The following is a 121055-nucleotide window of genomic DNA, read 5'->3' as shown; positions in this document are numbered from 1 at the left end:
AAAAAAAAAAAAAAAAAAAAAAAGCACCCAGTGTTGAGGTGATTAGATGTAGAAGGTACCAAAAAAGCTTTGTGATAATAGCAACAAAGTTTGTCAACCCCACAGAGATTTTGCAATTCTGTGGATCAGATTTGAAATTTGAGTGTCTTGTAATATTGTGTTTGTAATAAAGTTCTTTGGTATTCTATTCTTTTGGTTTTTTAGATAGTTTAACTTTGGTGGATGAGATTTTTTTTGAGTTCTGAAACTTTCACTAGGTAATCAAGTTATATGTCATTTCATAATGTATTGTATTATATTATAGTGTGTGTTGTATTATATTATATTGTATTGTATTTATTTTAATAAATATAAGTATATAACATTTGGTTATGTTATATTGTTTTTCGTCGTTACACAATTATGAGATAGAGCTGTTATAGGGAGGTAAGTTAAAGATAAAATAAGATTAGTAGATAAGTAATAAACAAGACAAATAAGAAAAGAAAAACGGTAATGACATATAATAAATTTTAAGTAACAATTAAACGATAATTATTATTTCAACTTAACAAGTACTCCCTTTGTCCCTAATAACTTGTCTACTTTTGAATTGAGACATCTATTAAAAAATCAATAATTGACATAGTGAGTTTACCATTTTATCCTTATTAATTATGAAGTGGGTGAATTAAAAACTTGATATTTTCAAGAAGTTCTACCTTTTTTTCAAAGTAATTAATTGAGGGTATAATAGGTAAAAAAAAATTGTCATTTCTAGATTTGTCAAAATGGACAAGTAATTAGAGATAACTAAAAAAGAAAATGTGGACAAGTAACTAGAAACAGCGAAAGTAACTTTCAATTATTAGAAGACGACAATGACATACAATAAATTTTAAGTAACAATTAAAACACATTATTTCAACTCAACAAGTTACTTCCCATTATTAGAAGACGATACGACAAATCTGCTAATTTCTTTGGTAGTTGTGTAATTCTCTTCTATCCTTGGTATGGAGGACTTTTGTTTACTGTATATCCTCATAGCTTCTTTTGGATGGGTTGTAATTATTAAATTGGCGGAGATGGGTATATGAATTTATTTTTATAAAGGAGTAAAAATTTATCAAAATTCCTCCGGGAACAATATTAGCTTGCTTATAATTAAAAGGAAAATGATCAAAAATATCTTTGAATTTATCGTCGTTATATTTTTGGGTTAGAAATATTCTTGCCATTACATTTTTGACGGAAGATACCGTTTTTCAAAAATAGGGAAAAAGAACCAATTTTGCCCTAAAATCTAAATAAAGCACTAGTGAGACCCAATTCTATATAGCTTTGTGATCCATATAACGTTACTTAAAGAGTAAAACTTAGTTCTATTAAATTTCTTATGGAAACAATTCTAACTGGCCTACAACTCTAATAAGGTAGTCCAACACAAATATTGAAAGCTTGTCCTAACTAAAGCCCAAGTGAGAATCCAACTCAAATATTTAAAACATTATATGCTATAAGTATTGTTAGCTGATTTATCAACTATATAATTTGCAAATTGTAAACTTCCGCATGACGCCCAATTGTATCTCTTTATCTTATGGCAATATTAACGTACTAAGACTAATTTTGTTTCTCTTTTAATTTGTGCATAGTTATAGATGCGTCCTTCCTTTCTTTGATACATCTCTTCTTATGTATCCGGATGTTCTATCCTCTCTTTGATACATCTCTCTCCTCTTGGATACATTCCTCCCCTCCCCTATGTATTTGCTGATGTATTCGAAAGTCCAGTGTTGTATCCGAAATCCATAGAGATTTTTGTAATTTAGAAAAGAGAAAGGAAAATAATGTAATGAGCTCTTAACACCATGATATTTATATAAATTAAGCTTTAAAATTTGGAATACTTTGATACGATCATAGCCCAATTTTGTAAAGTCTAACATTGCTCGTTCTCATGAAATCTGTCTCATTGCCACAGAGATAAATTACGATAAGTTAGATGCTCATGAATCATGACTTATGATCAAAATGGAGTAAATAGATTGGGATTTCGATAATTGGTAAAATCATAATATTCTAGACCTTTAATCTTGTTTCCAATTCCATCTGATAATTTTTACTACTTTAATATTTATCAGTTAGGTAGTTTCAAATAGAAATCTTAGTTTTATAACTCCAAAAAATTGTTAGAAAATATTGAATATTTATAGTAAATATTAGTTTTCTATATAATTCGAAGCTAATCTTAAAAATCGAATTATATTTGCAGCGATTTAATCATTGAATTTAACCATAACGGAGAAATGGCGTATTTGAATCACTTAACTAATGATATTAGTGGTATATTTTCTGATTGTAAACGGGTAAATTTGAATCTTTTCTAAACTAATAAATTTTTCTAATTAAATATTGTACTAAAAGTTTATGATTTTAGGTATAATTTTTACAATAGTTGTAGGGTCACCTGTGCAAGACATGTGAGTTAGAAACTAATATACCTCAACTAGCTATAAGAATAAAAATCTTTTGTATAAAAGACATAAAATTTAAAATAAATTTATAAGAGGTCTACAAGCAAAATTACAAAACTCAATTTTCTATTTTGAACATATATTATCAAATTCAAGTTTTACGCAAGGTATCAGAGGTTAATTAATTAGTATTAAGGAGATTTGATATTAAATTCTCAAAGAATCCAATGTTGATTCTATTCTTTCACTTATTAATATTCCACAAAAAAAATGTGAACTTTTTGTTTAGGGAAAGAAACCAAAGTTACAATACTATTTAATTTTTTTCCTATCACTTATTAATATTCCAAAAAAAAAATGTGAACTTTTTGTTTATAGTAGGGAAAGAAACAAAAGTTACAATACTATTTATTTTCTTACCTATTAGAAAATTTTCCTTTGCTAAATTTAACCTCGTATATGAAGAAACTACATAATTAAAATTTTAAAATTACTATTTGATATCTGCCACGTTTTCACCTACAAAATAAGTAGTTAAAATTTAATATTTTATGGAAACAAATTTAACTAATCGCCTAATATTTAATAATATTAAAACTCTAATAGGTAATCCAACACAAATATGGGAAACTTGCTCTAAATAAAGCCCTAGTTAGAATCTAACTATAATACTCTGAATATTTATAAATAAATATAACCTTATGGCAATATTAGCGTTCTAATTAACACCTCTTTCGGTCCGAAAAATACAAGTTATTTCATGTTTTTGTGGAAATCAACAACAATAACCATGTTACTATGATTAGAATTAGAACTGTAGGAACAAATTCTTGTTGTACACCATCTATATATATTCCCTACTAGATGTAATTTTCTCAACGGAGTTATTTATTGGGCTCAATTTTCAAACAATGTTTATATGTTCTCTTTCGATCTAAGAGATGAGAAGTTTCGGAGTTTTTTCATTACCAACAAAATATAGTCACTTCGCTTTTGTGAATGATATGGATACCGCCCTTACAGGGAAATTGGTTATACATTTATATAATACGAAACTTGAAAAAAGCGATTGGATATTCGATGATCTTATTAACAAAGTTTTTACGAAATTTATCAACTATTCCACTTACAAGAAGGAGAAGATGATTGTCTTTTCAAAATCAGAAAAGATTGACATGTCTAAGCAAATTCAGGTTTTAGCAACAACAAACATTATTAATGCCTCCTCTACTTATAATTTGGTGTTTCCTCCTGGATTTATATTAAAGACTGTTAGTTCTTTTGTTGTGAACATTATTCCTTTATCGTTTTTAGTCTGAAAATGATTTATTTAGCTTCTAGTACTTTTTTTTTTTTAAGCTGTAAACATTGTAGCTACCTACCAAAAAAAAAAAAGTAAACATTGTAGCTAGATACATATATTGTTTACCAATTTATGGATTAATGTGCATTTTTATTTAATTTCAGTCTCAACTAGTTTTGTTCAGTCAATATTGCTCTATTTCAATCTTACTATTGCTATTATCTTTAATTCAGTAATTTACTTCATTATATTGAAAATTTAATACTAAAGTTATTTTTGAATTTTCTAGTCAATAGTTATACTGGGGCCCAGAAAACAAGTGGAATTTTGGAATAGGCACTCTACTTAAATGTCAACGTCTATTCACAATAATAATTTGATTATATATATTCTTGTCGTCAATTGATTAAATTAACCCCCCCAAAAAAACAGATTTAAATGGAGCTCATTTGATTTTGTCAAAAAACAAAAAAATTTAAAAACTGGTAGGTTTTTCAACTAGCACATTAATATTTGTCTTAGTACTAATATATAAATCTAAGCAAGGCTGACAAATAACTTATTGGGTTGAACATGTGAAAGATGGAACACTTGCATATATTATATTTTTAAAATCCAGAAAATAGAAACATTAAAATCTAAACTTTAATGTATAATACTTTTTATATTATTATATTATCGAAGTCAGCTTATATAAAGATATTAGATAATTAATGAAAATTTAGAAAAATTAAGAAAGGTAAGACCAATTTGTAGCTATACAACTTCAAATAATAGAAAAAAGGAATGTGCATAAAAGAAAAGGTCCCAAAAAATAATTATTTCACTTAAAATATTTTTCAAAACCTATTGAAATCATGGACAAAATTCATAAAAATAAAAAACAAAGCTAGTTATAAAAAACAATATTTCATTATTTATTGATACTACTAATTTTTAAATAATATGAAAAAAAAAAAAAAAAAAAAGAGTAAAACATAGGAAATTGCCGTGCAAAAAGAAACTAGTTGATTGTGGTAATACTCCTTTAATTAGAGGTCACTAATTCGATACTTGAGCATGAAAAAATTCTTGACAGGACTATTATGATCCCTATAAAATATAAATATAAATTAATCAAATTCTAATATGATATCAAATGACTGTGATAAAAATGAGGAAAAAAGAAAGTAGTTGATTGTACATCGCTAATTGAGTCGGTATAAAAAAATAATTAGGATCGGCCCCTCAAATAGGTATAAATAACAAATTGAGTCGTGAAATTTGCAGAAAGGGGAAAAGAGGGAGCTCAATTTGCAGCAGCCAAGCAGTCGTTTGTGTTTGTGTGCGCGCGCATGTGTGTTATGTGTATGTGTTGGAATCTTGACCAGTGGCCCCTCTGTTTTCCTCCATTCTTTTTCCGCCATTAAAACAATTTGACATCTTAACACCCCTTTTCTAGGGTTCCTTCATTTTTCCTCACACCCCCATTTTCTCTCCTTTTTCACGCCTCAGACTCTGCTTCACTGTAAGTGCTTTCTTTTTTGTGTCTTTTTCAGTTGGTTTCAATTCAATTTTACTGTTTTGTTATTGATTTCGATGAATCGGAATCCATGGCCTAGCTTTGTTGTGATTTGGTGGGTTGTTTCTTCTAAGTTATTTGAATTTGACCCAGATTGAAATTTTATGCCAGAATTTCAATTTCAAGATTTGGGTTTTTTAGGAAATTGTAAATATTGTATCTTTTATGTTCAAGTTGAAAACTTTATGTCTTGTGTACTTGGATTTCCTTTCTTTAGGGTTTGCTCTGTTTTTGCCTGGACTAGTTGTTAGGTTTTTTTTTTTTTTATCTTAGTTTGAAAATTGCGTAGAGGGTTTCTGAATTGCTAGTGTTTTACTGCAGATTCTGACATATTGGTTACTTTTGAGGTTTCTATTATGGCTGACGGGGAGCTGGACATTTCTAACCAAGAAATGTTGTCAAGTTCGAATTTTGGTGAATTTAGTAGTTCAATGGACAGCTTTTTCAATGAGATTCTCAAGGATGCGCATGCCTGTACTCATGCCCACACTTGTAACCCGCCTGGTCCTGATAACTCTCATACTCACACTTGTTACCATGTTCACACCAAAATTGTGCCTACCACAGATGACGATAAGAACCCCAGTGATGATACTGCAGAGTCTGCAGATAATAAAGGGAAGAAACGCCCTGTGGGTAATAAGGAAGCTGTTCGCAAGTATCGTGAGAAAAAGAAGGCCCGGGCTGCTTCATTAGAGGATGAAGTTGTCAGATTGAGGGCTATAAATCAGCAACTCTTGAAGAGGCTGCAGGGTCAGGCCGTATTGGAAGCGGAGGTTGCTAGGCTAAAGTGTTTGCTTGTGGATATACGAGGAAGGATTGAAGGGGAAATTGGATCATTTCCATATCAGAAGCCCATGAAGAGTGGCAATACATATCAGCACATAGTTAATCCTAACTTTCCTGGAGCATATGTGGTGAACTCTTGCAATCTACAATGTGATGATCAGGTTTATTGCCTCCACCCAGGTGCAGAAGGTAAAAGCTCAGATGGCACTGTATTAAATGGACAAGGCTTCAACAACTGTGAATTTGAGACTCTCCAATGCTTGGGTAATCAAACCACTGGGCTGGAGGAGGTTCCTGGGTGTGTTGTGGGTAATAGCACACCTACTGACAACACTTCTGGTCGAAGCAAGAGAAAAGGTGAATTGATGTGCATTTTCTCTTAAAGTTGATATTATCTGAAAATTCGACTATGTTAACTATTTTACAACTTAACTTAACTAAGCATTGTCCTTTAGTCACATGAGTGCAGTATCTATTTAAGACTAGGACTTAATTTCTTTACTTTCACAAAAGGGTATCTTTATTGTGTACAGTTACTCATCTAGTCGAACCGCTACTTTAATATTTTTTTAACAGTAACTATTAACTAATATATTTCCCCAGCCTATCATTAGTATTTTATCGTAGCCTCTTCACTTCCATAGTTCTTTTCCCAAACTGCTTTGATTTGCTTTTTTGTGAGGTGATGGTCTATTTTAAACAACCACTCTACCTTCCAAGGTAGGGGTAAGATTTGCGTACACCCTCCCCTCCCAGTCCCCACTTGTGGCATGGGATTACACTAGGTATGTTGTTGTTCTTCTATTAACTAATATAATTCATAAGTCAAATCAACTTCTCGAACCTCCTATTTGGTCAAATATCGTCATATAAAATGGATGGAGGGAATGCATGTATATATAAAAAAAGTCTTTTGTTTATATATATATGGAGGAAATGTGTGAATACATAAAAAAAAATGTACCTCAACTGTCATGGTAAATAGTGATTTTCACTTATATTTGAGCGTGTGAATAGGTTATATTATGTTGACATGGTAAAAAAATACCAACATTTCCTCTCTTATAACACCATCTTCTTCCTCCTTCCGTACATCCTCGGTCACCATTCTCTACCCACATAACAGAGCGACGCATAGAGGATGTAATTCATGTTTTCCCCTTCTTGTCGACAACGAATCCCCCTCCACTTTACACCTCCCCGGCAACCATCTTCAACCAACACCAAAGCTACCACCATCTTCCTCGAGAACTCCACCATCACCAATGACCAAATGCATTAAACAATAGCACGTGTGCACAACACATCATTAGGAATGCCATTTTAATTTTTCCAATATTAGCCAAACCCCCTCCTCCCACGCGAAAGAAAAAACACAAACATAGAAATCCAAAACTACTTATTCGTCCAGCAGAACTGCCATTGCTGTTTTACAAAAATGGGTTAAATGCCATTGTAATTTTGCTTCTACTCACCTTTAAGCAAATCACTCTTGACAGTAAAATCTATCTTCAGTGTCTTACACTTGCAGCAGGTTGGGACTAAACCCAAACCTTGTTAGTAAAACGGACGACTTAAACGATATTTTGGAGGGTTGTACTTGTTTTTGTCCTGAATTATGAGGCTATTCTGGCTCTGTATTTAGTCTTCCCCTCTTTTCTTCCCTTGAATTTAACCTGGAAATGCTTAGAGTAGTAAGCCTTAATCTTCTGGACTTTGATGAAGACATTGTTATCTAATGTTGGTGTGTGTATATAAAATGTTATCTAATGTTGGTGTGTTTATATAAAATGTTATCTAATGTTGGCGTGTGTATATATAAATGTTATATTATATTATATTATATTTGTATATATAGGTGATTTTTATGGTAATGGTACTTAATTTGATTTCCAAATAAATGAAGAGAGTAAACATTGACATGCTTGATAGTACTCCCTCGATTTCTGAACAAGAAAAAGAAAAGAAAATGCTGAAGGGGTTCCAAGTAACAAGAATCCAAGCATCTAATTTTGATCTAGTTTAGACAAATATTTAATTAAAAATTGGTATAATATAGTAGTCATTATAAAACAATTTATAAGTACATTTGAACTAAGATCAACTACAACTAAAACATTTTTTCCTTATTAAGAGTTGGGGTGTGCAAGTACATCTGAACTTTAAATTATTGGTATTTAAGTAGGACTGATGCAGATTCTGATACCATTTCCCGAAGATCCAATATTATCTAAGCATTCAGGGCCGTCCTCAAGTCCCTGGAAATTGTTTGCAACTAAATATATGTATGCTAAAGAAAAACTAGTCGTGATAATGCCTCTGCTAATATGGAGTGAAAACAATGAAAATATTCAAGAAAGTCTGGATCACATTTCTGTGGTGAGGAATCTGGTGCATTTGGAAAGAATAGAATCAAAGATGCTTTGAAGATAAACTACACCAGCACATCCTTGGGAGAAGTGTATAAATCTTTTAGTTTTTGGTGTAAGTTGGATTTAGTAGATGATTTGGAAGAATATATTGATTCCTTCCAGTCCGTGAGTTACTGAGTAGGTAAAAAGAATTGTTAGGTGTCTGATATTTTGCTGCAAATAGAGCATATAATGGATGCTCTGTGAATAGAAGTTTTGGCATACCTTATTACAAAAAGAGAAAAAACACTCTTGCTCAGCTTGATTAATATCCAGACATAATTATCTTTTGACTGAAATTCTAAAATTATGATGACAAGAAGAATTTAAATGCTAAAGTTTGCATCCTATTGAATCCCTTTTGTGTAGCTTGTAAACTTTGTTAGTTCCATTAATGCCAAAAAAAGGAATCTTTATGTGTTTGATTTCACTCTGAAATTTGTGAACTGAAACAGTTAGTGCAATCTTCTTGATCCGAAAGGAGTGTCGGAGATCTTGGGTGGCTTCTGGCATCTTTGCCAGAACTTTTGTCCTTAAGACTTGTTTAGGAAAAAAGTTCGTTTTTTCGACAAAAGAAAGATCCATGTATTTGCAATGCCTGTCAAAATAACTATTTCCAAGCGTCTATGTTGTGTATTGGTTGATGACATTTGTATTATTAAAATTAATGAAAGTGAGTTATTCTGTGTTTTAATGGAGTTGGTGGTGCAAAAGAACCGGTGGCTTCAAGTTTGACTTCTCTTTCATTGAGCTGAGTGATAAACACGTTGATGTACCAGGGTAGAATGACAACTTAGTTTTGTGTTTAACCCTCCTGGCTGTTCTCCTTTATATTGATCTTTGATTTGCTTTACTTTTTCAGGAGGCACGCATACAACAACAACATGATGAACTTCTTAGGAGAGCATCATTGTTCTTGAGAATAAGTATGTTTTGTCATGTGCTCTCTACTGGGAGAAATTATGTGCCCTCTCTGGGGGTTTCTCCCAGTTTCTCTACCTTGCTGAGTTCAAATTGAGAATCTTCTTCTGGCTGTTGAGTTGGTGGTCTAGGAGGTATCTGAGTGTCGGTTGTTTATCAACAGTCATGTAAAGCAGAAACAACCGAACGGATATAGCTAGCAGAACTCATGAAGAGGATACCAAGGGTTGTGGTTTTCTGTGAAGATCTGGAAGCTTTATTCCTCACTGTTGTATTTATTCATTCTTTGATCTTTGATGAATGTGGCCTTTTCCCTATGGATGTCTAAATTGATAGTTCTCTTTCTTAGATTATGTGAATTTGAAACCGCTAAATTTGAAATAGATGGTGGCTTTTTATTAATGCTCGTGGTTCTGCTATCAAGAGTGGAACACTCTTGACAAATTATTGAAGTGTATTTGCTTGGTTTCTCAGTTTCTGTTCCCTTTATATTACTTGTGGCACCATATAGGTGGTGTTTAGTTTGAGCTGCAGGAAATAGGATAAATCTTACCATGATTGGTGAAATATGTGGTATTCCATATGCCCTCGTGGGTTTTTTCTCCTTTTCTATGGGTCATGGAATGGTTGGCAGGGGAAGAACAAAATCTGTGTCTCCCCTTTTTTATGTGAAATTTGAATTTGATGTTTCAACTGAGTTGTACATTGTTGATTGTGTTTAAATTATTTTTTTGCTTTGATGGTTCAATCATGATTCATGATTAATGGGGATTCATATTTGGAGCAAGCAGACAGGTAGGATTGTTGACACTTGCCATTGGCTCATCATCACGTACCATAAACATGAGTTCAGCAAATTGGCCAAGAGATAAAAGTACTCCCTACTAACAAAGTTTGCACCGAGACCTATAATAAAATAAAAAGTCTAGCGAGTTCAAACCACCATGATTAATAGTACAAGTGGCTCGCACATGGATTCAGTTCTCAATGTATGCCTTTAAGTTAACAATGCAATCCACACATATCAACGGTACTCTTCTACTTGATGATTCTGCACCTAATAAAGTTTTTATATTTGATGCCATATATAACACTCTTCTAGTTCACATCTGCAGCATACAATTACTAATGGAGAGAAAATTGAACATCTCAGCAGTTGCCATTGTCATTGTCCTCACGGTAGATGCTCTCAGCCATCTGCCAGACTTGGACACAATTGTCTTCTGCTACACTTGAAATGACCCATGGCTCATTCTTGTTCCATGAAAAATCAGATATTTTTGCTTTGTGACCACCATGAGAGAAAAGAAGTTCGGAGGGCCCGTCTTCAGCTTCCCCTTCCAATTGCTCGTCACCAATCCTGAAGACAACAATCTTATTGTCAGACAAAAAGTGTAAACCATACAATTCATTCTTTGGTTATTATCACCATTATTTCTCATTAAACTTTAGTGATAACTGATAATCCACCACCATCATTTTTGTGTAGTGGAATTCATTTCATGCATGATGTACCTGTTAAGATCCCAGACCATCAACCTTCTATCACCACCTGAAGATGCCAGTACAGTCTCATGATTAGGATCCCATTCTACCTGGAATACCTCATCCCTGCAAAAAGGTTTAGTGACAAAAAATTTATCAATTGTAGAAACAAGAGGTACACAAGTTGTTCACATTTTAGCAGAATGCATGAGAATTCCTATTGCAATGTCATCAAAGAAACTAGGAATTAGCTGAGGAAGAGCATAAGCGGGGCTCAAAAGCAACAACAGATTTGACCAATTTCAGTGTGCATACACAGGCAAAATAATGCAACAATGATGAAAGAACTGCACCACAACAAGTAGATTTGACAGATACTTCATAGTTTTCATATGTTTTTTGTTTCAAAAGGAGTTCTGTATTGCATACTAAGGGATCCAAATATTAACAAGTCAGTCATCACCGGAGACGAGCATCAGCAAACTGTGATTTGCAGAGTCACCAAGCCAATAAAATAATGGAGTGACTTAAAAAATTGACTACAATAAATTTGGAGACTTGAAATAAGCTGAAGGACATACGTATGACTGCCAAACACATGCAATGGAGAGCTAAGCTTTCGCATGTCGAACAGACCAACAGTACTATCTGACGATGCTGTAGCAAGAACCCACTCAGTATATGAGTTGAAAGATAAATAATTCACCTGCAGAGAGGAAGAACAAACAAGATCAGCGAGACTGCATCAGGAAAAGTATTGAGGAAAAGTTTGTTCAGACGGTGCACATGTTATTCACTTTCTGATTTCGCAATTCATTAATGCATGTGAAGCAGGTGACAGGATTAACCTCTCAAACAGATAAAAATAAAAGTTAAAACCACTAAAATGTCCCAAGGATAACCCATTGTTGGAGGTCCCATTATTCCAATACTCATGACATCTCAACGGTCCTATCATAGTAGTTCCATATGAAGCTGTCATAACTAAAATGAATATAATGCAGAGGCCCAAGACTCCTCATCTAGTTTCTTAACAATTAGCATAGCACATGAGCCGTGGATAAAGTTCAGAATGTTTCTTCTGTACAATAAAGAGATTGTTTCCTTTCAGCCAACATTGTACACGAGTCATGAATAACAATCTACTTTTTGTTCCACATCATAGTTTCATATGTTTCTCTTAACACCATATTGGGTGCCTAGCGCATGATCTATGGGTTATCATTAAACAATTAGATAAACATAGTAGAGATCGATCTCAATGATACAGATCAAAAAGTGTCTAGTAAAATATTAAACAAGATGGAATTTAAAGACACTGGCCTCTTTCTCATGCGCTAAAACCGACTGTTGGGCTTTGTTTGTCCGTAAGTCCCAAATGATCAGACGACAATCATCTCCGACCGAACCAAATAGGTTCTCATTCTTTGGATGCCATGACACGTCCTCAACTACATCTTCATGCTCCTATACAAAAATACCACAATTAAATTCATCTGCTGCAGTGATATTCAACTCCAGAATCAACAAAAGAAACTCAGTTGAATCAGCACATTGGGTGAAAGGACAGATCACATTACCTCATAAGTATGATGGGCCATAAGCACTTTATCTTGAGGCAATGCAGATACATCCCACAAACAAATCTTCTGATCATTTGAACCACTCAAAAGAAAACCCTCTTTAAACGGGCTCCACGACAAGCCATAACCTTCTTTATCATGCCCTCGAAGTCTAACATCAGGGTTACAAGACCCACCTTCATGATCAAGGGGTTGTTTAGCTGAGTCAAAGACATAAACTTCAGAGCTACTAGTCTTTGCTGCAACTACAGCTGGCTTCTGTGGCATACATCTCGCCCTATTCACTTCTCCATCAACATGAATCTTGTGTACTATCTCTACCTGTGAACACTAGAAAAACTTAATTGACCAATTAATTCACAGGTCTTAACACTTGGGAAAAAAACAATTCCAGATTAAACTTCCTTCATATAAACATCAATAGATAGGCACCACATATGCATAACAAAGAACTTTCTTCATTTGGATATTTCATCAAACAGTTCATATATGTACACATATGTATCACTCAACACGAATATAGAGCGCATTTTAACAGATAGGGCATAACTTTTTTTCAAATATTAGTGCAGTTTAACCGATTGTAAGGAGTTACAGACCTTAGGGATTTGAGGCTTCATGAGATTGTGTTCAAGTCCTGAAGCAGGATTACGAGGGAGATGAACATTTGCGACCATGAGGAAGTTGGGGCAATCGTCGGAGGTGTGAGTTCCGAGAATGAGCTTGTGTACAGAAAAAGCACCGTCGTCGGTGGTGGGGAACGGAAGCCATTGAACGGTGAGAGACGGCCATTCAAGGGCATGACAGACGACAAGATCGTAGAGCAACGGCGTGTTCTTCTTCCAAACGGCGAACTCCTCTTCTACCTCTTGTTCGGTTTCTCCCGCCGCCTCCATTTCTTCTTCTGCCATTGTTGATGGAGAATGAGGGTTTTCTGTTTCCCGCCAAAAATGGAAAATGGAGTCTACGAAAGGCGGTTGGAAAACTATGGATGTAGCTTATAAGTACTGTTGTTAGTACTTTCTACTGCTCCAGTGGATCACAGTGAACTTGGGCCTGTTGTGGTAGTCCAAGGTCCATTTTTGGAATTTCACGCATACAAATTATGAAGGGGAAGTTGCAACTTACACCACTGACTGCTGGACCAAAAATATTTATATCGATTGGTTAATACTTTCTCAAGAAAACATAATGGGTGAAAAATTTTACATTTTTCAAAAATTTTCAAAGTAATTAGTCATTTAATTGAGGGTATAATAGGTAAATAAAAATTGTTCTTTCTTAATTTGTCAAAATGGACAAGTAATTAGGGATAACTATAAAAGAAAAAATGGACAAGTAATTAGAAACAGAGGGAGTACCATATACAAGTTCTTTATTTATTGGAGTATTTAAATGATCGAACCTCCATCGATCGTTGTTTTTCCAATTTTTTTGAAGCAAACAACCACAGTTGGCTTTTTTCTTGGTTTTTGTCGTGTTTTTAGTATTGGCTTGTGATAGTCACCATTAGCTTTTAAGTTCATTCTATTAGTTGGGATCAAAGGTGTTTCACTTCAGTAAATTTAAGAAACTAAAGATGGTCAATATTATATTTGAAAGATTAAATAGATTTATTCGTGCCACAAAGGACTAATTTTAGCTAAAAATTCCATGTTAGTCCCTGTTATTTTTTGTTTTTTCTTAATTTCTAAAAAAGTATGAAATTCTTTAGTTAAAAAATCTTTACCAAAAAGCAGAAGTTTATAAATATAATAATACACTATTACAAAGTTATTTTGAAAAAAAAAAAGACATTTATTGAGAAACTTCAATATATTTAAAAACTAAAATTGAACATAAGTCATTAAGTTGTATACAAGTATTTAATGTATCTTCTCACATAGTATGTATATTCTCACGTTGAACTTGCATTTTTCGATCATGTGACTGAGAAGACAAACAAATATTGTTACTTTGTACCATTTGTTGGTCAATCTGGTCGGTAAATAAATTTGATAAAAAATAATGAATTTGGTGGTTATAAATAGTCAAGTAGGAATTGATTTGAAATAATAATTATATGTTGGTATAATGGTTATATCAGATATAAATGATTTAAATGTAATTATAAATTTTATTTACATATGAAATAAATGGTTGTAGATATTTCAAAATGTAGATTGTTTTTAAAAAAATATAAACATATGAATCAATTTTTTGTAGTTAAAAACTCAAATCATGATTTGAAATTCCCAAAACGAGTTTTTGGAGAATTTGAATTTTTATATCATGATATGAAATCGCACTATACAAACGTCTGCTTTCTGTTTGAAGACGATTTCTCAGGTTAGAGAGGATGTTGATTTTGGATCGGAGGTTCATTTCATGATATAATTTGAGTTCAACTTGTTGCTGGAAACCCTCTGTTTGGAGTCTCTTCTAATAAATGAAACTTAATAAAGCTCACTAGCCCAACAAATTTATAAAAATGAAGAAATATTTGGTTTAAGAGATTTAATACTTTAATGATCGTTTGGTAGAGTGTATAAGAATAATACAAAATAGGGTGCATTAGTAATGCTTGCATTAGTAGTCTTGCAATAGTAATGCCTGCATTAGTTATGCAAGCATTATTTCTTATACATTGTTTGGTTTGATATATTAGAAATAACAAATCTTGCATAATTTCTATTAAAAAAATATATGTTTACAAAAATACCTTTCACACTTTATTTATTTGTACAGTTCTTTTGCAATAAAGTTCTTTGCTAAAACATCAAAAAAGATTTCTTTGCTAAAACACCATTAACTTTTCTTCTTCTTTTTTTCAAAAATAATATTAAATAGTTGTACTATTGCGTAAAAAAAAATTGTGAAAAGTTTGCAAACAATTTTTTATATCAAATTTATCGTCACAATAGTAAAAATTGTGATTAAATTATATTGAAATTCAATTTTTATTTTTAAAAAAATAAAAAATACTTAAGAGGCCATAAAGCCTATTAAAACACCAATAAATTAAAAAAAAAAACTAAAAAACAAATCAAAATTAAAAAAAAAACTTATGACAACAAAGAAAATGAAAAGGCTTTAAGGGTAGTTTTGTAATTATTTAATCTAATGCAAGTGTTAAAATGTTATGCATTACTAATACCTAGAATTCCTTGGTATTAGTAATACACAATAGAGTTTGCATTAGTTATACATGACATGAAAAAGTGTACCAAACAAGGTACTACTAATACACACACCAAATGCATGCATTATATTTCCTAATACACTCTACCAAACGACCCCTTAAGTTTTATAAATAGAGATACCAATTTGAATTCAAAGTATTTATATGCTAACGGTACACAATAAATACATTTTTCTTATTTAGTTCATTGTGATTAAAATTGTATTACTGTTTAAATAGAAAAATAAAAGCATATAAAGAACTACAGTTAGAAAAAGATATACTCCCTTTGTTTCACAAAGAATGGTCTTAGTTTTACTTGACACGGAGTTTAAGAAAATAAAGAATATTTCTTAATCATGTGGTCCCGAAGTAAAGTTATGTCAAATGTACAAAATTGCCCTTTAATCTTGGGGTATTAAACATGCCACGTGGAAAACTGAAATTAAAATGTTATCAAAAAAAAGAAAGAGGTCATTCTTTTAGAAACAGACTAAAAAGGAAAGGAGGTCATTTTTTTTTAAACGGAAAGAGTAAATTGTAGTAATTTTTTTCTAAAAATAACATACTTATAGCTATTAAACTTTAATAACCCTATAAATATAGTCATTTTTGTAAGTTGCTCAATAAATTATTCCTTCAATATTAAGAACAATGTTGTAAAAGTATTTCATATTCACAGTAATTAATTTATTGAAGAAGCCCAAAAGCCCGTAACTGATCCATAAGTTAAGTAAATATTACTACTTGTATATTAAGATGCAAAAAGAACTGAAATGAAACTTGAGTGACTAGAGTGTAAGATAAAATGAAGAAAGAATGGACTATGCAGTTCTTATGTACTTTGCCATCTTAATGAGTAATTAAGAACGACGACGTCTAGGGTTTGCAATGACGATGGCAAGGGTTAGGCAATAACTTGGGTTGTAAATTGTGAGTATTTGCTATACTTTTACTACACTAAGAAGAGTTTTTGCACTCAATGAGTAATTAGATTTCTCTCTTTTTTTATTTTGCGTTAAATTATTGGACAAGTCATATATTTATTTTGAAAGTATTTTCTTATTGGTTAAACAAAAAACCGATAACAAATATCTTATTGGTATGATTATCGATTTAGCATATTTAAAAACTGATAATACTTAAAACCGAACTGAACCGACCAATACACTCCCTAGTTGCATACCAAACTTAAGGAGCAGGTTAATCCTCCTGTTGAATTTGAACACAAAGTTACTACAGCAGTAGTAATTTTCAATGATTCTTTCTCTTTTTACTTTTAGATGTATATCATTTAGATGAAATTGATTGTGAGCTATAAGCACTATTTACTATATTACTGAGGGCTTATACTTTTATTCATTTTTTCTGTTATTTTAGTCAGAATTCATGAAACAAATAATGTTGTATTGACAAAGATGTTTATTGTTTCCCTATTTCAAATTGTCCTTCTCTTTACTACATTTTCTTCCGATGTAATTAATAATAACTCTCATAAGGTGGTTACTTTTTCTTTTTTTTTGGAGAAAAGATCACCGCATTAAAAATTTGCACTGGACTACACAATTTTTTCCGAGTTATTTGAAGAATGTTGACTTTTAACTTTTTAAATAAGGCATAAACAGCAATGCACGTTCCCAAAAAGCTACTAGTTTCTTAATAATTATGGAATTCTTTAGCTAGAAATTCCATATTACTCCTAAGAGTTTTCCAAATAGTCCATCACTCATTGCTTTCCAACCTAAATTCCCACTAGACTTTTATAAAGAAACAAAATCTCAAAACAAAAAGTTTGGCAGGCATGCACTGATGCTTTACAAAAAGCAACAATCTGAAAAAATCCAACAGCTATACATACCCAAACTCACATATCTAAATGTCAATCACAACACTGTTAACAATTTCTTTTTGTTAATGGAAGTAAACAGAAAATTTCAATGACAAAGAAATCACTTTCACAGTTTCCTTGCTCCCTGCAATCTAATGGTTTGTGGCAACAGAAACAGTCAATTTAACGGGTTCCAGTACTCCATTTCATCTTTCAAGAACAGAATACTCATCGATTTAACAATACAGTACGTACAATCATGATAAAACTTTTAGCTTCAACAGAAAATAGCACTATGATCAAAACTTAAAAGGAGGAATCAACACCACAAACCAATACAAATTTAACAATAACAGAGTACTAATGTACTATGGTACAAGATTCATAATATAGTATTCATAGCAGCAGCAGTATTTTAGTTCACATGACCACACAGGCTGCAGGATTCTCGTCGCTAAAGGCAGTAGTATAGCGAACTTCAGTAGAACTGGCACGAGCAAGCTGGTTAGTTTGGAAATCATCTCTTCGCACGTATCCAGCAGGAGCCTTCTTATCATAAACACCCTGTGCATAGGGATGAGCAACGACATCGTATGGGACATAGGGCCAAATCTCTGCCTTCTTACCTGTGCGATGGGCTACACGAGCCACAACTTTCTCTGGATCCACATAGCCTACTACTGTGAGCTTGTGCTGTTTAGGCTCTATTGTCACGGACGAAACTCCTTTCATTCCCTCAACAGACCTTCGCACTTTCCTCTCACAGCCTTCACAGTCCATCTTCACTTTTATCTCCACTGTCTGAAAATCCAAAGTTTCTTATTATCAAATCTAGCAACTTATAATCTACAACACTACCTTGGCACGTATCTCGACTTCCATTTGGCCATAGATTTTCAAAACAATAATTGAACACTAGTTTTTGGGTGAAATTTCAATTCCACTCTCAAAACTTCAATATTTTTTTCCAAAGAAAATGCATGTCTTAATACAACTTCAATTTCCAAAAACTATTTTTTCAACTTCAAAAACTTGTTATTTTAAGTTTCAACTAAATCTAGGGTCAAACGCTAGCCAAGAGAATGGAAAGATAAAGTGAGGTGGTATAAGTCTAAGTAATATAGTCAATGTGGACTAGAAAATAGTCTAACTTTTGTATGATGCCATTAGTAAAATGTAACAATTGGTAACTGTGTATAGCAAGAAGAATTTGACACTCCATCAGTTCTAATTTATGTAACATTCTTTTCTTTTGAGTCCCTCCATAAAGCTATAACTAAAACAATTCAACTTTTAAGATTCACTTCTTATCCTTAATAAACTGATTTATAAACATACAAATATGTTATATGTATAGGTTATTCTAGACCACAAGTTTCGAAAGTTTTTTTTTCTTTAAACGGTGCCACATAAATATCAACCCAAATGATGTTTAAAAGAGTATTAGTGCACATAAGTTATTTCTTGGCAGGTCCATAAATAAAAATAGGATATGGCCCAGCCAAGATATGTACATTTCAGTGGAGGCCCAAAGGGGATACTGAATCTGCACTATCCTTTCTGCAACACATCACTCTTGATGGAAACTTTCTACTTTTGCTTTTGCTTTTGAAAAGCTATGAAATACTCACTTTGGTTATAAAGAAAGAAAAATAGGTAGAGAAATATTTTTTTTAAGAAGAAAACAAAAGGACAACAATAAATAAAGGCATTAGACTAGATCATGTGACTACAAAATAAGTAGACATAGTTATAGGAGAAATGCTATTAACGAGAAGAGAGCGTGCACATGGGAAGACTACCCCAAATCTATTATTAGCACGCATTTACTGAATATAGATATTCATTTTTACTCCCTTCGACCCACTTTCTAGTAATAGATTGATCGACTTCACAATTTTGACATTTATTCATATTAATTAATTAACCTCTTAAAGAAAATCATAAATCTTCAAAATTTATTTAAACTTCCAAAGATAATATGTAAAATGGAAAAAAATTAATTTTTATATCCTAATAAGTGTGATCAAGTAATATGAAACAAATATTTATAGTAAGATATGGGACAAAGGGAGTACCTGCCCCATTTATCACTTAGTTCATAATTTAGCCTTGTTATTAACTATAGAAGAGATTTTTCTCAAAAAATAGTGTTCGAGCTAACTTAGATGTCAACATCATAATAATTTCATTGGTTTTTGTTAAAGTCTATCTACCGTACAAACAGGAATAAGATTTGTGTAAATCATACCCTCCCAAAGCCATTTGTGGGATTACACCAAAGATTGCATGTTACCTCCAAGAAGCATGTATAATTTTTGTATATGGAGTGTTTTATGATTGAACAAACATTATTGATTAAGTGACACATGTACCAAAAAAAATGTTTTATGCAAAATTCCATATGCTTCTATGCAATTTGTAGAGAGTTATATTGAAGCATTTCCTCCCACATTAACAAAAAAAACAGAAAGTGGCCGGCAGATACATGGTAATTGGTATAAAATAGATCTACAAAAACTGAGACAGCTAGATTCGAGAAACCAAATTGTATTTAAAAGAATAAACTTAAACAGCAGCTGGAGGACCGTTTGTTCATAAAAATTACTCACTTACTATTTTGTGGATTAATTTGAAATCGAATTCGGAAAATAGCTTGTAACCTGTTTTTACTTAAAAGGTTGTTTAAGTATATTCCAAATCCTTTCAACTCCAGCCAGCTACATGAATTCCAAATCTATGGTGAAATGCCTAGTAATAGGCTACAAAATTAATATGGGGAATAAGTTTAATTTCAGAGTAAATCTTGAGATCTGACTTGAGAGTTGAAGAAAACAGCAAAGCACCCCAAAAAAAAGAAGTTACCTGTAATTGTTTGCGTCTTTTGTGCTTGGAGTGTTGAGAAGAGCAATCAAACATATCAGATATATGGTCAAGAACACCCATTGTTTTGTGCTACTTGTGTGAGTGTATTTTGATGAGAAAGAAGAAGAAGAAGAAGAGGAAGAAGTAATGATTCAAATAAGAGAAATATCCCACTTAATTTCTTGACGTTTTCTGCCACACGATAACGACTCATGACCATCTCCTTTTTTCCTTTGTCGCATATATAGCCTACTATACTATATCTAAAGTGTATCAGTCAAATCGTAAAGTCAAATCGAATTGATGAATCAAATCAATTCAAAAAAAAATTAATTTGTAGTTTGATTTAGTTGGTTTGGCGCTTGAAAAAAAAATCAACCACTTTTGATATGATTTGATATTAAAAGAAGAAAAAATCAAATCGATCCCAAATCAAACCAATATAATATATATATTATTTAGAGATACAAAATATTATTTATAATCTACTTTGTTAATATTTTTTTAGTTAGTTTATAGTTTTCAATGTTTATATATTTTATTAAGCAACTTTTACATATAGCAAATATCAAATTTATATGTTATATCTATAGTTTGTTTAATCGCCTATGGAGCATCAAATTGTATAACTCGCTGGCTCCTCTTCAAATTTGTATAATTTTGTTGGCAGCCGTTTGTATAAATCGTTGTCCTCTCATTTGTATAAATTGCTGGCAGCCTCTCAATTCAATTTTATATGTTTGTATATTTACATAAAATTTGAATTTGTATACAATTGAATCGAAATAAAACGTTTGTATATCAAAACTCTCTCACTGTAATTTGTATAAGTATATGTTCTTTTTGTTGTACTTTTCTATTGTATATGTATATATTGTAACTAGTTACAGTAGCCCGTGCTAGCACGGGCCCAACATATATTTTTAGTTTTTATTTTAATTTATGTGACATTAATAAAATTTTAACGGTCAAACAACTTTTTTGTATGTTCTTTAAATTTTAAGTTGTTGATTATTGTGGTTAATAATACTTTTTATGTAATTTTCAATATTCTCTTTGTCCCAATTTATGTGTCATTGATAGAATTTTGAAAGTCAAGCAAATTTTGTATATGTCTTTTAGATTTTGAAGTTATTTAATTATTATGAGTTATAACACATTTTACGTATATATTACTTTTTCTATCCCAAACTATGTGACATTAGTAGAATTTTGAGAGTTGATCAAAATTTTTGTTTGTCCTTTAAATTTTGAAGTTGCTAATTATTGTGTGATTTGTAGTACATTTTATGTTATTTCAAATAATATATGTTATTTCCTCTATCCTAATTCATATGGCACTAATAGATTTTGAGCTTCAACCAAATTTTATAGATGTCTTTATAATATTTTAGGGTTTAATTACCTCTTTTTGATTTTTAATCAATTAATATGCTTTCTTCACAATTATCAGTAGAACTACCTTAAACGGTGATGTGACGCTCTCTATGGCCTTCATTGTCATTTTTCTTTTTCCTCCTTTTTTGAATTTTTCTCAATGATATTATTTTTAAAAGTTATTTTCATAACTCACACTTCTTCATATTCATAAATTATACCTTTAATTAGTATTAATAATATTCATAACTTTCAAACCTTTTATATTCATAACCCCAAAAAATTCAATTTTACATTAAATTAAAATATATTCAATGCCTTTCTTTCTTTGGAGAGAAATGACATTAAATTAAAATGTTTGCCTCAATATGCTTAAGATGCTAGAATTCTTAAAGTTCATTTTAACTTTATGTATTCTTTTGTTGGAATAGGTTTCTTTTTATTTGGGATAAGGGTCTGAAAAATATCCTAACTTTGGTCGGATTTGCTGTTGCGATACTAAACTTTCATGAGGACCTATTAACTCCCTAGACTATTTAATACTGTATTTTAAACATATATATTAGCCCACGTGGACATAAAAAATAATACAAAATTATAAATAGTAATGTGTCCACGTGGGCACATATATACCTTTAAAATACACTATTAAATAGTTCAGGGGGTAAAAAATACGGTATTAAATAGTCTAGGGAGGTAATAGGTCCTTATGAAAGTTTAGTATCGCAACAACAAATCCGACCAAAGTTGAGGTATTTTTCAGACCCTTATCCCTTTTTATATTGTATGTAGTTTGTTGATGATTTTTAAGAATTTTGTTTTTTTTTTTTCCTTTTTGTTAATCTTATTAGAACTTTTGTTATATATGTTGTATGTTGTTTAATATATTGATAGATTTTTAGGATTTTTTTTATTTTTCTTTATGTTAATCTTATTTGAACTTTTATTGTATTAAGTAAAAAGTATTCTAATTAATTCTACTAAAGATTCACTAATTGAATGCTGAGATAAATTAATTAATGTGAGAAAAGTACTAAAAGAAAGACTTAATCTTACTCCATCCGTCCAATAATTATTGTCTATTATACTATTTTGGAATGTCCTACAATACTTGTGCACTTTATGAAATCAATGGATAGTTTACCCCTTATCATTATCTAAATTGCTAATTATTGTTGTATGATTTGTAATATCTTTTACGCACTTTTCAAATAATAAAGGTTATTTCTTCTTTCTCAATTTATGTGGTACTAATAAAATTTCGAGATTCAATCATTTTTTTTTGTCTTTAAAATATTCTATTGTTAATTACTGTAAATTATTGTACTTTCTAAGTAATTTTCAAATAATATATATTATTTCATTTGTCCAATTTATGTGTCACCGATAAAATTTGAAGAGTTAATCAGATCTTTTACATATTTTTATATCTTTTGAATATTTAAGTAAATAATTATTGTGATTTATAATATTTTATACAATTATTTAAAAAAAATTAAACAACAAACAAAACGAATTCATCATAGGAAAATTACCAAAGCATCCTTCAGGGATATTTTTGTCCAAAGTGGAAATATTGTGTAAAAAATGTGTATTTATTGTGATTTTAAATGTTTTGTTGGGTAATAGGACGCACGCAAAGTTAAGGTGTCTTTTTAAAAATCTGGGACAACTTCAACTATCACTTAATGTTTTTTCTCAAAATCTAATTTACTTTAGTAAACTATGTGTCATATCAAAATCAAATTAACAAATTCAAAAGGAATGAGTAATAAATAGCTCATACAATGACATATTTATTATTTAAAAGAAGTACTACTTTTAGTTGAAAGCTAACAAGATAGTTACAATGTAACTAAATACTATAAAAATCTTTGCATTGTGACTTATTTTATATATATATATAAATGGGCCCAAATGAGGTAGGTAATTAATAGTGTTAAATTGTCAAATAATATAAATTTTAAAGGTACAACCATAAAAGAAAAATGTACAACACTATCTAAGCACATATCATCAAACACTTGTCATGTGCTAAGCAGTAGATATTCCCACTTATTATATATATATATATATATATATAAATGGGCCCAAATGAGGTAGGTAATTATTGGTGTTAAATTGTCCAATAATATAAATTTTAAAGGTACAACCATAAAAGAAGAATGTACAACATTATCTAAACACATATCATTCAACACTTGTCATGTGCTAAGTAGTAAATATTCCCACTTATTATATATAGTAATATGTATATAAATAAAAATTTGTATTACTTGAATCTGTATATGCATTTGAAAATTCATGGATTTTTTTTTTTATATATATACAACTATATGCCTGAAGCAGACGCTATTTCTTGTATATTCTGAATCCCGCCAGTTTTGTAACACCAGCCGAAGAAGCAGCCATTTTCTTGTCCTTTCACTCGGAGAAATTGCTATAGCAAACTATATGAAACAGTAGCTGCGAATTGGAAATAAAGTAAATTATAGCTATAGCATTTAATTTGAATTAATAATTTGCTATTATATACAATTTTCTCTATTTTATTTCAAATTTGGGCATGTAAAATTTTGTATATGTTATATATATAATTTTATTTTATTTATAAATAAAAAATATTATTTATAATCTACTTTATTAATATAGTTTTAGTTAGTTTATAGTTTTCAATGTTTATATATTTTATTTCAAATTTGGGCTTGTAAAATTTGTAAATATTTTATTTTGTATTTAGATCCGAAGTTACAATTATATTGTTATAGTTTTTCAAATTTGAAATTAACAATTTACTTTGTAAATATTTCGTTTTGTATTCAATTTGACTAATCATTTAATCTTATTAATTTAACATGATGAACGTTAATATTTCAAAAATATATTTTTTGTACTCATGTGAATTTTATCGTCTTTACGAAAATTTCTATTCATTTAACATTTCTTAAGTTTAGCTTTTCACATAGGTAAGTGAAAATATGTTTGATCTCTTTTTCAAACACCGTATAGTTATAAAAAAGACCAAAAAAACCAAAAATCCAAAAAATACCGAAAGAATCAACTAAACCAAAACCAAAAAACCGATTTTACATGATTTAATTTGGCTTTTAAATTTAATAAATCGATATAATTAATTTAATTTTTTTTTAATGAAAAATCAAACCAAACCAAGCTTTTGTACCACTAACTATATCCATCTCTTTATACGACTCGTAATGCCAAGCTGATCTTCCTATTATTTATTATTTAACCTATATCTCACACCATCATTCTAAAATATTATTGTACCGCTATGTTATATTGACGATACATATAATCTTTTTTTTTAATTATTTATACCAATGGTATTTACCTTTATATTGACGGTATATATACTTTTTAACTTTCATTATTTTTATTTTTCATTACATAACTTAATTTGGTTATTATTTAAAATGATTGTAAATTAAAATGGACCAAAAATAATATGACGAATACTATTTGAGAGTAGGGACGTTCGTGGTTCGATTTGGATCGATTATTGGTTAAAACCACAATTAAACCAATCTAGTCAGTTTTTTAAATATCTAAAATCAAACGAAAAAAATAACCGTTTGTTTGGTTATTGACGGTTTGATTCAGTTTTTTTGATTTTTTAGTTTGAAAGTAATAAATTTTTTAGGACATACGTATCTTGATAAACACAAACACCTAGTACATGAGCAATCTGCAATCCACTGAAAAGTTATTATTGGTTCAATTAAACAATAAAACTATACTAAAGTTATCATTACACGAACAAAATGATTCAATTAAGAGAAGGTGTAACTATCTTATTAAATGTATGGTAGGTAAAAACTAAAGTAATAAATTCGATGCACTTGGACTTATGATTGTAATAAGTGGGCTAAAATTTAAGTGTTGGACTTGAGAAAATGGTAAAGTTAAAGACTTAAATTACTTAAAATTTAACAAAATATATATTTTATTTATGAATAATATATAAATAATTATATAATTTATTTTTTAGTAAAACCAAAATCAAACCAAATAGTATCAATTTTTCAAAATTTAAAAACCAAATATTAATTTTTTAATCGATTTAGTTCGAATTGCGATTTGATTTGATTTTTTAACCAAGAACATATCTACTTGAGAGTTGAGACCCCACGTGAGCTTCAGGTATTTGATATGCATGGATAACCTAGGGGTAATTTGGATACTATCATGGGAACCCACGGCTCACTGCCCAAACTAATGGGGAATATCAATCTTCAATAATCGAGACTCTTTTTCCTATTTTTGAAAAAATAATAAAATAGGAGTAGTAGTAGTAGTCATATTCACATTAAGCTTTATCAATAAATTAATGTTTTGTGCATTAATAATTATATATCTAGCTTTAAAAGTTGACACATAACGTACTGACAACATTTCACATGCAAGTATGAAAACATATTTATGGTATTTATGACTGGTCACATCTTCTCCCATTCACATTTTATGCTAAATTTAAAATCCAAATCTAAATCTAAAAAATTATATATTGTAGGTAGGTCCAGCAGGAAAGTTTTGAATTAATATACTTATTTCACTTTCTTGTTATATACATTGCACCTTGTTTGGAATTATATGCTACAACTTTCCCTCTTCTAATTCATATTATCTAGCTTAAATAAAAAATTTAATAATGAAATCTAAGTTTGTGATTCAAAACAAATTATACATATTTGGGGGGTTATAAATTATTTAACTGATAGGAGTACTAAATAAAGCATTGCATTTGAAATGCTCTTTTTTTACGGTCCGTTACAATTTTGACACAACAATTAAGAAAACATTTCACGTCATTAATCGAAAGTTGTATTTGATTAGATTATTATATATATCTCTTTTTAAAAATTAAATTAGCTATCAATCATAGTGCACCATTGAATAATACCACTTTTAGTAATGAATTGTTGATGTTATATTTTTTTGCTAAAGTGACCACTCATTTGATGAGTAACAAAGGGACACTTATATAAATATACTATATTAAGAAAATATTTACTATTTATAACAATAATATTTTATTTTCACTTGATCATTTTTAATACAATTATAATAAAGTTTTAATTTATATTACAGAGAACAATTTATATAATACAATGTGTCAATTTCTTACCAAACAAGCATAATATATATTTTAAATAGTTATAATACATATATATTGCATACATAATTCACTTTTAATATATATTGTAGATTTCTTATAGTATTGCTATATATTGCTACAGATGGTAATTAATAAAAAATATCGCTAAAATCATAGATTATTTTTTAAAAGGTACATTTTTAAGTAATTTAATTACAGTTATCAGAATTGAATTGGGTGAGGCCCATCCATCTGGGCTCAAATTCTTTTTGATATTGGGCTCTATAGCAACACTTTAGCAGATTTTTAAAGACTGATTAGAGAAGTGGGCCTCAAAATCCCAACTTAAAAGGCCCATAATCTTAAAGAGGACCGAAAGACCCAAAGCACATCCCGTCTGTTTTGTTTGTTTATTTTTCTTTTTAGATAAAAATGTTTTTAAAAAATGAAAAAAAATAAAAAATAAAATAAATATATATATATATATATATATATATTAAATTTAAGTTTTCACATGATATATTTAAGACCACAAGATTAAGTGACACTTTGATACATTTTATATATTTTTAGTTTAAGATTATAAGACTAAAAAAATATTATCTTAAATTTTATCTCAAGTTAAAATGAGACGACTAAATTATGATAAATCAGGAAAATCACGGATTACTCCATTTTCCTAATAATAATCCTACTTTAAATTAATAGAGTTATTAAATTGATCATGCACAAGGGAGATTAAACTATTAACTTTCATAAAATATATAGTTGATATTATTTTATTTGCCTTATTTAAGTAGTGTTTTTCCTAGACTAATTGTCTCAATGGCTTTTTACATCTTTCAATCAAAGACGCATCCATCTTTTCCCATGTGTACGGAAAGGACAAACACATCTTTTTCTTCTATTCTTTTTGGATAAGTTTTGAAAAAAGAAGTTTGATAAAGAAATCGAAATTTTGGGGCATTCTAATTTCTATATATTGGAATTTGGAAGAAAGCAAAAGCGTGTTAAATCGAAAGAAACATTCATAAAGGAAAATTAGGAACAAGAGATGCCCTACATAATAAGAAAAAATAAAAATTCAACTTAGACTGCTCCATATTCCCATAAAAAACTTTAATACGTTTGGATTGAATTTGAGAGAAATGTAAAATTTGGTCATTTTAGTATTTTTATTTATATTCTTACACCTAAAATAATATCGTACACTGAATTATGTTATATGAATTTATATTTATGTGGAATTTAAATCTCCATAAACCTAACCACATGAACAAGTCAAAAACCTAATTTATATCAGTTTTTCTTTGAGAAAAAGGATGAACGTCATTATCTCCTTTTTTGAGGAAAAAAGTGAATGCTAAGTCAAATAATGGGACCTCATGCTTTGTTATTAGTTAGATTTAGTGTTAGCCGGACTAGTAAACACGTCAAATTTAAAATTGTACACTTTAATGAATTTTTATTATATTAAATGCATGCTTTAACTTATAAAATAATCATATGAATATCTTAAAAATTTATGTATCACGATATAACGAATTAAATTGACACTTAAAATATCAAATTGAGATATCATGATTATTATTTTTTGGTTTTGATTAAATAATTAAAGTTTATCAGTAGACTGAAATTTAATCTACCTTCTAGACTGGTATATTCAAAGTCAAGCTGCTTTACTGACATTTAAATTTTGGAAAAAATGCCTCACATGTTTAGTCCTTTTATTGCTCACCGCAACAATAAATCCCAAATATCGAAAATAAAACCCCAAGTTTTCTTAGTTACATATAATATTTTTTTAATATCCTGTAAATATTCCAAAATCTCAGCAAGTCTTGGAGTCTTTGAAACGTCAGTCTTCACATGAAAAAAGAAAATAATAAAAGTATGGTCAAAATTAGGAAACTGCATGGACACGGTATTATCAAGTGACAAAGGCACATCATATATAGGTGAAAGAAAAAATAGAAATAAGTAAACGCTTTCATTTGAACTTTTTCTCGAAACATTATATTATAATATTAATTTCCAAAGAAAATGCATATATCACTACTCTAACCAAAACACATTAGCTTTCGTCAAATATTCAATTGGCTTTATTATGTGTTGTTTGGACTTTAATTTCTCTGGAGTTATTACTAATATTCTACACAATTAAATTGGTAGCTTGCCACCTATAAAATTGACACATTAAGGTGACCGACAACCATCTATCCATACCCAATGTTTTTATAATATAAATAAAAGAATATATACATACATAATATCAAAAAAATTCAACATATATAGTATAATAGTATCCTGATAAAAGTCTTATATTGATGGTTAATGAGATGATGAACTTTTTAGAAGGCTTAAACAATCCTCCAATCTGCTCAGTTACAATTTTCTCAACAAAAAAAGTGTCAATTGACTTTTATCGAATAGGGATCGGCCCCCCTAAACATTTTTTCATATGTTGTTCAACTTGTTTAATTATTATAATAACAATAATAATTATGTCTCAATCTCATTTACAAACAACTCTTTTAACTTTTTGGACGATATTTAGTGCAATAGAGTCAACTATTTCGTTAAAATAATCTCATATCTATTGCAATAATATAATACCTACAGCATATAAATGCCATGATTTAAGTTCTTATTCATAGCTAGATCTAAAACTATAAATCGACCAATGCTAAGTTTGTTTCTTCCTCGAAAACAAAAATATATTAATCTTAATTGAATAGCAGTCCAGTTGACTTTACATTGCACTAATAGCATGTCTCTTTAGTCCACAAAATGGACCACAAGACAAAACAAATAATACTGATGATGGCCCATTCCCCATTTGAGAAAATGTCTTTACCTCTTGACTTTTTTCAAATTTAAGCTCAATCACACTTACTTAGGTAGCCTTAATCATATAGGACAGTTTTGTCCGTTAGTAATTTCACGAGATATTTGTTACATTCTATTATTAACGGGTATCACATAACTCTACCCACAAAGATTAAGACAGATCAAAAGAAATCACTAAGAGTTTTATGTTTCTATTGAAATTTGAACCTTAGACCCCTCAACTCATTTCAGTTATAGTACTATATAAAAATATGGCAGACACGCACATAAATTGTATGTCTCTTAAACATAAATGAGTATGTAAAATTAGGACTTGCAATTTATAATTGAAGTATGTAATTGTACCATCATGATCACCTAGTACATGTTGTTTGCTTGAATATAAATGGTAGTAGTAAGTAAATTTTTTGAAAAATCACATCAACATTACTCGTGATATATACAAACATCAGTCATGTGATAAACTGATCTAACAATAGGTTAGACATGTTCAGTTTATTTTTGTACTGTTGGGTATGGGAACAGTACAAGCAGAGACACTTTCAATTTTCATTTTTAAATAAATAGATTATAGATGATGTGGAAGGATGTATTTATATAGTAATAGTTTCATACACAGCTTGAAAAAATAATGCGCCATAAATATGAAGTTAGCTAAAAAATTTATCGGTAATTCTCAGTTAATCAGTTGCTAAATAAGTATTTTCTCTGTCCCTAATTACTTGTCCACTTTTTCTTTTATAATTATCCCTAACTACTTGTCCATTTTGACAAATCAAGAAAGGACAATTTTTTTTTACCTATTATATCCTCAATTAAATGACTAATTACTTTAAAAAATGTAGAACTTTTCATCTACTTTATAATTAATAGGGGTAAAATGATAAACACATTATGTCATTAATTATTTTTTTAGTAGGTGTACCAATTCAAAAATGGACAATTAAATAGGAACAGAGTGAGTAGCTTATACCTAGTTGATTTGTTTTTTTCGGTTGACTTGATAGAAAATTCTTTTAAAAAAAATAATTGACTCTTATCATCTTAAATTATTAGAATCAGTTTGACCATGAGAGTTATTTACTTTTTAAAGATATTTTTTCATTTTATTTAAAAATCATTATTTTTCCATAAAATTCTGAAACCCTATTTTCACTTTTTTTTCAATTTTATTTTTCTCTAATTTCCTCGATTTTCCTATTTGTATAAAATAACTCATTTAAATTATATCTCATATTATTTAAAGAAGTACATTCAAATTTTAGATATTTTATTTTAAAAATAGAATCAAACATAATTCCAACTTAAATATTTTTTAATCATATAATTTTAAATATATCACGTGAAAAAAAAATCAAAATTAAAAAAGTTGACAGACATTTTCTTCTAAACAAGTTGCATCGATTGGTACTTGGCACAATATTGCAGTTACGAAATGAAATAGTAAGTGCGACGGATGCAGTTTTACTTTCCTCCAAGTTGGACGGACATGTAACCAGTAAGTGATGCACAAAAAACAACACGTTACCCATATATATCTACTCGAATTTATTCTACACAAAAATATAGAGACAAAATTGTTTAATTTTGTAGTTCCCTAGATGGATGAGTGATTGGAACTATTTGGTTTGGTTAAACAAAATTGGAGTAGTGTTCACATGACATGTGAAGGGAAGGAGTACGTATATAGGGAAATGGAGATGTACATTTACCGGTTAACGGATGTGGTACAACGAATGAAACTATTTTTTTCTTAATTAAAGTTCTCAGATTCAAGTTTTGAATATGAAAAAATATTTGTTCATCTTAAATAGAGCCCTACTTGGTGTGAATCTAAAATAGTCTGATTTTAATATGAATATCGAACATCGGATATGAGAAATGAAGGAAGCGGTGAAGGCATTTAGTAGGTGGGAAGCACATGGACCCCCTAATCAGCTATGCATTACTCATTTTCCCCTTACTTTCCTGACCATCTCACCGATCAACACGCCCTTTCACTCTACCAGGGACCATTCCATTTCACCCTAAAATTTCCATGCCACATTATTAAATCCTAAACCTTCTTTTCCAATGAGAAATATAATTATAGAAATTTTATATCTTGATTAAAAGTAAAAATCACTAGTATTAAGTTACTCTTGACATATGCACTATGATAAGAAACTTATAATCTACAATCACTTCTTATTTGATGTTTCAAAGAACCCCATTATTATTCAACACAATAAGCGATCGATAGCTATAATAATATGTATCTCTAAAGAGCCTCTACGCAACATCACATTAGAGTCCGTATTTTATATTACTCAGATGATTAAATATCGTCATATAAAATGAAATTGATGTGGGAAAATCAAAGAAAGTAAACCGTCCAAAATGGGGAATGGGTCAAGTGTGCTACATATACATTTAGTTAGGTGTTAGTTTGGGGATATATAATGGGACATGTGATGTGTGTCAAAAACAAAGAAAGATACGTTAGCTGATTTCTTCAGTAAAGTCAGACTGAATTATTATTATTTAAAAAAAAAAAAAGAGTTTAAAAGGATGTAAACAAGGGAGCACACATCAAGATTTGAAGTTATTATTATGACTATTGACAACTTCATCCACTTTTTTATTTGCAGTTCTTTTCATACTATTTTTCTCACCTTTCACTATAATCCATGCCCCCACCCTATTACAAAATCACTTTTTCCCTTCATTTTATTATCTTCTTTATTATTATGTTAAAAGAAAATATAACTCAGGATTCAAAAATTAGTTCAAGAGATGAAAATCATCTGACAAATAATACTATTCTGACAATCGATGTGGGACGGACAAATTTGACTGATAAATAGAGTGTGTTAAACATCATGTGTGAGTCTAACCTCAAATAAAATGCATATTAACAAAATAAACATTAGCCTAATTTAACTCTAAAAATCCTATAAGGAGACAAATTATCATCCCACCGATTGATGTTGGATTATTAATAGTTTGATAGTTATTTAGTTAATTTACTCATTAGGTAGTTATGTTGTATGAAATTGCATATGAAAAAACTCTTTTGCACTTGAACTAAAATTCCCAACAAAATGAGGAAAAATTAAATAAATAAACATTTTAATTTATCATGATTTTTAAAATTTCCTATCGTTAAAACAAATTACAAAAATTTCCTCAAGAATACACTGTATCCCCTCTCGGATACATCTTTATTCCCTTTCGGATACATCTTTATCCCTCTCGAATACATCCCTATCCCCTTTCGAATACATATCCTTATTTCCTCTCAAATATATCCCTCTCATTAAGTAATGTATCATTCACAATCCATGAGTTATGTATCCGCGTGTTACGTGATGAATTCGAGATCCTATAAATTTAAGAAATTTTTGTAATTTGAGAAAAAATAATAGAAATATAATATAATCAATTGTTAACACTATAAAATTTAAATAGTTTTTACGTAAAATAATGCGACCATATTATTTTCCTTTTGGTTACGTATTATTAATACGAGATCATAATACTTCCCATAGGCTAATAGGGGTTAGACTTTTAAGAATTTGGAATACGTGAATTAAAATTAGGTAGGAAAATGTACTTCTAATAGATTAGCCTGGGGATTAACACATAATTTATTAAGAAATAATACTCCTTCTTCCGTCCCTATTTACGTGATATATTATATTATATCTTGAAATAAAGTTTAAAAAATAACTAAAGACTCTTTAAGACTAATGATCTTAAATTAGTGTTAGATGTTTCTATAAAAAAACGATAAATCATTTTATTAACGTAAAATAGATACTTTAAAAAAAATTCTTACTCGTACTAAATCTAAAAATATATCATTGTATTTTTTTTGTCAAGACTGACTAAATATATATATATATATTATAGCAGATAAAAAAAAAAAACTTATTGATTATCATTCCTACTAGGTAACAACTTTCTTGCATCTACTAGCCTACTACAATTCATCTTTGGTATAAGTATTTTAGGGGTGATACCAGATACAATTAGTTTGCGGAAAGTATAAATCATCTCATTCGTTTAAATTGGGATGGGTTATTGATTTATTTATTTATTTATAACTCGACTATATATACGACTGGAAAATACATAAAACAATGAAATGAAGAAAAAAAATATGTACTTTTGGATTATGACGTGTTTTTCTGGTCCAAACAATTTTTGATCAGGTTGATAATATATTCATAAATTAACTCCGATCAAATTAAGTTCAATTCACATATTTAATACCCTACTTGATATTGATAAGAAATTGATATACTTATATTTATATCAAGATCTTTAATTCCTTATGCGTTTATACAAAGTAACAATTAAAAGAAACACGGATGACCCGGGATTAATCCCCCTCAATGCCTTCTGAGCCGAGCATGTCGCATAGGGCTTGCCTAGTGCAGTTTACATTCGCTGTGTGGCTTGCAGGCTATTACACAGTGGGGGGTTTACCCAGTGCTCACTACAGAGTGTTCACCCGAAGGGCAGAGGTTGTGGTAGAGATTGTGGCGGCTGTGGGTTATCCTGAAGTTCCAAAAAAAAAAATCAATCAAAAGAAATAATACACAATGCGTGATTATCCAATATCATCTATAATGCTAGTTTCCAAAAGTGTCTCTTAGGAGATGGTAACAATTTGATAACGAAAGGATATGGGTTAATCATATGAATATGCATTGGAGACATTTAATTCAAGGAGGGTAACAAGCAAGAAATTGATGATTTTTTTGAAACATAAAAGGACACATCTATTCCTCATTGCTTTATTCATGTGTTCTCGATGTCTCTTTAACTATATATCTCATCCTTTATCTTTAAGGTTTTCTTATACATGGTGAATCCCTAAACTTATTCAATACTTTATTTAGATACTTCAACTGAGTTTTGTTTTTATTAAACACCTAAATTTTTAATAAAGTATTCTAAATAAATTCTTTCGATTCAAATTATGAATTTTTTAATATGTATTTTCATTTGTTTATTAGGTAGTTAAGTTCTTCAAATAAAATATAACGTTTTCATTTATTATACATATTTACCTAAAAAAAATAATTCGTAAAATCTAGACACTTTCTATTTGGGGTTGATTTGTATTAAAGAAGATTGATATATTTTATGTAGTTAACTTAACTATATAATAGACAGAGGTGACTTATTGCCTATAAAAATGAAGCATCTCCCTTAGGCCCCCAAATTTAAAAGACACAATTTTTTTTAGTAATAATAAATTTATTATAAGCCTTCTTTAACAAAATAATTATACTACGCCTTTTAATTTATTTGTCTTTTTTTAGTTCGTTTTGAAACATTAAAGAATATTTTTTTTTTCTTTTTTGTCAATATTTAAATTTAACTTCCACATGATATCTTTAAGACCACAAGATTAAAAAAATATATTGTTATTATATATATATATATATATATATATCTTTTTAATTTAAGATCACAGAAAAATAAAGTTATTTATTAAAAAGAAAAATATAACTTTACATCTTAGAAATTATAAAATAAAAAATAATTGAATATTAGGCTTGGATTTATTTTTTAATTTAGATCACTAATTAGCTTGAGCCGCCATTGCTAATAGACGAATGAAAACATGCACAATTTCCCCAGCTGAGAAAGTGTTTTAGATATTGAGATATTTATTTATAACAAAACTTAGTTGAAATATTTACATGAAATATTCTGACAAATTATCACTTCCATATATCTCATTATTTTTTAAGTTAGATAAGTATGCATTTTAATGAATTCATCCTTCAGAGAAAAATAGCCAATTTAAGACTATGGTGTATTCTTTCTACTATCTAGAATTTCAAATGTTTAACATTTGACTAAAGGATAAAAATGTATATCGTAACTGTTACGTAGTTTAATATTAGAATGAAGTTAATTTAGATAACAAATTTCAAAACTTTATATATTTAGAGTGAAGTTGATTTACTTGACAACAAATATTGAAACTTTAGTCAGAAATGTTGTGCCAAAAAACAAAATAATAGCGACATATAACAAAAAAATGGTTTCATCATCAATTATGTCTAATTCCAGTACTTGCTGCCAAATTATGGGAAAGCAAAATTTCAACTCCCAACTAAAAGTCATCACATTTGACACATAAAAATAAATAAAAATTGAACCTTTCCTATAACAAGTAACAACAACAATATTGTATTAACAAAGATGGTGATGAAATCAATAGAATTCTTCCCTCACTCATAAACAGTTTCGGATCAGAAATATTAATATTAAAAAAATCATATTAAAAATCATCTTATATTTAAACAATCCTTACGTGACTCAAATCTTAATTAATTGATATATCAAATATTAATGATGTAGGTATGCGCAGTAGCCTTGGTTAACAGCCATAGGTGACGGGCCCATATGGGACCATGCCCACTAGGCCATGATATACTTGGAAGTAAGTACCACGTTTGATAGTTAATCAAGAGGCGAATTATTCATACATAAAATTAATATAATATATAATTTGCAATCAAGAAAATTAATAGTTAATATGTCTATAAGTTATGTTAAAATTTATATATTATTTTATATATAATAAAACACAGAATAACTAATAGTATATAAATAGTATGATTAATTTTTACATGAAATAATACTAAAATTCCTTTATAACTATTTCATGTATTACTAATATGTGCATAACTCTAATCATTTATCAAAGAAACCTTTAAGTGCCAACTAAGTAATTACACCTGTGAATTTAATTTTGTAATTATTTACAAATTTATGTTTTCTTACAAATTTTTTATTTCATTTTTACACTATAACTCTGAAAATAACACTAGAGATATTTTTGTAAGGTCCATTTTTCTTTTTGGGGGTAATATGGAAGGTCCAAAATTAACTTGTAGTCTGAATGGCTAATCAGCAATTTCAAGGACATGATTTCTGAATCTAAATATCAATTTACTTAATTAAACATTGTGGACTATAAGGAGGCATGAATCACCATTATGACTTATATGCATGAAATAGTTAATGCAAATCACAACAATTACAACACGCGTTAGTTTTAATGCAATTGAGATCAACTATATGAATTCTATTTATTTTATTTGAATTTATTTCAAATATTTAATTTCAGTGATGATTTTTTTTCAATATAAGATTAGGAAAAAATATTTAAGGAAAAGTGCATAATTAACTTATTAATTAAGTTGGAAGAAAGGACATTCTTTTGAATTCCACTCCAATACGTTGGTGTGAATTCCTTAAATTTGGATTTTATCACTTCCTTGAAGATTTCTACGTATTAACTTCCTAACAAATTACTAATTAATTTACCAGAAAAAAAGGTGTGAAAATAAAGTAACTTCTTGATAAGATTATTACTTTTAAAATTCATCTATTCCAGTCAATTATCCATCTGATTTAGATTAGTATTAATATCAATTAACACAAATCACAAATTGTCTTAACCAGCTTTGATTTGATTAGCACGAAATATAATAATTGAAAAATTCAGATGTAACTCATATACGTAGGTACAAATATTTGGGTCCTTCCGTTATTATTGAATTTCAGTTTTAATATGCGATATCTATCTAAACACATTTAACTTCCCGTCATTTGAAATATGTACTTTTAATCCATTTGCTTATGAATATTTTTAAATTTCATAATCATTAACTATTCCACCATTTAATTACTCATTTAAATTATGTTCAAAATTTTGGCCTTCTAATACATGAAATTGGCTTGAATAAAAAGTACACATTTCAAGTAACTAAAAGTTAAATTAGATACCACAAAAACCAAAATTAAAATTAAGCAATATAATTAAGAGACCAGAAATATTATTCTCCATTTTATTTTTCAAAAACTCAATAACTAGAACAAAATTACACCAAAAATATTTTAAAAAAATTATCGGTGAAAAATTTAAGTTTTGTTAATAAATAAATAATTTTTATAAAAGGTAAAAAAAAGAGTGGGAATCGGATTGGGAAAGAGACAAATCTTTGATTCCCTGTAATCGAAAAAAAAAGGTGACCCTTAATTGAATAGATAACCCCACAATTAGGAATTAATTAGTGGTAATTGTAGAGAGGAGTCCTTTATGATAGTCAAGTCACAAAATCTGCATGTGTACGTACTCTCTTTAAATGCCATTTTTACATAAAGAAAGAGAATCCCTTCTCTGCCCCTTTTTCAGGTTTTCTGTTTCTTTCAATAAAACACACAAATTCAATTATAAACATTTATTAATACCCATCTTCTCTTCTTTGTTCATATGGCTATTCAAGCGCAATTGTATACGGATAATCTTTTAGGTGGTTCAATGGATTTCATGGAGAATGCTTGTGGATTTAATCAGTTTTCTTTTGCTACTCAGCAACACCAACAACCCTTTCAACAGAATTTACAGCAGCAACAGATTTTTAACCAGAAAATCATGAATCAGAATTTGATGAATAACAACATTACTGAGTCAATTCCTTTTTCACAGTTTCTAGCTACCCAGATGGAGAAACAGAGGATTGAAATCGATCACTTTATCAACTTACAGGTATGGGATTTTTGGGCTTTTTTTTTTGTTGAGTTCATTTGCGGAGATTTATTGATTGATTTTGGTGAAAACAGAATGAAAAATTGAGATGGGTTTTAAACGAGCAGAAGAAGCAACAACTAGCATTGATTTGGAGAAAATACGAATCGAAACTTGAGTTTTTACTGAAACACAAGGATGAAGAAATCGCTAAAGCAGGGAATAGGACAAAGGAGCTAGAAGAATACTTAAAAAAAATGGAGATGGAGAATCAAGCATGGCAGAGAATCGCGAATGAAAACGAAGCTATTGTCATGTCATTAAACAACACAATCGAACAACTAAGAGAAAGTGGGTATTGTTTGTCCACCAATGGAGAAGATGCAGAATCTTGCTGCGATCTTCATGATGATGAAGATGAACAAGAAACAAAAAAAATGATTTGCAAAAGCTGCAATTCTCGATCTTCGTGCATGATTTTCTTGCCCTGTAGACACCTTTCTTCATGCAAACCTTGTGATTCTCTTCTCCATCAATGCCCTGTCTGTGGAATACCTAAGAAAGCTGCCATTGAAGCCTTGTTTTGACCCAAAAAAAAATATTTACAGAAAAAACTTCGGTAAATGGGTAGTTAAATTCATTAATTTCTTTATGTTTTTTTTTAACTCTTTTGTCAGGGGGATTTACTGATCTTTTTTAGGGGTTTGTTTTTTGTGTACTTTTTTGATGAAATCCCCTGCTGACTGATGAAATGATGAATAGTGTTTAGTGTACAGTGAAACAATGAGCATCTTTTTTGAAGACTTTACTTTTTTACCTTTTTTGGTGGAATTTTAATTCTTTGGATATTGCAGTGATTTAATTATTCATATCTCACTCATAACAGCAGTAGTTCTTTTTTAGAATAAGTTACAACCGTGACAGAAAAAAAAAGTTGATAGCAATATGTCGTCAGAATTTCAGTATGGCTCCCCTCCTGTTCGAAAATCTTAATAAAATTATTTTATTTATACAAATAGTTGACGAGTGCTTATGTTTAAGTTAAATGGAATCTCATAAATTAAGATATATAGAGTAATTGATTAAGCTTATCATATTCTTAAAAATAATAGTGTTAGAATTGTAATTATTATTATTTTGAGATCTAGTAATAAAATAAGTAGTAGGAGTATATTAGTTAGGGATGATTTTCTTGCCTATTAAAAAAGAGTTAATCATGTATGGGACTTGCGTAAATTTATTTTATATGTTATTTGGTTCTAAGATATAGAATCTAACCTAAGTTATACTATATTTGGTTGATCTTATCTCATTCTGCATACATATCATGATAAATAAATCATTCGGTTCATGCTATATTTTTTAGCGTATAACTAATATATGTATAAATTATGAGAAAATCTTGATATTATTATATATAAAATAACTACAGATATGCTTTATTAATTATTACATTATTAATAAATATGATTAATGATTAATTTTTACTTTATTAATATTTATATTACTAATACATGCATAATTCTAATCACCTATTAAATAAACCCTTTAATGCTACTAAAGCAATGGCGTGAAGAAATGGAGGACAATATGAAAAAAAAGAAGTGATATCGTTTGTTTTGAAAACTCGAAAATCTCATTAAATGATTGTTGGCTTAATTTTATCATGTTACGTTTCATTTACACAAAATATAAATTATTTCATTAGTTAAATTATTTATCGTAGTGACTGGTGAGAATGTTAGCATTTATTAATTGAGAAAAGGTTCTATACAAACTCGTGGTCCCTCTGTCTCATATTATTAAAAAATATTTTTCCAGAATTATTATTTATTTTACATAATTAAAATTGAGTGTATTAAGAAGAGTTACAAAGCAATTAGCAATTTTTTCTCTACTTATTTACAATTTTTCCTTTGTAAAGATGTGTATAAAAAGAAAGTAGACAAATAATGTGAGACGAAAATATATTTTCAAGGCCTACCTTGCCCCTTTGTGCGACTTTACCCAAACAGTGTAAAGACTCTCAAGTTAGAAAAATTAGTGATTGGGTTTTAGAGTGTTGTAACTATTCTTGTCCAGAATAGTATATATTAGTCGAGTAGTTGATAGAAAAGATATGGGCAGTCAAAAATATAAATTTGTCAGCACAGTATTAAATTGAAGGTTACGTTAATAGAGTAGTAGTAGTTGGGGCCAGTTTTGTGTGCATTACGTGTTGTACAGTGCGCAGTGTACGGATAAAGAGTGGACTTTCCTACTCAAATTGTCCATATTATGTGGTGTGGACCCATAACGTAACGCTCTTACACTCTTTCCTATGACCCACCCGGACTCTACTATTTCCTTCCTTCTACTATATTATACTTTTGATTTTGATAATTATCATAAGTCTTTTTTTTATTATATAAGTTTATATTTTATTAAAAATTAATGATTTTTTGAAACTTCAAAATTTTACTATTACTTCATTTGTTCCAAAGTAAGTGTTATCTTAGAAAAAAAATTATTGCTTCCACCCCTTCCATCAAAGGGTAAGGGAATCGACTAAAGATTTCAGCCATTGACTGACGGAAATTTCATCCGTATTCGATCCTCAATTCTGGATGATCGTTATAGGGATTTTGAGAGCATGTCTTGACTAGCAATGGATGGTTTTGCTCTTATATAAAAGATGTACCTGTGCCCTAAGATTAGAAGCTAGAGAACCTAAAATACTACTATATCTAATTCCCTCTAATAAAAAAAGAGTAAAATGATTGTCAATACAAGATAAGAAAAACCCTTCGGTTGTCTGAAAAATTATTTTACAACACTTTGATATTTATCCTTTTTTTTGTTTCTACAAGAATGTTTGGCTTATTTCCCCCCTCACCTAGCATCAACCTGAGAATATGAAAAAATATTGACTGTGCAATAAAAAATGCTGATAGTTGAGACTTGAAAAAACCTTTCCATACTCGAACAAGCCACAAATTTTCAAGTTAAGCAAATGACAAGTGAATCAACAAAACTCATATCTTTACTCAAACAAGTGGCAGATAATCTTCAAATTGTTATAATACTTACTATATAACATCAAATGTTACGGTCCACCCCCTAAAAGCAAAATACTACAAGCTTTCTCTTCAATCAAAAGATATATCCTCTCATCAAAATGACATCCCCTAACACTGAACGTAAACTATTTTTGTCGCCGGATCAGACCTAATATAGGCTAAAACCAAAAAATTGACTGACGATAATTGCAATTCCTAAGCCAATTGCTATCACGGAAGAAGCCCAAGTGAGCTTCTCTGTTATTCTAGGAACTCTATCCTTCAGTGCCTGACTACACGAGCCTATAAAGACGGTATAGCTTCCCATTGCAATAACAGTACCAACCAAGAACATACCCAAGAAGGCAGCACCAGCCACACGAGAAGGTAAAGCAAGTGCGGGCAAGATCATCATCAGTGCATCCGGTTGCAGCCCATGGACAATTCCAGTAGCAAAAGTTGCAAAGCCTATCTTTTTCTTCTTCCCAATGACAGGGGTGTCAATGCCTTCGTACACACTAACATCACAGTCACCATTTTCAAGGGCAACACATGGTGTAGCAACTTCAGATGCTTCCTTGATTCCCATTGCTCCAATGACAAGAAGAGTGAATCCAACTACTCTAGTCCCCCATGTACGAATAACTTCAATGTGGAGTCGGTCCTTTAAGAGAAGAAACAATAGGCCAAAAATCAACTGTCCAGCATCATGGCCACAGCCCCAGAGGGCTCCCACTGCCGCACTCTCCATCGATGTACGGCCTATCGACAGAGGAGCCAAAGCAGCAAGATGGTCAGGACCTGATAGGGTGTGAAGGCAACCAGCAAAGAAACCAGCCCATGCACTAGTTAGTAGTTCATTACGTACAAGTTGAGTCCCCACTGCTGCTGCAGCTGGACCCCCTGTCTTAGCTGCAGTTTGGAAACTAGCAAAAGCAGGTGAAACAATGACTGGGTGGAGGAGCATAACAAGCATGGCTGAGAGTAAGACTACTGTACTAGTCGAAACCACCTGAAAGTAATCAGAAGCCATATTGAAGAATATAGCATAAGTGCCTTCAGATGAAAAATTAATGCATACTGTAATGCCTCAGATTTTTTTCTTCTTTCTGATAATGTAGTGTCCCATAGAAGCAAATGTAACAAATAGTTTTTTATATTCATTTTCCTTGTGTGCTACTGCATGGAGTGATAATGAAGTTCAATGTAACATTGAGAAAATATAGAATCATATGGGTATCTCCAGGCCTAACATCCTGGTGGCAAAAAACTGCTTTAAACTACTGTCGATATTTAAAATCAGGCATGTGCAAAAGAGATGAACATTAAGAGAGCAGAAGATCTATTTCCATACAAATAGCTCAGGGTTGTTGAAAATGAAAGATTTCCATGTAAAAAAATGGATACTTCTAAATTAAAAGATTCAAAATGGGTCCACGGCGATGATTACAACACTAGCTACTCTATTAACAAATACAGCTGGTTGAATCCTTAATTCTCTTAACTTCAAGATTGTTTTTCTTTAGATTTCTAAGTTAAGTTCAATTTCTGTAGATATGAACATTGTATGAGATTTCGTGAGGCTGCAAAAAAAGGTGAGTTACTTTCTTGCCAGAATTCGACTTATACAGAATTCCAACTATAGCAGAAATGGTTTAGTTGGTACTTTGTACTTCCCGAACTTCTTTGTGATTCCAAAGTAATAAAAATGAAAAAACTCTGCACCAGTTGTTCTTATTTACTTTCGTGAATTGCACTTTTACTTGCACTTAGAAGGGGCATTTAAGACAACTTGTTCATTATAGAAGTTAATCATCATTAGAAAGAGTTACCTCCTGCTTCATCAGATAATGATTTAGTATGGTTGCCTTTAATTTTAACAATATAACTCTACATCTATAGGATTGTTGGTTCCTACATTTCTAGAATCTAGGGTACTCTCCATATTAAATTTCTAAAGAAGAACTAGGAGAAAGCCGAAAGGATAATGCACCAGATGATTCAAGCACAAAATGCAATTCATACTAGTATTAGTAGCACATAGACATTTTGGTTTCTAGTGCAAAATGGGTCACTACTCGTCATCCATCACCTTACAAGGCTTTCAACTAACATACTCACTCTAAACACTGCCCTAAAACCAGCCTCTCCATAATAAGCAATGTTATTGTTAGTCCTACAACTCATAGCATAGGAATGGAAAAACCAAAGTTGAGTTCTTCATCGTCTCTGGGCTAATCCTTATACCTGCCAATCCTAAGCATCAAATGAACAAAACAAGATTGGCAACTGCAACTCCTGTATTATTCCTACCCTGTTTCGATTATATTCTTTTATTGGCTGTCCTTAGGAATGAGCAGTTGGTAGTTGCTGATTCGGACTGCAATTTGTGTTGCCGCAAGCAGGCCAGATTCATTTATCAGAGTAGCACTGTTAGTCCTTGTGGTTTCATCCTATGCAAAGTAATAATTCCTTGACCTAAATCCCCTGCTAGCCCATCTGTCCATCCACCATAGCTCTACACTTTTACTTTTTTCCTTAAAACTGAGTGGTTACTCCCTTCAACAATACTACATCCAGTTGTAAGAATGTGAGAGATGTAATATCAAAAATCAAAACCACATTTTACATTTTAAGATCACAAATGACAAAGCTGTCTAAGTGAACCAATATTGGCAATGACTGGCTATGATTTACTAGCACAACTTTTATAAGATCATCAGAATCAAGTCCCATGTTAAGCTTTAACTATTTTTGTTTCCTCAAAGTGAACTACATTTCAAATTATCTAGTCGTTTTTATCACCTAAAGTTAAGATATTGTTCAAGAAGATAAAGGTAGCAGCTTCCATATTGACTTTTTTTGTTTGATCATGGTACTGATAAGTTAAGAAAAAGGTATGTCACCGTCAACGTCAACTATAGAAGCTTTGTTGTATTAGGACAAAGATTTCCAGACCCTAACTGCAATTGCAAATTCTCAACAAAACAAGCAAAAACATGCAAAAGGTTTCACTCATCTACTTATTACTTGGCATTGATGTCAAATGTCATACTCATTCTCTCCATAAAGCAAGCACAAATATTATCACATTAGCAAATTCAAGAAACTGGAATTCTGTGCACTAATCATCACTCAGATACAATCCTAGCAAATACAAGTCAGTAGCACTTATCAACCAAATACTAACATTCTGTATACTAACCTGATCAATGGTCCTCCCGTGCAATTCACCATATTTAATAGTAGCATAACACACATATTGTATCAGCAAACACATCTACATCTAGATTGGTACTATACACGAACAAATATACCCTGTAATATTTCAACTACCGAGAAAAAGCAAACTATTTACACCAGCAGCTCAATTTTATTATCTTATATGCATTGCCAAATTTCAGATTGCAAACAAGATTAAACGCACTTCAAACAAAAACATGTCCAAAAATAGAAAAGCAAATACCTTGCGTTGTTGAGATAGAATTTCAGCAACCCAATTGAGCAAATGGGGCTTCGAACCCGACCCATCTTGCAAATCCTTAGATGTGGACGAATTACCCACATGCCCATCACCAAATCTGGAAGATGGGGTCGACCCAGAAGATGAAAACTGGTGAAGACACTTGCAAGAAAGCGAATTGGGTCTACGAGACTCAACATGGAGAAGGGAGGAGAAGTGGAGTTTAGGGAGACGAGGAAAGGTCTTTAGGTGGAGTTTAGAGGGAAGTGAGTTGGTATAGATAAGCCTCTCCATTAGAGTAAATTGTTAGCCCCCTTTTGGCAAATAAGTATGACCTATCTATCTTCTCAATTTGTCTGTTTGTTTCTTAGTTTGGATTATTATCTCTGAAAGAGATTTTCAGATTATGCTCAACATACACCAGACCAGAGAAGAGAAGAGGGTTGAAGGAGCAAAAGTATTTGGAGTAGTTGATGACGTTTCTTCTTTTCATCCATTCTTTAATCATGGTATGATTAGCATGTAATTTTGGGTTAAGCGCCTAATGCATTTTTTAATAAAAAAAGGAAAGGACAAATATACTCCGAACTATCATAAATGATATACAAATATCCTTCGTCATACTTTTGAGACATTAATGACCATGCCGTTCAAAAACTAGAGCATATATGCCCTAAAATAGAAGGCCATTGATATTAAAGGACAAATATTATGACTTTTACCCACTATCAAATTTTTTTTTTTTTTCAAGCTTACTACTTTTAGACTTTAGAAGGTGACTAACTATGATTCTAATTAAATATAGAATTAGTTGTTAAAAGATGCGCAATAAGATACATCAAGTTACACTATAATGAAGTGATTCAGGTAAATGATATGAACGAGTCTATGAAATACTAAAAGTCATAAAGATACTTCAATTATGCACTTGCACCACCACTTAGGAGAAAAGTAATACTTAGAAGAATGGGTCAAAGTCCCATTTAGGTATGCTAAAATGTGAATGTTTTTTTTAAAAATAAAAAAATCTCTGATGTTTGATATTCATATTGAAATATAAGTTAAGGTTGAATTTTTTTATTATGTGATTTATTTCTGAATGTAATATTTTAAATATTATTTTTTTATTACTAAAATCTATTTTTTGATAAATAATGAAAAAATCTCAACTATTTTCACGAAAGACGGCTCATATGGACTTAAAATGTGGATAGTTGATGGAACTAATACCTAACTTGGCTGACTGATTAATGTTTATTTTGAAAACAGATTCGTGAGAGGTGTGGCTTCTTTCTCACCACAATTATAACAAATTAAAAGAAGTACGTGACTTTCACTCTTTTAAAAAAATAATATTATTATTTTGACAAATCAACCAAAGCACAATGGACTCCACACAAGGATCGTGGAATATCATAACAGGTACATTTTGTATCAATTTGTTCAGGTATCTATATATGTTTTGTTTATACTGTAATAAATATATTTGTATCAATATGTATATGAAGTATGTTTATTCTTAATTATTAATTTTGTATTGATGTATTCAAAAAAAAAAAATTCTTCGTTTTAAAAATAGTGAAGATAAAATCACAAAGTTGAGGGTATAATTGTCGTTTTTCCATTATAATAATATAGTTCATTTTTCGTTCACCCATAATTTCTCCTATTTTTTTTATAATTAAAACCAGAAAAAAAGAGTAGAAATAAATAATTATTTATAAATGTTTGTATAAACCGTCACTATGTTTCCGGAAGGGATGTATTAAGCAATAGCCAACTTCACGAAAAGATGACACCTTTTCGAATTCCTTATTTTTTGCAACTTCTAACTTATCATCAGAAAAAAAAAAATAGCCTAAATTATGGAAAAATAGATAAATATCTTTCATGATTAATATATCACTATTATTTTATATAATTATTTAATTTTAAAAATTGTTTAGAAGAAAATAATGTTTTTTAATTAATTTATTAAAGAAACAAATATTTTTAGTATAAGATTCAATTAAAATGAAACGGAGTACAAGTGAAACCCATCAACATTGAAAACTCAAAGTCAATAACTCCATGCGAAATTGCAGGCACAAATTCGTGAGTTAAAGTTAGTTCTGCTCTTTATATAAAAAAAATTTCTTCATATATATAATTTCCTTAAACATACAAAATGTTTCTTCCTTGGTTCATCCAATCTAATGTAATGGCAAGATGATCATATTACCACTTTTTTCAGTAATGAATTTTTTAATTTACTTCATAACTTTAGCCTTAAATTTCCTTTCATAAGATTCTCCAACTTTCAAAATTGCGAGTAAATATTTCAAAAGATCACTCAATTTTGGAAATTTATCTAGCAAAGTCATTAAACTTTAATTTGTATCAATAAAATCACTCAACTTAGAACTTTATATCAATAAAATCACTCAACTAAATTTATCATTTTAAATAAATTGACATAACAAAATAAATTAAGTTTTATATCATGTTTATGATTAAAACAATTAAATAAAAAGTTCAAAATTACTATGTCATTATAAAATAAAATAATAAAAGATAAATGTCAATTTTGAGATATTAAAATACAATTTTAACTTTCGTATGGTTGTTTCCACTTCAACTTTAAATACATTTTTTAAAAAAAAAAATCTCTCCAAACGCCTACTTAATAAAAGTATTTTCCTATAGAAATTAAAAAAAAATGCTCAGACAAAAAACACTGATATTAAAGGTTAACTGCATCAAAATTATTTTAAAATTTTCTCCAAATTAGTCTATCGAATGTGTCAAACTTTTATCTGTATACTCATGGGAATGTTAATACAAAAAATAAAATAAAAAATCTACCTATTTCCTATGTTGGTCGGACACTTTAAAAATGCCAACAGGTGCGTGTCGGATTCGCCAAAAGTAGTGTATTTTTGAAGAATCCGAGACGGATACGGCATCAAAAGCGGAGAGTCCGCGCAACTAAGCCTATTTCAGAATTCATGATGATGATGAAGAAGAAGCAGTAAGAAATTACGAAAGACAGAAAGGAAGCTGCCGAAAATATTGTTGTTTATCTTTTATTATTTTATTCTATAAAATGAAATAATAATTTTAAGCTATTTATTTATTATTTTAATTATTATGATTATGATATAAAAAATAATTTATTCTTTCATGTTAATTATATTTTTTATAATGATAAATTTAGTTGGGTGATTTTATTGATATAAAAGTTTAGTTGAATGATTTTATTGATACTAAATAAAATTCAATGATTTTGTTAGATAAATTCTCAAAATTGAGTGATCTTTTGAAATATTTACTCTCAAAATTGATACTCCGTCTGAGCCATTTAACAGTTTGTTGCTAAGGGCAGGTATGTTTAGCACTCTCAATTAGGGCTGCTCATGACGGATTGGGTATCGATTTTTAAATTTACTAATTCGTTAGTCAATCTATATGATATTTGTTGGTTCGGCAACATATTAGCAATTATCGTACAGTTATCGAACGATGTAACGGCTAATTTTTAATGTCTATGTTACCTAATTTTTTTTATCAATGAACGTACCTTGCCGAAAAAATAACTTCTAATTTTTTTTATCAATGAACGTACCTTGCCGAAAAAATAACTTCTTTTTAGCCAAAGGAAAAATATATAACTACTCTTGTATATTAGGGTATATAAAATATTAAATTAGGGTAATATACGTAGAATAAAGATGTAAGTACTAAGTATGGTAAATATTAACGGGTTAACGGTCCACCCGATAAGGAAATTGAATAATCCACCCCTACATCAATATGCCATTAATTTTAAAATTTTCCAATTGTTTGTTCGATAATCCAATATTAATAAATCAATAAACTAATTTACAATTGACTTATCGATTACGGACTTAAGGTTCGATTTTGAACACCCTAGTCTCAATAGATCCACATAACAAATCCAATTGGAAATTGAAGTAAGTTAACAGAAGGGTAATGAGTATTAATTAAGAATTATAAACATGTACCTGCAATGGCATATAAATATTTAATTATCATACGTATAAGTAGATTATATACCGATTCATTAGTTTCAACTAATTTAAAATTGAAAAAGGTCTTAAATTCAATTCCACTTAAACACAATTTTAAGCATAAGAATGATATACGCTTTGATTGGAATTTGAACCCCAACATCAAATAACAAAATCAACGAGCGAACGAACATATAACTTTTTGTTAAATGGTGTCATAGACACTCCTTCGCTAAAACATGTGTTGGTCCATGTGGATATTTGATGTATATGAATATTCCAAAAAATAGCACTGCACCTACTTTTTCAAATTAATTGGATTGCCTATAACAGCCACATGCAACATTTCAATACGCCAACGAGTTGCACTATATATATGGTTTACATCTACTAATTTTTATTGTTTTGGATCTAAACTTTCATGTTCTTAATTTTGTTAATAAAACCGCCAACTAATTATAAGAAAGATTGTGGTGACTTTTAGCAAAGATCTCATCTTAAAATTTTGTTGAAAGCTCCACCCAACGCAGAATATATATGCTATGGTATAAAAAGAGATTGGTAAAGAGTGAAAAGGATCTCATCTGGGGCCATAAAACTTGGTTCACAAATTTGGGGTAAAGATAGCAGGGGAGTTACGTGGCATAAAATTGGAGTCTCATTATCCTCTACCAAAATGAGAGGTGCTGAGCCCAAAATGACAAATAATATAATTCAGGAACCATATGATATGATTTAAACAAGAGAGTTTATAGTTTAGAGTAAGGAGAGAGCAAGAGATGGCAAAGCCAGTGCAAATTGAAGTTTGGAATCCAAATGGAAAATACAGAGTTGTTAGCACAAAATCAATGCCTGGGACTAGATGGATTAATCTTCTCATTCAACAAGATTGTCGTCTCGAAGTAACTAACATATATTATAGTAACTGTTCCATCAATTCTTTCTTTTTATTTTATTTTGAACTTGAACTTGATTAATTGAATTTTGTAGATATGCACTGAGAAGAAAACTATTTTATCAGTTGATGACATTCTTGCTCTTATTGGCGATAGGTGCGATGGAGTCATTGGCCAGGTGATCGATCATACATGTGTTAAGACTAATTTATTTTTTTACCCCATTCTATTCTATTCTAGGGTACTCCCACAACTTGTTAGACTCGAATCCACAACCTTACCTGGATGATGTTTGCCACCCTTAATTTTAGCTAGCGTTTTCCCAGCAGTTTTTGGGAGAAATTTCACTTCTTCTCACAAAACAACACTTTTCACATTTTTAATTATATATGTATGGACATTCAATTGTTATGTGACCTCCTGATTTGTGTATGGAGTGGAAGTTAAATTTCATATGGTTTTGCTTTTTCGGGTTTTGTGTTGTTCAGTTGACAGAAGATTGGGGAGAGACACTTTTCTCTGCATTAAGCAAGGCTGGAGGGAAAGCTTTTAGTAACATGGCTGTAGGATACAACAATGTTGATGTCGAAGCTGCTAACAAGTATGGTGTTGCTGTTGGAAATACACCTGTGAGTTTATACTTATCGTTTTTTTTTCACTTTGTTATAATCCAATTTCTTAGCTACAGCAATAACCAGTAATTTTGCATTACAGATTAGATAGATACCTTAGCTTGTAATGTCTTAAATGCTTGACATGTAAAGTCATATGAGCTCCGAATAGTTGACAATTTTGAGAACCTAGTATTCTTTCGACTCGCTCTTTTTATTGGCATGGGAAATAAGGCGATCTTATTATAACTATATTTTGTTTTGCATACGCATACATATACATAGTTAGAGCCAAAAGCAATGAGTTCAGTTGCACCCACATAACTCGTCCTGGACCCCCTCTAGATGAATGGAGGATGAATAGAAAGTCGAAGATGAAATCATTTAAACTTATCAAAACGACTGAATCTTTGCCAATACCTATCCGATTGACATTTAAACCAACATGTAACAATGAATCTATAGTATAGTATGGACGTTAAAGTCAGTTGTTTTTCCTCTTAATAACAAGTAGTAGTAGTTTTTATTTTTCATGTAAGGTCTTTTATCTTGAATTTCTGTTATGAGGGAATGCCCCAATTACTTTGAATATGAAGTTGGTAAAACATTTTTAAAAAAAAAACAAGTCACGGTAGTCCTGAAGTTGCCACGTATGCGTTAAATTAATCCACAGCTTGTAGATGCGGTAGGAATGATTTTATCAGATCGAATAAACTTGATCTGTATGGTGAATGATGCAAGAAAGCATCCAATTTATCTTCTGATGTAATGCTCTTATGATCAGGGAGTACTGACAGAGACTACAGCAGAGTTAGCGGCTTCACTTTCTTTAGCTGCAGCAAGAAGAATTGTGGAGGCAGATGAGTTCATGAGAGCTGGAAAATATGAAGGATGGCTTCCACATTTGTATGAAAATCTTCGATTCTATTTATCGCGTCTTCTCAGGTCTATAACTGAATTCTTTTGGTCTAAAAGTTCAATGATTTCATTGCCAGGTTTGTGGGGAACTTACTTAAAGGACAAACGGTTGGCGTAATTGGGGCTGGTCGTATTGGATCTGCTTATGCTAGAATGATGGTAATCAATTAGTATTATCCTCTAAGTTTGCTTTGAAACTAGGTTGCCTTGTGCTTTTTGCTCTACATGTTACAAAACTTCATCTTTGCTGAAACTCATGAATAAGATATTGTATGTAAATCTGCTATGTTAATTGGAGCAACTTTGGTGTTTTATCGCAACAGGTTGAAGGCTTCAAAATGAACTTGATATACTACGACCTGTATCAATCTACTCGTCTAGAAAAATTTGTGACAGGCACGTTTTAATCAGTCTGCTACATTAACAAACTTCTTAAGCTCATTTCATGTACTTATGTTTTCTCGCCTTTGCAGCCTATGGTCAGTTTCTGAAAGCCAATGGTGAACAACCTGTAACATGGAAAAGAGCTTCATCCATGGAGGAGGTCCTCCGAGAGGCTGATGTGGTAATTATCTACATCGAGAGTGCACAATTAGATTTCTTATTCACTTATCTGTATATACATATTTATTGGATTCTCATTCAAGTTCTTATCTTGATTCTTGATCAAAATGCTTTTCTAGATAAGTCTACATCCAATCCTTGATAAAACAACGTACCATCTTGTGAACAAAGAACGGCTAGCACTGATGAAGAAGGTATATCATTTGCAAGAATATATCTATTTTGCTTGCTGATTTACTCAAAATGTGATATCTTGATATTACTTGGCCCAAACTGTTAGGAAGCAATACTTGTGAACTGTAGTAGGGGGCCCGTGGTTGATGAAGTAGCTCTTGTTGAGCATCTGAGGGAAAATCCCATGTTCCGTGTTGGCCTTGATGTCTTTGAGGTAATAACAATAGTAATCTGTTCCTTTCTGTTGATTCCATTCTCCAGTTATGAACGTATAAAAGGCGAATCCCAAGGTCAATGAGATACTGTTGTGTCATGCGCCATTTGTACCAAGCAAAAAGCTCTCAAAATAACCTACTCATGTTGAGTGTAGGATGCTTTTTCCTTGTCTTGTACATTCAAGTAATGCTCTTCTTTTATAATCGTGTTGTCTTAGGATGAGCCCTACATGAAACCCGGTCTTGCAGACATGAAGAATGCTGTTGTGGTGCCCCACATAGCTTCTGCTTCTAAGGTAATTTTACACATAATTATGTTTTTATCTGTGCTTAACCGTGTAAACTAAGAAGCAATATAATGTTCTGCTATGACAGCTACGTACTTCCCATCTAATTCGCCAATTATGGTGATTTTTGATAGTGTTGCCAGTTTGTAAGAAAAAAACTAAAATCTCCTGATTCTTGATGCAGTGGACTCGCGAGGGAATGGCTACACTGGCTGCTCTGAATGTCCTGGTACGCAATTTTTTAAGGACACTGTTGTGTTAAAAATCACAGTGAACATAAAGACAGACATTGTATCGTGTTTTGGATTGTGAATGTTGCATATGCTTGTTTACAGGGAAAAATTAAAGGGTATCCAATTTGGAGTAATCCAAACAGTGTGGAGCCGTTCTTAAATGAGAATGCGTCGCCCCCTGCTGCATGCCCGAGCATTGTGAATTCAAAAGCTTTAGGTAACTAACTCGTATATGCAATTCATAAGAGCTGCAAATTTGGTTGAGGGATTTTGCTAAATACATAATGGTTGATTATTGCAGGCTTACCTGTTTCAAAGCTGTGAAGTTGAAATGTTTAAGTGATTCAACTTATATATGTCAGACTATTGGAAGGAGTTGATAATGTTTGCTATATATCATTTGTGTATATTGGTTTACATGATTTTGCTATAATTAGGACGAACACAAGTTTTACTCATAATCTCTTGTTTAACACATACATTCAACCCTAACTCCGCCTGTTAGCTACCCACACTCTCAATCTGGAGAATTCATTGGGACTAGAGCTGTCAAAAAGGGTCGGCCCAGCCCCACCCAATTCAAGCCTCGCCGGCCAAGGAATTTGAAGGGCTAGGGCAGGCTGACCTTTCATTCGGAAGGGCCTAAAAATGCTCAACCCAACCCAACCCTAGAAGGGCCGAGATGGGCTAGCCCTTTTTTTTTTCAAACTTATAATTCTATAACATCAAGAAAATGAGAAGATTTTCAAATCAAATATGACAAACAATTGTGTTGTTTTAATAACACTAGCAAAAAGTCTAGTGTAATTAGCATGTATCTCGCATACCAAATACACGAGCGAGATAAGAGAGTGACAAACAAGATTTGAGGGACGCGAGGACGTGTGATTTGTCTATGCATTCTAGATACATGTGAATTTACTGTGATAGAGTGTATCTAGAACAGATGAACTTAATTTTGAGTTCATATATTTCGAGATATATGTATCTGGACTTATCAATATCTCGTAAGATTCATAATATTACAACATAATGTGTATTTAAGTAATTAGATTATATACTAGTAAGATTATTGTAAGTTATCCTTGAATAAAAAGTTTTGGCACGTGGACCGACCCTGATCAAACCTCAAGGGCCAAAGACTTATATGAGTCGGGCTTATAAGTCCTAATTTTAAATGGGCTTGAAAAATCATATCCCAATCATATCCCTATAATGGATTGGATTGGGCCGACTCCATAGGTTAAGCCCGTTTTAACGGCTCTAGATGAGACGTTAACCTTTACCACGAATTCAAGAACAAAATACACACGAATTTCCCCCCAACAATTAACCAATCATTGACAATAAGCTTAGTTAGACTTGGGAGTAGGGGTGTGCATTCGGTTTTTTGGTTTGGTTTTACACTATTCGGTTTGGATTTTCGGTTTTTGGTTTTGTAAAAGTGTAACCCAATCCGATCCAAAATAAATTTGGTTTGGTTTGGTTTTTCTCTATTCGGTTTGGCTTTTTTCGGTTTGGTTATTCGGTTATGTCAATAATTAATAACATATATAACCAAAGTAATAATATTTAATCCCTTAAATATACTTTCTAATATAAATCATAAGTAAAACTTAAAACACAATACTAAGTATACCTATTGTAGATGTAATTCAAACATAAAAGGGAGAAGACACAAGTACCCCCTAGACTATGACCGAAATCCCAGAGACACACCTTAACTAAATTAAGGTCCTATTACCCCCTTGAACTCATTTTTTTGTAATTTTGTACACCTTTTGACTTATGTGGCACACCACGCGACTCCACGCAATATATATAATTCGGTTTTTTTCGGTTTTTCGGTTTTTATCTTTTAAAATCCAAAACCAAACCAGAAAACCAAACAAAGTAATTTATTAATCCAAAACCAATCCGAAAAACCAAAAAACCAATCCAAATAAAATTTCGGTTTGGTTTGGTTTGGTTATTCGGTTTAATCCGAATAGTGCACACCCCTACTTGGGAGAGACAACTTATAATATGGTTTCAACTTTCAACAAGAATGTATTTAATTGCCAGCCATGCTTAAATTAGTATTATTCATTATTTTTTGGACTTTTAACTTATATATGACGAATGTGGACAAAGTAACAAACCAGCATCATCATGATAATTTAGCTTCAAAAGGAATTTGGCATTATTATCCAAAGAAAGAAAAATAAATTGCAATTGTGATATTATCCAAATTCCAAAGATACAAAAATGCAAAAAGAGAAAAACAATCACAATTGGATCAATTCAGTTACTCTATTATTTAATTTTAGATTTTCCATTCAATGTCAAATACTATTTTAATATTCGAGACTCACTTAATTCAAATTTATATAACGTAAAAAGAAAATATGCTCCTTCTAGGAGTCATTTAATTATATTCTTTGATGATGAATTATTATTATTTACAACAAAAATATTATGCAAACTTGATTCTAAAAATAAAGATTGTGAGAGACACACAAAAAAAATTCATTTATTTATAAAATATAGTGCTACGACTTCAAATATGGAAAATACTATATTTATTTCTATTAATTATATATGCATTTATTTTTCTATTGTCAAATTATGTGAAAATTCAATTAAAACTTTATCATAAAATTTTATAAGAGCAAAAAAATCTGAGTCTAGGGTCGAAAGGGTAAGAAAATTTGCCAAAAAATTCAAAAGGGCAATAAAATTGATTATTGAACCAAAGGTAATTTTCTAATTGTGAATTTGACACCGTTTAAATTAGGACAGTCAATGCAAAGCATGGAATTCCATGTTCCTTGTAAGGCTCAGCCGCCATGCGCCTTGCAATTACAATTCATGGCGGCTGAGCCTTACAAGGAACTTACCTTTAAGAGATTGTAATATGAAGATTAATAATTACTGGATTAGTTGTGCATATAATTCTATTAGCGGATATTTATATAATTTTGTATTAAACATAGAATATTGTGGATGTTTATTAATTTCTTGTAAAAGATAGTAAAAATGAAGTAATTTTGTTTTTAATAATTGGAATGAAACAAAAAAAAAAAAAAAATTCCGCCTCAAGGAACTGGGATTCCTGCGCCTTGCAAGGCTTATGGTGGCTGAGCCTTACAAGACGCATGGAATTCCGCGCCTTGCGGCGGCTGCCTAATTTAAACGGTGTCAAAATTATTATGCAAACTTGATTCTAAAAATAAAAGATTGTGAGAGACACACAAAAAAAATGGAAAAATTACTTGGATGCGTACCTTTTAATAAATAGTTATTGAATTTAGCGATACTTTTTATTTATTATTATTTATAGCAATACATAACAATACTATGTTAAATCTGCAATATGTATATTAAAAGTGAATTATGTATGCAATAATATGTATTATGATTGTTTTTTTAAAAATATATTATCGTGTTTGGTAAGAAACTGACACATTGTATTATAAGTATATTAAAATGTGTGATAAATGTATTATCAATCAATAAAACTTGTATTATATGTGAATAATAAAACTTTATCATAATATATGCAATTATTTTTCTATTGTCAAATTATGTGAAAATTCAATTAAAACTTTAACATAAAAATTTATAAGAGCAAGAAAATCTGAGTCCGGAGTCGAAAGGGTAAAAAATTTGCCAAAAAATTCAAAAGGGCAATAAAATTGATTATTGAACCAAAAGGACAACTTTCCAAGTGTGAATTTGACACCGTTTAAATTAGGGCAGCCACCGCAAGATCGCGGAATTTCATGGGCCTTACAAGGCCCAGCCGCCATGCGCCTTGTAATTACAATTCATGGTGTCTGAGTCTTACAAGGCGCATGGAATTCTGTGTCTTGCGGCGGCTGTCCTAATTTAAACCCTAATTTAAATAGTGTCAAATTCACAGTTAGAAAATTGTTCTTTTGGTTCAATAATCGATTTTATTGTCCTTTTAGAATTTTTGGCAAATTTTCTTACCCTTTCGACTCCGGACTCAAGAAAATCTGCTAACAAGAGAAGAAAACTTACCATTTTTACTATAACTTTTGAGAAAAGAATTCAAATTTGGATGTAATTATTTTGAAACCAAAAGAAAGAAAATTCTTAATTATTTTTAAATAAAATAATAAAATGTTTTCATTGTAATTAAAAAAAAAAATTAGGTCGGTGGAGCCGAAAAGGTAAAACTTTTAAACCTAATAGGAGGGTGGTAAAATTAATGGAATTACCACAGTAAAATCAAAACGGGTAGTTACAATAAAACGCCTATATATATAGTCTCCCTCCCCTAATAGATTCTCACTTTTTCTTACTCACAAAGAAACAAAAACTCAACCGTTTTCTCTCTCGTTTATCAGTTCTTGTGTTTGCTTTCTTCCTCGATTGACCGACTATGTCTTCTCCAAAGAAGATCTCGTTGAGGAGTTCCGATGGCGAGGTTTTCGAGGTGGAGGAGGCGGTTGCTTTGGAATCGCAGACCATCAAGTTTTTGATCGAGGACGATTGCGCCGGCTCAGATATCCCTATTTCTAACGTCACAAGCAATATCTTGGCAAAGGTACTTGAGTACCTTAAGATCCATGTGGAAGCCTCGTCTAAGACAGATGACAAGGCCGCCGCTGACAATGATTTGAAGGTCTTTGATGCTGAATTTGTTAAAGTTGATCAGAAAACTCTCTTTGACCTCATTCTGGTATGGTTTGATTTTTACTCTTGGAATTGTGTTGATTTTTTATGGTTTTGTTGTACTGATTTTGACTGATTACTGGTTTGTTTGTCTCATCTGTAGTTATATGCCCTGTTTTACGACGATTTCTGCTTCTGTTGCTTTTATTGTTTGTATAATTTTTTATGCTTGTTGTTAATTTGCCTGATTTTCTGCCTCATCCGTAGTGTTGCACCTCTATGTGATGTTTTTCTTTCATTGTTTTTGTTAAAATAAATAAATCCTTAAATGTGGACTAATGTAGATTCGGGAATTCTGGCTGATCATTGTATATGCTTTACACTTTTGATTGTACAGTCCCCAATTCATATTTAATATTTGCCTCCACTGTCACTGATACTATTCTATACTAGTAACCTATACCCTCCCCAGTTCTCACTTTGTATGTTCTTGTTGTAGTAGCAGAAGTTACCAAAAAATAAATAAAATCTTTTAATGTAGACTTTGTTCCTATTGTTGATTTTGTAGTTTAGGGAAATCTGTATAATTATTAGGAACTGAATTTGAAAATTGATCTTTCAACAACTACAGTTTAATATTTGCTTTCCCGTCATTGTAATTAATAGAACATCTGATGAATAGAAGTAACCTCCCTCCCCACTGGGTGTGTTGTTGTTCTTGTAGTGTTTTCAAAAACAATGAGAGAGTACTGCAGATGAACTGATATATATAGTTGGTCACTTTAACCCATGCTTTGTAAAGATATATTGGTGATTTGCTTTAGATTATAATAATAATAATAATGCATACTGTTTTTGTGACATTTCAGGCTGCCAACTATCTGAACATCAAGGGTTTGCTTGATCTTACCTGTCAGGCTGTGGCAGACATGATAAAAGGGAAGACCCCAGAGGAGATTCGCAAAACTTTCAATATCAAGAACGACTTCACTCCAGAGGAAGAGGAGGAGGTTAGGAGGGAGAATGCTTGGGCATTTGAATGAATTGCTGCCAATGTTTTCATATACTGGTGCTGGAGTTGGAATATTATGTAGTAGTAGATTTCTATCAACAATCGTTATGTTTGTAGTAATTATGTTTTGCTTTTAAAACCTTTTGATAGATATTGTTCTTGTTCATGACTTTTGCATTGCAACTTTAAGTCGTTGTTGTTCAATGACTAAGACAATTTTAATCTCTTTTTCCTGTGCTTATTAATTATGCAATTTTTTTCTCTTGTCAAATTATATCTTAAGATTTTACTGAGACTCAGGATGCCTAATGCCTGTTATTTCTGTCGTAAAATTATATGAGGTCATACGGACCTTATAACTTGGAAAGAGTGAAATAACAAAACAAAAAAAATAATATTACTTGACTAATTCACATTAAGTAGTCAATTTACGCTTTGGCAGCCAGGGATCCTGACTAGTTTCACATGAAGCATGAATTAGGCTGGAGATGATGTCGAGAAAAAATTAGCATTTTTACTTTTGAGAAAAGAATTCAAACTGGGATGTAATTATTTTGAAACCAAAAGAAAGGAAATATTTCTTTACTTTTAACATGTTTTCATTATAATTAAAATAAAATAAAAAATCGAATCGGTGATGCAGACCTTTTTAAATTTAAACCCTAATAGGAGAGTGGTTAAAATTTGCAATAAAACGCCTATATATAGTCATCCTCTTTTTTTAGATTACTCAATTAAAAAGAAAACCCAACCGTTTTCTCTCTCGTCATCAGTTCTAGGGTTTCCTATCTTCCTCGATTTATCATCGACCGACTATGTCTTCTCCAACGAAGATCTTGTTGAAGAGTTCCGATGGCGAGGTTTTCGAGGTGGATGAGGCGGTTGCTTTGGAATCGCAAACTATCAAGCACTTGATTGAGGACGATTGCGCCGGCTCTAACATCCCTCTCCCTAATGTTACAAGCAAGATCTTGGCAAAGGTGATTGAGTACTCTAAGCGCCATGTCGAAGCCTCGTCTAAGACAGAGGACAAGGCTACTGAGGATGAGTTGAAGGTCTTTGATGCTGAATTTGTTAAAGTTGATCAGGGAACTCTTTTTGATCTGATTCTGGTATGGTTTGATTTTTACTGCTTTCGTTGGAATTGTGTTGATTTTTTATGGATTTGCTGTACTGATTTTGATCTGAATTTATTTGTTTGATTTTATGTTTTAGGGTTCATATGTTGTTGTACTGTTATAATGGTCTGTTTTACGATTTCTGTTTCTGATGCTTTTATTGTATGTGTATTCGGTTTAATTTTTATGCTTGTGGTTAATTTGCCTGATTTTCTGTTTTTAGGGTTCATCCGTAGTTGTACCTTTATGGGACGTTTTCTTTCTCTGTTGCTTTAATTGTTTGTGTATTCAGTTGAATTATTATGTCTTCGTTGTACTTATTTGATTGATTGGTAGTTTTGTTTGCCTGATTGTTTAAAGTATAGGCTGATAACATGCTTATAATTTCCTTTAATGTAGACTTTGTTCCTATTGTTGTTTCTGTAGTTTTGGGAATTCTGGCTGATCATTGTATATATGTTTAACACTCATATTGTAAAGTCTCAAAGTCTATGACCTAATTCATATTTAATATTTGCTTCCACTGTCACTAATAACATGCTAATAGAAGTAACCTCTACCCTCCCAGTTCCCACTTTGTGTGCTCTTGTCGTTGTAGTAGAACTAACTTCAATTTTAGGCATTTTACAAGTATAGGGTGATAACATGCTTATAATTTCTTTTGATGCAAGCTTTGTTCTTATTGTTGATTCTGTAGTTTTGGGAATTCTGAACCCCTTTAAGTGGCTGATCATTGTATTCTGTTGAGTCCCAAAGTGTATGACACAATTCATTTTCCTCACTAATTATTATTATTCGGAAGCCTAATTTTGTAATGATCTTTCAATAATAACTAGTTTAACATTTTCTTCCACCGTCACTGATATTAAACATGCTAATAATAGAAGTAATTTCTACCCTCCCCAGTTTGCACTTTGTGGGACCACACTGTGAGTGTTGTTGTTGTGGTAGTAGAAGTACCATCTAAAACAATGAGAGAGTACTACAGATAAACTGTGGAGCCCTGATAAATATAGTTGGTTGCTTTAACCCATTGTTTATATGCTTTGGTTCTTCACTTTGTAATGGTGATTTGCTCTAGATTCTAATGCATACTGTTCTTGTGACTTCTCAGGCGGCTAACTACCTGAACATCAAGAGTCTGCTTGATCTGACCTGTCAGACGGTGGCAGACATGATCAAAGGAAAGACCCCAGAGGAGATTCGCAAGACCTTCAACATCAAGAACGACTTCACTCCAGAGGAAGAGGAGGAGGTTAGGAGGGAGAATGCATGGGCATTCGAATGAAGCCGTCAATGTTTTCATATTCTGGTGATGGAGTTGGAATATATAGTAGTAGATTTCTATCAACAATGATTATGTTAGTAGTAGTAAATAAGTTGTTAATGTTTGCTTTTGGAACCTTTAGATATTGTTCTTCCTAACTTTTGCAGTAAAACTTTGTTCTTCAATGAAGACCCTGATGTTTCTCCGTAGTGTTATTGCTTTAAGTGGTGCTTTGGCTAGTGGGCTTTTGAGGCCTCTGCTTCTCAAGTAATGAACTTCCATGGGCAGAAAAAGTTGTTTGGTATAATTAGAGAGCTGTTTTGCTTGTTTTTAGGATGCTGTTGCTCCAGTATGATTCTGTAACCTGAAAGAAGTAATATTGGACAATAACAGCCAAATGGGAGAAGCTGTTTGAACTGCAACTAGATTGAACAACACTAGAGAAACGCAAAAAAGATTGAACTCCAGTTAAATTGGAGTGTCAATGCACGAAGGAAGGATTTTAAAACTTGCCCGCATTATTGGACTCCAATATCCTTTAAAACGGAGTACCTTATTTGCTTCAGTTAGTTTCCTCCTAGTTCCTGAGCGTTGTCTATATAGAAGAGGGAAAAACAAGTAATGTTCAGTATCACTGTTAAATGTAACAACTGGTCTCATTTCCACTTGTTGTTTTATGATATTATTATTCAAATTTTGAAATGGAATAGGTTGGTTGGATAGAAAGCACTCCCTGTGATCTCCACCAGCGTACGTCCAGGACTGTAGCCACAATGCCAGAAAATATTACCCAAAGCTCTTATCACCATGACGACAAGACAAGGGACACAAATTGTTCATAAGTTAACTCTTATAGTTTCTTCTAATTTGGAATCCCTTCAAGTTTGTCATATCTGATGCCTGGATAATTAGCTCCCATGTCTTTTGATAATAAAGATTAGAGAAAAAAACTCGTAAAATCCTTTGTTTTGTAGATGATAAACATATTATGAGAAGAAGAAAAAATTTTTCACCGCTCAAGTCTTCTTACATGTCACAATTATATATCAAACTATACATAATCCTTTTTTATTTTTGTGGAATATCATATCTTTCATCAAAAACCTCATTTTGATAAAAGTGCATATCGTGGAGGTGTACACTTTTGGGCTTAATCAATCACAAAAGTTAGCTCATCAGAGGATGATTGTGTAGAGTATAGACAATAAACATATCATGGTCTTTACTTCTGACCAATACTCCCCTTTTGCTTTAGAAAGCAGAAAAAGGCTATTTTGCCTTTCGAGCTTTCTTATTCGATTGAGCATAGAGGCCTCCATACTTTCATTTCTTCTTATGAAAAAAGGTTCCCCCTTTCTTGCCCAACTATTTCGGGTAGAGGAAAATGGGGCCCCTGCGATGGGGCTTCAGGTAGGGCATCGGGAACCTGCGGGTTCGCCCCTTGTCTCCCGCTCAAAGTTTCTTGTAAACCTGTCACGGCACTTTTCATTCTTCATTCGAAACTAACAAGTGTCGGGTCGGGGATTTCTGCCTTGTTATCAAAAAGGGAGTTGGGTAAAGCAAACTCTCTCCTTGGAGGAGCACGAGTTTAGTCAAGTAGAACTGGGTTGCGCTGCTTGATGCTCCGATCGAAAACAAATTAGTGGGGCCATGCCGGTACGACTGAATATGCGGAGAAGAAGAAGGATCTTTTCCATAGCTCAAGTCTTATTACATGTGGCAATTATATAAGTATCAAACTATATATAATAATCAATTGCTCTATTTAATTGCAGTTTTTTTTTTTGGAATATCATATCTTTTATGAAAAAATATGTATGAACCTCATTTTGATAAAAGTGCATATGGTGGAGGTGTACAATATATGTTGTTTTTTTGCCAAAAAGATTTGGTTGAGGCAGAGAGATATGTTTGTTTTCATTGTCACCATCTTTTCCTTATTATGGGCAAGTGGGCAACAACATGAACTTGTCTTTTCAAGAATCAAAATGCCACAATATATATCCACATACATAAGACAATATAATTCAACAAACTATAGTGTATATATAAAAAATTGTGGTTCGATTCTTACATTGAAGACAAAATTTTGAACATGTTAGCTATGTTCCTTGTTTAGACAAGTATAAATTTTAGGAATCACATAATTTTAATACGAAATTACAATATATCCCTATTTAGTTTGTAATTACATTAATCCCTGAAAAAGTAAAACAAACCGGATACATAATATGTAGCTCAGATACATTATAAAATAATTTAGAATTAGGAGAGAAATAAGAGATTTTAGAAATAGAAGGAAATATTAGAAATAAGGGAAACATTAGACGTGTATTTCAGTAATTTTTCCTAAATCTAATCCCAAATTTTATACCGAAATAATTGGGGGTCCTAATAAATTTATGGTATTTGCAAAAAGTAGTCCTAACGGAACGAAATAGATTCAACCGTTGCGTATTAAATTTTCAACTTTCTCATCAACTGCCCAAAGGAACTCTCTGGAAACACCAACGGCTTTTTCCAAATTTATACGTGTCAACTTCTCACTGGTTCTGGTTGCCCTTTTATCTTGTTCGACTAGCAACATAAAACTCCAACTATTACACAAAAGGGGAATAAACTTATCCGCACCTAGGTATACACCAAATTAATGCAATTTTCATTATTCTGTGATTTAATGAAGTAAAATCTGTGATAATTAATTAAGGTTTAGTAGAATGAAGGCATGAAGTATAAATTTAAATACATAACATGCATATATTGAATTGGTATATACATCAGGTGCGGATAAGTTTTTTTCCCTTTTGTGTAATAGTTGGAGTTTTTTTAAAAAAAAATTAGTTCAGTATGTAAATAAAAAGATATTTGTATATTTACTAGATAAATACTTTGAGAGGTCAAGTGTGGACAGGAGTTAGATGGTGGAGGCAGGTGGGGATGGGGTTTTGCGACGGTGGGTAAACAGAAGACACAATCAATATGGAATATCGTTATTTGAGAAACATATTTTCTTTAATTTCACTAAAATATCATTTTTCTTAAAAATATATATATTTTTAAATTTTTTTGACCAACTAAATTTGTGAAATCGAAAAATATTTTCTCCACCATATCGAATACACCCTAAAAGAGTCAATTTTTCTGATGGTTTGTCTTGTCTATCTGGTGGTTTCCAAGAAAAAAGTAGTCCTCCACTAGTTGCAATCAATACAATAAGGACTAATTTTATTTTTTCCTTGTAACGTCAAAATGATGTTTGTTCTAAAGAAGAATCTGCCAACTTCATAGAGTATAACACAATAAATAAAGTATAAATTATAGGAATCACATATTATAAGTAATAAATAACATCATATTCCTTCTAGTTTTTTATTTACCAAAAATCCCTTAAAAATGATGTTTGCGGGATACATAGAGTTGTGCACGGGATATATTAAGTTTGATACATTTCACATAGCGGGATACATAGCATTGTGTACGGGATACATGTGGGATACATAGGTAAATAAGGAATTTTTGAAAATTTTGAAATAAGTAGGGATAAATGAATATTAAGGTAAGTAAAGGAGTGTAGTTAAGTAATTTGTCCATAAATAAATAATTAAACCGTAAAATTGACTTCCCATATCATTTTACTTATATATATTTTTATAAATTAGTGATTTTAACAGGAGTTTTATGTAAGTTCACTGATTATTTTCCAACTTTGTTTTGAAATATTGCCTCTTTTAAAATGTTATGTGTGAAATTCTATGATAACATCCTGAAATTTGAAACTTAGTGATAATAATAATAATAATCCCTAAAGACTTTTTAAAAAGGTGGTCGTGTCAAATTATAAATTTATTATAGAGAGGGAATATAAGTTTTTAAGTGGAATAAAGATGGAAAGAATTAGTTGTGGGGTTGAAGTAGGCAAATAAGTGATAGCTGTGTAGCACATGATTCTATCGATTTGTCCATTCGAAGATAGGGTTGGAATTATATTTGAATTCGCGCGTTGCAAAACTCAATTTTAGGGGTGATACTTTCAATAAAAATAGAAGAATCTTAATTATTCCTTCACAACACAACTTATGGGGTGGTTTATCCTTTTAGTAGTCTTTTGACATGATTTGAATGCATTTTTCAAATATTTCTAAGGGGTCATTTGGTCATAGATAAAACTAATTCAAGATTATAGTTATGATATTATAATCCTTAGACTAATTTATATTACTCGAGATGGAATAAAATAATATGTGCCAAGTTGGATGACATGCGGTGGGATATCAGCATTAGAGAAATGTTGTATTTTTCTGGCTTAATCCTAATAAAGAATTAGTACCCTGCTAAGTTGACCACATTAATTAATTACTAATTAAACCAAAATTCAACTTTACCCACGCAAAAAAAAAAGGAAAGAAAAAGACAGTTTTATTTTTGTCTTTCAACATATAAACTAATATATTACTAACCAAGATTTTCGTATAATAATCATTTAAACACAGTTATACAGATAAGTACAGCAATGAATTGTATCACTAATGATTGATCAAAGTACAAAACCACATAAACAAAATAATAGAATAAATGTTTTGATTATGAGTTAAGACAATAAATATTATTCCTAGTGAGGGGGTGCTACAATATTAAATTAGGAAGTTAGACATAAGTACGAGAACATGCATCCCCTACCACCTCAATTCAATTTATGAAAAAGATACTAAGTATATCGTAATTTATTGTGTTATACCAAGTTATTAATAACAAATTATTTATGCTAATTATTACAGATTATTTAAAAAATATTGTAGATTGTTAGTTTACAAAATTTAGTCTTTTAACTTTTATTGTTAAGTTAATCACGTTGACAACAATAACAACATATCAATGTGATCCTACAAATGAAATCTGAGAAGGGCAAGGAGTGTACACAAACTTTATTCATGCCTTGTGAGAAGTAGAAATGTTTTTGATGAATCATCGCCTCAAGAAAAACGTAAGCTAGTCATGTTGACATTTACTATTACTAAAATACAGTACAATAAGTAGTTAGTTTCATGATAATACATTGTATAGTTTTATGATCTATGTTGATACTCATTAAAAGAGGTATATTTCCCATTAATTTCATTATCTTGGACTAAGGAGTTTATCTTTTTATCTTTGGGATTCAAAGGTAAGTTAAGAGCTAAAATAAGTAGAAACAAATTTAGCCTTAGTAACTCAATCTCACACTTAGATTCTAAGCATGAAATCTTCTTCAAGTACAAAAATTTGTAAAAATTCTTTGATAGTACTCAAATATTCCTTTTACTTCAAGTGAATTTGCCAAGTGGGTTTGGGAGTTCCTTTCATTAGGGGTAGGTAAAACAATATCAATACATACTTTTATTTCTAAACTATTTATAAGTTTACTTATTTATAGAAAATAAAAAATATGAACTTACTTATTCTTGCCTTAAGAGACTACTAAAATTGATACGACATATATATTAATCCTCCCTTCTCATATATATCACTTTAGACAAACTCTTCTCCTTTAAAAATTAGAATATATCTTGTAGATCATTATCTTTCTATCAAATATAAATAAACTAGTTCGGTTAAATAATCAAGACTAGTGAAGATGATAAAACATATTAAAACTTATACAATTTAAATGATCAGAAAAAATATAACGGTAATCCAACTTATATATTGTAATCCAGTTTGTATTGTTATCAACATTTATTATCTTGCTTCAATTTTTTCCCAAAAAAAGAAGAGAGGAAGTTGAAGAAAAAGACGTATAACGGCTAGAATAGTAAGGGCAAAAAGAAAGCTCAACCCCACAACAACAACGCAAATACAGCCCAAACAGATAATCAACCTTCACATGGTCGAGCTGGTTCTGGTCCCATCAAAACACAATTATCATAAGAAAAAAAATTGTGTTTTTGGTCCTTGAATTGTTGACAAATCACAAATGATAATTTTCGTTTGGTAGAGTGTATTAGCATAAACCATGCATGCATTTATTACTAATTCCTTGTTTGATACTTGCTATGTATAATTAATGCACACTATGTTGTGTATTGATGAGTGTATTATAAATTTTTAGGTATTGATAATGCAAATAGATTTAATACATCTATTAACATAGTTAAAGACCCAATTACACCTCAAAAATATTTTTTTACATTGGAGGATAGTTTTGTAAATAAATATTTTTATACAATGCATACTTATTTTAATATATATACCAAATCAAACAATGAATGAAAAACTATGCATAACTAATACATTCTATTAAGCATTATTTTTATACACTCTACCAAACAACGCCTTAATAACAATTATCTGGTTCCACACAAGTTAGAATAACTATTTATAATTATAAATTGGTCGATTTATATATCCTACTTTTCTTTTGTCTGCTTTTAGAAAATGTTAATTTCTATATTTAACAAACAACTTGATATACTTATGATCATAAAAAATTAAATTGTACATTACACAACATATTTTCCTTGGTACTGCAAGATTTATAAGTCTCATATTTTTTAAATTATAAAATTTCACGCTCGGTCAATTTATTATTAATACACATAAAATGAATGGAATGGAATAATTAATCCAAAATTAATATATATCACAAAATCAAAATTAGAATATATGAGCAACTATCAGACGTTGTTCATTCTTTAATTTCACGCCTTTTAATAGTGAAAGGATATTGGTAGGGAGGATATATCATACGTGAATCTTAATTGTGAAAATTATATGAAATAATAAATTATTAATTCAAATTAAATGTTATAGTCATAGTTTATTTTATTTGTAATTCACACTAAACGTCTCATTTTTTTGTCATCTGATTCGGTATACAATTAATCATTTTATACATTTCAGTATAAAATGCGTTTGTGTTTGTATAAAGCGAGAGAAAAATGTATATACAAATACATATATTTTCGTCCTATAACTTATAATTATACAAATATAGATCTTATTATACAAATTACAATGTATAAATTCCTGAACAATTTGTATAAAATTGGATGTTTGTAGCGAATAATACAATCAAAAGCTCCATAGCAAACATAAAATTTGTTATGGAGCGTAATTATACAAACTATAGTTATAATATACAAATATGATTTTGATGTTTGTTATATGTGAAAGTTGTTCATCTTAAATAATCGGGCTCCAATTCAATATCAAACTTTAGATGAGAAAAGAAAAAAATAAATTAGAAATGTATTTTTCTTTCAAATTCAAAATTCTATTCCAATAGTATCCTTACCTTATCCATAAAACCCCTCTCCTCTGTCAATAAAAAGCTCACAAAAACCATCACCTTTTCTCACAACAACAGACCCATATTCTTTCCTCTGATAAAAAATCAGAAGCAAAAATGTCAAAAGAAGTGATTGAAGAAGGACAAGTTCAACAGCACGGCAAAGACTATGTGGATCCACCACCTGCACCGTTGCTCGATTTTGCTGAACTCAAACTGTGGTCTTTCCACAGAGCTCTAATTGCTGAGTTCATTGCTACTCTGCTTTTCCTCTACGTCACCGTCGCCACTGTCATCGGACACAAGAAGTTGAACGCTCTTGATAAATGTGACGGAGTTGGTATTCTCGGTATCGCTTGGGCTTTTGGAGGCATGATTTTTGTACTTGTCTACTGCACTGCTGGTATCTCTGGTGAGCACATACATACTAGACGGATCTAGAATTTTGAGTTAGTTATGTGAAATTGAACAAAAATGTCATTACTAAATAAAACTCTTTTGTGTGTTGTAGGTGGACATATTAACCCAGCAGTGACATTTGGGTTGTTTTTAGCAAGGAAAGTGTCATTAGTAAGGGCAGTGGGATATATAATTGCACAATGTTTAGGTGCAATTTGTGGAGTTGGTTTTGTCAAGGCATTCATGAAGCACCCATACAACGCACTGGGTGGTGGTGCTAATTTTGTGCAATCTGGTTACAGTAATGGCACTGCTTTGGGTGCCGAAATTATTGGTACTTTTGTCCTTGTTTACACTGTTTTCTCTGCTACTGACCCTAAGAGAAGCGCCCGGGATTCCCATATCCCTGTAAGTACCTTTCTTATTCAAATTCGCACCTATATATATATATATGAATCAGAATTTTTGATATGGTTGGATGTTTAAAGGTGTTAGCTCCATTACCAATTGGGTTTGCTGTATTCATGGTTCATTTGGCTACAATTCCTATTACTGGAACTGGTATCAACCCTGCTAGGAGCTTTGGAGCTGCTGTTATTGCCGACAATAAAAATGTCTGGGATGATCAGGTAAGTGATGACTAGTTGGTAGATTTATGTATATGTGATGCCTATTTTCAATTTAATGGTGAACGAACGACTATTTAGGTTAATTCTTCTTTCGTATGTATGTTGATAAAATGTGCAGTGGATCTTTTGGGTTGGACCATTTGTGGGAGCATTGTTAGCAGCAGCATATCACCAATACATTTTGAGAGCTGCAGCTATTAAGGCCTTGGGTTCTTTCCGCAGCAACGCCACCAATTAAACCAACAACTAGAACAAGAATGTAACTCAATTTGATCTTTTGTTTATTTAATTTTAATTCAATGTGTGTAAAAAAGATCGAGGAATGTAACTCTTTAATTATGTATTGCTTATGCTAGTGTTTAATCTTAGCCTTGGATCTGTATTTATTTGTATCATCCTTATTAGTATTGGTGATGGTGATATTTTTCATTTCACTTGGATTCCTCCCTCTCTATTTTTACATTATGATACTGTTCAAAATAAATTTAAAATTAGTACTAGTAGTTGTTGTTTACGTTATGTTGAGACAACCCACTTCTATTTTTCTCTATATTTGGAGAGTAAAATAGAGAATAGGCACTCCAAATCACCCTCTATTCTTCAAATTTAGAGATGGAGAACTACTATTCATACTCTTTCATTATTTTATTATTATTTCTATTTACTTTCTAATTAACATATTATTTATTTTATATATAATTTCATTAATTAAATATCTAATATTCATAAATCTTTTTTAAATGTAATATAATATTTTTAAAAATATTATTTAATATATACTATTTTAATTTCAAATTAATAGTAATTTTTTTTCTAATTTTCGTAATTATAAAGAATACACAAAATTAAAATGGCAAGATGAAAAAAATTAATTTAAAAATACTATACATGACATGATAATTTAAATACAAGATAACTACATAACATAATAATTTAAATACAAGATAACAATACAATATAAATACATAACATAATAATTTAAATACAAGATAAAATACAATACATAATTGATCACAACAATAATTTAAAAATGTAATCTTCATATTCACCATTAGATGGATTTCATCTTATTATAAACGATTGGATGAGATTCTCATCAGTACATTTAATATTTTTTAGACAAAACACTACTTATTATATAATGAACACCATTTACCCTTGAAGTCTGCACATTCATTTCATTTCTAATAAGGGAAAAGGGCATGATATACCCCTCAACTTTGTCATTTGGAGTTGATATGCTCCTCATTATGAAAGTGGCTCATATATACCCTTACTGTTATACAAACGGCTCAAATATACCCCTACCGTTACAAAATGAGCTCACATATACCCTTCATTTAACGGAAGTGAAAAAATTAGTTTTAAATTTATATGTTATACTTTTAATTTTCTTAAAAATTATTTAGGGGTATATATGATTCTTCTAGCAAAGTTAAAGGTATATTTTAATCTTTTTCATACATAAATTATTTTTTTACTTCTTTGATTATAATTATTTGAGTTTCTTATTCTTATTTTATTTTTTTCTTTCATTCCTTTCGTTAGGGTAAAGAAAAAATTTAAAACTATTTTTTTGTGGCTATATTATAATTTAAAACTATATTTTGGTCTATATTGTAATTTAATTTTTGTATTTGAAGAAAAAAATTTGGTAATCTATAATAAGTTTTACAAGAATAATAGTGAAACATAAATAAATTTGACCATCAAAATAATAAATCTGAATTAGTCATTAAAACAAAAAAAAAGTCAAAAAAAATATGTTTGAGGAGGATTAAATATACTCATATGGGATTGTAATTTTTTTTAAAAAATAAAAAATAAAAAATTAAACATTTTTTTTTTCCATTTCCGTTAGAGGAAAAGGGTATATGTGAACCATTTATATATAACTAGGAGTATATATGAGTCACTTTCATAACGAAGGGTATATCAGCTCTAACTAACAAAGTTGAGAGGTATATCAGACCCTTTTCCCTTCTAATAATAATGATGAAGATTTTTCTTATTCGTCATCATCTTCGTTAGATCTGAAATTTTTTCCTAGTACAGAACATCATGATAATTTAATAAATCAGTTACGTATGAACAACTACATGTTCCAACAAGTTCTACAAAATCATATTAATGAAGTTTTCATAGGTGGCTCCATTCCAAGTCATGTGGTAATCAACGTGATCGTGAGGCGGCTGATGATATTTCGCCGTTGTTATCAAATGTCCCACAATTTGTTTCTTCGTATCGTTGATGCAATTAAAGATCACGACACGTACTTCAAACAACGCATTGATGCGCTAGGTAGATTTGGATTATCTACTTTGCAAAAAATTACCGTTGTCTTTAGAATGTTGGCATTAAAGATCACGACACTTACTACATGATATAATGACTACATGTATTATATTGTACAACATGATAATTGAGGATGAACGTGATCTCAATGCACCAATTCAAGATGCCGTAGAGGCTCCAACTCCAACTATAGAAATGGTGGTAGATGAAAATCTCCGGTTTGAACAATTTTTAGCTAGACATAAAAAAAAATTAAGGACAAAAAATTCTCATTTTGATCTCCGTAATGCATTAATAGAGCATTTATGGGAGCAACGTAATAATTTTGAAAATTTTTTGAAAATTGAGTGTTTATGTAATTGTATGTCACTTTTATTTGAATTTGTCCCTTAATTTTATGTATTATATTATATTTTCTTGCAATTTATGTTATTTAAAAATTTAGAATAAAATAATTTCATATCACATTAAAAATTATATAAAGTAATTATTTGAGAAAAAAGAAATAAATGATTTATATTATGAAATAAGAAAATAAGAATGAAATAGAAATAATAATATAATATTGAGGAGAGAGAAAAAGATTCATTTTAGAGAGTAAAATAGAGAATTGGCTTGGAGTTGGTTGTCTGAAAAATACAGAACTCTATATTTGGAAGTAAAATAGAGGATTGGGTTGGAGATGCCCTTAGCTTGTTAAACCTTCTCTCCTTCACCTGGAAAGTTATCCGGTAAGCAAGATTTTTGATTGATGTGCTTGAATAAGGTTGATCCATGGTAGTTGTCCGAAGTGCAGGGGTAAACTCGAATAGGATAGGGTTGTGTGCGTCGGGCCCTTTGGGTCTCAAATTTTGGCCGAATTTATCGTATCTCCATTTCCTATGTTAGGCGGTCGTAATATATGTAGTAATTAGGTCAGGGTATATTTATTTTTTTTGGATTTTATTTTATAAGTTTACACCAAAAATGTTGTTACTTTGGGTCAATCATCTCCTTATTGTAAAAATATTTATATTTCTTGCCAATAACTTTTGACATTTTGATTAAAAAGACGTATCAACACTTTTGCCTAGTACCTTATTTTATTCCACAACTAAACAAGCCGTTACTTTATAAAATTAATTTTAACATCTCATTTTATTTTGTTTTTGAATCATTGTAGGTGCTTTTATCTTTCTTGATTATGACAACCATCCACATACATGATGCCACGTGTCTTCACTAAGAAAGGAAGATGCTTTTCTATGTTTTGGGCTTTGGTGGTTGGTTGGTCCCTCATATTCAAAGAAAGGTCTGAAAATAATTACAGGGCTGAAATGACATGTGCCTGGCCTATTTTGGGCCATGAAAAGGCCTATTTGAGAAAAACAAAAAAGGGAAGCAAGAGTGTAATAAAAGGTAAAAAGTGAAAACAATTTCATTACATTAGGGATCAAAACAAGACGAGAAATTGCAAAGATGACATGATATGGCAAAACAAAAGCCACTCTGGAATACACAAGTCATGTGAGGTGAGGGGTCATGAGATGACAATGAAACAAGAAAATTGAATTTGTGATATATATTTGAATTTCTGGCTAAGTAATCATAAATTTGCACTAAAATCACATGTGTAGTTGATGTATAACTTTAATACTATCTTCTATCATAATTCATGATATACTATTGTATGTTTAAACGCAGGCTTAAAAAGCATGAGCTCTTCTCACAACAGCATATAACGTTCACTAAAGCAATTTGAGTATATCAAAAGTGTAGTTAGCCATATCATGGGCTATGGCATGCATTTTATTTGAATTCACTTTTACTAAAAATGTCTAATATATATTCTAGGAGAGTGACAAATACTGTATATACTTTCTTTATCCCTCTTTATTTGTTCTATTTTGACTTTTTACTTATCATTTTTGACAAATTAAGAAATATAATATTTTTTACCTATTCTATCCTCAATTTATTTAGAAAGTTAATGTTTTTAAAAAAGGTAGAACCTCTTTAATAAATAAATTGATTATATTATATCACCCTTTGAATATAATAAATACATGTCTTAAAAATGTAATAGAGAAATAACTATAAATAATGATAAGCGTAAATTAGAAACTAAGTATAAAATTATTCATTAATTTTATAAGGTGGACAAGTATGTTGGATATCCCAAAATAATATCGTGGATAACTATTGTTGGACGGGGACACAGGGTGGAGTACCAAATACCCATGCCAGTCAACTCAATTTACTTAGGGTCGTTCACTCGTTTGGTTGGGAACAAGTTATCACATGATTAGTTATCCTGGGGTTAGCTATCCTGAGATAACTTATCCCATCACTATGATATAAATGGTGGATAACTTATCCCAAAATGACAACCAAACAACATACAACAATTTTATCCCATTACTTTTTTTTTGATCCCTCACACCAAATGACGTCTAAGTGACCAACGTTTTGCTTAATTTGGAGATTCTAGAAAAGTGAAAGTTTGAGTTCAAACTTCAAAGTCATGCATATTTCTTCATTCAAAGTTCAAAACATTATTATAATTTTATTCAATATGAAAAATAATTTACTTTTAAAAGTGTCAAAAAAGTAAATAACATTTTTCTTTAATAGATTAATTATTTTAATAAAATCTATACATGATAATTTGCCATGTTTTCTACCTCTAGAAAAAAGAATTACTCCTAATTTTCATGAATCTTCTAAGTTGTTGTATTGAAATATTCTGAGGACCAAATTGCAAGAACTAACAAATTACAAGGACCAACGTGGCTCTCAAGTCAACAAGATCCTCTCTCTCTCTCTATACTCAAATTCCCTGAAAAACCCTAGCCGATAACACTCCTAAATAAATTACTAACGAACAACTTCATCATCATCTTTTTTGGTAAATCATAAAGCTTATAGACATTGCTACAATGGCTGGAAGATTCAGAGAGCTATTGAAGAAATACGGAAAGGTAGCATTGGGTGTTCACTTCTCTGTTTCAGCAGCTTCAATTACAGGTCTTTATGTTGCTGTCAAGAACAATGTAGACGTTGAAGCCATGTTCGAAAAAATCGGCATGCCAGGCTTATCCAAAGAAAAAGTTGATGAAATTCCTAATTTACCCCAGCAAAACCCACAAGTGATTTCCTCTGATGGGTTCGTTATTGAAGAACCCTTTAATCAGGACGGTGTGCCGCCGCCAAAACAGAGGAATCGTACTGCTGAGCTGGCGGCGTCAAGTGGAGGTGCTCTTGCTGTAGCTGTGCTGCTTAATAAGGCTCTGTTTCCTGTTAGGGTTCCGATAACCCTTGGTCTTACGCCGCCGATCGCTAGGTTTCTTGCAAGGCGGAGAATTATAAACAACAGTGTATGATGAATATATATTTTTTCTTTATGTTTCTTCTAAACGATTTTTTGTTTTTTTCTGAATAATTTGAATCTCTCTGCATTACTATAGTTTGATTTTCCCTTACACTGTCACGAGTCAGTAAAAGGGGTGATCAATTAACAAGTTAGAGGGTACCTGGGAGATTTACCAGTCTTAAAAAATTTGATCTTTGGAGATGTATTTGAATGGAGAAATAGTTGTAGATATATGCAACTGAAAGTTGTGTACTATACTGAATTTCAATTGAAGTAATCATGTTTTGCTGTTGCTGCATAGAAACAAATCTTAGCCTAGCATAATAATGCTGTTTGTGGCAGCCATTTAATGAATATTGCTACAGAAATCTGAATTTGATGCCTTGTATTTTAAATCTTGTGTTATGCACAAAGCATCCTGCATTAGCAGGGTCTGGGGAAGAGCCACTCACTCCCAGGGTGTGTGATGTAGAAAACCTATCCTAATGCAATAATTTGTGGCTGCTGAACCCATGATCTATAGGTAATACGGCCAATATTACTGTTACTCCTCTCAATGGCTAAGATATCAAGCTTTGACAAAAATTGTCTAGTGTACTCATTTTGTTCAACTTGTATGTGGCAACACTTGAAGATCCCTTCCTGGTGTTGGATAATTTTTCTTATTGGGGTAGCCACTGCTGAGTGGGAATGATGATAAGCTAGTAGCACGACGAGTTCTTGTTGCAGTTGAGTGCAGTGATCTATACTTTGGGCAAGAAAGGAGGTGAAGGGAACTTTAGACCCAAGGGTTTATAAGTTTTGATGAAGTTTGTGAATTACTATAGTGGTTTGTGTAAAAGAACTTGAACTTCTAAACTCAGCCCCTCCATTTGAACTTGTAGTGGCCCGATTCAACTTTGAACTTGTGGTTGCCGTTACTGCACTCTTTATTTGAAGCAGTCATTATAACTTTTTGACGTATATTAGAGAGGGAGGAACAGAACTTTTCTTAGATCGTCTCCTTCATGGTTTGTTATGAACTCTGGATTCATATGTGAAGCTAGCTTGGTCAAGCAGTTGTGTTACAAATTTCAGAAGCACGGAAATAAGTCAGTGTTGTAAAACTTGGCATCAAGAATGTTTCATTTTGGCCTACGGTAAATGTGAACCATCCTATACCCTGTCATGCATTTAAGAACATTGGAAGCTGATAGGTTTATGTATTGTACCCACAACAAAATCAGAATTCCACAGTAACTAACATCAGCCAGCTAGCTCTGTTGCTGGCAAACAACAACGAAATGCATTGTCATTCCTTTGCATATTATAAATAAGCTTTTGTTTTACAACCGAATCATAGAAATGGAATTTAAAAGATTAAGCATTTGTTAAGTTGAAGATGGGGAGAGACAAAGCCTAAAGAAGGAATAATCTGGACTGATTTTATTCAGTATCACGCAAAGTAACAGTTTCAAGAATTACAAGGCATCCCAAACCCAACGAGATACAAATACCTCTAATACCAAAAGCAAAGAATAACACAAACCACCTTTGTGCTAAGTATGATTCATGTTATTTCCATCTCTTTTCCCCCATCAACCGCAATAAATGGCAATAAGCTTGAAATTTGACGTACAGAGTTCAGTGGCCTGAACTATATTCTTCAAAGATGAATGGAAATTCACGAGCATAAGAAAATCCTTGCTAGCCATCCAATTCTTCATGCCTTGCAAAACCAGCATAGCAGTCTACCACCCGAAATCAGAATTGAAGATTTAATGAACAACTGACAAGTACAATTTGCTCGTAAAAGAATATCATTTTCTAAGAATCAAAATGTTTTTACAGAATTCTCCAAACAGAGAATTTGAGTTAAACTAACGCCTCCACCAATCATTCAGGAAAAACACACAAAAGTTTTACTAGTAAACTGCCTCCCCAAAATTTGGAGGGGACTACAACAACATGAAAGTCAAAAAGGCAAGGACAAACAAGTAGCCAAGTCCAAACACAACCTACTCATTCCTAATCACCTGTGTTAGTTAAGGAAATGTTACAGTATAGCAGTAATCCCTGCATTCCGTCCTATGCAAAAAAAATGACATTGCCCAGCTATCAGCCATGGTAACTAACAAATCATATCCCAAACAAAAATACACCAAACAAGAAATCATCAAATGCCTTTTGACATTCGGAAATGTTTAAAAGGCTGACCTTGGCTGGATTGAACAATGATATACACCAAATGCTTCAAAATCTCTGCTACAATTGGTGGAGATGCTGGAACTCTTCACACTCCACTCCTATTTCTTTCAGAGCCAAGAAAAGTTTTGGTACAATCTTAGCCAGCATTAGCTTGAAACCAACTGAATTTGAATTAGCGCTGCTGTTATTGCTTACGGAAGCATCTTTTATGAGCGAGCCAATAAGGAATCCTTTCATGTAAGCGTCACAGGCCTTGAGGATGTAATAACCACGCATCCTAAAGTGTTCTCTGATAAGCTCTTTAAAATCCTATTTCAATCCAATATTTTGGAACAAGTTAACAAGAATTGCTTTACCAGTAAAGCATAGTGCCAAAGGTGATGAATACCAAACAAGTTTACAAAAACAAACAAGAGGAGCAATAAACAACAAATGCTCCCCATCCTTTATACCTAGTATTCAATTAAGAAAAAGTGGGTTCCATGACCTATTTTTCCTCTGTGCAGATATAGATATGATTCTCTCACTAAAAAGGTGAAATGAGCAGTGAGCCAATGGATAAACACAAAGAAGAAACAAAAGAGATGTAACAACAACATACCCAGGGTGATCCCACAAATGTTACAAAAATGGATTAGACATTATCTAAAATATTTTATTTATACTTTAACTATTTAGAGTTTGGTGGTAGTCCATAAATGAGAGTCTATGGTTAGAGGATCATGCACGTTTGTGCTTGGTGGGTTTAGTGAGGTGGTGAATGTAGGCTAAACATGATGAAGGGATATGGAAAGAAAGTTGTCCATTGAGGCTGACATCTTGAGGAGGGGATACACAGGAGAGGAAGACCTAATGCTACATCAATTTGATATGGCTCAAAAGGCACCCTTCTTTCTTATTTGTCTTTACATATTTGGTATCTTATTATTATGTCCAATCTAGAAATTTGTTGTGTTGAGTTGCTGACAGTAAAGACATCAATTGCCTGCTTCATAAGTATTAAGAAGGAAACTGGCGGATCAGAAGCCTATACCATTATTTGATGGATTTAATATTACTAGTCTAACCAACTACTATCAGCACTGTTGTAGTTTTATCCAGTAAACGTAACTACACATGTTTAAACAAGGCCAAGAGACCACATATGACATCATGATATATCAATTAAGTCAATTGGCATTATGGAAGTAATCAGCTAAAATTGAGAAAGTAAAGAAAAGGCAATTACAAAGAAAATTTTGAGTTAGAGGTCCACATTTTCATTTTTCCACCTAAGTCAGTGATACACTATACAGCAATTCTTCACAACGGATTAGATAACATAGAAATGCCAAGTAGAAAGCAAAACAAGTTGATCCAAGAAACACTAACTTCAACTGAGCTCATGAACGAATGGATGGCAAGTAAAGTTGGTCCATCGGAAATATAATAAAATGAGAAGATATGCCAAGCCTGAAGAGTCATGGATTACAGTTCTTGTATGGGGAGAAAGAAAGAGAAAAGGATAACCCCATATAATTGGATTCAAACACCTTGAAAACAAAGATGAAATCCAAAATGTAATATTATCAAGGATGGTGACAGATATGTTGTAAGAGATGGAAAATAAAGAAAATAAAGATATCAATTACCTTAGGAGGCTTCCTCATCAGATACATCATTGTCTTGCAGTTCAATAAGAAGATATTTTCGTTGTATGATAGTGAATTTTTTTCTCCTTCAGCTGTCCCAACTTGCTTGTCATAACCAGCTTCATTGAAATATGGCCTGGAATTCAAGACTAGCCCTTGAAGTGAAACTAGGACTTGAAGTATACTCGAGGATGAAGGATCCCAGACCTCATTCCCTCTGCCCGTCCAAGTATTTAAAAGGCTGAGACAAACCTTCCCTTCCTCATACAAGTTTGGATTTATCCGCCAACCACCAGAATGATAATATGCCGACTGCAATACAACATAAACATTTGAAAAATTAACTTTAAAATGAAGTTATGAGCCAAAAGGAGATTACAGGCAAACAGTAACCCTCTAGACAAGAGGAGAAGGATACAACGAAAGAAACATTGAGTAAGCTTACTGGCGGAACATCAGGATACTCAGGTGGAAGGTGGAAATCAAAGAAGAATAAGCCATCTTGGTAAGGAGTCCCATATGCTCCAACAATCACAGCCCTTAGAAGATCCATGTGATCTTCATAAACACGTACATATATTCCATCTGATAAAAGAAGTCTGAAGGTTAAAGCTGATGATTTGATAGCCGACCCCAACTAGTTTGAGATTGAGGTGCAGTTAAAGTTGATGGTGTCACTTGAATGTGAAAATAACAATTATAAAATATGGACAGATAAATCCTATGATGATATACCTACTTATGAAGAGAATAATAACATTATAAAATATGGAGAGATTAAATCCTATGATAATATACCTACTTATGAAGAAAAAAAATCTGATAAATACCTGGCAGGTTATTCTGAAGGATGTTCCAATCTTGTTGAACTTTCTTAAGCCACTTCCTCCCAGCATTATTCTGCACATAATGATCAACAAGTTTCAGTAGATGACCCCTTTGAAATGGGATTGAACTAGTCCTTGTCAGGGACTCAAAGTAAAGGACGCTCACCAGTTACTCATAACTAGCTCACCTTTAGAAACCATGATATGAAGTAACTTGACATCATGCAACACCACACTGCCCTCTCAAACCCCACCCCCAGAACCAAATAGTAAAAGGTGCATGTCTAATAAAACATAATCGAGAAATGGAGAAAAAGTAGTGTAACACAAGTCATGAACCACCTTGTAAATGGAAAAGAGTGATGGATCAAGGATTCATTTAGAAATTCTAAGTAGGGGAAAGAAGTACTGTCGAGAACCAGAATATAGAATACATTTTTCTAATACATTAGTCAAGAAGTGGAACAATTTATCAGGAAGAACTTGGAGGCAAGACTAACCTGGCCACTTGTACCAAGAAAATGATGATCATAAGGATCTGTTGTGATATCAAAACGTTTAAAACTATATGTTTGGTCATCATGTTGATCTGAGGAATTTCCTATTTCTGACATCAAGTTAGCTTCAATGACGTCTGTCACTTCCATAGTGTCATGATCTTCTCCATTTCCGGCAGCAGGTAGCCTTGGAGAATTATCAAGGTCTCCGGACCTTTGGGACCATGATTCATCGCCGGTAAATATTTTGGCAAATGCTCCCTCCCTTTCTTCATCTTCACTTCTGGAATCTAAACTCGAAGAATCAGTCTGTTTGCGGCCTCTAGAAAATATTCCAGAGGCCAGCCTGGTCACAAATCCTAGTGCAGCCAGGGGAATAGACAGAGCCCCATTCCTTCCTGAATCTTCAGTGGCCATGGCACCATCTTCATCTTCAATACTGATGTCAGTAGCATTTGTTGTTCCAAGTTCCTGAGGGAGATCATGCTGTTCATTACATCATACTAACACAAACAGAAACTAACCACTTATTCTAACAAAGCAATTGAAATAGGTACTATTTTAGTTAATCTCCTAACCTTCCTTCAATGTATAATAAGGTAACTTTCTTCACATCTGATACATTATTTATATTAATAATGTGTGAAGTTGTAAGCTATTCAGCAGACATTAAATCTAAAGAAGTTATGTTTATCAACAAAAAGATAAAAGAATATAAATAAGGAGGAAAGAGAAAGAAGGCATCTGTGTCTACAAAAGCTCCACTCTTTGAAGGGTTACTCTTTTTCTTGCGATAAGTGACAAAGCATTGTCTAAATGGGCCATCACAAGAGATTGCTGATGATGTGCATACCTTTTGGAGGGTTACTTGCAATCCCCTTTTTGAGAAGTAGTTGAATATTGAAATAGGAGGAGCACAAATGCTCTAGTGAGGAAGTGTGAGAGGTTGACGGTGATAGGTTTGAGGAGAGGTAGAGGTAGACCAAGGAAGAATTGGGGAGAGGTGATTAGACAAGACAAGACAAATCTGCAACTCACAGAGAACATAATCTTCGATAGGAGAACACGGAGATTGACGATTAGGGTTGATGGTTAGTAGTCTGGATACCGAAGCCCCTATCTATTCCCTTACCAAGTTACCAGTATTATTATTATTATACTTGCATTATCCTATGCTTCAATTCTATTACTATTGTTGTTTCTTTTACTTTGGCTATCTTTACTATTTTAGTGTCAGTACTTCTCTTTCTTCAATATTTTCATCATAGCTTTTGTCTCTTGCATTTCTTTCCAACCTGTTTAGAAACCTGATTTTCTTGTGCCGAGGGTCTATTGGAAACAACCTTTCTACCCCACAAAGGTAGGGGTAAGGTTTGCGTACACCCTACCCTCCCCAGACCTCACTTGATACTATAGTGGGAATGTTGTTGGCTGAAACAGATTATTTGCACCAAAATGCAAAACCAGCCATACTATGAAATCTCTACTTAATTTGAAAAAAAAAACAATTTCTTGCACTATCAAGGGCGCGAAATTTTTGAAGTTCTAAGATAATGAAATGAAAACAAACAGAAAACACATGGTACTGGTTGAAATTTATGTTTAAATTAAACATAACAGATAATATCAGATAACTAATGACAGTATTCTAGCAATCACCAACCTCTTCTACGTTCCCCAGGGTCTCCCTTTCATGATCTTCAACTGTTTCCCAGCTAGCTACATCATCACCAACTTCACTTCCAGCCGCGATAGACTCATCATCATCACGATCAACAACATAAATTGCTTGAGGCCCAACCTGAGAAAATCAGAAAGGGAGCCTCACAATATGAATTTAAATTTGTGGCAACTGTCATAAGAATGCACCGCCACCTTAAGAAAAGGAAATTTCTCTTGATGTTCTAATGAGTCGTGCATCCATACAAATAAGAAAAACAGATCTCACGAATAATGATCAAAGATAGACACCAGTATAGAAAATGCAAGTCCCTTCTTTTGTTCCTTTCCCAGTCTAACAGTGCAGATAGAGTATGAATTGACCTATCAGTTTTTCAGTTTCAATAGTAAATACCCAGATAAAAAGTCAATCACAGAAAAAAAACGGACGTACAAGTTATTAAGGCTGATAGAAGAGCAAAGATAAATGGTGAAAGTCTTCACATTAGCCATGGAGTGAACTATTAGAATCTAGGGGCATTCTAAACATGCAATTAGAAATTGGAGAAAGGAAGAAAAAACTAAGAAAAAACTTGGTAAGTACCAGGGATATCATCCCATCAGCCCACGTGACTTCGATATCTCCATTTCTTAGTCCAGTGATATTCCCAACCCAGGAGAGATCTGAAAATTGGGAACAAGTGTCATCACTTGGAGCGGCTTCTGCTTCATTGCATTTCGAATGCTTTTGCTCGTCTTCTTTGGCTTCAGTTGGAACCAACAGATGTTCTGATTCTTCTGTAGATGTCACAACAGAACCCACTTTTGCTGGTAGAGAAACAGGTAACAAACGAACAACAACGTCACCGTAACAATAGTCATAGTCAGGATGCCCCTCCAGCTCATATACGCTGACCACTTCCTCTTTGTCAAACTCCTTGGGGTCCTCTGCCCTGGTAACTAGCTTTAACCACCTCACAGAAGCTGTACGCTCCTTTGCATTAACACTTTTCACAACTCCAACACGCCTAACATCATTAGAATCGTCAGCATCATCAGCAGCTTTCTCTACAACATATTGTTCAGCAACAAATTCATGATCTCCGGGGCTTTCAATAGGGATCAAGGATGTGGATTCCAAGCCTCCTTCTATTTTTCCATCCTGCCAAGCAACATCAACAGATGTCCTAGTATTCACAATTAGAAGAGCTCTTTCAAAATTTTCCTCTTTCTTACGTGCCTTTTTATCTCTCCTAACCACAACTTTGCGGATCTTTTTACGATGAAGGGGCCATGACTCTTGGCCTGATTCCTTGGAAAGTGACAATGAATTAGCACATGTACTGGACTCTGCAAGGGAATCATGCTCTAAAGTTTCACAATTTCCATCCACAGAAGATTCCACATCAATTTCCATACACTCACTATTTCCTGTTGATTCCTCCAAATTGACAACTTCTGAATCACCATCTGTTAAAGATTGAGAAGATTCTGATACAGTTTTGGTGGAGTCACTAAGTTGTAATTTTGACAATTGCTTGTCTAAGGCAAAAGATGATGAAGGAAGAAGACACCAGTCACCTAGTTGCCAGATTGCATGAGAAAAGCAAGACATCAGTTTCAAGTTCTTTGGATTTTGTTCTTCAGCTGGAGCAGTGGATGAATCGGGCCCATATCCAGCAGATGCAATCCAGTAGATGAAGACAGAACCAACAGTAACTTTAGTTACTGTACCTTCTAACCTATTTGCTTTCCACGAGCCAGATAACCATCTGGAATTCTTGAAAACTGATGATGAGCTAGCTTTTACACGCTGACCAGGATAGAAAGGAAAATGTCCATCTTCAAGGCAATTCCTACCAACTGGTTTAAGACGTAAAGGGTCAGCCTTCATAACTTTACATACAGAACCATCATCAAACATCACAGTGACATTATCAAACACATCATCAATTCTACCCAACCAAGGGCCAAGGACAACATAATCACCAACTGTAAAACCCCGAACACGTTTCAACTCTCTAGATGAGACATTTTTAAAAATAGATCCATCGTGCGCTAATAAATCTACAGATATATTGATATCAACCACCAGTCCTACTTGACCTGTTGGATCAGAAGCTGCAGCGACATAATCACCATGCAGAAATCCTCTATCGACAACAATGACATTATTAATACTCTCTGTAGACTCAGACTCATCCATCCAGAGGACTCTAACATGGTCTGCGATAAGCGGATCACTCTTACAGTTACTACGGTCTTTGTTCCCATCATCAGCTTCCTCAGCCTTTTCATTGTTATCCCTATCGTCTTCCGTGTTGGAATCACCACCACCATCATCATCATCATCATCAGGACCACCACCACCACCATCATCGTTATCGTCATCGTCATCATCATCATCATCTTCTTCTCCATCATCCTCATCCTCATCTTCATCATCAGTTAAGCTGCTATCTGAATCTGAGTCACCAGCAACCTCGGTCACAAGACCAATCTTACCATCAGTTTTGCTTTTCACAACATCTTGTCTATATATATAGGATACATTCTCTAAGTTCCGGAGAATCTCTCCCGGCTTGCATTCTGATCTAACTTTTGGATCCAAGCTAGCCCCATTTGCTAAAGACTTGCCTTCTATCAAATTGCTATTATCGTTTGCATTTGCAGTAGGTTCAGCATTACGGGAAGCATCATGATGTTGGCCAGCTTCCATCTAACAATGACAAACAAGAAGACTATAAAAAATTCATTCAAAAGCCTAAGTGTACATCCCAAAATTCAAACAAATGTCAAGTTTGCAAATGAGAGTGGACTGGACTACTCACTTAAATTGGTTTATCGAAAAAGAAAGACAACCTTATAACCTGACCAAAACAAAACCTTATAACCTGACCATTTAGTACAAGATATCAGTGATGAAACTGCTAATAAATCTATCAGTGCTAAGAAATATGAAGCAACAAAATTATGTAATTAAAATATTCAGTTCAACAACAACATACCAAGTAAAATCCCACAAAGTGGGGTCTGGGGAGGATAGAGTGTACGGAGACCTTACCTCTACCTCTTTGGAGATAGAGAGGCTGTTTCCAAATCAGAAGCAACAAAATTATGTAGTTAAACATATTCAGTTCGATCATTTGAAATAATTTAAATGAAGTACATTCATTTCTAACAAGGAAAAAGGAACCCCCACTCATAAAAGCAACTTCACCACAATGCAATACACTACACAATTGCAAATGATTAGTGTACTTCCAATAACAGCATCACTGCATTCTCAAGCTCAGACGAAGCACAATCATGATATAAAATGAAACATTGTCTATATTATAAACCAATGATTCAGTCGAATTATCTAATGTACCTATTGAAAGAAATGACCCTAACCAAATAAACCACCTAGGGCTAGTAGCTTAGAACTGTGAAGGTTTAACTAATTCATAGAAGAGACACCATTTATTAGTATTGACCAAACAAACAAAAAAAGGTTCAGGAATGCCTCTATCAAATGGCACAGAACAAATAAGTAGTTAAATTCAGTTTGAATTTACCTCACCCTATATAGGAAAAGGTTCAAATACAGATTTTGGTCAAAATTTTCATCATTTCTCAGAATCCTACATCAGCCAAACACAGCCTCCATCCAAATCTAGTCATGTAACCCTATCTTCAATTTACCAGAATGACCCGATCATTCCGTGAAATTTTCCGTTCAGCCAACTAACATCCCTTCCTCTAACACACATTGAGATCAAAAGATTCCCGCATACCTCAAAAAGAACAAAACCCAACTAAAAAGATTCATACCCAGAACTAAAAACAAGAAAACAAGAAAGTTCCAAGCAAGAAAAAAAGAATTTAAATCTTTTTATCCATTTTCAATTTCAAGAATGTCATGAATAAGATGACGAATATACCTTCGGAATCGGAAACTTAGCAGATTAAAAGGACCCGCGAAGCTGGAAGCTATTGCGATTGCATTCGGAATGAACGGCTATCTCTTCGCCGGTCGATTGATCGTCAACATGTATATACATACAGCTATATATATATATATATATATGTTTAAAATTGTATATTCTTGCATTCAACATCTGCAGAATGAGCTAAAGAGGTGAACAGAGCCGAGCCGAGCCAAGCCGTGTGAGATGAGGGGCAAAAATGTCATTACGTGCCTTATAAGTCTTTTTGATGGTATAGGTCATTGTAAATTATCCGATTTGCCTCAGCTTTTCTTCTTTTGAAAATGACATTTGTATTTTATTATTTCTGTTTATTAAATTTTTTAGATATTTATTTTTTAAACATTTTTCTTCCAGTTAAAATATTTTTCCCGTTGAGAAAAAGAATAATTCTTTTCTTAAAAGATTGGAAGAAGCAAAACAATTTTGTTATAAAATTCATATCCCTCAACAAGTTAAGAATATTATTTGATGAAATGGGAACTAAAGCGTTTGTTTGGTTTCGATAATTGATATAAAAAATTTATTAGCATTTGATATTTATATCAGATCATAATATTTTATTATGATTAAGTCAAAACTTATTATCATAATTGATTGAGTATACTATATTAGATGTTTGTAAGTTTTTGTCTTGATTAATAATTAATAAAAACATTTAAGTTTAGTGATTTATAATAGGGATAAGGGTTTGAAAAATATCCCAATTTTAGTTGAATTTGTTGTTGCAATACTAAACTTTAATATCGTATTTTTTATCCCCTGAACTATTTAATGGTGTATTTTAAAGGTATATATGTGCCCACGTGGACACATTACTATTTATAGTTTTGCATTATTTTTTATGTCCACGTGGGCAAAAATATATATTTAAAATACGGTATTAAATAGTCTAGGGAGGTAATAGGTCCTCATGAAAGTTTAGTATTGCAACAACAAATTTGATCAAAGTTGAAGTATTTTTCAGGTCCTTATCCCTTTATAATATAGACAAGTTATATATAATAGTATTTGTTATAGGCCATATTAATTTTAGATAAGACTGCATTAAATAACTTACTTATTTTTCCTATTTACTTCAATTGTTCTGCAAATTTGATTCAGTGTATGAATGTTCCTACCCATTACCTTTTTATTTATCAATATTATAAGTAGAAGTATAGCGAAAAAAATGGTTTCAATTTTATGTTTTGAGATTTTTACTCAATAAGATAAACCAATAACAATTTTAAGAGGAATGTTTGCATTTATTAATAATTATCCCCTCCGTCTACTTTTTTTTTTTATTGTTCAATGTATTAAAAATAGGTGTTACTTTGAAAAATATTCATCATTTTATATTTATGCATCCTTGTTATCAATACTTTAATTATTTTCAATTAATTTCCAAATATAAGATGACTTGTAATAATTAATAAAATTACCTTTTCAATTCTTCTTATACTTGTCCACTATATTAAAAATAGATGCATAATTTTACTTGTTTTATTTTTTTTAAAAAACAAGAGATAATTTTTTCAATTATACATATTTTATTTTTATTCTTGAATATTATTCATTTTTCAATATTTATATAATTTAAAATAAGTACGATAGATATAATAAAATTATTATTTTATTTATTGCTTTTTAAATGATGAGTCAAGTCAAAATATAAAAAAGTAAAATCAATAGAGAGAGTACTATTTTATATTTATTATTTTTAAATGAGTTTGTTAAATTAAATATGAACAAATACCACAATAAAATGAACATAATTCCAAGAATAACATGTAGGTGAAAAACGAATCTAGTAAACATGAAAAATAGGGAAGTTTTCAAGTTTAATTTTGTTCTTTCACTGAATTTGGCATTTTGGTTTGCTCCAAAACATAGTTATTTACTTATTGGGACACCACTTACTTGAGCAAGATGACTCCAAAACTAAAATGGGAAAACTATGAGGAAGAATCAAACAAATAACAATTGCAATTTGTAAGAAAGAAGAATATATTATTCTATCCGTGTTATTTTATTTGATCCATATATTAAAAATAAATATTTAATTTTATTTATTCATTATAACAAATTAAGAGAGTTTTATTATTATTTTATTATATTTACCTTGGTATTAAATAATTACATAAAGTAATAATAATCATATTTAGAATTTTAAAATATTTTCGATAAAGGTTAATTTAGTAAATACATCTTTAGTAAAATTTTAAAAATGTATTAGGTCAATAAAAGCAAATTTCTATGGTTCATTTTACTTGTCATATATATTTTTTTTGCATGTCTCTTAAAAACATATTAAGTAAAAGAGTTATTCATATTTACTCTTTGTGATCTTTTTCACTATTATTACTTTGAATGAACTATCTTTAGTAAGAACAACAATTAAAATACACATGCAATTTCTATTAAATATTTGTGTACTATATTTATGGGTGATTAAAATTTAAAACATCAAAAAACTTATAATTTTTTTTGGATGCTTATAAATGAGAATATTAAAAATCTGGAATTGAGAAATAAAATATTTTGTACACTGAAAATGCATAAAATATTGTTACAACCAATTAATAATTAAAGTATTTAAATAAAAATCAAGGTTTTAAGAAAAATAAATTGATTTTTCAAGTAACAGAAGTATTAAATATTTTTGACGAGTCCTCGTTAAATTAAATAAATACTGTGAGCCCTTGGGATTACCAAATTTGCACATCTGGGAACACTGTAAATTTCTCCTTTCCGGTGATCTTCCCGTCGGAGAAGATGATCGTTTGCGTTGCCGTCGTCGGTCACCAGGTAATCCAACGTCTCTATCTCTTCTCTCTTTCCTCTTTTAATAGTTGAATTAGAAAATAGCTGACGAATTTGTTTGTGATGGGACAGAACAATCCACTTTACATACAGAGTTTTACTGAAGCAGATGATGCCCTAAAGCTTCATCACATTGTTCATTGCTCCCTTGATGTTGTCGACGAAAGAGGTTTTCATTTCTGACCAATAAACTCAAAAAGCAAACACCCATAATCTGATTTTTGCTGATCTTGCTTAAAGTTTTAGTATCATTAAACCTGACGCCCTAAAATTTTGCAGTACTTGATTTTAGCTATAAGAAAAGAACTTAGTTTAGCCACTACCAAAAAATTTACACTTGATTCCTAATTATGGTTTGTATAGATTTGGAAAGATCTGCAACATTATAATTAGGGCTTTTTGAGGGAAAATGGGCATAATTAGAGTCAGTCATAGCTAGTTAGTGTTATTCAGTCAGGACTCAGGAGATACTAGCTAGTTAGTTTATTCATTCAGGAGATTCTTCCTTCGATTGTAAAGCAAGTACTTCGAATAAGATCTGGATCAGAAAAGGGTAGAATGAGACAGTTATCTGCATTTGTGAAGCTAAAGAAGCTGTCTTTCGTTCATTTTGATTTTTTATTTGATTATATCTGGTAGAATGCAATCAAATTGCAGAACCAGTAAACATAATCAGGAAACTTTCCTTCTTGATCGCAGTGGGAATTTTTTTTGAAAATTAGCATATGAGTTGAAGGCCTTCTCCCCATCCATTTCACTTATCTGGAAGATAAAGGGGAAAAAGGTCCCATCTTTTAAACGTCAAGTCTGATACTCCAATTACTAAACCAGAAAGACGAAGTCAAACTACTAGGACAATGAATAGCAGCAGGAAAATATTGTTAGATAGTCTCCAAATTATAATCAAGTTAATGGCAGCAGAGACTTTACTTTGTTTAGGTCTCTTGTCAAGGCATACAGTTCTTGTTAAATTTGATTCTGGTGTTGTATTGTGTGGAAACAAAAAGAAAGCTGCTGCAGATGGAGCTGTTTATTCTAAACGTAATTGTGATCCTGACCTATTATGGCTTCATGACTGAAGTCTTGGTTTACCAGAGAAAAGTTGACAGTCAGACAACTATCGATTGACCGTTTCACTACCTGCTACTTGTCCTATCAGACATCCTTTTTTTCTTGAACAATATGCTCTTTAATAGGAAAAAAGAGTATTTACTCTGAAATCCAGGACAACGAGATTGTGTTATGGAGTGTTTGTCGCTTGATTGTACTTTGTGGACTTGCATGTTTTCTAGCCATTTATTATTTTCCTGAGAATTTTGCTTAATTAACACATAATGATATCAACACTCAGTTAGCTTTGTTATCTTTTGACAACTCATCTGTTGTTTGTTACAGTGAACAATCCAAAAAAATCTAGCCCCACTCTGAATGAGACATTTCTTGGCCTGCTATATCCAACTGAAAACTACAAAGTGTGAGTAAATACTCTTAATCTCTCTTCATAGAGAAACTCTTCTTTTGGTGTTCAGAGTTGGTGGTATGATTTTTGAGCTATGTTATGTAAACTCTTGATTTGCCTTGATATATCTGCGTAAAATGGGTGTGGCGTGATGTGTCTGTTTCGTATTGATCTTTTAAAATTCACAAAAATCTTTCTTACAAATGGCTATAGCCCATAACGAATGAGTAACTGCATATACACTGAATAAGAACCGTAGTACCAGAGTCCACTTAACATAGCCTTTGTGAACATATAAGATCATTGACATTCAACCTTGTCTAATATATCTGGTAATATGTTTTCAGGTATGGTTATTTGACTAATACAAAAGTGAAACTTATATTGGTAACAACAGATCTTGATGTTAGAGATGCCGATGTGAGAAATGTAAGTGCTGATTCTCTCATATTGTTGCTCTTATATTGGTTGATTTACTTCATCTTTCCCTGTTCCAAACCAGCCTATCTGCTCCTAGTGAGGCATAATGCATTTTCGAGTTAAAAGTAGTGAAGTTAGTCATCTGAGGTTGATAAAAATCTGAAAGAAGTGGAATTATTCTTCATCTTCTTTCTGACTTGGGTTCCGTAATAATTCGTATTGTATGTAGGAAAGACCAGAGTTACTGGGAGGATTTTTTATTTTTTTTGGTTTCTTTGATGCTTATGACAGAAAATGAATATCAGAAAATTTTGTCTTGACCTATTTCGGTATATTCTGCAAATAGACAGCTAAAAAAAAAAACAGTAACGTAGTCCCTAGTACATAAAGCTACATTAATGTATTTTATAGCACAAAAAGAATGGACATCCAGTCTCCCAACGAAAACTCAAAAGCGCTGTTCTCATCATGAATGAACAACTGCAAATGAGATAATTTAATCCTCCAGTTCGGTTAAATGGTACCTCTATGCGAAAACTGGGAATGCTTTGTTTGAATGATATCAATGGCTATATGTTGAACAAATACTGTTGAAGCATATTATATTCCTGATTTCCAACTTCTATATCATGTATGTGATAATCAGCCTTTAGCATAGCAGCTTCCTTAATCTTTTTTTGGTGGAAATTATTCACAGTTTTTCAGGAACTTTCATGCTGCATATGTTGATGCTGTGTCAAATCCATTTCATGTTCCTGGCAAGAAGATAACATCCAGAACTTTTGCTGAAAGGGTTAGCACTATCGTCAAGTCTTTTGGTTTAAGTTCAGGTAGTTGAATGACTGCTCTCGAAGTCATTTTGCAAGGCACTCCAGTGTACTTCTCCCCCAAGCTGATGAACAAAGGATGAAGAGCATATTTTTGCAAACTAGCTTGAAGGGTATTTGTCAAATTTGCTACCCCACATGACAGTAACCAAAACAGACAAGTACTTTCTGTGTATTTTATTTCATTGATTTTAAGATTTACTGAACACAGTGTGGAATAGGTAATTACTGGTTTCGTTCGAGTCTTATGTACTTGCTATACAGTTGCATTTGTTCAAGTAAACGAAATTTTCTCATAGAGCCACCATAAACAGTTAATATTTTGCTCTGCATCATAGAATATTTGATACTAGGAGCACTCTAGCAGTATCATATTCTTCTCTAATTTTTCCATTTTTTCTTCATCTCAACAGAAATGAGATTATACTAGTGGAAAAAAGACTTGATGAATGTCTCGAGAAATTAAAGAAATGTTGTTAATTGGTAGTAGAATTACTTGAAATTTAAAATGATTAGAGAATACATTCTGTGCACTGACAGTGCACAAATTTTCATGATAACCTAGAACATAGAATAACAACCTATATATCAAGTTAAATTGCATTGATACCGTAAAAATTCTATACTTAAATAATCCAAAGGGCATCCCTAATCCAAATGATTCTATTAAAAGCTTTGTTTACGTTGCTACACCTTTATTTATCAAACCTCGTGGAAGTCTTAGAGCACGGAGAGCCTCATTGTGCATATTAAGACAGAAGTTAATTCTTGAGTCAAAAGCAATTTGAGGCTCATTTGTGGAGTAAACATCTCCAGTTGCCTTTGATACCAACCATCCATTGGCATGGTCCAATGTGGCATCAATTGCACCATCTCTAATTGCTTTGGCTACAATGTTCTCAGCATCACCAACTGTATTTTCAAAATCCAAGTTTAGTTTCTTGGCAATGTCAGCCAGTGAAATGCGAGTGTATGAGACACTGATGTTCTTGATCCCTGTTCTAATGACATTATGCCTGACTCTGTTAATCAAGTTACTTGTTCTGTCTTGGCTGAATGTGCTGGAAAATTTCTCAGCTACTGTTCTAAATAACTCTAGATCTCCAACACGAAAAGCCTGCAAAGACAAATATAAGCTCAGAATATGTGGAGTATTTTACTTGCCAACATCTTACTCAGCCTCAAAAGTTCGCTTATGAGGTGAGAACTACCCAAAACTACATTACGAGACAACTCATTCTGCCAGCTAATGTAGGACTCTAACAAAATCCTCTCTCCCTCCACGACCCACATCCAATCTGGATATCTAGAGTGTGAACAACATAATATGGAAGCCCAGCCCCGGAGAAACCAAGAATGGGATGAGTTTGACTCTGACAAAAAAATATGCCTTGGGCATAACTTAGATCCAAAAACGAACTCATGATATAAGGATTATCCAAGACCATATAAGGAGATAATAATAGCCCACTCCTTAATGCTTATCAATGTGCCACATTAAGCTAAGAGGGATTTTCTGGTTTTTGGAGTATTTTTCCAGCTTATAACTAAGCATTTCAGTTTGGTCATCCAATACTCACATTTGTCAGCTCAAAGTATGGTCTCAATGCTTTTTCCATTCTTTTCTGTGTAAAAATAGTCCTCTCAGGGATCTCTCCAAGCAATAAATGGACTATAACAGCCCACTTATTGCATTGTATTTTGAAACCAACAGCAACTGTTGGACCTTTCTGAGCAGCTTGAAGAAGACAATCTTTGGCATCTGTATACTCCAACTGAATTGTCTTTATCTTTCCCTGGTAGAAGAGGTATCTGCAAAACTGTAAAGAAAAGAAAGCCAACGCCAGTAAGAGAAACCATAGTGAGGACAAGGCATATTACCTGCTACGACGTGTTAAAATGTATTGTTAGTGTAAAAGTTGCTTACATTGTTAGTGTGTATATAAGTCAAATCCACAAAGACTACACACCCCTAGAAAATCTGGTCTAGAAACATACCTGTTGGTTAGAAAGAGCTTTGAAATGGTGGGCCTTTGAACGAAATTTTTCTGCTTGATCATACAAGTGGTAGTGAAGGTAATTTCGTAGTAACAGATTAAGAAGTGTTTCCTGTGGCATAAGTCATAAACCAGCCATAAGCTATAGCAGTTTGCACCATAGAACAAACACCAAAGACATGATCACAAACCTGACTGAACTTATTATGGTGTATTGTGGCACTCCGGTATAGAGCAAACAAGTTACTGTTAGTAAAGAAAAGTTCCTATTAGATAGAACACAGAAGTAATTGCCAAATTTTTTTTGAACGAACTTACCCTCGGATTTCAGCAAGATCACCAGCAAGCTCAAAACTTAAAGAGTAGTAGAAGTAGAGTCTTGATGCAAGAACATCAGCAGTTATACTATTCTTACTTTTTAGACGAAAAATGCTTTCTGAGGAACAAGCCTTAGCCTGAAGGTAAAACGAATGCTCAATAATTCCAGGATGTTTAAGTAGAGATATCCTTACAAAGTTAAGACTAAAAGACAGCCATTTTGCCTCACCTTGTTGTATTTCTTCTGATCAATCAGAAATATTAGAACAAGCAAGTAGCAAAACATCTCGAGTTCAGGCAACAGATGTTTGGATTCTGTTGCAGGCGTTTCCACATGAACTTGGCTGTCATGCCTATCCTGTGGCAAGAAGTATAACAATTCGCAGATCAGATATCGCATATCGATGTGTAATACCTGATACAACTACATAGGTATATGTAGTTGACAATGTTCAGATTTAAAATATATACCACATTGATGAAATGATTTATAGATTCCAAAGCACAAGACAAACAAAATAATGTGTTGAATCATAAAGCAAGATCAATTGATTAGTAATTTACCTGAGGCAGGTATGAAGATAGCCGCGTATGGACCTCAGAACCAGAGGTAAGAACATAATTCAGGAAAGCAGAGAGTACTGAAGCCTTTAGTTTGCTCCTGAGTTTCATAGTCAATCTCATTGCCCTGTATATCTTCTGCACTTCACTTGTATATGCTCCATCCTCAATCAATGATGCTACTTCCTTCAAATCTAAACCACCACAAACAAACAAAAAAGGCCATGAAAAATAATATACTTGCTAAAGGGGGAATTTTTAATTCTTGTTCCGAAATAGTTAAAAATGCAAAACTTTGACTACTAAATTTAACTCAGCTAAAGATTAGGATAGAACTATCTATACTCTATGTCTGATAAGAAAATGGACCTTGGACCTAACTCAACCGTAAAAACAGGTGAGGATTGTTTAAGACTAAAGAGACCAAGTCCCCATCCCACTACCGATATGGGACTCAACACCTTGCATGTGCGCCAGGCCTACCAACTAACTGGAGCATGAACAATATAATACATACGTACCTGTAAACAAGCGATGTAACATGAGCATTTTATATAAGTAGGAAGATATATAGATGAACATACCTTGCAAAACAGAAGGATCAACTGAGCAGTCATAAACAGAAGGAGGTGATTGATGTTGAACCTTAACCTCTTGATCATCCATTTTAAAGAAAACCTGAGAAACCCATACAACAACCATTGCAATATAGAAAACAGATAATATAACAACTAAAAGGGCCATTGTTGAAGTTGTCAGATACTGAAAAGCAAACTAAGCTTATATATATAGAGAGAGAGAGAAAGTAGTAACTGAACTTACATATAATTATTAAATGGAAAAGGTAAAAAGAAAAGCACATTACATTTACTAATTTTTATGATCCTCCTGAAAAGGAAAGTATAAATCTTCTTTAATTGTGTGTTAAAATGTTATGGACTCCTATAAATTGAAGAGTTAATTTTGTAAAATTATTTATTATCGAGGTACTTTGTACTTATTTGATTTGTTGTTAGTTTCTGAGTGACATTTAATTATTTCGGTAACTGAACTTATCTGGAATGGTTGATGGCTTGCGTTGGCTGCAAAGAATAAGAGAATATTTATCCATAAACAATGAGAAGAGCTGAGTTTGAAATTCGTTGATTGAGAATTAAGAAATCGCTTTTCCTTTAGGCCAAGCAATGAGACAAACGCATGGCTTCATTATCTTTTGTATAAATCAAAAACAAGACAATGCTATTATTATCTATGAAGTTTAATACCTACTTTTCTTATTTGATTTCATTTTCTAAGATATCATTTTAGTTGATTAACTAGAAAAATGGTGATTCGTAGCTTTCTTTTTTTTACATATTTTACAAAAACACATAAATTTTATTTACAAGATAAGAATTTAATATCCAATTTTACGTTGACGATTAGTTTTGACTCTCATTCTGCAAGATACAACTTTCGCCCTTTTTCTAGGTACATGCTACCTCCCAACAAAATCTAATGCTCTTTTTGAAATAGAATGAATGAATGATTAGTCGACTTTCATACTACACATCCATTATTCTATTTGAATGAACTAGTTAGTCTTCCATGACAGACATGAAGAAGAAATTCATTCTGTCAAGAGTAAAGACGAAACTTCTAGTCCCTCACGGACTTGAAAATCAATGACATATCAACGTAATCCCACAAGTGGAATCTCAATACGGTGGAGTATACTCAGACCTTTCCTAAGGCCATATCTTGATAGGTAGAGAGGTTATTTTCGATAGACCTTCGGCTCAAGAAAAAGTGTATCAAAGCTGATCGAAAAAGAAATAACACAAAGGGAAGAAATTATGGCAAAATATTATGAAAAGCATGACAAAACATTCTAAGAAAAAAAAAAAAAACAGAACCTTGACTCCTCCAAAATAGTGTGATAACCAAAGTTCAGCAACAAAAATTGATGGACAAGAAACTATGGAAAAAATACAACGAATACCAGACGCTTGAAATTAAAGGATGGCAATTTTTTCGCAAAAGTGAATGATACAAACATGAACTAGTTGGAGAAAAACAAATGAGGGGCAGGATCCGGCAGTAATGTTTTTTTTACTAAAACAGCAACACATTTAAACATGAAACCTATTATCAGAATCTAAATGGCCAAGAGAAATTGCAAATTGAGACATTTGTTTAAACCAAGGGAAAAGTTTAACATCGAAATTTCAAATCGCGGGGAAGTCTTAAATAGGCATCATCCTTGAGCATCTCATAATGATGCTGATCATAAACTTTTCAGAAGTCATCATCATCCTCTTCAGCTATGTGTTGAGCAAGCTCTTGTTCTTGCTGTTGTCTCTCTCTCCTCTTCTCAGCACTTTCTTTCTCCTTGTGGGAGTTTGGAGGAAATCGAAGAGCACGGACAGCCTCATTATGCATGTTAAGACAGAAAGCAATTCTCGAGTTGAAAGCAATTTGAGGCTCATTTGTGGAGTAAATATCTCCAGTTTCCTTTGAAACCATCCATCCGTTAGCATGATCCAACGTGGCATCAATTGCACCATCTCGAATTGCTTTGGACACAATACTCTCAGCATCAGCAACAGGGTTTGGAGAATCCAGCCTCAGCTTTTTAGCAACATCAGTCAGTGAGATCCGAGAATATGAGATGCTGATGTTGCGTAGCCCAGTCCTAATGACATTATGCCGAAGTCGCACAATCAAATTGTTGGTTCGATCTGAACCGAAAGTGCTGGAGAACTTCTCAGCAACATTCCTAAATAACTCCAGGTCTCCTATGCGAACAGCCTGAAAACCAACAATATTCATCCATATAATTCAGGATTTGATAGGGGATCAATGAAAAAGGACCCACTGAGGAGGAATGTCGTCCTAAGCAGGATTCTTTATGAATCACCTGTTGTCACCCCCACCCCCTTATGACACATGAAACATAAGATTCTTCAAAGAAAAAGCAAACAAAAAGAGACCAGTCAACTTCTCCACACCAGAGATCTCACGACACATCACACACACGTCTTTATCATATTAGCCAATTAAATGGGATCTCATATAAAAAATATGCTTTAATTTGGACTTGACTCGTGCTATAAACAATGCATCAATGATACTCCACAACACTCTGCAATATGCTACATGTTGTTAGAGATATCTAGTCACATTCACGTACACCTGGGTTTTGCTTCTATGCAGAGAGGCAAAATAGATATCACTCCAAATATGTGATGTAATAACCCAAAGAAATCTTGAGCTACCCTTTTTCCAAGATGAAATCCAAGAAAGTCAACTTTGATACTTAAGATCTCATAATATGACCCACAAAAACAAACTTTAGAAGTTTAATAGCGTCATACGTACATTCGTCAGCTCAAAGTATGGCCTTAGTGCTTTCTCCATTCCTTTCTGCATAAAAACAGTCCTTTCTGGAATCTCTCCAAGCAATAACCGGACAATAATAGCCCACTTATTGCATTGAACTCGGAAACCAAGAGCAGCCTGAGGAGCTTTGCGAGCAGCTTGAAGAAGAGATTCTTTAGCATCAGTGTACTCCAACTGGATTGTTCTGATCTTTCCAAGGTAAAAGAGGTATCGGCAGAACTGAAGGATACGAGAAAGAAGGGAAGTTAGCAAAGGAGGATCAATTTGGAAGAACAAACATTTTAGACATTCTTTTGATGAAGTTTTTTAGACAAATTCTTAGAAAAAATTACAACAATAAAAATTGAAAAGAGTAAGTGAACTAAACAATAACTGTTAAAATCAGGTTGAGTTACCACTAAAATCAAGCCGCCTCAAAAGGTGGAGGAGGAACAAATAGTAAGAACAAACATCTTAGCCAAATTCTTTGAGCAAATTACAACAATAAAAAATGAAAAGACCAAGTGGACTAGTCAATAACTACTCAAATCAAGTGAAGCTACCACTAAAATCAAGCCACCTCAAGAGTTAAGAAGTTGGCATAAATCCTTGCACTGATATCAATCTAGAATAAGCATTCCCAAAAATACAGCAGTTATCATTAAATTATAAACCTAACACCATGGTGGATCAAGTATCAATAATGAGAAGGATATCTAAGAGAAAGCCTATCATGGATCTTAAAAACAGATGAACTCTAAGAGGACGGGAATTGTGTGGAAAATTGCCTGCTGATTCGAATGAGCTTCAAAATGGGGGGCCTTTGACCTCAATTTCTCTGCTTGATCGTACAAGTTGTAGTGAAGATAATTCCGCAATAGCAGATTAAGAAGTGTTTCCTGCACCCATAATCATTCTATCAGTACAAAACATCATATCTAGAAAACAAAGAGGCACCCAAAGCTCCAAAATATTAACGAACCTGACCCAACTCATCACGGCGTAATGTTGCAATACGGTGCAATGCGAGGAGATTACTGTTGGTAAATTATAAGTTCAATCAGAGACGATCAAAAAAGTCAAAATGGAGGCATAAAGTAGGTATATGGGAGATGGGAGTTAGCTCAGTACTTTCTCTTCCCCAATGTCTCATTTGGAAAACCTGTTCACATGACATGGCAGAGATGTTACATGAGAGCTTGAACAATTTAGAACTGAGACTCACCCTCGAATTTCGGCAAGATCACCAGTAAGTTCATAACACAGAGAGTAGTAGAAATAAAGCCTAGATGCTAATACATCAACAGTCCTCCTGTTCACAGTTTTTAGACGAGCAATGCTTGCTGAGGAGCATGCCTTGGCCTGAAAGTAAGACCAGGAATATTTTGTAATTCCATGAAAGCAACAACTTAACATGAAAAAAGGCAATATGAAATAGAACATGTAACTTCATCCCACCTCATCGTATTTCTTCTGATCGATTAAGAATATCAAAACAAGCAAGTAGCAATAGATCTCAAGCTCTGGCAAAGGATACTTGACTGGTGCCGGAGTTCCGGATGGTGCACTATCAACTTCCATATCATGTTCATCTTCCTGTAAGAAAGAAAAAAATTAAAGCAAATAATCAATAGGTAACCAACATCACATAAACCACTCTACCGTCTCCAAAATGTTCCCATCAGAACCTCATTTACTGTTTCACCTGCTGCGAAGTAGAAATATCAAAAGTTTCCAAACCCATGTGAAAGTTAAGTGCATACAATTGTTCCACCAACCTCCAGACAAATTTCAAGCCATGCTCCACAAGTCCTGAAGTGACTTTGTTGCTTAGGGGATAAGCAAAAACTACTACTAATTCTAGTTCTCAATCCCAAACTAGTTAGTGTCGGCTATATGATACCTCAATAATTATTTTTCTTAAAATGAAGCAGTTTCATTCAATACCTAATAATTTGGGTTTCTTTTCTTTTCACTTTTATGACGAGTCCAATAATTTGGGATATTATACAACATTGAACTCCTAGACTGGAAAAAAAAGATCAGAGAATGCAAAACATGGTCAGAAGGACCAAACCTGTTAGTACCCACATAATTGCATTACCTTGGTTAGCTCAGAGTTTAGAGGAGATAAGTCTACTGATACTTTAGTTATTTACACACCAAATGGTGGCTTATTCATGATCTCAAGATATCTTAAGCTTCAAGGCTTATGCCCCCAAAAGTACATAATGCTTAAAGATAGTACGCATAGAGAAAACATATCGTTCACATTTAAGCGAGGTAAATCTAGCATTATAATCTTATCATATGCTTTCATTTACAAACAGTGCCATTTTTAACTCTCTGGAAGTATCAAAAGATTACCTTGGGTAGGAAGGAAGATAGCCGGGAATGCACGTCTGATCCAGGCACTAGAACATAATTGAGGAAAGCACCTAGTGAAGAAGCCTTTAGCTTCTTCCTCAGTACCATAGTCAGCCTCACAGCTCTCGAAATCCTCCTGACCTCACGAGCATATGCCCCAGTCTCAATCAACGATGCTATCTCCTTCAAATCTGAGTAAACACCCAAAAAAGCTAAATAAACCCTACATTGGATGATCTTACTTGAGAAACCACACTCAGATCTATCAAATTGAACCCCCAGATATTTCCGCCCAAGAAAACCCTAACACCGAAAATAGAAAAAAGACCCAAAACCCTAAAAACTGATCCATCAAATCCAAAAACCAGAAATTTCCAGTCAAAATAAGATAAAAACAGTAAGTTAGATCGATAAAGGAGAGATGGATTGAACTTACGGGGCAAGACAGAAGGGTCAGGAGATGAAAGGGATTTGGAAGGAAGTGCTTGGTCCGCCATCTCCACATCTTGAGTCATCTTTCTTGTTTCTTGGAGAAGAAATCTGAAACTGAAGAATGTTCAATTCAGCAAGTCGATGCTCTGATAAACCTCACACACTGCAAAGTGCAAACCCTCTTTTTGACTACTTTGCCCATGCTCCCTCTTTTTATTTTGGTTTTGGTTTTAACTCTATTTCTTGCTCCTTACGTTAGATTGTGTCTACTGAGGTTAAAAAAAATAAAATAAAAATCCGATACATATTACTTACTGTATCTGTTGTTTTAAAATATTTTTAGTGGACATAAATCACTGCAATTAAATTAGAATTTATCGTACTAAGGTTTAATTTTTTGTACCAAATTAAATTTTGAAAATACTAAATTGGACATAAAAGACGATATCGGGTTTGCCTAACAATAGTCTATTTACTTATGTGTGAACAATAATAATAGTAAGAATTCTCCAAGCATATTATAGCTAATTGATCTAATTAAATCAACCAAGATAATATTAACAATGGCTTTAACTGACTTATAACGCCAAGTTCATTATGTTAGAGCTTGGGAATAGAAATCTCTATCCTCTCTGAATGTGATTGATTTCTCTAAAAGCTAATATGTGAATATTGAATAAATTATGAAAACCTTATCAAAAGGAGTACATAAAAAAGAATTAATATGAATGGGTTATAAGAAAATTTATTCTGAATCATGTATTGAGATAAAAATACTTTTATTTTCTTTATCGGAGGGCAGCATTAAGAGGGAAACTACAAGTAATACACAGCTATTTTGAAACAGAGGAAGTATTGTTTCAGTGCTCTCCAACAACAATAAGATGTTAACGTATTGAATTACAAACAAATTGATGGGGAGACTGACTGGCTCTAGCCATGCACCACCAGTTTCGAGACTAGAATATTCAATAGAATGAATGTCGTACCAGACACTTCTGACTATCAAGATCGACTGAATGAGGGTGTGGCTGACATGGTAAAACAGAAAATCAGCCTCCTAAGATGTACTGTATATCAGATGCATCCCTCAATATAAAATGTGTATATCAGATTATTTGCTCTGCTCAAAATGTAGAAACAAAATTCGCATCATTTCTGCAGCTTAGCGTTGAGTTTCCGAGTTGTGGTTAGGCTTCATGCTTGCGCTGTCACCAAAGATCGGGTATTTCCCTTGACCATCCCTCCTACTAAGATCAGGTCTTCTAGCTTCAGCATTAGCCATAGGTAAACCTCTAGGATCTGAACCACTAGAGTTCCTTCCAGAATTAAACTGCTCACTTTTCTTGTACCTATTCTGTGTGGCAACGTTGTTCTCCTTGCCTGGGTTCCTGTCTGCTTGTGGAGAGCTAAAAATACCAAAACCAGAGGATGGAGAACTTCGACCACTAGACTGAGAAGGATGTTGCTCATGAAACTTCCTCGGGAACTGAGATCCAAGGTCTCTAGTGTGTGACAAAGTATTCCGGTCCAATGGAAGTTGCCTTCCTAGATCAGATACAGTGTCCGCCATCTTTGTACTCCTCAAACTTGGGTCTCTTTTATACCTATTTTCTTCCCCTGACGGACCCTGCAATGTGTTTCCTGATTCTCTTCTGAAACTACTTTGCAGATCTGAGGAAACATTTGCAGAACCTAGTGTTTTAGCACCCTTCTTTGCACTCTCTGCAAGATCGAAAACCTTGTCACAATCACCATTTGCACTGGAGATTCTCCAACCTGATCTGGCGTTATCAACATCTTCATCAGTCATTGCTTCCACACAGCTATCATTGTCACTTTCAATACTAGATTCAGAAGTATCACAATTTTGCTTCGATTCTGAAAAACTTTCAGGTGCTACTGATGCTGATTCGTTAGAATCCTCCGCAGAGATGGCAGTCCTGTATTCTTTTGATGGTTTCTTTGCCGAGCCTTTCTTTGATGGACCAAACTTAACATGCCTGACAACAATATATGCCTGCTTTTTCTCCACTCTTGGTCCACTTTCAATACACGCAACATCTTCAATCTAAAGAAAACAACACCCACCCATGCACAGCACAAAATAATAAAACACCAATTAACGATAGCTTCGCACAGGATGCTATAAACAGAATACCAGTATATCATACCAGAGGAGAGAAACGTGATAGCACTGCTCCCAAATCCTCTCCTTCATTGCCCATGGACATGGCAGTACACTGTTCAGGAACACAAAAGATCATAATTGATTAATGGAGAACCAAATATACATTATCTTGAAATCAACATTATCTGCTTAAGGAAAAACATTGCAGACAATAAATCCTCAAGAATCAATGTCACATTTAAATAAGCATGCTCTTGCTGCCAAAATACCCTGTCCAAAACCGGTTTAGATTTCTCAGAAAGTACCAAATGCAATTTTATTGAACTTCTTGAAGCCAAGCTTCAGGTAAACAGCAAAAGACCCACATCCAGGTTGCTTATTATGCACCCTAGTTTTCCAAACATGCATGCAACAGCGGACTGGCTCAGCTCCATAATGATCGTCACAGACGATATCATATAGAAAAAAGTACTCCCTCTATTCCTAAATACTTGTCATCCTTACTAAAAATACTTAATAAATAGATAATCCACAATACTTGTTTGTTTCCACATAATCAGTTGTTTGTTTCCAGCCTTACCCTTATAACTATGAATAGATACTAATATGGTACAAAAGGAAGAAGTATTAAATTGATAGGAATAATAGATAAGGATAATTTAGTTAAAATACCCTCTACTTAATGTTTTTCCTTAAGGAGTGTACAAAAAAAAAACATGACATGAATTTTGGAACAGGAGGGTAATGAAAACCAACATCTACCTAACAGCAGCTTTAATATATTTCAGACCACTAAAGGGCTTGCTTAGCTGGAAGGAGATTGGGAGAAGAGGAAAAGAGGAGGACTGGTGGGAACTGATCCCAGTATGCACTTGGTGGACTTTATGGAAGGAAAGGAATGTAAGATGCTACGAAGACAAGATAACAACATCCAGAAAATCAAGATGAATTGTCTTAGCTTACTCTACTTTTGGTGTAAACAGGATATGGTGAGGGATATAGAACTTTTTGTGGATTTTATAGGAGAACTGTAAAGAACCATGGTTTAGTGTTTCTACGCTTTTTGCATTGCCCAGAAGTGGTTTGTAGCTGATTAGTCTCATCATTTTTGGGATGATGAGCCTGTTTTGTGAATATAAAGTTACCCTTCTCTCAAAAAAAAAGATATATTTCAGAAAAATCCAAGAAACATATGCAAGTAGATCGAGTTAAACTCAGGAAAATTCAAATGCATGTATTGCCAAACCAGCCTGTCAACCTAAAAAGTATTAAATTCTTTAGACATGCACAAAAAAAGCTGGTCTTCAAATTTCAATCTCTAAGTTAAGCAATTGATTACCTTCAAGCTTTAACCTCATCAATTAAATAAGATCTTCTACCTTTTGTGAGCCACTAAGAACATGTTGAAGCACGAGTTAGAATGAAGGCATGTTTTCCTCATTTGTCCTTTTTTATGAGTTAGATCATTCAAGAAGAGACCATTTTATGATTTTTGATAATCGACAAATCCCCGAGAGTCGGTGGAGCAAGTTTAGAAACTAGGTGGACAATGGGTCGCCCCTCTACACAGTACACACATCACATGTCGCACTCTTACTGCTACACCAAAGCCCTGGAAACCACCCCTCCNCCCGAAAAAAAAAAAAAAACCCTCTTTTGTTTGTAATTTTTTTCTTAAAACAGAAGATAACATGATGCAAAAGAAAATTTTGAACATACATGCAGCCAAACAAGAAAACACAACACTTGGAGGCTTTTTTCCTCTGTGTGTCGGTTTTTAAATTTTTTATTTTTTGGTATTTTAAAGGCTAAGCAAGTACCTTCACCCGATAGCCACGCTCCATCATCCGTTTAACTGTATCTGCTTTATTTTGCAAGTCCTTTTTTTCCTGCGTTATAGGAGAGAGAGAGATTCCACAATTAGTTTAAATGCATCATAACTGAGATCTCAGACCCCATGTGAGATTACATTGGATATGTTGTTTTGTTGTTGCATCGTAACTAAGAACTGCAGAATCTCAAACAATTTTTTATTTTTTTATAACAAAACCTCAAAACAATTTTCAATTATGTGTTGTGCTTCCATGGTTTTATATTCCTCAAAAGGAGGGTATCCTTTTTAAGTTTCTTCTACTCAAGTAATCAACTACCCAAAACCAATCAGCTTAGTCATTAATTCAATAAGAAATACCAATTTTCTGTGCAGACTTTGACAAAAGTCTTAGTTCTATTGTAGTATAGTCATGCCCAAGGAACTGGATCTGAAAAATCAAGATAGCTCAGGGGAATAGTATAAAGGGAGGATAACAAGCAAGAGACTTACAATTTTACCAACAAATCGGACTTCTTTACAATCTCCCTTCTTCAAAGTTAACTCAGACTGCAAATATATCAAGAAAAATCAAGTGTTAAAAATAACTAATTAAAACAGAGGCAAAGGGATTGCAAAGCACTGCACAGTGCCCCTTTACATCTGATTTTTATGCATGCCAGTTTTATCTAATTCTTGCTTATTATCTAAAGGCAAACAAAACACTGCCACAACATCGAAAAGGAAAAACTATTTATGCATAGGACATGCATGATTAAAATGCCTGCTTTTAATAAATATAAACATACATCAAGTATAAATATCATCATTAAAGATGCAGTAGCTGAACAAGCGGATCCAAGCTTCAATTCTTGAGGTCACGTGACTTTAAAGAATTAGCTTGAACAAAAGAACGGAGGTAGCTTCATTGAACTCGACTCCATCAGACTTGTTCAAAATCGAGCTTCAACAAGACATGGTAGGTTTTTAAGCTTAAACAATTTTAACTTCACTACTAATACCAGATACATATGATGTTAAAGCTAATGGGTGAAACAGGTACAACATAAAACACCATTAACTGATGTTAGCAACACTGCAAAAACAAAGGCATCGCGAACGGAGAACATGCCTTGCTTTTTTTAGCACTCTCCTTCATTTGTTGTTGATATTTTTCTTTGTGGTAGTCCATAATTCTGCAGACAGGTGGTTTGCTGTTCCGTGCCACCTGCAAAATCACAAAACCCAAGTTAGAATACAGCATCTCAGATGGAACCACATATTATTAAATGGTTCTGCCTTATCGGGATAATCATATTTTACACCTATTAGACCCCTTCCCTTCTTTCTTCCCTGTTAATATTGGATTGAACATACAAGCAGAAGTGAAGAACGGAACAGAGAATTACAGAAAAATGGATCAGCAACGCTATTTATTCCCGATGATTAAGGTCCAGGCACATCTTTTGTCAAGAGAGATGGTAACATTAGAGAGATATTTCACATTCGAAGTATCTTCAATCTGGCATATAAAAACGAGCTCGCTTTTACAAACTTTCTTTTTCCTTATTTGACCTCCCATTCGGTATATAGCAAAGAATACTAATGGAAATTTGAGTATTATTTTTTTTGGACTGGTAACTTTGAAATTTTGATTAATTCACATTTTGCTTACTTGTCTTGCCCATATATAGGGAGAAGTATAGAACGTCCAGTAACAGAAGTAGGTAGGTCCTCCTTATCCTGATTTTGTAAGTTTCAGTAACCAAAGATGACGTACTTGATATTCAAACACCTCATCTTCACATATCAATATTACATCAAATTGGTTGTAAGACTACTCATTAAGGGCTTGTGTTAAAATAAGACTACCTTTTCAATATAATCTTCTCCTAGTAGCAACAAAGCCAAGAAATTTTTTGGTATGCATTTCTTTCAACAACAATAAGTCCTCTGTTTTCTACAAACTGGACACACAAATCTTCTCTTAGAAATCATTTTATTCAGTCCATGAACAGATATCAGTCACATTTCGCCAACGACCTATGAACACAAGGCCCCAAAATTGCAACAGAATCAAATTAATAGGAAATTTCAAATCATGGAGTTTTTAGTGTCTATTGCAGAAGTTGACATCAAAACAAAATAAAAATCCACCAGATTGATAAAATCAGTTCTTTATGATTTTTCTTGTTAGCGCCATTTAATGGCATATTGAGCTCCTTTGACGTGAAACCAGAAATGCTAAGTAAGGAATTGAATAATACAACACATGAATTGAAGAGTGCAGAATTCAGGAAAGGGAAAAATGATCTAGGGACCAACTGTCCTATCAACAAGAAACGAGCAACATCAATTTGACAACTTGCTCAGTCATCACCATACCAAGGTAACAAGGTTTTCAACAAGAAAGTTTATTTTCCTCATTGTGTTTTCATGTTATAATAAGCACTAATTTGATGCTCGTGTTAGTTTATCCTAGTACGCTTTCCTATCAGTAGTATCACTCTTGTTACTGTACCAAGCCTCGTGATTTGATTTTTAAATTAGTCTCATGATCGACACTTCTTTACCTCCACCAAATCAAGGTTGAGACTTCTCGCAAGTTCCAAAGCTTCACGTATTGACACTACGCGATGACCTGCAAAAATGCAAAGAATGAGACCTAAAGGAACAAAAACTTTATCATATAATAGTAATTAATACATCACTGAATTCTGAAATATGAGTATAACAGTTCGAACATTGCGAACTGCTTGACTGAAACCCAAAGTACTAAAGCTCCTTTATTATTTTCAAATGGAATTTAAGGCAGAGTAATACAAGAAAAGTGTACAATGAAAGGTCCATGAACACATTATGCATGTCTTTGGATTAGTAGGTCGCATGGTTGTCAACAGAAGTCTAGGCAAAGCAAATATTTGCTGAGTTTTTTGTGCAGCTCAGAATTTTGAAACTTTTTTTTCTTTTGTGAATAGGTCAGAATTGATGTGCTACTCTGGATTTTAGACCCAATTCAATCTCTGTAATATTCAGCTTTACAGTTCAAATTTCAGATTCATATGATTACTGGTTTTGTGATTCGGAGAGTTCAGGAATAGAGGATCTCAAACTTGATGAATGGAGTCCTTAGTTTGGTCCAGAATTTCAAAAGCAACAATGCTTTGAATACTACATCTAATGCTTGTTATGTATTACAGTATACAACAATTTTGCAACAAATTCTGATATTTTCTGTAACGCATAAAGAATTGTTCAAATGTTCATTAAGCCTTCTGCACATGTTAACCCAGCACCAAACTCTTGTTGATATTTTGGTTCTCTGCTAAAATGCTTTGCTATGTTTTCAGCCAAGGCAATTAAGAAAATAAAGCAACTAAAGTGTTCCTATTGAATCTGTTTCATCTAGCACAACAAACAAGTAGTCAAACGATTCAATCCTGATTAATTCACAATCACACGGAACTTCTTGTTCCGTTAAGCAACTGTAGTCAAATCATGCCAAAATGAGTATTCTAGATATGGATATGCCGGTAAAATATTCACACTCCAAAGAACTTTTTTTTTTTAATTAGCATTTTGAGTTTTCCCAAGAGACCTGTTTCTTGAGATTTCATCCGGTATGACAACCGTATTGAAATTTGGAAATCAATTTCCACAAAACTCAAGTCTCTCTCAACATTAAGCACAATATATACTGTAGTACAATACAATACTATGACGAACTTAGCGTCTTCCTTAATAAAAACTTCATAAAAATTCGACTTTCCTACAACAATGACCAGTGGCGGATGTAGAGTGTGTCCAGGGGGTCAGCCGACCCCCTCGGAAAAAAAATTACACTATATATATAAGATCAATTTTTTTGTGTACGTGTATATAGTTAAAATTGAACCCCTGAGCATATGTCAAAGGAGTAGCTCAATGGTTTACGGGTTTCGGATTTCGCCTATGTTTTATTTGAACCCCCTTGATAGAATTCCTGCCTCCGCCACTGACAATGACTGAGAAAAAAGAAGAGCTGAAGTTCATTATAAAATCACCTTCGTCAAGTACAAGCCTAACAATATCCGCGGTGATCTCGCGATTCAATCTGGGACCACTCGTATCCTTCTCTTCCTTCCTCGTCTTCGCCTGCCAAATCAATTAAACTGATAACTACACGCAAATTCGCATGCATATCGATTGACATAAAATAACAACATGATCTTGACTACTTAGGTACCTGTACAGGTGCAGCGAAACACCTGACACTTTGCGAAAATTCGAACGGACTCTTCGGGATAGTTAAGCTGGAGTTACCGAAAACTCGGACTGAAGGATGTGAAGCACTGGCAATGAGCGAATTGGAACCATGAGGGCATTGGAAATAACACCTTTTCAAATGAATTGATAGGATCTTGATTTTGGAATTCTTCACTCTACACCAAAACGCCATTGTTGTACTTTCACGTACTCTCTAGCCCTAGTTCCAAAAAGTTGCCATGGGAGGGTGGAGAAATATTGCTCCAAAAGAAGAATCGGGTTATGCTGGAGGACCCGAAATGTTCTGAATTCAATTTTGGGCATTCCTTCCAAAAATCAATTTATCTGAATTCAATTTTGGGCTTCTAGTTGGGCCTTCTCGAGTCAATTTTTCATTTATCTGAACCAATTCAATTTCGGATCCAAATTGAAAAATTTCACGCGGCATCCTATTTTGGTCGCCTCATTTAACTACTACCCTTTTGCATTTTATTTTGGGAAAAGGGTCTGATATACCCCTCAACTTTGTCATTTAGAGCTGATATACCCCTCGTTATGAAAGTGGCTCATATATACCCCTACTTATATACAAATGGCTCACATATACCCTTTTCCTCTAACGGAAATGAAAAAAATTAATTTCAGGTTAATTTTTTATTATTTTTTTAAAAAAATATAATCCCATATGAGTATATTTAATCCTCCTCAAACATATATATTTTTTTAACTTTTTTTTTTGGTTTCAATGACTAATTTAGATTTATTATTTTGATGGTCAAATTTATTTATGTTTCACTAATATTCTTATAAAACTTATTATAGACCAAATTGTTTTCTTCAAATACAAAAATTAAATTACAATATAGACCAAAAAAATAAAATTTTAAATTATAATATGGCCACAAAAAAATAGTTTTAAATTTTTTTCTTTACACTAAGGAATGAAAGAAAAAAATAAAATAAGAATAAGAAACTCAAATAATTATAATAAAAGAAGTCAAAAAAAATTTTATGTATAAAAAAGATTAAAATATACCTTGAACTTTGCTAGAAGAATCATATATACCCCTAAATAATTTTTAAGAAAATTAAAAGTCAAAAATATAAATTTAAAACTAACTTTTTCACTTCCGTTAAATAAAGGGTATATGTGAGCTCATTTTGTAACTGTAGGGGTATATGTGAGCCGTTTGTATAACGGTAAGGGTATATATGAGCCACTTTCATAACGAGGGGCATATCAGCTCCAAATGACAAAGTTGAGGGGTATATCAGACCCTTTTCCCTTTTATTTTTTTACGAACAGTCATTCTGTACTCCCTCCGTCCATTTTTATTCATCATTGTTTTCTTTTTTTAGAGTCAAATTATAAAAAATTTGACTAACATTTTATAATGTATCTTTTATTATATTGATATACAAAAAATTGCAATTTATAATATTTTTTCGTATAATTTTTTAATATATCTAATTTAACTTTGAAAGTTACTTAAATTGACTTTCGAAAAACACAACATGATAATTAAAAGTGGACGGAAAGAATATTAATTAACTTCAGATTAAAAAAAATGTTATATTTGTGAATTTTATTTTGTTCCTATCGTGAATATGACATTCTTTTTTCAAAATATGCCTTCACTTCCCCAAAAACTTGTCCAAGTTACCAATTATATATGCATTCATACAGGGGCGGCTCAACGTAATTGGGGGCCTAAAGCGAAATTTCAATTCGCGGCCTAAAATATAAATACACTTCATATACGTATTTATTCAAAAAAAAAAATTACACTATTAAGATGAAAATTATTAGTACTTAATATTATTTTTTGAGTTACTAGTTTTAGGTAAGATTTTATCAACACAACATTGAAAAACATCCTTTAAGTGAGACAATTATTGTATGCATTGTTAACATAATGATATAAGTAATAAGTTGATAAATATTAAATAAAGATAAGAGTTAGAAGTTTAGAATCATAGAATTTGACTTAAAAAGTTGATGACTTGGTATATCTCATTTTAATATGCTTAGAGTAATGCTTGAAACTAAAATTTAAAAAGAAATAAAAAAGAATTTGTAATTCACTTTGTTCAACACTTTTCACTGTTAATTCTTATTTTTAACAAAGTACAAAAGATGTTAAAGTGGATAAAATAATTTATTTTTAAAAAAATTATACTTTTTATCATAAATAATTAATTTTTCTATAAAATTTTTAACACATTATTTATTTTTGACAAAAATTTGAGGCCCCCGAAATTTGGGGGCCTAAGGCAAAGGCCTTATTTTTGCAAGCATAGAGCCGGCCCTGCATTCATATGATAAATCATGTCAATTGCACGGGTGATGTCGATTAATTTATAAATAATGTTGATTACAGCCCAACAATATGGTTTGTACTTTGTATACTTTTTTTTCCCTACTAATAAGTGGCCTAAATATTCTACTTCAAATAGCTACTCTTTACTTTTTCATAAATTCTTACTAAATAGGTATACTTGTATATATATTTAGATTTTATTTTACGTAATATAGAAAGTAAAGCAGAAAAGAATGGCTATTTATACGGCTCGTATGTATATATGTATAAGAAGAAAGAGCAATGCATACAAAAATTAACAATACCTAGATAAATAACAAAAATATTGAGTACTAATTAAACAAACAATTGTTTTATAGTGTTTTCTTTTTCAAATACATGTCATATATGAATTATTAGAATGTGAAACACACATGACACATACAATTATATGTTCTCACTAATAATTATTAATTTTATAAAATGGAATTTTTCAACATATGTTGATTAGTAGGAACTATTAAAGATAATTAATGATGGGACATAGAACAAGTCAATTTGTTAGTAATTTATCAATTGTGGTTATCTTATTTATCTATTATATGTCAATAAAATACAGTAAAAAACATATTGTATCATTATCTACGACTAAGTAGGTTTATATAATCTTAGGAGAAAATAACTGAGGAAGAAATATGCAAATAATTTAATTAGGCTGATTGAAACTACATTTGTATCAAATTACTGTTGACCAATCTTATTATTTAAATCTTGATTTATTTAATGATAGGTGGATTCTTGACCAAACAAACATTAATTTTGTTAATCATACAACATAAGTAAGTAATACCCGATATATATAACTTAGAAATATGGAAGGTGGGCGTTTATTTATTTTTAAATGAGAGGCATGCACTTCTAGCCGGAATTATGGAAGACCAAATTACAGGTGGCCATAAAATCGAATATTTGATTCTTCAATTCCAATTCTTTGGTGGATTTTTAATTAAAATATTTAACTCTTTTAAAAGTTGATGCCGTATATTGATACGTTGGAGTCTTTCACAGTTTGGATATAAATTGATCCAAATCGAAAAACTGAACCAAATCGATAAAATAAAATCGATTTTATTTGGTTTGGTTTTAGATTTTTGAAAACCGATAGTATTTGGTTTGGTTATGGTTTTATTCGAAAAAATCGAAGAAATAACCGAACCGAACCGATGAATTATATACATATATTTTATTAATATACATACTTAATATATTATTTTTATAAACAATTTTAAAGATCTTATACATATTTTCATTAAAATTTCTTTATAATTTACTTATTGAAAGCAAAAATGCCCAAGATGAAACATTTATCTTATTGATTTCATGTATACGAGTGTCTATGACAATTCTTTGTGGGACTAAAAATATTATTGTCTCTTCCTTCTAGACCAATATATAGTGAATTTTAAAGCTTTATTGATAGTAAATTTAGTGATCGAAAGTTCAGTAATTTAAGTCATTCTAACTATTTCTCGTTTTGAATGGATTGTTGTCACTATTTTCACATTTTGAATGAATTGTTTCTTTTATTTTTGTGTATGGTTAATAACCGAATAATCAAACCAAACCAAACCGAAACCGATAAATGTATATTATATTTGGGTTGGTTTGATTTTGATCATTTTAAAACCGATTAAGTTTGTTTGGTTTTGGTTTTGACCAATAACCGATCCAAACCGACCCGTGAACACCTCTACGTTGGACTATAAATAACTTTGTTGTCTTTAGCTATTGTTGTTATTTTAACTGCTTCATAAAAAAAATTATTTGAGAATTAAAGTCCTCATTAAAAAGAACATTAGAGAGGAAAGTGGTTGAAAAATATTGTAGACCAGAGAAAGTCTTCAATCATAAATAGTTGATGCACGCTTTTATTGAGTGTTGATAGTGATAATAATTAATATGTATTGTGCAGAAGGATTAACTTTAAGTAATGAATTGATTGAACAAGTCATAACTTTTGTGAAAGGTTATGAATTTCAATCTGAGGGTTCTTTTTCAAAAAAAATTAATTGCACCCATAAATTATAATATGACTCGATATTTCACCATCTTGATATATATCAATTGTAAGTGATTATAAAAAAAAATTATTTATTTTTAATAGTTATTAAGTTTTTTCTATAAATGTACTTATGTGAAACCTTTAATTTCATAAAACAATAACAATTAAGAAAAAAAATAGGTCAAGATTATACTCAACATGCATGCACGAAGGTTGATTTTTCATTTAAAAAACAAAATAAAAACCAAAGGCAACACTCCTGGGCAGAAATATGGAAGACGAAATTATTAATGGACATAAAAATATAAATATTCAGATAGAATTCTCTCTTTTTTCGTAATTGAAATTCAAGGTTAATTCAATTATTCATTTTGATTTTTCAAAAAAGAAACATTTTTTTTATTTTTAAGTCGTAGTATTCCGACTAATCGAAATAATAACTGAAATATCAAAATGATTAAAAAAATGAATGTAGTGTATCGACCAGTTGAACTGTAAATGAATTGTTACCTTAGGTATGATTATTTTTGTTGTTGCGTATAATTGTTGATTAGAGAAATTAGAATCATCATTAAAAAAAAAATGTTAAGAGTAAGTCCTCATAGTTGATGCACATTTTTATTGATTAAAAAAAGAAAAAATCACCCCACATATATATTTAAGAGACAATATTACGGATTTTAAAGCTACTTTTAAAATATTTTTGTTTATAGCAGTTTAATTACGGGTTATAACATATCACATTTTATTTCAAAGTCAATTAAATTTCTACTTTATTAAATAAATAGTATTTTATTATTTTATATTTATTATTAAATGATATGAATAAATAATCTACCATAATTATCTTTTACACATTTATAGAAAATTTACCTTGATTTTTGTTCCTTTTTTACTTTTATACGTCAAACTCACACCCCTAATGTCATCACGCCTCTTCTAGTCAGTAATCCACCACCCCTACGTTCAAAAAGTAAAATTTTCCATTTTACAATTACCCATTCCTCTTTCACCTCATCAATCATCTTTCATTCAAACTGTTTCTATATCTCAATATCACCTCCTAAATCATAAAATATTCAATCTACCATCAGAAAGAAAGGGCGATTTCACAATACTAAGAATCAAATTTTCAAGATTTTCGTTAAAACATGTCGAAGGAACCAAAGCATACTTCTAGAAAGAGTCCCATATTAGTAGAAGCGAGTTCTTCGGTTGGAATAGAGCCTCCGACGTTTAACATATTCACTCAAACACCATCGCATAACAAGAATGCAACTCCAGCGAAAAAGGTTGGTACTTCTCAAAATAAGAAGCAGATTACAAGAAAGAAGAAGAAAACTCAGTTTATTTATGAATGAGACTTCAAAAATTCCAATATCAAAAAAGGGCAAAAAAGTGATTAGGGTAAATATTTTATTTAATTTATTTTCCAATTATTAAATTTAGTAGAATTTTTGTTATAACAGTTTATTTATGCATATTATTTGTGGCATGAATTTTGTTTTAATGTTTGACATGAAATTGTTGTGACATAAGCATGCATATGTACATATAGTTACTATCATGGAATTGATATTAATTTGATTATTATTTTTATCAAAAAAGGTATGAAGAGTGTTTAAGATTGGTATGAATCTGACTTAATATTGGTTTATGAATGTGGTATGCAATATGTTTACATTTGTATGAAACTTATTTAATTTTGGTATGAACTTGATATACCTTTTAGCAGGAAATTTATCATTCAAAATCTTTCATTATGTCTATGAATGTGGAATGAAACATGAATAATATTAGTATGAAAATGTCTTAATATTGGTTTAGGAATGTGGTATGCAGTATGTTTTAATATTGGTATGAAACTGATTTAATTTTGGTATGAAGTTGATACACCTTTTAGCAAGGAAGTTGTTTTTCAAAATCTCTCGTATCTGTATATGAATGTGGTATGAAACAAGAATAATATTGGTATGAAACTGTCTTAATATTTGTATGAAGTTTGTCATCTATCTAATATTTGTATATGAATGTGGTATGAAACATGAATAATATTGGTATGAAACATGAATAATATTGATATGAAACTGTCTTAATACTTGAACTCTTGAAGTCATGCATCTGACAAATGTGCCTCAACAAGACTCAAGTTCAAAGTATGTATTTTTATCTTTTAGTGATTTCATCATAAAAATTAATTCACTTTATTTCTTAAAATTATTTTTCTTTCATTTTTGTTTCAGTGATTGTGGTATGTACACATGTTTATTTGTTGAATACATTTGCAATGGAGTTTCTAATATGGGTTCCATATGCAAAGTATCATCGTCAAAGGTACGCCACAATCATTTGGCAGTACGAAAAAACAAAGAACAATGATGGTGCTATTAGTGAGAGTGAAGTAACTGGAACTGTTGTTAGCAAATTTGGTGGACCCCGAATACTAGCAATTGTCCTACACCGAGACCACGAAAATTTAATTTGAGATAGTTGATCGGAGCTTAGACTCTTAAGTATTAAAAGTTTTTTTAAGTTTTGGATGATATATATTTGTTTTTTTCCTACTGTTTTAAGTTTTGGATGATATATAATATTCACTATTTTCTTCCAACTATATATAATATGCACTGTTGTCTCAAGTTGGATACTAACAATACACAATTTGGATATCAACATTTTTATTGGACTTTAGTTTGAAAAAAAATCCATAAACATAGTACCAAATAATTCATATTCATGGTTAAACTTAACATATGAATTACATATTGTTAACATTAAACAATTTTAGTTTTGGATATTAATTGAAAACCAAATGAACAACAATTTAGATTACATGAAATACGAGTGCCATAGAATTAGTATTCAATTTGTATAAATTTGGTATCCAATTCATATATGATTGTTTTTTTACTTCATAATCTAAGACAAAAACTAAAAAAATAAAAAAAAGTATGAAGTTGGTATCCAACCTGTATGAATATTCGAAGAAACGAATCTTACAATGTAAAACAAAAGAAGAAAATTTGGTTTTTGAAATTTAAAAAAATCGAGGAGAGAGAAAATTTTGAATAAAAAAAGAAATCTGATTTTTGAAATACTTTGAATATCCTAAATTTATGGCAATTATGAATTATCATTAATGTATTCAAATTAATTACTACAACTAATTCCGTTTTTTACTTTTTATTATTTTTTTAAAAATGTTTTTTATTGTTATTTAAATTTTTTTTTTTTAATAAATTGTTATAACCTGAAATTTTTTATTGTTACAACTTGAAAGTTTTATTATACTGTCATAACTTGAAATTATTAGTCTTATATAAGTCATTTATAAAATTTTCACGACTTGATATTTTACCTTTCTAATATCAATTATAAATGATTATAATTGATCATTTAATTTTATTTAATAGCTAGTATACGTGTCCGCGCGTGCGCGGATATTTTAAAATTAAGAATAATTTATATAAAATTTATTATGGTAATTTATTTTTTTTAAGAAAGTTATAATAATACATTATTATTATTACTATTTATATGATCATATTATGCAATAATATTTAAAAATATTTTCTCTATCTAAAATTGTCGTCAGATTCTATGTTAAATGCAATAATATTCAAAATTTACTGATGAATTCGTAATTTTTTTTTCAAGAATTGATTTCGTAAACTACTCATTAATTTCAGGCTAAGATTTTCAAATTAGTACTGAATTACTTTTTTTCTTTTCCAATCTTCGGAAAAAACTAACCACCCACATTGCTATTTGGTATTTTAATTAACTTAACTCATCTCCAATTGAAATAAAATTATTTTTTATCCTTTTATATTACAAATTAAAAAAAAATTATGCACTTTACGTACTATAATAATAATAATAAATTCTCACAAAAATAAAAGTAAACTAAAAATCTAATGACAATAAATTTTATGTCGATAATTTTTTTTGTCTTTTCTTGAAGTATTTAAAGTTGTTTCATGTGTCCTCCCACATATTAAGTGAAACTAAAGAGCACTCTATTCTAATTGATTCCTAGCATCAATTTATTTTAAAATTTTGTTAATCAAGTAATATTAAATTTTTTAAAGATAATTTTCTTCAATAGCTATATTAAATAAAGACATTTATCACTGAAATTCATAAATAACCATTAGTAAATTAGTAAATTAGACTTTTCATGTACTTTCATTTTTAGCATATAAATCGCTAATTGGGAAAGTTGAAATCATTTCAAAAATTATTTAATAGTAAACAACACACACCAAATAGATATCTTGATGAAATTTCAAAAAATAGTTTAGAATTAGAAATTTTGGTAAAAGTTAATCATTTTCTATTAATTTCTTAAAATTGTCTATTAAATATTGGGTTGTTTCTTTTACCTTTTCAATCTTCAGGAAAAAAAATGATATTATAATAACCCAATTTGAAGATGTAATATAATATCATAATAACCCAATTTGAAGATGTAATGAGTATTAATATATTTTAAATGAGCGTGACACTTATCACATTACTATTTGCTAAAAGTATACATTATAGAAAGTGTGAAGTTATAACCATCTTCAAAACTGTAAAATTTAAATCTTCATCTTTTAATTAATCTCATATGTTTTATAACTAAATTAAAGAAAGTCAACATTGCACATACAAAAAGGCCCTATATATATAAAAGGAAAAAAAAAACTAACCGCGCACATATAACTTTTGTTATTTTAATTAACTAAAAAAAATTACCTCATCTCCAATTCAAATAAAAATAATTTTTATCTTTTTATATTATAAGGATAAAAGAAATTATACAGTTTATGTACTATAATATTTATAAGTTCTCACAAAAATAATAATTATACTACAAATTTAATGACAATACTTTTTGTCATTTCTTGAAAATTTTATAGTTATTTCATAAGTCCTCCGACATACTAAATAAAAATAAAGAACACTTGACTAAAATTGATTCATAACATTATTTTGTTTGGAAATCCTATGGATAAAGTCATATTAAGAATTTTAAAGATAGTTTGATTCCATAATCACATTAAATAAAAGCATTTATTATTAAAATACATAAATAATTAACACTAATAGCTATTGATCAGACCCGAAGTCGTTATTGGCCATGCTTCACAATAAAGCAGAATAAAGATGATTTAAAAATTTAACATTATTAACACCAAACACATTGTACTTTCTTATTAATTTATATAAATATTAAAATATTTATATAATTTTTGACATCTATATTAAAATCATGTGTCTGAAATATCTTATATAATTGATGAGCATAAAAACGGCAACTGCAACAACAATAACAATATACTCAGTGAAATCTCACGAAAATAGAAACTTATAATTTTTTACCTAATTACTATTCGATAAAATTTGCTTCAAACATATTCAAATAGAAAAAGAAGAAAAAATCTTATACAAAACTACATGATATGAAAAATAATAATACAAAGTGTTTTTTCTCTTACCATCGCAATCAAAGAGAAAGACATTCACAAACTTGAGAAGTTCTTTAGCGTTCTCAACAAAAAATGGCTGAGACTTGATTTTGAGATTTTCCCGTTCATTCTTTACCTTTGATAAAATCAGATAAAAAATAAATCAAGTTAACACAATATACAAAATCAATCCTAATTGCCAATTATTGAATTTTTCAAATAAAAAACAAAATACGCATTGAAATCAATGAGTAAAAAGAGAGGAAACATTGTCTTATATTTTTATTTTAATAATTTACAAATTGTTTGGATGGTTATTATATATACAAACGTATATCAGTGGAGAAAGGGTAGGAAAAAAAACTGCCCTGTGAGAGGGAATAGGGAAAGTGGGGGAGTTATGTTGGTTTTCTAATTGTCTTATATTTTTATTTTAATAATTTAAAATTCATTTTTTTTTCTTTATGTAACTGCATTACCCTATTTTAAATATTTTTATTATATAATCTTAGTATATTTCATATTTAATTAGCAGTAATTAATTTGATAAAATATTTTGTATTTGAAAAATTTAAAACTAAAGAAAAAAAATTCAATGTGACAACAATCTACATAAAAGTATGAAATAAATAATTTTGTTCTATAAAAAAAAATTGCAATATAAAATGAGTCTGATACTTGCTATTAATTTATTTTTATGCTTAAGAAATTAGTGTAAACAATTTGCATTATGTTTGCTACAAAGGAGTAGTTGTGGAAAATTATTTTAAATATTTAGTATAAAATACTTATTTAATAATTTCCCACAAAAATAGGATCCCTAACGTACTTACTAAAATTTTCAGTTTTTTTTTATTATTTTAAATTTTTTTATTTCAAAACAGTAAATTTAAAATTCAAATTCAAAGAATAGTAACCAATTTTTAATTTAGGAAAAAAAAGAATTGTTTTAATATTATTTCTCGTTTATTTGTAAAAACTACTTCAAAATTATTTTAAAAAATAAAATAAAAATATTTTACTATTTAATGAAATGATTTTTAAAAAATTGAAAATTTATTGTTATTATCATCTATATTTTTTTGCTATAAATAAGGAGGTTGTGGAAAGATAGTTAAAAAAAAAAATTAAAAGGGAATCACACACGTTATATCACCATATTTTTAGAAAGTTTTTAAAATTATTCATCGTTTAATTGTAAATAATGATTTAAAATCAATTTAAAAATAAAATGTGTAGTAATTTTAATATATATATATATATATATATTAACATTTTTTACCTTTTTGTCCGTTGGTATTTTTTTTTATTTTTTTTGTATTTTAAATAGTTTGTTTAAAAATTTTTTTATTTTATTTTTGTGGTGTTGACATGTGTCGTTCTAATTCTAATTATTGACATATGTCTATATTTATTTATTTAATTATTGATTATTAATTATTTAAAATACTGAAAATTTGTGGTATCGATATGTGCCATTTTTTCTTCTCCTTTTATATATAGATAGATTATTAAGCATATTTTTTTCAATATATCTTTGTGAAACCTATAACAATTTTATTTTTTTTAAAAAAACAAGTACTCAACATGCAAAAGGATTGTTTTTTAGAATTAGAGGTGTGCACTTCTAGTGTAGAATAATGAAAGACCAAATTACATGCGATCATAAAAATTTAAATCGAATCGAGCCGAATTAATTCAGTACTAATTCTTTGTCTTTTTGATGGATTTTCAATTCTGAAGTCTTGATATTTTGATTAATCGAATTATCGAACTACTATTTAAAGTTTGATGTAGTACAACAATTTATTGAATCTTGTGATGACTTATTGCCTTAGCTATCTTTTAGTTGTTGATTACAGAAAGTTTTCACTGAAAAGGATGTTAGAGAGGAATCTGATGGAGAAATATAGGGTAGAGAAAGTCCTAATTAGCTGCTACACATTTTTATTGAGTATTGATAGAAGTACATAATAGTATGTACAATGTTGGAAGACTAATTTTTAAGTAGTGAAATTGATTGAGAAAGTTTTTTTGTGATAGATTATGAGTTTCGAATACGAAAGTTTATTTTCAAATTTTGAATATTCTGAGTAATTGAAATAACATCTGAAATATTAAAATGTTTTAAAAAATTAATGTAGTATATATTGATTAGTTACCTTAGCTACTGTTATAATTGTTGACTAAAGAAAGTCCTCATTAAAAATATATATTAAAGAAGATGAAGCTGATTGAGAATTCTAAGTTAGATAATGTCTTTATTAGTTGTTACACATTTTTGTTGAGTGTTCAAATTACTTTTTTTTCTTTCTAAAAATAAAATTAAAAAAATAAAAATACAAGTAATCTCAGAGCCATGGGAAAGGACTTGTCTAATTACATGATCTGAATAATCAAGTACTATAATTATGTCATTGCATAGCAAATATTCAAAGACATTATCGCACATAATTTTTTCCATAAAAAGCGTCAATATTTGAAGAAGTGACAAATTAATAAATTAATATTCGCTTTTCAAAGATTAAATAGACTTGACATAACATATAGGGTGTGTTTTGTATTTTACGAAAATGTTTTCCGTGGAAAATGCTTTTCATAGAAAATGTTTTCCTGGAAAACAAGTTGATTTTTGACTTATTTTCTCATGTTTGGTTGGTGAGTAGAATTTTTTTTCAGAAAAGTTTTTTAGTGTTTGATTTATGAATGAAAAATGTTTTTGAGAAATATCTTTTATTTATACTAGAGTAGANGTATCAATTATGTTAAGTGATACTATATTTACACTCAAAAATAATTTAACAAAAATTATCTTATTATGGGCATACATAATGAAATTCCTCTTTCTCCGTGACTAAGGGTGTGTTTCGTATGAAGGAAAATGTTTTCTTGGAAAACAAATTGATTTTTGACTTATTTTCTCATGTTTGGTTAGTGAGTAGAAAATATTTTCCAAAAAAAATTTTTAGTGTTTAATTTATGAATGAAAAATGTTTTTGAAAAATTTCTTTTATTTTACTAGAGTAGAAAATAATTGTTGAAATTGAAATATTTTTTAAAAACAAACTTAATTTTTTTTGAGGGTGGGGGCTGGTAGGGGGTGAGTGGGGGTGGGGGG

At 31.5% G+C, this 121055-nt stretch overlaps 15 protein-coding genes across 18 annotated transcripts; 8 read left to right on the top strand and 7 right to left on the bottom strand.

Annotated features, from left to right (window-relative positions):
• The first annotated feature begins 4920 nt into the window (after positions 1-4920).
• LOC125846849 (basic leucine zipper 23-like) lies at positions 4921-9844 on the top strand. The gene is made up of 3 exons (XM_049526527.1): positions 4921-5269; positions 5645-6469; positions 9386-9844. Exons 2-3 carry the CDS (start codon positions 5680-5682, stop codon positions 9409-9411), a joined length of 816 nt encoding a protein of 271 aa, XP_049382484.1. The 5' UTR covers positions 4921-5269; positions 5645-5679; the 3' UTR covers positions 9412-9844.
• A 461-nt stretch (positions 9845-10305) lies between these two features.
• LOC125850948 (WD-40 repeat-containing protein MSI2-like) lies at positions 10306-13491 on the bottom strand. The gene is made up of 6 exons (XM_049530771.1): positions 13112-13491; positions 12510-12833; positions 12253-12396; positions 11511-11635; positions 10960-11055; positions 10306-10804 (listed from the first exon to the last, which is right to left on the bottom strand). Exons 1-6 carry the CDS (start codon positions 13421-13423, stop codon positions 10594-10596), a joined length of 1212 nt encoding a protein of 403 aa, XP_049386728.1. The 5' UTR covers positions 13424-13491; the 3' UTR covers positions 10306-10593.
• A 4220-nt stretch (positions 13492-17711) lies between these two features.
• On the bottom strand, positions 17712-20579 carry LOC125844481 (heavy metal-associated isoprenylated plant protein 26-like). The gene is made up of 2 exons (XM_049523793.1): positions 20366-20579; positions 17712-18301 (listed from the first exon to the last, which is right to left on the bottom strand). Exons 1-2 carry the CDS (start codon positions 20444-20446, stop codon positions 17921-17923), a joined length of 462 nt encoding a protein of 153 aa, XP_049379750.1. The 5' UTR covers positions 20447-20579; the 3' UTR covers positions 17712-17920.
• A 17343-nt stretch (positions 20580-37922) lies between these two features.
• LOC125841456 (probable BOI-related E3 ubiquitin-protein ligase 3) lies at positions 37923-38851 on the top strand. Its single transcript, XM_049520594.1, has 2 exons — positions 37923-38271; positions 38346-38851. The coding sequence occupies exons 1-2, from the start codon at positions 37996-37998 to the stop codon at positions 38835-38837; spliced, it is 768 nt and encodes a 255-aa protein (XP_049376551.1). The 5' UTR covers positions 37923-37995; the 3' UTR covers positions 38838-38851.
• A 2409-nt stretch (positions 38852-41260) lies between these two features.
• On the bottom strand, positions 41261-45275 carry LOC125844134 (uncharacterized). The gene is made up of 2 exons (XM_049523394.1): positions 44755-45275; positions 41261-42300 (listed from the first exon to the last, which is right to left on the bottom strand). Exons 1-2 carry the CDS (start codon positions 45043-45045, stop codon positions 41458-41460), a joined length of 1134 nt encoding a protein of 377 aa, XP_049379351.1. The 5' UTR covers positions 45046-45275; the 3' UTR covers positions 41261-41457.
• A 4188-nt stretch (positions 45276-49463) lies between these two features.
• On the top strand, positions 49464-53116 carry LOC125877921 (glycerate dehydrogenase). The gene is made up of 13 exons (XM_049559217.1): positions 49464-49663; positions 49752-49835; positions 50146-50286; positions 51053-51174; positions 51264-51345; positions 51510-51582; positions 51660-51751; positions 51870-51944; positions 52031-52138; positions 52358-52435; positions 52611-52655; positions 52762-52876; positions 52961-53116. The coding sequence occupies exons 1-13, from the start codon at positions 49541-49543 to the stop codon at positions 52981-52983; spliced, it is 1161 nt and encodes a 386-aa protein (XP_049415174.1). The 5' UTR covers positions 49464-49540; the 3' UTR covers positions 52984-53116.
• Positions 53117-56957: 3841 nt separating this feature from the next.
• On the top strand, positions 56958-58513 carry LOC125877787 (SKP1-like protein 1B). Its single transcript, XM_049559057.1, has 2 exons — positions 56958-57349; positions 58152-58513. Exons 1-2 carry the CDS (start codon positions 57050-57052, stop codon positions 58323-58325), a joined length of 474 nt encoding a protein of 157 aa, XP_049415014.1. The 5' UTR covers positions 56958-57049; the 3' UTR covers positions 58326-58513.
• Positions 58514-59017: 504 nt separating this feature from the next.
• On the top strand, positions 59018-60888 carry LOC125846252 (SKP1-like protein 1B). The gene is made up of 2 exons (XM_049525633.1): positions 59018-59406; positions 60527-60888. Exons 1-2 carry the CDS (start codon positions 59110-59112, stop codon positions 60698-60700), a joined length of 471 nt encoding a protein of 156 aa, XP_049381590.1. The 5' UTR covers positions 59018-59109; the 3' UTR covers positions 60701-60888.
• Positions 60889-67998: 7110 nt separating this feature from the next.
• Positions 67999-69405, top strand: LOC125846179 (aquaporin PIP2-7). Its single transcript, XM_049525595.1, has 4 exons — positions 67999-68355; positions 68455-68750; positions 68831-68971; positions 69090-69405. Exons 1-4 carry the CDS (start codon positions 68061-68063, stop codon positions 69207-69209), a joined length of 852 nt encoding a protein of 283 aa, XP_049381552.1. The 5' UTR covers positions 67999-68060; the 3' UTR covers positions 69210-69405.
• Positions 69406-74065: 4660 nt separating this feature from the next.
• LOC125874640 (uncharacterized) lies at positions 74066-74873 on the top strand. The gene has a single exon (XM_049555615.1). The coding sequence runs from the start codon at positions 74185-74187 to the stop codon at positions 74626-74628; it is 444 nt and encodes a 147-aa protein (XP_049411572.1). The 5' UTR covers positions 74066-74184; the 3' UTR covers positions 74629-74873.
• Positions 74874-76021: 1148 nt separating this feature from the next.
• LOC125863886 (probable ubiquitin-conjugating enzyme E2 23) lies at positions 76022-85563 on the bottom strand. Of its 4 annotated transcripts, none has more exons than XM_049543863.1 (9): positions 85346-85563; positions 82024-84138; positions 81424-81561; positions 79764-80231; positions 79267-79336; positions 78882-79021; positions 78437-78748; positions 76815-77114; positions 76022-76348 (listed from the first exon to the last, which is right to left on the bottom strand). In XM_049543863.1, the coding sequence occupies exons 2-8, from the start codon at positions 84136-84138 to the stop codon at positions 76863-76865; spliced, it is 3495 nt and encodes a 1164-aa protein (XP_049399820.1). In that variant the 5' UTR covers positions 85346-85563; the 3' UTR covers positions 76022-76348; positions 76815-76862. The 4 variants fall into 4 exon arrangements, with proteins under 4 accessions (XP_049399820.1, XP_049399828.1, XP_049399824.1 ...); XM_049543871.1 differs by having other exon boundaries at positions 76022-76326; XM_049543867.1 differs by lacking the exon at positions 76022-76348 and adding an exon at positions 76419-76685.
• Positions 85564-88013: 2450 nt separating this feature from the next.
• LOC125853325 (uncharacterized) lies at positions 88014-91233 on the top strand. The gene is made up of 5 exons (XM_049532996.1): positions 88014-88180; positions 88268-88364; positions 89591-89669; positions 90002-90083; positions 90772-91233. Exons 1-5 carry the CDS (start codon positions 88148-88150, stop codon positions 90910-90912), a joined length of 432 nt encoding a protein of 143 aa, XP_049388953.1. The 5' UTR covers positions 88014-88147; the 3' UTR covers positions 90913-91233.
• A 243-nt stretch (positions 91234-91476) lies between these two features.
• On the bottom strand, positions 91477-94527 carry LOC125878448 (probable 26S proteasome non-ATPase regulatory subunit 3). The gene is made up of 8 exons (XM_049559706.1): positions 94362-94527; positions 93781-93971; positions 93446-93574; positions 93217-93353; positions 93090-93144; positions 92900-93010; positions 92482-92721; positions 91477-92018 (listed from the first exon to the last, which is right to left on the bottom strand). Exons 1-8 carry the CDS (start codon positions 94519-94521, stop codon positions 91581-91583), a joined length of 1461 nt encoding a protein of 486 aa, XP_049415663.1. The 5' UTR covers positions 94522-94527; the 3' UTR covers positions 91477-91580.
• A 1219-nt stretch (positions 94528-95746) lies between these two features.
• On the bottom strand, positions 95747-100156 carry LOC125866181 (probable 26S proteasome non-ATPase regulatory subunit 3). Its single transcript, XM_049546491.1, has 8 exons — positions 99941-100156; positions 99505-99695; positions 98596-98733; positions 98363-98499; positions 98120-98174; positions 97926-98036; positions 97138-97377; positions 95747-96567 (listed from the first exon to the last, which is right to left on the bottom strand). The coding sequence occupies exons 1-8, from the start codon at positions 100017-100019 to the stop codon at positions 96055-96057; spliced, it is 1464 nt and encodes a 487-aa protein (XP_049402448.1). The 5' UTR covers positions 100020-100156; the 3' UTR covers positions 95747-96054.
• A 547-nt stretch (positions 100157-100703) lies between these two features.
• On the bottom strand, positions 100704-108412 carry LOC125876815 (translation initiation factor IF3-1, mitochondrial). The gene is made up of 8 exons (XM_049558078.1): positions 108103-108412; positions 107921-108011; positions 106451-106518; positions 105010-105105; positions 104391-104447; positions 103888-103956; positions 102111-102179; positions 100704-102007 (listed from the first exon to the last, which is right to left on the bottom strand). The coding sequence occupies exons 1-8, from the start codon at positions 108313-108315 to the stop codon at positions 101102-101104; spliced, it is 1569 nt and encodes a 522-aa protein (XP_049414035.1). The 5' UTR covers positions 108316-108412; the 3' UTR covers positions 100704-101101.
• Positions 108413-121055: the final 12643 nt, after the last annotated feature.

This window comes from Solanum stenotomum, chromosome 1 (assembly GCF_019186545.1).
Source record: "Solanum stenotomum isolate F172 chromosome 1, ASM1918654v1, whole genome shotgun sequence".
NCBI lineage: Eukaryota > Viridiplantae > Streptophyta > Magnoliopsida > Solanales > Solanaceae > Solanum > Solanum stenotomum.
This window is presented reverse-complemented; position numbering and strand designations above follow the sequence as displayed.

Bases quoted from the DNA above. Each gene is read 5' to 3' on its own strand.
- LOC125846849 (XM_049526527.1), top strand. From the start codon at position 5,680: ATGGCTGACGGGGAGCTGGACATTTCTAACCAAGAAATGTTGTCAAGT. The intron at 6,470-9,385 runs GTGAATTGATGT...TTACTTTTTCAG, and splicing joins TGGTCGAAGCAAGAGAAAAG to GAGGCACGCATACAACAACA.
- LOC125850948 (XM_049530771.1), bottom strand. From the start codon at position 13,423: ATGGCAGAAGAAGAAATGGAGGCGGCGGGAGAAACCGAACAAGAGGTA. The intron at 11,636-12,252 runs GCCAGTGTCTTT...TCCTCTCTGCAG, and splicing joins TTTTAGCGCATGAGAAAGAG to GTGAATTATTTATCTTTCAA. The intron at 10,805-10,959 runs GTACATCATGCA...TGTTGTCTTCAG, and splicing joins ATGGTCTGGGATCTTAACAG to GATTGGTGACGAGCAATTGG.
- LOC125844481 (XM_049523793.1), bottom strand. From the start codon at position 20,446: ATGGGTGTTCTTGACCATATATCTGATATGTTTGATTGCTCTTCTCAA. The intron at 18,302-20,365 runs GTAACTTCTTTT...TTGGATTTTCAG, and splicing joins AAAGACGCAAACAATTACAG to ACAGTGGAGATAAAAGTGAA.
- LOC125841456 (XM_049520594.1), top strand. From the start codon at position 37,996: ATGGCTATTCAAGCGCAATTGTATACGGATAATCTTTTAGGTGGTTCA. The intron at 38,272-38,345 runs GTATGGGATTTT...TGGTGAAAACAG, and splicing joins ATCACTTTATCAACTTACAG to AATGAAAAATTGAGATGGGT.
- LOC125844134 (XM_049523394.1), bottom strand. From the start codon at position 45,045: ATGGAGAGGCTTATCTATACCAACTCACTTCCCTCTAAACTCCACCTA. The intron at 42,301-44,754 runs GTATTTGCTTTT...GATTACTTTCAG, and splicing joins TTCTATCTCAACAACGCAAG to GTGGTTTCGACTAGTACAGT.
- LOC125877921 (XM_049559217.1), top strand. From the start codon at position 49,541: ATGGCAAAGCCAGTGCAAATTGAAGTTTGGAATCCAAATGGAAAATAC. The intron at 52,139-52,357 runs GTAATAACAATA...GTGTTGTCTTAG, and splicing joins TTGGCCTTGATGTCTTTGAG to GATGAGCCCTACATGAAACC. The intron at 52,877-52,960 runs GTAACTAACTCG...TGATTATTGCAG, and splicing joins TGTGAATTCAAAAGCTTTAG to GCTTACCTGTTTCAAAGCTG.
- LOC125877787 (XM_049559057.1), top strand. From the start codon at position 57,050: ATGTCTTCTCCAAAGAAGATCTCGTTGAGGAGTTCCGATGGCGAGGTT. The intron at 57,350-58,151 runs GTATGGTTTGAT...GTGACATTTCAG, and splicing joins CTCTCTTTGACCTCATTCTG to GCTGCCAACTATCTGAACAT.
- LOC125846252 (XM_049525633.1), top strand. From the start codon at position 59,110: ATGTCTTCTCCAACGAAGATCTTGTTGAAGAGTTCCGATGGCGAGGTT. The intron at 59,407-60,526 runs GTATGGTTTGAT...GTGACTTCTCAG, and splicing joins CTCTTTTTGATCTGATTCTG to GCGGCTAACTACCTGAACAT.
- LOC125846179 (XM_049525595.1), top strand. From the start codon at position 68,061: ATGTCAAAAGAAGTGATTGAAGAAGGACAAGTTCAACAGCACGGCAAA. The intron at 68,751-68,830 runs GTAAGTACCTTT...GGATGTTTAAAG, and splicing joins CCCGGGATTCCCATATCCCT to GTGTTAGCTCCATTACCAAT. The intron at 68,972-69,089 runs GTAAGTGATGAC...TAAAATGTGCAG, and splicing joins AAAATGTCTGGGATGATCAG to TGGATCTTTTGGGTTGGACC.
- LOC125874640 (XM_049555615.1), top strand. From the start codon at position 74,185: ATGGCTGGAAGATTCAGAGAGCTATTGAAGAAATACGGAAAGGTAGCA.
- LOC125863886 (XM_049543863.1), bottom strand. From the start codon at position 84,138: ATGGAAGCTGGCCAACATCATGATGCTTCCCGTAATGCTGAACCTACT. The intron at 79,022-79,266 runs GTATTTATCAGA...TTCTTTTATCAG, and splicing joins CCTTCAGAATAACCTGCCAG to ATGGAATATATGTACGTGTT. The intron at 78,749-78,881 runs GTAAGCTTACTC...GTTGTATTGCAG, and splicing joins AGTATCCTGATGTTCCGCCA to TCGGCATATTATCATTCTGG.
- LOC125853325 (XM_049532996.1), top strand. From the start codon at position 88,148: ATGATCGTTTGCGTTGCCGTCGTCGGTCACCAG. The intron at 88,181-88,267 runs GTAATCCAACGT...GTGATGGGACAG, and splicing joins TTGCCGTCGTCGGTCACCAG to AACAATCCACTTTACATACA. The intron at 89,670-90,001 runs GTGAGTAAATAC...ATATGTTTTCAG, and splicing joins CCAACTGAAAACTACAAAGT to GTATGGTTATTTGACTAATA.
- LOC125878448 (XM_049559706.1), bottom strand. From the start codon at position 94,521: ATGGCCCTTTTAGTTGTTATATTATCTGTTTTCTATATTGCAATGGTT. The intron at 93,145-93,216 runs GTAAGTTCGTTC...CTTTACTAACAG, and splicing joins GATCTTGCTGAAATCCGAGG to TAACTTGTTTGCTCTATACC. The intron at 93,011-93,089 runs GTTTGTGATCAT...CTTATGCCACAG, and splicing joins ACCATAATAAGTTCAGTCAG to GAAACACTTCTTAATCTGTT.
- LOC125866181 (XM_049546491.1), bottom strand. From the start codon at position 100,019: ATGACTCAAGATGTGGAGATGGCGGACCAAGCACTTCCTTCCAAATCC. The intron at 98,500-98,595 runs GTGGGATGAAGT...TCTTACTTTCAG, and splicing joins ATCAGAAGAAATACGATGAG to GCCAAGGCATGCTCCTCAGC. The intron at 96,568-97,137 runs GTACGTATGACG...GTTGGTTTTCAG, and splicing joins CATACTTTGAGCTGACGAAT to GCTGTTCGCATAGGAGACCT.
- LOC125876815 (XM_049558078.1), bottom strand. From the start codon at position 108,315: ATGGCGTTTTGGTGTAGAGTGAAGAATTCCAAAATCAAGATCCTATCA. The intron at 104,448-105,009 runs GCATGTTCTCCG...ATATATTTGCAG, and splicing joins AGAGTGCTAAAAAAAGCAAG to TCTGAGTTAACTTTGAAGAA. The intron at 102,008-102,110 runs GTATGATATACT...TGTTTTCTTTAG, and splicing joins TATCACGTTTCTCTCCTCTG to ATTGAAGATGTTGCGTGTAT.